The sequence below is a fragment of the Callorhinchus milii genome, unplaced genomic scaffold (genome assembly GCF_018977255.1).
Source record: "Callorhinchus milii isolate IMCB2004 unplaced genomic scaffold, IMCB_Cmil_1.0 Scaffold1, whole genome shotgun sequence".
NCBI classification, from domain to species: domain Eukaryota; kingdom Metazoa; phylum Chordata; class Chondrichthyes; order Chimaeriformes; family Callorhinchidae; genus Callorhinchus; species Callorhinchus milii.
In genome coordinates, this window is record NW_024704742.1 from 38,535,130 (window position 1) to 38,636,175 (window position 101,046).

A 101,046-nucleotide genomic window follows, 5' to 3' on the forward strand; every position below is an offset into this window, starting at 1 on the left:
CTTCTCCTCCCTCCACCACCTGCAACTCCAGGTCCGTTGATGTTCTGTCAGCTTGTCTGGCAGACATCAGGGCCTGGATGAACGAAAACTTCTTGCAGCTAAATGTCGACAAGATGGAAGCCATACTCCGTGGCACCCGTCAAAGTCTTCAGCTTGCAGCCCTGAACCTCCTCAACCTCCCTGGCCTATCTCTCAGACTTACTGAACTGGTACGTAACCGAGGCATCAGGTTCGACTCACAGCCTATACTTCCTTCCCCACATCTGGTCCCTGACCAGGAACAGATTCCTCCACCTCCGCCATATTGTCCACCTCCCACCATACCTTACTCCAGACGCAGCTAAAACACTCGTCTATGCGTTCGTCAACTCCTGACTCGCCTTTTCAAATGCCTTCGTCACCAATCTCCCCAGCTCAGTATCCACAAAATCCAACTAATTCCAAACTCTGACGCCCGCATACTCACCTGTACTAAACTCTGTACCCTCATAACACCAGTTCTAACTAGACTCCACTAGCTCCCTATTGCAGGCTCCATTGGCTCCCTATTGCCGAATGGAACGATTTCAAGATCCTCACACTCATCTTCAAATCCCTTCATGCCCTGGCACCTCCCTATCTCTTCGACCTGCTTAATCCCCAACCCGCTACCTGCTGCCTCCTCTTGGACCGTGCCTTCGGCCACTCTCCTACTTTCCCTGCCCTTCACCTTCCCTGAACTTAATCCCCATCCCACCCCCCCCAACCTTCCCACCCCCACAATTATGTTCCTGAGACAGTTTGACTTTTAGTTCTCTGTTATATCAGCTCCAGTCACGTCCTCCTGCCTTTTGATCAGACTTATATACTACATCAAGAGACAGAACAAAACACAACTGTCAAACAGGAGCCAGAATAGCCAGGGAGAAAAAATGAAAACTGCATTAAAGGGAGAGACTAGAGAATCAGAGTCTGTAGTTGAATCTTTAAAATCTTTTAAAAGGCAATTACATAGATACTTGAAGAGGAGGAATATTAAAGGCTGTGGGAGAGTGGGATTAGATTGGCTCATGTGGAGAAAAACACCAACGCAGGCATGTGGCTTGATCTTGGCAGTAATATTCAATAGGCCCATATTTCCACCTAGTGTTAGCCACTAAGACCATTTTGTCTTAAATTGTAGAAAATGGAGAATTGCTGAAAAATCGTAAGTTCACAATGTGCTTATTACATTGAAGATGTTATGAAGCATCTAATTTTTCCATCTATTCCTAAAGACTGTTTGTGTGTATAAAATCCCCAACAATCCAACTTCGACTTTGTCCACTAGATTTTAGTGGACAAAGTCGGAGTTGTTTCATTGCTGATCTTGACCATTTAGTGCTTGGGATACCATCTTAACTAGACTGGGAGCTCATAGGCATCTTGCAGCTGGGGGAGGGAGGGGTTGGTCAGTTGGGTATCTGACACATGCAAAACTCAGGACCATGCTTAAAGTTCCAACTCGAAACCAAACTACTGAGAATTTCTACATATGACTCTGTGTCTGGAATGGAATGACTCTCTATTCCAAAGGACATGAAGCAAGCAGATGTTATTTCCATATTCAATAGAGGTTTTCACTCTATGGCTGTTTGTGGGACACTATTGTGTGCAACTGGCTGCCGTGTTTCGTCCACAAAATACACAGTCAGTGCAATTTAGGGTATATCCTGTGCAGCTGTTTGAGACATCTCAACGACGTGATAAGGCGCTATATCAAATGCAAAGATTATTATTATTTTATAAGAGTAACAAAACCTCACCTGACATCTGTGGAAAATAGTTAATAATAGCAAATTACATTTTACTATCTGGATTTTTTATATTTTAATGAAGTGCTGACAGGGAAGAGAAGGGGAATGGGATTCAAAGATCTGACAAGATCTAATAAACTGGTGGAACAGGCTCGATGGGCTAAATGACCTCATTGTTCCTGTTTTCCTCTGCTCCTATGCTTCTAACTATAGACCCATTAACCTGTCCTCAATAATTGAAAGATTTATTGAGTCAATTGTTGGAAAGGAAGTGACAGATTATATAAAAATAATAAATAAATGACAGGTAACTTGGGTTCAAAAATGGTAGATCTTGTCTGACCAATACCATAGACTTTTTTTTAAGGAGGTAACAGCCCAAGTTCACTCTGGGAAGCCATATGACATCAAATATTTAGACTTCCAAAAGGCATTTGACAAAGTACCATATGAAATATACCTTCATAGACTGTGATCACTGGGTATCAAGGGCAAGACATGGACATGGATTCAGAATTGGCTGAAGGGAAAGAAGGAGAGGGTATTTGTTAGCGGAGCAAGGTCAAAATGGAGTTAGGTATTAAGTGGGGCCCTTCAGGAGTCCCTACTGGGACCCCTCTGATTTCTTGTCTAGTGTAAATACTGTAATTCAATTTGTAGATGACGCCAAGTTGGGGGAAACTGGAATCAGAGGCGATAGCAAAGGTCCTACAAAGAGAACCTGATAGGGTATGCACATGAGATGATAACAGGTAATTTAAGTTTAATATACATAAGTGTAAAGTACTAGACATAGGTAATAAGACTAGGAAACACAAGTACTACATAGATGGGATGGAAGGTTCCCAGGGGAAAGCTAAAAGCGATCTAGGGATGTTGTTTGACTCATCATTTACTGTGTCAAAACAGTGTGAGGCAGCAATAAACAAGGCAAATAAGAAGCTGGGCTCTGTTGCTAAATCAGTTGAGTTTAGATGCAAGACGTCATACTCAGCCTGTTCAGTGTTCTGATCCGGCCTCACCTTGAATATTGCATACAGTTCTGGTCACCATGACACAAGCGGGCTGCTCGGGTCCTAGAAGTAGCAAAGAGGAGAATGACAAGGATGATCCCCAGTGTTAGAGGAATTACTAAGAGCAACCATTAGCCAAGCTGGACCTCTTCAGTCTTGAGGGAAGACAACACAGAGTGGTATAATTGAGTTATATAACATTTTAAATGGAATTGGAAAAGTGAACCCAGAACAATACTTCAGCATGAACCAAGACAGTAGAACAATAAAACATAAGTCTAGATTGCAGCAGGCAATTTCAGGACAGATACCATAAAGGTTTGCTTTGCCCATAGGATAATTAATAAGTGGAACAGTTTGCAGGGAGTGGAGTTTGAGGCCAGGACATTGGATTAATTTAAAAAATAACTTGGTGCTGTGATGGGAGGACACTAGGGTGAGGGAATGAGATCAGATGGGCCGAAGGGCCTTCTTCATCCAAACCAATTTTGTGATCTTCTCTTGTGGATGAAATATTAAACCAAGGTCTCATCTGCCTGTTCAGGTGAACTTTAAAGATGCCATGGTAATTAGTTTGAAGGACAGGCAGCGCTCCCAGGCTCCAGAACAACATTCTTCCCATCTCTATATTCCCAAAAGGCTAGTTCATCACTGTTTACGAGACATTGTTGGTGAAGAGTAGCTGCTGTGATGGACTAGTGTCTACTGTTCAGAATAACTCATTGTGTGATGTGATTGGTGACTTTGCGATGAGGCAATTGCTGTTTTATAATCATCTTTGTACCCTAAATGGTTCTGCCCTCTTTCTCTCCTGCAGAATGATATTTACGAGTGGTCGCGGGACCACCGAGTGCACCACAAGTATTCTGAGACCGACGCTGACCCTCACAATGCCACCCGTGGCTTCTTCTTCTCTCACATCGGTTGGCTCTTTGTACGAAAACACCCGGACGTGACTGAGAAGGGGAAGTGTCTGGATGTCACTGACCTCCTTGATGACCCTGTTGTTGTGTACCAGAGAAGGTGAGCACCGGGGAGTGAGGTTAAAACAGGGCAGTACGGTCAAGTGGAGGAAGTGGACTGTGCACCAAGGGTAAAAAGAAGCAGTTACACTGCTATCTCCAGTGCACTGAGGAAATTAATCAGGTACTACTGGAGACCAATATAACAGCACCACAGGTGGCGAGGTGGGGCTGACAACCTCAGACATCATTTTGTTCACAATGGATTATTGTGAATTTTGCCAATCAACCGCCAACAATCCGTTGAATAGTCATTTAAAATAATTTCTTAGGTATTGGCCTGGCTCAGTTGGTAGCACTCTTGCCTCTGAGTGAAGGTTGTGGGTTCAATCCCCACATCAGAACCTTGAGTTCATAGCCTAGGTTGACACTCCAGGGCAGTGCTGGGGTAAGCTGCATTGCTGCATGAGACATTAAACTGAGAGGCGGACTCCCACCCTGAAAAAACCCTCCCTTGATGCGTCGCAGCTATCAAGTTACCGGCCCATCTCCAACCTCCCCTTTCTCTCCAAGGTCTTGGAAAGAGTTGTCGCCTCCCAACTGCGCTCTTTCCTTTCCACCCATTCTCTTTTCGAACCCCTTCAGTCAGGTTTCCGTGCTGCCCATAGCACAGAAACTGCCCTGGTCAAGGTCACCAATGATATCCTGACCATCTGTGACCAGGGCTCCCTCTGTCTCCTCGTCCTCCTCGACCTATCGGCAGCATTCGATACGGTCGACCACGCTATCCTACTCCACCGCTTGTCCTCCCACCTCAACCTTCAAGGCACTGTCCTTGAATGGTTTAGGTCGTACCTTTCTCACCGTCTTCATTTCGTCTCGACGAATGGCTTCTCCTCCACCCCCCGCACTGTCTCATGTGGTGTCCCTCAGGGCTCTGTCCTTGGTCCCCTCCTCTTCACCCTCTATATGCTCCCCCTTGGTGACATCATCCGCAGACATGGAGTTAACTTCCACATGTATGCGGATGACACCCAACTCTACCTTTCCTCCTCTACTCTCAACTCCACGACCACCGATGTCCTGACAGCCTGCCTGTCCGACATCGAGTCCTGGACGAGAGACAACTTTCTTCAGCTCAACGTGCGAAAAACCGAGGCCCTCCTGATTGGCTCACGTCAGCGCCTCCGCACCTCAGGCGCTGACACCATCAGCATCCAAGGCTGCACTCTCCACCTCTCAAAGCCAGTCAGGAACCTCGGCGTTTTGTTCGACCCTGAGCTGTCCTTTCTCCCTCACATCCGCACCACAACTGGCACCGCCTTCCATCACCTCCGGAACATCGCCAGACTACGGCATTACCTCACCCCTCACGCTGCTGAAACCCTGGTCCACGCCTTTGTCACCTCAAGGCTGGACTATGGGAACTCTCTCCTCGCCGGCCTTCCCGCCACCTCCCTCCACAAGCTGCAGGTCATTCAGAACTCTGCAGCTCGTGTACTGTCCCGCACCAGGCTTCGGGACCACATCACTCCCACCCTCGCTCGCCTCCACTGGCTCCCCATCCCCCAGAGGATTGATTTCAAGATCCTCATCCTCACCTACAAGGCCATTCACGGCCTTGCTCCCTCCTACCTCTCCGACCTACTATCCCCCTACCTACCTGCCCGTACCCTCCGTTCCTCTGGCTCCGGTCTGCTCCACGTCCCCCGGCCCAACCGCCCTACCATCGGTGGTCGGGCCTTCAGCCTCTCAGCCCGAGGCTCTGGAACTCCATCCCCCAGTGCCTTCGCCGCTTCCTCCCTTTCCTCCTTCAAGGCCGGTCTCAAAACCTTTCTCTTTGACCGTGCCTTCAGCTCCCCTCTCGACTCTCTCCCCCTCCTCGCTCCCTCCCTTCCCTCCCCTCACCCTGACCATTTCCCCCTCCTCGCTCCCTTCCTCCCCTCACCCTGACCATTTCCCCCCTGCTCGGGTCATGACCCAACTGTGCAGCGCCTTGGGACGTCCTCCTGACGTGAAAGGCGCTTTATAAATGGAATCTTGTTGTTGTTGTTGTTGTTAACGATTCTATGACGTTATTCGAATAGAGAAGGGAGTATTGGGGGATGTGTGTGTGTGTGTGTGTTGGGGGGCAGGGCGGGGCTTATTGCCAGCCAGTGCTTATCCTTAAAAAAATTAAAATCAATGTGCGGTGATCTCCAGAGAAATGAAGGGGGACGTTAAAGATTCTGTGATGTTATTCGAATAGAGAAGTTTCTTTTGGCTTCCTGGCTACCAATCCTCCAGGTAAAATTAGCTATTCACTTGGTCTTAAAATTTAAAAAGAGGAACATTGTTTCTTTTGGCTGTTGGGCTGCTTTTAGAGCAATGAGAGGGAGGAATGGCCTATGGCTTCAAGCTGAACACAGCCTGAATATCTGACGTGAGGATAATTGGATTTTTTTTTGCCTTATAAAAAATTTAAAGATAGTTATCTGCATTATGCAAGTGACAAAGCTGGCTCTTCTGTGGCAGATTGCTCGTTTGTGCTTCTTACTCTTGGGTGAACACTCCAGTGTCATTCACAGCCTTGCCTTTCATACAGTCTCTCCCTCCCCCAATGGATCTCCCCATTCCCTGCCCCCACCCCACCTCGGAGATACAAGGATTGAGAGCAACAACAATCAGACAACAACTATTCAAGAAAGTGACCTTCACGTAGGATAGTGTCTCAGAATGCTTCACAATGGCGAGGTCAGACTCTGAGCAAGAGAGAAGGGATAGAGGGAAGTGATAGAGAGATAGATAGATGGACGAATGGACGGACGGAATTGCACTAGTATAATCTAGGCTGACACTGCTGAATTGTTGGAGATGCCGTCCTTCAAATGAAATGTTAATCTGAGATCCCTTCTGCCTATTCATGTTAAAGATTCCATGGCACTATTTCAAAAAAGAAGGGAATTATTTCTCCCAGTGGGCTGGTTAACAACACCTCCCCCGCCCCCCACTACCACCCCAAATAAAAATTGTTCATTCACTTTGTGGTTGTCTGTGAGATATTGCTGTGTGCAAATTGGCTGCCATATTTGCCCACAAATGCACAGTCATTACACTTTGTAGTATAATCTGTGAAGCGCTTTGAGATGTCTTCCTGATGTGAAAGGTGTTATAGAAAAGATTATTAATATTAATGGAGTGGGGGTGGGGATGGAGAATGTGCGGCAGGCCCAAGTAAGTTGAGTCCAGGAGGCTAGCAGAGAAGTGAGGAAGGAGAAGATACAATACACTACAAAATACATTTGTAAAGTGCCTTTGATGTAGGGAGGACGTCTCTCTTCCTCAGGGAGGGTAGGGGGGTGGCCGAAGGCACGATCGAAGAGGAGGATCTTGAGGCTTGCCTTAAAGGAGGCAAGGAAGAGAACGGGGTGAAGGGAATGTGGGAAGGCGTTCCAGAGGGTGGGAACATGTTGAAAAGGAGAGGACCGAGGACAGAGCCCTGAGGAATACCGCACAAGACAGTGCAGGGGCTGGATGAGAAGATAGGGACGTGCTAGGGCTTGGAGGGATTTATAGGTGAGGATGTGGACCTGAAAGTCAAACTGTTTAGAGCCAGTGAAGCCTGGTGAGGACTGGGGGGATGAGCATGTGGAGTTTATCTAATCAGACTTTAGTTACATTAACAAAGTAATTTAACAGATGACATACTTCAGATTTCTACTGGGGGTGGAGAGCTCTCTGCCATACACAAAATTCAAATAATTCAGAACTCCGCTGCCTGGATACAAACTCGTACAAAACTCCGTAACTCCATTAAACCAATCCTTGCCAGGCTGCACTGGCTCCCAATTACCAAACGGATCAACTTCAAGTTCTTTTCACTCGTTTTCAAATCCCTTCATACCCTCGCACCTCACTACCTATCTGATTTTCTTACCCCTCACTCCACCACCCACTGCCTCTGCTCAGCCGGCTCCAGCCTCCTCTTCGTCCCTCACCCCCTCCACTCCACCATTGGTGGTCATGCTTTCAGCCACTACACCCCGAAGCTCAGGAACTCTCTCTCTCAAATGGAAATCTCCCCGCTTTGCACCCTCCCTTCCCAATTTCAAATCCCGCCTAAAGACCTTCCTTTTTGATCGTGCTTATGGTCACCTCTCCCCTCCCTCTCGCCCTGGCTCTGGGTCAGACTCCGCCACTGTCAAGCATTCCGGGACATTACCCCATGAAGGGCGCTATATAAATGCAAGTTGTTGTTGTTGTTGCTTCTTGCCACCTAGCACGATGGATGGGGAGTCAAGCCAGTGGATTGGCATACCCCCAGGGTTACCAGTGTATCTGGTGTGAGCCCCCTTGTTTGCACTGGGGAGCATCATGTTTGCAAGGTATGACTTAAAAAAACAAAAGATCACACTGCATTTTGGCAGATTGGTTTAAATATGTTTAGTTGCGGTTAGAAATGTCAGTGGTTTTGAAGTGGGCACAATGAAGCAGTCTGTAGCTGCTAGGGTGTTCTGTGGGGATGTTGCTGCCAGAAAGGATTAAGAAACATGTCCCTTTCTTCACATATTTCCTTTTCTCGCGGTTACCTCGTAAATAAGTAAAGGATTTGTTGACCTAAATTTCGCAAGTGATATAGCGCTGTATAACACCGAGAGGCTCAGAGAATGATCATGTACAAGAAGATTAAAGTCTATGGCTTAATTCACATGCATTTTTAATGAAAAGCTGAACTGACCTCCAGATGCGTTGTTTATTTCAGGCCTGTGAGCTCTACTCAAGCAGTGTTGAATGAGATCCAAATGCTGAATGTGAATGTGTGCTCATCTGCGTGGTGACTTGCTGCATGATGACAGTGCACAATCGCTGGCCTTATGTTCCTGCTCCCTGTGAGCACGGACCTTGACTCCGCCATGGATCATGGTGTTAACCGACTGGAGATAATTAGATTGCAGCCACTGGAGGGTAAAATGGATCAAACGTTCATTTTTACACTGGTGTGCACCAGTTGCTTTAACCCTTTGAAACCTCACAGTTTAGGCAACACTTCCAGTGCAGCACGGTACGGGTTGCAAGTTAAACTGGTTTGGTTGAGACGTTAAACTGAGGTCCTCTTTGCCTGTTCAGGTGGATGTTGAAGATCCCATGGCACTATTTGAACAGAGAAGGGAGTTTCTCAAGGTGTCCTGGTCAACAATCCCCCAAATAAAATTGGTCACTCACTCCATGGCTGTTTATAGGACATTGTGTGCAATTGGCTGCCACATTTCGCCCACAGAATCTAGGCAATCCACTTTACAGTATATCCTGTGAAGAGCTTTGAGACTTCTCAAGGATGTGATAAGGTGCTGTATCAAATGCAAAAAAATGTTAATTGTATTGTTTGAATAATTCTCCTGCACTTCTCATTGGCTTTCGTTGTTCTTATTTTAACCAAGGACCCCTTGTTCTAGTTAACCTTGTACAATGAAAGCCTCTATCAGCAGATAGTGATAGGAGTCCTGTAGCTCAGTGGTTAAAGCACTCGCCTTGCAAGCGAGACACCTGGGTTCAATTCCAGGCAGGGCGAAACCTTGGGCAAATTTCCTTACTCCAACCGCCTAATAATAATCCCTCCAAAAAACAAAACAATAATAAATTGGTCATTTTCAATCCATGACTGTTTGTGGGACACTGCTGTGCGCAATTGGCTGCCGCGTTTCGCCCACAAATATACAGTCAATTCACTTTACAGTATATTCTGTGAAGCGCTTTGAGACGTCGAGAAGACGAGAAAAAGCGCTGTATCAAATGCAAGCATTATTATTATTAATCCCATCATCCTGGCCTGGATTTGAACCTATCTTCCAGAGGGGAAAAGATAATGTGCTTAATCCACTGTGCTGTATTATATCCCTTTTATCCTATTTTTAAACTAAGAAAACCTGAAACAAGTCTATTAATGAGCAGGTGACCTATTTCTAGACCTCTCCCAATATGTTTCTTTATTGTGGACACAAGCCAACCATTTATAAGGAAACTTTACTTACATTATTTATTTAATGATAAAAATAATTGCGCATAACTTGGATGTTAGACAATTATTTTCCTTTATTATAGTTCCACTGTCAATGATTATACAAAGAGCAAAAAACGCAATTATAACAAGACCCAATAATGGGAGCAACTAGGTTATCACGGAATTAAAAATTGATTAACTACCTATCCATGGACGAGTAGTCGGCAGCCGGGAGGTTCATTGATGCATCTCATTGACTAAACTCTCCTTTGTTATACCTGATTGGTTATTGTGAAAAGCCCCAGATCAATCACGTAGCTCATACATCCTTTGTGGTTAAAGCTCAAAAGCCCAATATTGTAGGGCAAGTTGTGTTCAGATGCCAGGTGTCCATGTGATGGTGGCAACCAAAATATTTTCTTCCAAGTGTTCTCTCCACTTCTCCTTATCAGAAGGTACAATCCTGATAAACAAAGTCAAGGCCATGTTGTTCTCCTGCGTCAATTTCTGTAGTTTGCATTTTATGGTAACTCTTTCCTTACACATTACACATCCTTTATCCCCTTTCATCTCCTTCAATCTAGCCCAGTATAAGTCAGGTTGGCACAACAACAACTTGGATTTATATAGCGCCCTCCACGCTGGACGGCGTCTCAAAGCGCTTCACAGTAACAGATCCCGGGGCCGAGTCAGGGGGAGGGGGAGGAAGGTGACCAAAGGCGCAGTCAAAGTCTTCAGCCGAGATTGAATTGGTGAGAAAGTTATAGCAATTTCGCCTGTGATCAGAACTAATGTTGGGACCTGAGCTCAATACACGCAGACATCTTAATGCAGTATTAGGGGAACACTGGAGGTGCCATTCTTTGCTTGAGAAGTTAAATACATTTGTACTGATCATACTATTTATTTTATTTTAAAAATATGCTTGTTCTGGTGAGTTGTGAATAAATCAGAATATTTTTTTCTGGCAGGTACTACAAGACATCCGTTTTGATCATGTGTTTCTTAATGCCAACGTTTATCCCCTGGTACTTCTGGGGGGAGACTCTGTGGAACTCGTACTTCCTGGCTTCTATCCTTCGATACACGTTGTCTCTGAATGTCACGTGGTTAGTGAACAGCGCTGCCCACATGTATGGAAACAGACCATATGATAGGCACATCAGTCCCAGAGAAAACAGACTGGTTACCTTTGGAGCAATCGGTGAGTGGGAATCCAGTCCCAAGTGATCAATTACCTTGGAATGAGAATATGTGCTTCTTTTTAAGTGGATAGCAGTTAGTTAACCTGGCTCATTGGGAGCACTTATACCTCTGCTAGCAATCTCGCCTTTAAGAAAGAAGGTTAAGACCTTCAAGACACTTGTCGGGACTTGAAACTCATATCATCTAAGCTGACACTGCGGCACAGTGCTGGGGGAGTGTAGCATTGTCAAAGGTACTATCCATCAGATGAATTATTAAACATGATAAGGTGGTAAAGGAAATGCAAGGATTATTTATTATTTATTTAAATCCCTTTACATTGTGTCAATGAGCCACACCTCGGCTCCAATCAGCATTGACTATTTGGGTTGATTGAGCTGCTGCCATTCCATTCTAAAATTGTTAGGGTTCCCATTCCTGGCGATTACCATCAAGCAGAACGTCACGGTTGGTTACAGTAACTACCCCTTCCCCCCACACATTAGATCCACCATTAGTTTTCTATATTTACGTCCTCTATTTATGGATTCACCACCACCATCAACAATAAATTACATTTGTATAATGCCTTTCACGTCGGGAGGAAGTCTCAAGGTGCTGGGCAGTCAAGGATTTAGACCTGAGCAGGGGTTTGGGACCAGGAGGAGTGCAGGGCAGGGAGGGTATGAGGTAGTAGGGTGACTGAAGGCATGGTCAAAGAGGAGTCCTGAAATGGGCCTTGAAGGAGGCAAGAGAGCGAGCAATGCGAAGGAACCATGGGATAGAGTTCCAACAGCTGGAGGCAGAAAGGCTGAAGGCTCTACTGCTGAGCGGAGAGAGCGGACAGGTCTATATGGAGTTAGCAGGTCACAGAGGTAGGGAGGAGCAAGGTCATGGAGGGCTTTGAAGGCAAAGTAACGAGCTGCTGTTTCTTACAGGGGAAGGATTCCACAACTATCATCACACTTTTCCATTCGACTACTCAACAAGCGAGTTCGGCCTCCGGCTGAACCCAACGACATGCTTTATTGATTTCATGTGTTGGCTGGGCTTGGCGAGCAACCGGAAACGTGCCTCCAGACAGATGATCCAAGCGCGCAAACTGAGGACTGGCGACAAGAGTGCTTGAGCGAACAAGACAGCCTCGAGTTCTGCACGAAGATTTCACGTTTAAATTTGCTGTTATTTTTAACATGGAAATATAGTCATGCATTTCAAGCTTGTGAGAACAACGATGCATCTAGCTTATTGCAGTTGTTTTGCTTAACTCTTTCCAGTCCATGCAGGTCAAAGATATCCTTGAGCGCGTTGACTATATTTTACGAACTGCAAAAGGCCTACCTAGTCTGGAAGTGGTGGTCTGGTGTAAGTGACAGCAAATATCCCATACTCTTCTGCATTGTCCGAAAGGACACTGTGTATCAATCAAGTTTGTATTGACCTCAGGACTTTAGATTTAGTTAAGTAGTCAATATAATGGATTAATAAGACAGGCTAGGGAAATAGTTATCACTCGAATGCTGAAACTGTAGTCTTGTAACAGCAACAAAAATATACAGTATCATGGGCTTGAAAGGGTTAACCCACGTGAATTCTGAATGTCGATACCAGTGTTGTTGATATGTTGTACATTTCCGCAATTTATTCAAACCCATGTCAACTTTGTTATAGGAAGTAGTTTTGGCAGCAATTTGAAAGTGAAAGGTCTTCAAACGTTGATGTCTGTTGATTGTGTAATTGGTTACTACAAGTCTTTGTCTCATTTGGAACAAAAAAAATGTTTATTCGTGTGCAGTGAGGGAGCAGAGGATGGCTGTGCTTCTCAGTCACCTCCAATGTGACCAAGGAGAACTGAGGGAATCAAAAAGGAATCTTCTTTATAAGGTTCATCCGATGTGGCACATATTGTGTTTAGGGAAGATAGCTGTTAAGTTTTTTTTTTCAGACCAAATCGCGTTTATATTAGAATGGTTTCATTTCCTGTTTTTATTCGAGAATATAATTTTGATGAGGGGGGTGGGGTTAGGTTTTCAAAAAGGAGAAAGTGAGCCTCATGTACATAGGCAGACACAAATTAGGTTCAGTGGAGCAGCCTTTCATTGTCCCTTCCTGTCTGGGAAGTTCTGAACAATACAAACAAACTAAACAAACTAGAAGGCATGTGAAGTCACCACTTAGGCTGGGGAAGTGGGGAAAGCAAAGTCATAATTTTCTCTTCTTCTGAAGGTGTTGGCTCATGTTGCAGGGCAGTGATCTGTATGGATTAAGAATTGCTAGACGAAAAAAGACCAAGGTCCTGGTAGTCGGATGCGACAATAATGGAGATGTTGATAGCAAATAATTCTGTATGGATTAATCTACCAACATCTGGAATAGATGATTGTTTTCCACATTGTAGGGCAGAGGTAGTGAAGCCAGTTCTAAAAATCCCTACCAACAAACGATTTCATATTATCTTCATGATATATTCCTGCATTTTCATGAAAAGATCCAAAACAATACATTGTGGCAAAGATGTGATATTGTAAACAGAATGCGGCTACAATTTGACATCATAATGATAAACCTGTGCTCTGGTCAGGCTGCATGTAACGTCCACATATTTGGTAACTGACATAAGGATGTTTTCCCTCACAAGAAACAGTGCAGAAAACAACAAAATTATCCCCAGTGTTAGAGGGATGAGCTATGAAAGTGACTGGATCAGATAGGGCTCTTCAGTCTTGAACAATGTCTCAGAAAAAAATCTCGTGGAACTATGGAAGATGCTATCTAGGAAAGAAACCAAGAATACCACTTTCAGCTTTGTCAAGGTTGAAGGACAAAAGGTCTTAGGTTCAGAGTTGTAAAGGGCAATTTTAAAACAGACATCACCAAGTACAGTAGTTCTTTACACAGAGGTTATTAACAACTGGAATGGATTATAAGGAAGGGAGTCTGAGACTAGGATACTGGTATGTTTGGATTGTCATGAGGTGTTAGCCTGGTGTATTTTAATATTCTGAAATGAAAATGCTTAAGTCATAACATGTGATTGGGAGGTTTTTAGTATAAGTTTGTTTTGAGCATTGACTCTGAAACAAAAGCGCACAAGTTTCACACCCAGAGTTGCCCATCATCAAACTTATTTGCCTCAGTTGTCTCAATTTTGCCAGCCCATGGTTACGTCACTATGTGAGGGGTTTGCAGAACAGGACGTTGCATTTTGGAGAGGTGGGGGAAGACAAAAGAAAAAAAAAACTGAAAATGATCTTACTTTGCTGAAATCATGCTTTCTTCTTGCTGGTAGCACCAAAGAAACTCACAATGCCTTCTCCCATTTAGAGGAGATTTACAGGGGCTTGAGTGATGACTGTCCAGCTATGTTGTAAGTCTGCAATTGAATTGTAGATTCACTCTGAATAAGATCAAATAAGACCTGTCTTTGTTGCTGGATAATTCTAGTTTTATTTCTCTGATTAGCAGTACTCGTCCTATTCTGGTCAGATGCAGGACCAGAAGAAACCACTGCACTGCAATTGGCTGGGCTCCATAACACACATTCCCCAATCCCTTCACCGTCAAAAATATATCCAATTCCTACTTGAAACTGCTGACAGTATTCGCCTCCACCATCATCTTGAGCAAGCTGTCCACGTGTTAATCAGCCTCTGTGTAAAGTAGTTAATTCTGAATTATCTATTCAACCACTAAATTTGAGATCCCAACCACTGGTTGTTCTGCTATTAAATAGTAATCTTCTCATTATGTATCTATAATGGGAAATAACAATATAAACATAACAAAAGTAATAGGCCCCCGTAGCATTAAGCACGACAAGTTGAGGAACTCAGTGTCTCATGAAGTATATCCAAGGTAACTGAACGTACAGGCCAGGAAGAGCCTTGGTACAATCACCGTTGTTCAGTAAGTTGATCTCAACTGGAAAATCACAGTTGGCCTCAGCGTCTCAGTTTAGAGAAGGGAAAATCAGACAGATTACTGCTCCAGATCCCACACACCCCACCCCCCTTACTGGAAGTGCTTGTGTTAAGGTGTTGGGTGAGAACAGGTTTGAGTTTGGCACTGTGACACACTCACTAGGCCTCTGATAGGCTCGCACATCAATGTACAAGGTACCACAGGGCAATTGAGGACCTTGGAAATGCACCTGAGTAGAAGCAAACAGGGACAATGCCTGCAGTGGGGGAGGGAAGAACATAGGTGGAAAAAAGCACTACAAGCTGGAGGTAGCGTACTTGGTGATAAGTCATACAGCACAGAAGGAGGCCATTTGGCCCACCGTGTCTGTGCTGGCTCTTTGAAAAGAGCTATCCAATTCAATCCCATTGCCCCGCTCTCTCCCCATAGCCCTGCAAACTTGTCCTCCCCAAATAATTATCTACTTCTCTCTTAAAAGTTGTTATCAAATCAGCTTCCACCACCCTTTCAGGCAATGAAAGTGACAGCCTGAGTTTCAGCAGATCATTAGATCATCTCAGGATAGAAGGTGGTGTGTATGCTGGCAGGTGATGTCTGAGGGAAGAAATATGAGAATTTTTTTATTAAATGCAAGTTTTCTTTCACATATGTTTTTACAAATTTGACATTTTGTTAACATACAACACTGAATACAGTATTATTCAGCAGAAATTGAGAAATGCAAACATCACGCAACATTCTCTATGAGTTTACTTAAATGGACTCTAAAGCAATTTCATGTCTTAATTTTTTTCTAGTTATTTGAAAAGAAACTTGTGCATTCTTAAGAATATTAGTGAGGAATTTACACGTATATTTGAATAAGTGCCCACACATTGTCATTCCATGAACTCCATTCAACCTCCAATCTGCGGGAGGCTGGGTAGGTGATAAAAGAAGCATTATGTTTCCTATGGTTCTTTGAATAAGCAAACTATCTGTTTTAGATTTAAAACAAGTGGTATGATAGATTCCAGCACTTATTTGTCAGGGGTGATATGGGCAAAGCATGCGAATTGTAGAAAATGCTTAAAGATTTAGTGTTAATTTGGGAGTTGTTTTTCTGCATTTCTTAAAAAGACCTAAGGACAACCAGCCTCCAAATTAGGACTAAATTTAAGCAGTTTTCAAAATTTGCACAATCTGAAATTTTAGGACAGTGGCCCAAAAGTCTAAGACTGTGAGAGAGTTGAAGGGTCTCTAGATGCATTAGTATTGTCAGTGAATTCCCCATTAAGCACCATTTGCCACTGAAATGCTTACTGATAAGGAACAAATTATATTAAAGCTGTTTCCCAAACAGGGGATGGAGCAACCCAAAGCGTGCAATTGAAATGCAAACCCTGTGAACAGATATATGTTTTTTGAGTTAAAAAGCAAATCAGCTCTCATTGGCATTAAGTTGGATTCTTTTCATTAGGGCAAGTTAATGCTTCCTACCTCAGTAGTTAAGTATTATAGATTCCGATTCCCAAGTGAAAAAAACCCTGCAAGTCTGCCATGTGCCAGAGATGCGTTAAAGATTTTAGAAAATTGTAAATCCGAACCAGCGTGCATAGTTTGATTTTTCGCGGCCTGAATCCTAAACTTTGCACAATTTGTGTTGTGCATGCTATGTTGATGCTCCAGTATCTACAACAGGAGAAGTGCCACTGCCTGTTTCACCAAGCTGAACCCTGTGGTGACATTTAAATGAGGGAGGGTGAAAGAGAAGGGGGAATCCAGGCACCTGTTAAAGTGAGTACTGACCTTACCTGACTTCACACAATATCACACCCTGTTTTTTCATGGTCGTTCATCACTATAACCCTGCATCAGGCTCACAAGGCTCGTGAAAGGCACTGGTGCTTCTTTAAGGCAATCTATTTTTTTAAAGAGATTTGGCCCATGTAAAATAAAATTGCTATGTACCAGGGAGGGTGGCGGTAAAATAAAATCTATCTATCCTGTTGACCCATTTATTGAAGCAAATGTTGTTTGCGTATTACAGAGTCGAATGCTCTCTCATTAACTTAAATGTGGACTTTGAAACAGTTTAAAATAAATGCTGCTAAGTTTGCCTTGTCTCTTGTTGTCTCTGTTACTGTGATTGTGTTGGTCTACCTTCTGACTATTGTAATAAAGAGGGGGCTGCTGTGCTCTGCTACTTACACAACGAGGAATGATGTCTCATATAGTGCCCAAGTGCAAATAAATTATATTCTATATAATATCAGATTTTTAAAAAATAATCTATTCTCTTTACACAGCTAGTTGCAATACATTTATTGAACTGTTCGCCTACAAAAAGAACAAAGAGGGAGCTTCTTACATAATAACAACAAATTGCATTCGTATAGCACCTTTCACATCAGAAGGATGACCTAAACCAGTTGAGGGTTTGCACCTGAACTGGGGATTGGATTTCAGAGGGGTGGGAGTAAAGGGGGTGGTGGGAAGGGGGTAAGATGACCAGAGGCACTTTCAAAGAGGAAGGTCTTGAGATGGACTTTGAATGAGATGAGACCTTGAAGTCCTGCAGGAAGTGTCAAGCAGGGAATTAGCATAATCAAGCCTGGACACGATAAAAGCATGGATAAGGCTAAATGTTGAGGAGCAATATTGAGGAAGTGGGGGAAAGCTGAATGGGTTAAGGAGTCAGGAATGACATATATAGTGCCCCAGGGGATGTAAATTATGTTCTATATAAAATCTGATTTTTTAAAAAACATTTATTCTCACTGCATTTTACAGTATATTCTGTAAAGCAGTATATCCTTTGGGATGTCCACCCAACATGAAAGGCGCTATACCAAATGTAATGATTATTATATATCTGGTGTATTAAATTGCATTATTTGTTTGATATAGTGCTTGAATGATACGGTGCTGGGAATGGAACACTTTTGTGTGCCCATTGTTAGCCATCTAAAATAGACTATATCAATGTAAGTTGTTGTTATATCTAGTGCTCTCAGGTTTGATGTGAAATAGAGGTAGATTGATACCCAATTCACTCAGCTCCATTCACTTCTCTGGGTATCTATGTTTAGCATTAAGAACCCATGTTTATGGAATTTCCCATTGCTCATACAGCAAATACTGGGGATCAGACTTGTTCCTCTCCTCGAAGGCTTTAGGACTTAGGTATCCTGCCCCATCCTCACCCCCGGATCACAGCAACCAGACTTGTATGTCACTTTCCAATTGAGTGTCCACTGGAGTAATAGCTCTTCCTAACATATTCCTTAAAGAATTTATCTGGTCTATAACATGGTGCCTATTCATTATATAACTGAAATAGTTATATGCATCTTACTTGCTGTTGTCTGCAATTTGCTATTCTATTTTCCTTTTACTTCCTCAAATATTCCATTTAATCACAATGAAGTGCCTTTTATAGAGGACGCCCAGGCCTCACTATTTTTATTTCCTTTCAAACAATTCAGTCTATGTCCATCAGCTCCTCACTGGATGAATTTGCTGAGCTATAAATGTGATAATATGATATGTGACATTAGGTTTTAATGTGAGTAAAAGCACGGGCAGGCTTTAGGTGATCCTATTATCTCATAAAAAGGTTACATACACGTCATTCTAAAACTGACCCTCAGCACTAAGATATGCTTCAATAGATGTTCGAGGAGCAGAAGCAGCATAAACCATTAATAAAGCATCTGTCCAACTCAATCTGCGCGTCTAAAAATATTACAACAACCACGTGATATTGCCAAATGATGCTTCTCGCTTATAATGACTCATGTTTGTCATGGCAACTTATTACCAGGAGTTGAATTAAATCAGCAGCCATCCAAGAGCCTAATGTTGTCATTATAGAGGAGTTACGGGGCAAGTTGGTAAAATAGACTAATCACCTTCAAATGGCCAATTTCTTTATTTTCAAATCAAATTGTTTTCCACATGATGTAAAAGATCAGTCTATCAGCAAGGCAAAAAACATCAAAAGGATTGAGGTGAACCATATGAACCTGTTTTTCTTTCTTCTTTTCCAATATAGGATTACAGCCAGGTGGCCCTTTTCATTACTTTATGGCCAAGGAAGGCTTGGTAATAAAGTCATAAGACACAGGTCTGAAATTACACTGATACATGGGGTGACACTTATATGCAATGACATCATGGAGAACAAAACTGGGTGAGATTAAGCAAGTGCAGTGTATTACATACCGTCCTCATACCAGTGGGTCCTGGATTTGAAGATTACTCAGATTCATATAGATTCCCCTCTCTTGCTCTCTTTCTGTGATGAGTGACAAATATAAAGACAGAAGGTTGTGGGTTCAAATCCCACATCAGATTTGGAATTCATATAGTCTAGTTGGTCTGATACTCCAAATGTATTGCTGGGGATGTTCTGAATTGTCAGAGATGCCATCCTTCAGATGAGACATTAAACCAAGGTCCCATCTGCTTGTTCAGGTGGACATTAAAGTTTACACGGCGCTAGTCAAAAAAGACAATTCTCCAGATATCCTGGCCAACAATTCCCCCAAATAAAATTGGTCACTTCTCAGCTGTTTGTGGGACATTGCTGTGTGTAAATTGACTGCTGTGTTCACCCATAAAATATAGTCATTCAACTTTACTGTGTATCCTGTTAAACACTTTAAGCCATCCTCTTGATATAAAAGGATGTCTCAAAGTGTTTAAATGAAAATATTATTAAATATATATTTATATATTAAATACAAGGATTATTATGCACTTCTAGTTACCAACACTATTCTTAATTCAGCATTAAATTGTTATTATTGCTCAGAGAGGCCCCAGGGTGGTAAAGTAAACCAGGCAAAATGGCATATTCATGCTGTACATGCTGCCTGAAGTAAATTATGCTATTCTGAGAAGCGGACAGCATTATAGAGAGCTTTCCTCTGCATCCAATGATCAAGAACTGGACCTTCAAGTGCTTGATGCTGATATTACATGTCTGAAATGGGAAAACATGCGAGCATTAACATCCTTAAATGAACATAACATTTTCCAGAAAAAATGTTAAACAAAAGAATGGCAACCCTGCATCATGTACTTTGAATGAGAAGTAGTGAGTCATTGCACAAGGTTTTGTCTCTGTATACAATTGGAATCCTGGATGCAGAAACTGTCAATGTATATGGTTGATTTGTTTACAAGTCTGATGCACAGGAGCCTGAATACTCACATACCATGACCTAAATTCTATAACTAGGTTTCCTTGTGTATTTCCCTCCTTCATGCTGGCTGGGTCCAAATCCTGAAACTCCCTTTTGAACATTGTGGGAGCAACAATCACCACAAGGACTGCGGTGGTTTAAAGAGTAGGACCCATTACCACCTTCTTAGGGTAACCAGAAATGGTAATAATAACCAGGCTAATAATAAATGCGAGCCTTGCCAATGTTACCCACATCCCAAGAAAAAGTAAAAACAGCATGTCCTTAGCATCTTCAAAAAACATTAGCAGTTTGATTCAGCTTGATCTCTGACTTCATAAAGACTGTTTTTTAATTGATTATCTTTTATGCTTTCCTCCTGACATGAAAGGCACTAACCCAAATGCAAGGATTATAATTTATTACATTTACTAGCGCTCCAAGACACTACTCCGTGTGAAGGGCGCTATATAAGTGCAAATTGTTGTTACCATTCTATACTTTTCAGATTTGATTATCATGTCTAAATACCCATTTAACCAATCCTCAGGAATAGGAACCTATTCTAAATTAAGTGAATTCAGAAATTTTTCAGTTAAACGTCATTCAGGTGTTTCATTTCCTTTAAGAATCAATGGTGCACCTCTTTCAGACCAGGCACTCTATCCTTTGAATGACATGTTATATATAAATAATCCTTTCATTTGATATAGCAACTTTTTCACATCTTCTAGACGTCTCAAAGTGCTTCACAGAATGTACTGTAAAGTTAATTGACTGTATATTTGTAGGCGAAACACAGCAGCCAATTGCGCACAGCAGTGTCCCACAAACACTTGTAGATTGAACTGACCAATTTTTATTTTTATTTTTCTTGAGGGATTATTATCAAGCATGTGGAGTAAGGAAACTTACCCAAGGTTTCGCCCTGTCGGGAATTGAACCTAGGTCTCTCGCTTGCAAGGCAAGTGCTCTAACCACTGAGTTACAGGATGGTCCTTCAGTACATGGCTGATTTGGGGCTCTTGCTGCATGTATATTGGCTGCCACATCTGCCTTCAAATTCATGATCCCTACAATGGATGTGTAGACAATTTCACGTGAAGCACTTTGATATGTTTTGATGTTTTAGGTTATATTATGTTTATGTTATATTAAATGCAGGGATTATTGTTATCAACAATCAAACTGTCTTTGAACGAGATGGCTAAGAAAGCAAAAGAAAGCAAAACTCTGAATTTCTCCCCAAATAATCATCATTCTAGGATGTTAATCCAATTATACAGCCCACGCTATTCCACAAGTGACTCATCTGCCATCTCCCCAGCATAGGAGTCATCATGGGTGTTCAGCAGGGCGTTCAACCATATTAATGTCTATCCTTATCTTTATAACGTTCAATTTCTTTCAACTAGATATTCATCCTTTTTTTAAAGGACTTCATTTGCACAACATAATTAAATGCTGTTTGCAGAGCAAAAAAAAATCTAATCTCTTGTCTCACTTCAAGCTTGTTATTTGTGTATTTGCGCTTTAACTCCCTGTCTTCTACTTCTGCTCTGTACCCAGTTTACTCAACCTATCCTCATAGGTCAACCTCCTCATCCCAGGAACTAACCTAGTGAATCTATGCTGTAAGGTGAGTATGTCCTTTCTTAAATAAGGAGATCAAAACTGCACGCAATACTCCAGGTGCGGTCTCACCAGGGCCCGATACAGTTGCAGCAAGACTCCCCTACTCTAGTATTCTAACCCTTTTGCAATAAACGCCAACATGCTATTAGCTTTCCTAGTTGCTTGCTGTACCTGCAAAGTAACTTTTTGTGACTGGTGTACAAAGACACTCAAATCCCTCTGAACACTAACCCTATCTAGTCTCTCCCCTTCTAGAAAATAATCTGCTTTTCTGTTTTTACTATCTAGGTGAATAACTTCCCCACATTATATTTTATCTGCCACCTTCTTGCCCACTCACCTAACCTATCTATATCCCGTTGCAATCTTTTTGTGTCATCCTCAGAGCTTACTCTCCCATCTAGCTTAGTATCATCCACGAATTTAGATATTTTAAGTTCTATGTCCTCGTCTAGATCATTGATATAGATTGTAAATATTTGAGGCCCAGGCACTGATCCTTGTGGAACTCACTAGTCACATCTTGCCAATCTGAGAAGGATCCATTTATCCCTACTCTCTGTTTTCTTCCCATTAGCCACTCTTCGATCCATGCTAATATATTGCCTTTAATTCCATGTGCCCTAATCTTATGTAGCGCCTTTTATGTGGCACCTTGTCGAATGCCTTATGAAAATCAAAATATACTACATCTACTGGTTCGTGCGGGTGAGAATGCGGGCGGCAGATGTCAAACCACATCACTGTTAAGTGCTCCGAGATACTACTGATTTAGTTGTTGTTGTACTTGCCTTTCTCTGCTCGCCACCAATCCACCATCTCTGAGGAAGAGTCCCACTGAAAACGCTATCCTGTCTTTCTCTTTCAGATTCTATCGATAGGCTGTGCATTTCCACTTCTATTCCTTTCTATTCCTATTCCTTGGTTCCGTAACAATCAGCAGAGCAGATTCCCACCTGAGCTGCATTTCAACCAGGGTCACAGATGTGAAATGATTCTGCTAAACCTACAGCACCACCCAGTGTCCCATTTATGTTCTATTAATGCTGTGCATTTTAGCTCCTACCAATAAATGGTGTTGAGACAAAGGCAGAGTTCAGTTCAGCAGATACCAGTTCAGTGATATATTGAAACCAGCATAATATTGGACTTTGAGCAGCCGTTTCTACTACATAGAGCATTAGTAGCCACACCATCAAGCAACTTGCAACCAACCCGCTGGCTGGAGCTGGGAGTGGGTGAGTGCTCCCTACATAGTGATCGGGTTACGGGAGGAAGGCTGGAGAGGCTTCCAGAAACAGTGCCCTGTAGTGCCTTCAAGAAATGCCCTCCCAATAATAAAATAATAATCATCTTTGCATTTAATATAGCGCCATTCGTGTTGGGTGGATTTCTCAAAGCGTTTCAAAAGATTTACTGTAAAGTTCGGTATTTGTGCATTGGAGGGTTGTGCATTTGATCAGTCACTGGGCTCTTCTACTAAAAGGAAGCCTATCGATGAGCCTAGAGGGTTCGAAAGACATTCCCATCCATGGGACAATGTGTCTGGGAGGAGCAGGTGTCCCTCCCTTTCTGTTGGCACTTGCTACAGGTGGTTTGAGTTATTTTGTTGCATTTGGTTCAATGATCAGTGCTCCAAGACGCTACCCCATGTGAGGGGCCCTCTTTATTCTCTATATTCCGCATTCTCACCCGCACGAAACTCCGTTCCCCGATCACCACAGTCCTTGCCAGACTGCACTGGCTGCCTGTCCCAGAGAGGATTGATTTCAAGATCCTCACCCTTGTATTCAAGGTCCTGCACTCCTCTGTACCCCCCTACCTCTCTGACCTCCTCTCTCCTCAAAACAGTACCGTTGCCTTTGTTCCTCCGGGTCTGGCCTCCTCCTCGCCCCCCGAGTCCTCGGCTCCACCCTCGGCGGCCGTACCTTCAGCCACTATGCCCCGAGGCTCTGGAACTGCCTTCCTTCGTCTCGCTCCCTCTCTTCCCATTTTCAGGTCTCTGCTGAAGACCTTTCTTTTCGACCGCGCCTTTGGTCACCTTCCTCCCCCTCCCCCTGGCTCGGCCCCGGGATCCATTACTGTAAAGCGCTCTGCGACGCTGGCCGACCTGGAGGGCGCTATATAAATCCAAGTTGTTGTTGTTATATAAATGAAGTTGTTGTTCTTGTCAATGGTTTGTTTACTAGTTATGATTGGTGTTGATAGTTTCTTCTGTGACACCCTCATGCCCGCTAAAAAATCTTTGTGCAAGTAACACCTTGTCGCTTTTGTTTCAAAAAGAAAGAAGTCAAAATTAGTAAACCGCACGCTAAAATGAAGAAAATAAGCTTTTGGATGTGCATTCCCATTGCATTCCTGATTGTTGTTATGATTGCAATGATTAGTGTAAGTTTACCCTCCTGATCCTACTATCCTGTGTGAACTAGTCTGCAATTTGTTTTATTTAGTTACAATAAAATAGAGGTTGGACTTGTTCTTCTCCCTCTGCTGAGGATGTGAGTTACCTGTAGGTGGTTTGAAGCATTTGCATTGATGCCAAACTAAATGGAATTAATATTGTTCAAATGTTTAAAATCCAGCTGATAATTGAGAAGTTTACTTCTTGTTAAAACTCCAAACAATTTATTTAAATTTAAATATCTTTTGTTAGTTTATTTTTATTAATATTAAGAATATCAATGCATTGTACACCTGACAATACATGCTGTGAAGCTTTGTACCTGTGTGTGAGTGTGTGTGGCTCTCCGTCTCTCTCTACATCGACATTGAGGCTTTCTCCTCATGGTTCATTCAGCGAGTTTATCCAGAGTATAGATGAGCCACGTGGACTATGAAGATCCCAGGTTTGATCCCCAGTCTGTACTGAGTTATAACCTTTTTAGATTGGTATAGAAACCCCCATTATAATGAATTGACTGTTTCAGGTCCATAAGCCGTGAGGGGGATAAAGCTAAATTGGCTGCCACAGTCACTTCCTGCAGGTTGCACATGTGCACTATGAGCAAATGTATCAGCCAGGCTCAGTTGGTAGCACTCTCGCCTCTGAGTCAGAACATTGTGGGTTCAAGCTTCACATTGGAACCCATATAGTCTATGCTGACCCTCCGATGCAGTGCTGGGGTTACGCCGCATTGTCAGACGTGACATCTTTCGGAAGAGATGTTAAACCAAGGTCCCGTCTGCCTGTTCAGGTGGATGTTAAAGATTCCATGGCACGATTCGAAAAGAGAAGGGAGTTTCTGACAGTGTCCGGGCCAACAATTCCCCCAAGTAACGACCATTTAACACTTCCCACAATCCAGTGTACTACAGCACTGCATTGGAGTATTAGTCCAGACTATGAAAACTGCTGATGTGGGCTTGAACCCACAACAACACCAACTTGCATTTATTTTGGCCCTTCACACAAGTAACATCTTGGAGTGTTTAAAATGAATCTTCTGATTGAGAAATGAGTGCTACCAGCTGAGCCAGGCTGCCTTGACATTTTGTAGTGTGTTTGGTGAACAGGTCCAACTCCAGCACATCTGGGGACCAGTCATTGTGTTAAAGTCACTAAATTCAGTGCATGCATTTATTTGTGCCATATTAACATTGTTAGCAAGTCACAACACTGGAAGATGGGTCAGGTAATAATAATCCTTACATTTGATACAACAACAACAAGATTACATTTGTGCAGCACCTTATCACATCGTCGAGATGTCTCAAAGTGCTTCACAGGATATACTGTAAAGTGGATTGACTGTATTTTGTGGGCAAAACGTGCAGCCAGTTTGCTGTGGAGTGAGTGACCAATTTTTACTGGGGAATTTGTTGGTCAGGACAGTGGGAGAGTTACCCCTTTCTTTTCGAATGTGCCATAGGATCTTTAACATCCACCTAAGCAGGCAGATGGGACCTCGAATTAATGTCTCATCTGAAATGACGATACCTCCAACAATGTATCACCGCCCCCCAGAACTGGAATGTCAGCTTAGACTATGTGATCCCAAGTCCCGACATGGGATTTGAACCCACAATCTTCTGACTCAGAGACGAAAATGCTACTACTGCCCAAGGCTGACAGTCAATAGACAGGAGAGGTCTCCAGCAACAGTAGCATGGAGAACCAGCATCCCAATGGAATAATTCAGGTTTCACTACAAAAGGAAGGGAAGCCTAGAGAGGGGCCTAGAGGGAAATAAGAGAAAGAAGATGGGAATAAAATACTCTGGATATGTTTTATTTTGGGATCATTTTAGACACTTGCTAAATTTTGTTTTAAACGTATGTAATAGCAAGGCAAGAGCAAAGGATCTGTTCACTTGTTAGCACGTGAGTTAAATTTTTTTTGGCCACATATCTTAACCTACGTTACTTGGGCATGAATTTGTTTGAAGCAGTTGTGTGGTGATTGGGGGTAGCAGGGGTGGGGGCGGGAAGAAAGTGGGCAACTTGTTCCTCTGTACTTTCACTGCCATGTTCCCACTCTCCACAGCCACAGTGATCAGACTTGTCCCAAGTTCCGTGACTCGTCCACTCTGGAACTAGGCGAGAGGTTGGGGTATTGCCTTTGGCTGCTGGGCTCGGGATTAGGGAATCTCTGACAGGGATTTGTCTAACTGATTGGTATCCAGTAACCTTTTGCTGGAAATTATGTATGTGTGTGTGTGGCTGTTGGGTGATAGAGGGGAGAGGGAAAGTAAACAGAATACCTCTAATACAACATCAGATTCATTATTTTGTGAGTCTATATCAACATCTCCATTATTGTAGTATGCGACTATCAGGAAGAAGGCGAACTAGATGGACCTCGGCCTTATTTCTTCTAGTATTTCCTGTGTTGCTATGTTCTATACTTCTGGTCCATTTGCTTTTCCAGTTTACATTTATTTAAAAAAATGCATAGGTTTCTAACTCTCTCCAGTGTCCAAGAAGATAAAGGCACCAACCACCTAGTTCAGTAATCAGTGAGTCACATTAACCAGAAGGTGGCAGGTTTATAGTAATTCAGTTACAACTAAGATCAGGAACCATTTCTTCACACAAAGGATTGTGAAGATGTGGAATGCTCTGCCCCAGAAAGCTATGGAGCCTGATTCAATAGGAATGTTTTAGAGAGAGGCATACAGACACTTGGGGATTAAAGGTATAAAGGGGTAAGGAGAAAATGTGGGGGATTGCGATTAAAAGATCTGACAATTGACTTGGGAGGAAGTGGGGGAAAAAGTTAGGGTATTAGCTCCTGATCACTATTGATCGATCATCTAAAACATAAATGTAAGGATTATACTCAACGTAAAAATTTATCTGCAGAAAAATTTGTTTGAATGGTGACTGCAGACATAAGTAGATTTGGCTATTGTAGTGCATCACAGCCAAGCTCGATCATGTCTCCAGCCGTGTCCTTTCCCTTTCAGGTCAGGGAGCAATTATACCATCCGTAATAATAATAATAATAATAATCCTTGCATTTGATATAGCGCTTTTCACGTCAGGAGGACGTCCCAAAGCGCTTCACAGAACACACTGTAAAGTGAATTGACTATATTTGTGGGCGAACGCGGCAGCCAATTGCGCACAGCAATGTCCCACAAACAGTCGTAGAATGAAAATGACCAATTTATTATTGTTTTTGGTTTTGGAGGGATTATTATTAGGCGTGTGGAGTAAGGAAACTTGCCCAAGGTTTCGCCCTGACCTGCCTGGAATTGAACTCGGGTCTCTCACTTGCAAAGCGAGTGCTCTAACCACTGAGCTACAGGACTCCACAATGCCTCCCTGATCAGCTAACTCAGCACAGTCTCAGATGTGGATAGCAATATAAAGATTGTAAATGGTTATTTGATGGTTGAGGACCTTAAACGAAACAGGAATGTTAGTGAGCCTCTGAATTATGAGTGATTTGTACTTGCACAGAGCTACAGTTTTGTGACACAAATGACACAAACACACTGTTGACGGACATCCTTCCAGTTGTCCGTCAACAGTGTGTTACATAACATCAGTACCTACACAGCCTTTGGAGTTGGATTTATGACCTGTTGGACCAATTCTGTGCTGATATTCAAGACGAATTTCCAAATGGAAGGGCGAATAATCGGGATCTTCCGTACTTTCCTTTCGTTCACAGCAACAATAACCTTTATCCTGTGTATCCTTCATCCGTGTGTTAAGAAAAAAGGCAACAGCATAGAAATCAGGACTCAAAGACTCATTTTCTGACCCGCTGACCTTGGAAGGGTGAGTTTTATCAGTTCCTAACTCTTTACCTTCTTCATTTCCAGGACCTTAACCCTGAATTTGTTTCTCCCTCTGTTTTCACTTGGGTCAACAATCTGCATGCTTTTAATAATAATAATAATCCTTGCATTTGATATAGCGCTTTTCACGTCGGGAGGACGTCCCAAAGCGCTTCACAGAACACACACACTGTAAAGTGAATTGACTGTATATTTGCGGGCGAACGCGGCAGCCAATTGCGCACAGCAATGTCCCACAAACAGTCGTAGATTGAAAATGACCAATTTATTATTGTTTTGGGTTTTTGGAGGGATTATTATTAGGCTCTGTGTGGAGTAAGGAAACTTGCCCAAGGTTTCGCCCTCTGCCTGGAATTGAACTCAGGTCTCTCGCTTGCAAAGCGAGTGCTCTAACCACTGAGCTACAGGACTCCACAACCACTGAGCTACAGGACTCCACAGCCCAGCCTGGCATTCACTATCTTGTCTACTCATATTCATTTTAACCTTCATGCAATGTTGCCAGATTGAGTGGGTTCACACCCAATTTGGTGTGTTTTTGTTGTACTATGTGTGAGAAAACAGCTTTGGGCGGTGCCTAATTTTTAAAGTTTTAATTTGAACCCTTTGACGACGTTTTCTTAGTTCCAAAAGCATTAACCTAAATTGGTCACTCTGATACCCATAGTAGGTAAGCAACACGTAATATTAGGCTACTTTTGGGCTAGTATTTGGTTGACTTTGGGCTACAAAAGTATTTTAATTTCTGGCCAATCTGACTTTGTTGTGTACTGCATTATCAAATGCTGCTGTTCATGCAGACAACAAAGGCGAGAGTTTGGTTCAGCAGCTGGCACTTGCAACTCTGGGTCATGAATGAATTTCTGCTGTTCATTCTATGTGTCATGTGTAGCACACGGTGTTTTCAGCTTAAAGAAAGCAGTAGATGGATTTCATGTACTTAAGAAGAAAATTTATTAATTGCCAAAAGCAGTACAGTATCTGATAAGTATGGAAATATTTGCTGAATTTCCTTAACATATCTCCATAGATATGGTTTTCCAAGGGATGGCTTCAGCAAAAGCCCAGTGGGCCTTGGTCATTCTCGTAAGTGTTTACATAGCATCACTTGCAATTGAATTGCGATTTTACAACTTTCAGATTCACTTCTGGGATATAAGAAATAGTTCAGGAAACACGAATAAAGCGGGAGCACAAGTCATTCTGGCTTCAAACCTTGTTAGTTAAACATGCAGTATTTGTCCTGTAAAGAGTACAGAATAGTGACAGGGTATACTGTCAGTTTTCACTTTGAATATTATTGTTGAGTTTTGTTTTTCAAAGAACAGTATATTCTGTACAACTAACTATTTAACTCCATTACTGATCTTCCTTGGTCAGACTGATCTTTGATATCAAGCGGGTAAGGGTGCCCCTATCTGGAGAAGCAGTATTTGCACACTGCAGAGTCACTAGGTTTTGACTCTTACCAACCTGCATTGAATACATTCTGGAATAAGGCAAACAAGCTGAGTCCATTCGGGAGAATGGGTAGTCGATTTCAAACAGAGAAATTTCATGTGTAGGTGACGTACATATGTGAAACTCTGTCCAGTTTGGATAGTCTTAATAATAATAATAATAATCATCCGTGAATTTGATACAGCACCTCAAACGTCTCAAAGCGCTTCACAGAATATCCTGTAAAGTTAATTGAATGTATATTTTGTTGGTGAAATGTGTTAGCCAATTGCATACAGCAGTATCCCACAAACATGATGATGGGTTTCTGCACTGCTCCAGAGAGATATTCCTTCCACTTTGAGTAATGTTATTGAAATAGGGCTTCTGAATTTGGTAGGATGTAAAAGTGAAAATAATAAATAATAATTTACATTTGATATAGCGCATTATCACGTCTTCGATACGTCTCAAAACGCTTCACAGAATATACTGTAAAGTGAATTCATTGTATATTTTGTAGGCGAAACGCAGGAGCCAATTGCGCACAGCAGCGTCCCACAAACAGTTGTGGATTGAGTGACCGCATTATTATTATTATTATTAATATACTGTAATATTGAATTATTTCCAGCGTTGTTTACCGATCAACTTCACCAAACACAATATCTTGTGTTCCTATAATCGCAACCACATCAGCTAACATGTGTCCCTGAGACATTTTATCAAGTCCGGCTAAATGAGCAAAACCGGGCGCTTTAATCTTACATCTATAAGGGCGACTTGTTCCATCTGACACTAAATACACTCCAAACTCCCCCTTTGGCGCTTCAATCGCTGTGTAAGTGGCCCCAGGCGGAACTTGATATCCCTCCGTATATAACTTAAAATGATGGATTAATGCTTCCATTGACTCCTTCATCTCGCTTCTCTTGGGAGGAGAGATTTTAGCATCATCAACTTTGATCTCTCCCTCAGGCATCTTGTTCAGGGCCTGAAGTACAATCCTCAAACTCTGCCTCATCTCCTCCACCCGACACACATAGCGATCATAACAATCTCCATTACTTCCTATGGGGACGTCGAATTCCACCTGGTCATAGGCATCGTAGGGTTGAGATTTTCTTAAATCCCATTTTATCCCAGATCCTCTTAACATCACCCCACTGAATCCATAATTCAACGCTTCCTGAGCTGTTATGACTCCAATATCAACCGTACGATTTTTCCAAATTCTGTTGTCTGTGAACATCTCCTCGACCTCATCAATTCGGATCGAGAAATTGGTCATAAAGGTGTATATATCGTCCATTAATCCGAGGGGAAGGTCCTGATGGACACCACCAGGTCGGACATAAGCTGCGTGCATTCTGGCTCCGGAAACCCGCTCGTAGAATTCCAACATCTTTTCCCTCTCCTCGAACATCCAGAAAAATGGGGTCATCGCCCCAATATCAAGAGCGTGTGTGGTTATGGCCATAATGTGGTTCAATATTCTGGTGATCTCTCCGAACAGGACTCTTATCCACTGAGCTCGAGGAGGTGGTCTGATGTTCAGCAGCTTCTCCACAGCGAGAGAATAGCACTGTTCATTGCACATCATAGACACGTAATCCAGTCTGTCAAAGTAGGGCAGGGCCTGCAGGTAGGTTTTAGCCTCGATCAGTTTCTCTGTCCCGCGGTGTAAGAGGCCGATGTGGGGGTCACACCGCTTGACCGACTCCCCACTCAACTCCATCACCAGCCTCAGGACACCATGAGCTGCCGGGTGTTGTGGCCCAAAGTTTACAGTCAGGGTAGAGACGGTTTTCTCTGCCGGAGGGTCTTTGTCGTTCCAGGGCGCAGGTTTCCACTTGATGTTGTTGTGATCGGGATACATGACGGCCCCGGAGTATTGCTGCATCCACTGCTCGTCCGGCTGCCACTGCTGAGCTCCTCGGCTGATGGCGGCCCCGAGGCCCTGAAGAGGCGGGAGGAGGAGGCGCTGAGCTCGACATAGCCCGGCTCTCAGCATCTCTTCTTTCTCTCCTCTCTCCTTCCCTCTCTCTCACTCCTTCCCCTCTCTCTCTCTCCTTCCCCTCTCTCTCTCTCCTTCCCCTTCTCTCTCTCCTTCCCTCTCTCTCACTCCTGCTCTCCTTCTCCTTCACCCTCCTTCCCTCTCTCTGTCTCTCTCACTCCTGCTCTCCTTCCCCCTCCTTCCCTCTCTCTCTCCTTCTCTTTCTCCTCTCTCTCTCTCACTCCTGCTCTCCGTCTCCTTCCCTCGCTCTCTCCTCTCTCTCCTTCCCCCCCCTCTCTCTCACTGCTGCTCTCTCCTTCCCCCCCTCTCTCTCTCTCCTGCTCTCTCTCCTTCCCTCTCTCTCTCTCTCCCCCCCCTCTCTCTCACTGCTGCTCTCTCTCCTTCTCCCTCTCTCTCTCTCCTTCCCCCTCTCCCTCTCCTTCCTCCTCTCTCTCCTTCTCCCTCTCTCTCTCCTTCTCCCTCTCCTCTCCTTCCCCCTCCCTCTCTCCTTCTCCCTCTCCTCTCCTTCCCCCTCCCTCTCTCCTCTCCTTCCCCCTCTCTCTCCTCTCTCCTCTCCTTCCCCTCTCTCTCTCTCCTCTCCTCCCCTCTCCTCTCCTTCCCCCTCTCCCTCCCTCTCTCTCTCCTTCCCCCTCTCCCTCCCTCTCTCTCTCCTTCCCTCTCTCTCTCCCTCTCTCTCTCCTTCCCCCTCTCCCTCTCTCCTCTCCTTCCCCCTCTCTCTCTCCTCTCTCCTCTCCTTCCCCCTCTCTCTCTCTCTCCTCTCCTTCCCCCTCTCCCTCTCCTTCCCCCTCTCCCTCCCTCTCTCTCTCCTTCCCTCTCTCTCTCCCTCTCTCTCTCCTTCCCCTCTCCCTCTCTCTGTCCTTCCCCCTCTCCCTCCCTCTCTCTCTCCTTCCCCCCCTCTCTCCCCCTCTCTGTCTCCTTCCCCCTCTCCCCCTCTCTCCCCGACACAAGGTCACCACAAAATGGCGAGGCTGTGGTGAGAGCAGTGCATTCTGGGAATCTTTCTGCCTGAAACGCCTCCAGAACACACAGTTGTCGGCGCTGCCATCGGGTGGAGGTTTTTGCAGCACTTTGTGTTGGATGTCAGGAGGGCAATAACTTGCACTTATTGGTTTGTTTAGTGCCAATCATAGGGTAAGACGATGGTCTCATAAGTGCTCCATATAGATAATAATAATAATAATCCTTGCATTTGATATAGCGCTTTTCACGTCGGGAGGACGTCCCAAAGCGCTTCACAGAACACACTGTAAAGTGAATTGACTGTATATTTGTGGGCGAACGCGGCAGCCAATTGCGCACAGCAATGTCCCACAAACAGTCGTAGATTGAAAATGACCAATTTATTATTGTTTTTGGTTTTGGAGGGATTATTATTAGGCTCTGTGTGGAGTAAGGAAACTTGCCCAAGGTTTCGCCCTCTGCCTGGAATTGAACTCAGGTCTCTCGCTTGCAAAGCGAGTGCTCTAACCACTGAGCTACAGGACTCCACAGATAGTGGAGGAAAGACTGTCCAGGAGGGAAGTTTATCAATGCCGCTTTGTAAATCACTGGTGTGACTGCACTTGGAATACTGTGTACAGTTATTATAATAATCCTCAAGTTAATAATCCCTCAAGAAATTTTTTTTTGCTCACTCAATCCACAATTGGCCGACAAGTTTTGCCCAATCAATATGCAGTCAATTCACTTGGAGTCCTGTAGCTCAGCGGTGAGAGCACTCGCTTTGCAAGTGAGAGACCTGAGTTCAATTCCAGGCAGAGGGCGAAACCTCGGGCAAGTTTCCTTACTCCACACAGAGCCTAATAATAATCCCTCCAAAACAAAAACAATGATAAATTGGTCATTTTCAATCCACCACTGTTTGTGGGACATTGCTGTGCGCAATTGGCTGCCGCGTTCGCCCACAAATGTACAGCCAATTCATTTTACAGTATATTCTTTGAAGCGCTTTGGGACGTCCTGTACCAAATGCAAGGATTATTATTATTATTATTATTATTATAACACGCAGCAGGTCAGGCAGCATCTATGGAGAAAGGAAAGGGAATGAACGTTTCGGGTGCACGACCCTTCGTGAAGACGCAATCGTGGACCCCAAACATTGACTGACTTTCCTTTCCTTTCTCCGCGGATGCTGCCTGACCTGCTGAGCCCTCCCAGTGATCTCGGGCTCTGCTCCGGATTTCCAGCGTTGAGCGCCTTTGCCGAAGTGGGAATGACCTGTCAGTTGCGCGGCACCGCCCACCCGACACCCGAGGCCGCTGATTGGTCCGAGCGTCTGTCAGTCAGGACGCGGGCCCAATGAGACAGGCGAGGAGGCGGCTGCGCGTCAGCATCACGTGGGGTCAGGGGCGGTGAGGAAGGCACAAGGTAACGGTCTGTCTCGACAGCCGCTTCGAACAGGAGACGGTGGTGATCGCACTCACACTCACACACTGGGGGTCACACCAACATCGGGCGGTGACTCACGTATCGCCTTTCACACGGTAACGACAATAACTTGACGGCGGCGGCGGAGCGCGGGGGGTGGAGGGGGGTCGAAGAGGAAGGCCTTCGGGTGCGACCTGAAGGTGGGGGAGGGGAGGGCCCAGGGGAGGGGAAGAATGTTCTAGAGTTTCGGGGGGGGGGGGGGTGGGGTGCCACAACAACAACATGACATTTATAGAGAGCGCCTTTCGCGTTGGGAGGACCTCCCAAAGCGCTGGACATTAAGGTGTACGCGGCTCGAGCGTGGGGGGAGGGGAGGGGGTGGGGGGGGAGGGGTGTGGGGGTGGGAGGGGTGGAGGGGAGAGCGACCAAAGGCGCGGTCGAAGAGAAGGGTCGTGAGACCGGCCTTGAAGGAGGCGAGGGAGGGAGGGAGGGAGGGAGGCGGAGGGACCGTGGGGTGGGGTTCCAGAGCGAGGGGCAGAGAGGCTGAAAGCCCGGACACCGATGGTCGGGCGGGTCGGGCCCCGCTGAACGGAGGGAGCGGGCGGGTTGATAGGGAACAGATGGCCCACGGGACGTGCGGAAGGCCAGAGCCCGTCGAGCGGAGGCAGCGGGTCGTGGGTTGGGGGGGTAAGGGAGGTACCAGGGCTGGAGGGGATTTGAAAGCGAGTGTGAGGATCGTGAAACTGATGTGTTTGGCGATGGGGAGCCAGTGGAGTCTGGCTATAATTGGGGTGATGGGGGTGCGGAGTTCAGTACGAGTGAGTATGCGGGCGGTGGAGTTTTGGATCAGCCGGACCTTGTGGATGGTGGAGCTGCGGGGACTGGCGAGGAGCGCATTTGAATAGTCGTTTTAATTTTCTTAATGCACTTTTTGTTCTTTGTTTTGAACTACTTGGACAGGGTAGCACGTCAAGCGATAGGGTCTTGTGGTCAAATGGGGAGATTTTTTTTTTCACTTTGTTTTGCGCTGCTCACCTGCTTTTATCTGTTTCAGGCGGGTTTGCTTAAGTGACTGGTCAGATGCTTCTTTGTACGTTTTAACTTTCTCCTAATGCATTTTTTGTTCTTAGTTTGGACCTACTTGGACCTATCTCTGGAACTCTCTGCCTCAATCCCTCTGTCTTGCCCCCTCTTTGCCTGTCTTGAAACCACCCCGGAAGACTTTGCTCTTTTACCTTGCTTTTGGTCACCTCCCCTCTCTATCCAGTGCAGCGTCAAACCACATCTCTGTTAAGTGCTCTGAGATATTACTGCTTTAGTTGTGTTTTACTTGCCTTTCTCTGCTCGCCACCAATCCACCATCTCTGAGGAAGAGTCCCACTGAAAACGCTATCCTGTCTTTCTCTTTCAGATACTATCGATAGGCTGTGCATTTCCACTTCTATTCCTTTCTATTCCTATTCCTTGGTTCCCTAACAATCAGCAGAGCAGATTCCCACCTCGGTTTTCTGAGGTGGATTTCAACCAGGGTCACAGAGGTGAAATGATTCTGCCAAATCTACAGCACCACCCAATGTCCCATTTATGTTCTATTAATGCTGTGCAATTTAGCTCCTACCAAGAAATGGTGTTCAGACAACCACAACAACAACAAAATTAGATTTATAGAGTGCCTTTCAAATCGGGAGGACCTCCCAAAGTGCTGAACATGTCAGGTGTTGGGACCCGAGCATGGGGGAGTGGTGGGTGTAGGGGTGAGGGAAGGCAGAAAGGTGGGAGAGCGACCAAAGGCACGATCGAAGAGAAGGGTCGTGAGACCGGCCTTGAAGGAGGCGAGGGAGGGAGGGAGGGAGGGAGGGAGCGAGGCAAAGGGATTGTGGGATGGAGTTCCAGAGTGTGGGGGCAGAGAGGCTGAAAGCCCGGCCACCGATGGTTGGGCGGGAGACATGGAGCAGACCAGAGCCCACTGAAGGAGAGAGTGGGCAGGTTGGTAGAAAGTCAGCAAGTCAGAGAGTTTGGAGGGAGGAGAAGCCGTTTGCTGCGAGACAAAGGCAGAGAGAGTTCAGTTCAGCAGATACCAGTTCAGTGAGATATTGTAACCAGATTGATATGGGGCTGTGAGCAACTGTTCCTACTACATGGAGCATCAGTAGCCACACCATCGAGCAACTTGCAGCCAGTGAGTGCTCCCTGCATGGTGATTGGGTTACGGGAGGGAGGCTTGAGAGGCTTCCAGCAACAGTGTCCCATAGTGCCTTCAAGAAATGCCCTCCCAATAATAAAATAATAATCATCTTTGCATTTAATATAGCACCATTCATGTTGGGTGGATTTCTCAAAGCGTTTCAAAAGATTTTACAAAAGTTTGGTATTTGTGCATTGGAGGGTTGTGCATCTGACCAGTCACTGGGCTCTTCTACAAAAAGGAAGCCTATCGATGAGCCGAGAGGGTTCGAAAGACATTCCCACCCATGGGGACAATGTGTCTGGGAGGAGCAGGTGTCCCTCCTTTCTGTTAGTGCTCACTGCAGGTGGTATGAGTTATTTTGTTGCATTTGGTTCAATGGTCAGTGCTGCAAGACGCTACCCCATGTGAGGGGCCCAATATATAAATTAAGTTGTTGTTCTCGTCAATGGTTTGTTCACCAATTATGATTGGTGTCGATAGTTTCTTCTGTGACACCCTCATGCCCACTAAAAAATCTTTGTGCAAGTAACACCTTGTCGCTTTTGTTTCAGAAAGAAAGAAGTCAAAATTTGTAAACCACACACTAAAATGAAGAAAATAAGCTTTTGGATGTGCATTCCCATTGCATTCCTGATTGTTGTCATCATTGGAATAATTACAGTGTAAGTTTACTTTCCTGCTCCTACTATCCTGTGTGAACTAGTCTGCAATTTGTTTTATTTAGTTACAATAAAATAGAGGTTGGACTTGTTCTTCTCCCTCTGCTGAGGATGTGAGTTACCTGTAGGTGGTTTGAAGCATTTGCATTGATGCCAAACTAAATAGAATTAACATTGTTCAAATGTTTAAAATCCAGCTGATAATTGAGAAGTTTACTTCTTGTTAAAACTCCAACCAATTTATTTAAATTTAAATATCTTTTGTTAGTTTATTTTTATTAATATTAAGAATATCAATGCATTGTACACCTGACAATACATGCTGTGAAGCTTTGTACCTGTGTGTGAGTGTGTGTGCCTCTCCGTCTCTCTCTCTCTACATCGACATTGAGGCTTTCTCCTCATGGTTCATTCAGCGAGTTTATCCAGAGTATAGATGAGCCACGTGGACTATGAAGATCCCAGGTTTGATCCCCAGTCTGTACTGAGTTATAACCTTTTTAGATTGGTATAGAAACCCCCATTATAATGAATTGACTGTTTCAGGTCCATAAGCCGTGAGGGGGGATAAAGCTAAATTGGCTGCCACAGTCACTTCCTGCAGGTTGCACATGTGCACTATGAGCAAATGTATCAGCCAGGCTCAGTTGGTAGCACTCTCGCCTCCGAGTCAGAACATTGTGGGTTCAAGCTTCACATTGGAACCCATATAGTCTATGCTGACCCTCCGATGCAGTGCTGGGGTTACGCCGCATTGTCAGACGTGACATCTTTCGGATGAGATGTTAAACCAAGGTCCCGTCTGCCTGTTCAGGTGGATGTTAAAGATTCCATGGCACGATTCGAAAGGAGAAGGGAGTTTCTGACAGTGTCCGGGCCAACAATTCCCCCAAGTAACGACCATTTAACACTTCCCACAATCCAGTGTACTACAGCACTGCATTGGAGTATTAGTCCAGACTATGAAAAGTGCTGATGTGGGCTTGAACCCACAACAACACCAACTTGCATTTATTTTGGCCCTTCACGCAAGTAACATCTTGGAGTGTTTAAAATGAATCTTCTGATTGAGAAATGAGTGCTACCAGCTGAGCCAGGCTGCCTTGACATTTTGTAGTGTGTTTGGTGAACAGGTCCAACTCCAGCACATCTGGGGACCAGTCATTGTGTTAAAGTCACTAAAGTCAGTGCATGCATTTATTTGTGCCATATTAACATTGTTAGCAAGTCACAACACTGGAAGATGGGTCAGGTAATAATAATCCTTACATTTGATACAACAACAACAAGATTACATTTGTGCAGCACCTTATCACATCGTCGAGATGTCTCAAAGTGCTTCACAGGATATACTGTAAAGTGGATTGACTGTATTTTGTGGGCAAAACGTGCAGCCAGTTTGCTGTGGAGTGAGTGACCAATTTTTACTGGGGAATTTGTTGGTCAGGACAGTGGGAGAGTTACCCCTTTCTTTTCGAATGTGCCATAGGATCTTTAACATCCACCTAATCAGGCAGATGGGACCTCGAATTAATGTCTCATCTGAAATGACGATACCTCCAACAATGTATCACCGCCCCCCAGAACTAGAATGTCAGCTTGGACTATGTGATCCCAAGTCCCGACATGGGATTTGAACCCACAATCTTCTGACTCAGAGACGAAAATGCTACTACTGCGCCAGGCTGACACACAGTCAATAGACAGGAGAGGTCTCCAGCAACAGTAGCATGGAGAACCAGCATCCCAATGGAATAATTCAGGTTTCACTACAAAAGGAAGGGAAGCCTAGAGAGGGGCCTAGAGGGAAATAAGAGAAAGAAGATGGGAATAAAATACTCTGGATATGTTTTATTTTAGGATCATTTTAGACATGTCAAATTTTATTTTAAACAGATACGTAATAGCAAGGCAAGAGCAAAGGGTCTGTTCACTTGTTAGCACGTGAGTTAAATTTTTTTGGCCACATAATATCTTAACCTACATTACTTGGGCATAAATTTGTTTGGAAGGACTCGTGCCTGGAGGAGAATTTGGGGTATTGCCTTTGGCTGCTGGGCTCGGAATTAGGGAATCTCTGACAGGGATTTGTCTAACTGATCGGTATCCAGTAACCTTTTGCTGGAAATTATGTATGTGTGTGTGTGTGGCTGTTGGGTGATCGAGGGAGGGGTAATGTCTGGAATTGTTATGCTCTTAGGCTTAAGACCTTTGTATTAAAATTGGAGAAGACTATGCTGAGTTTGGGAAAATGGTCTTAAATTCAGTTTTAATTTGGAAACCCATTTTCCACAGTTCCTACTTGGTCCTGCAGAAAAATAACTCCTGAATTGAGACTGAATTGAAAATAGTTTTCCAAAATTCTGCATGATCTTTGGTTTGTAATGCAAGATTATGCAGAAGTTTGGAAAATTAATACATTCAGTCTGAATTCAGAAGCTGTTTTTCTGTTGTTCCTCCAAAGAGCTGAGTAAAATTAATTTTAAAAATCTTGCAAAATTCTGCCTGATCTTATATTTTGAGTTAAGGAGATGCACGGTTGAGGGGGAGAGATGGAAGAGCAATAAAATGCAACATATAATTATTGAAATCTATTTACCCTGTAAGTAGATTTGTTTCCATGTTGTATGACTGTAAATAACTGTATGTTAATCAAAACCAATTGTGTTTTCTTGCTGGTTTTTCTTATTGAATGTAGGCAAGAAAATTGTACATTGAAAACTCCCTTTATAAGGTACAGTAGACTTCTATGCAATGTATTTTATTCAGTTTCACCTCTTATTAGTTAATTCAATGTAATATTTTGGAAAATCACTCTTTTTCTTTTGAAGTGTGACAGCTGAATATCCTCCTGGAAGCTATATTTTTGCGGAAACAATGTGCCTTGCAGCATTTTTAGGTAGGAAAAGATTCTTAATATTTGCTTATTTGCATTCAGAGCTGTGTGCGAATGGCATTTATGTTGCGTAGAATTACAGAGATTGTTACAACACAGAAATGGGCATTCGGGCCAACTAATCCGTGCCAGTGGTTATATTTCAGGTGAGTCTCCATCTGTCCTAATACTCTCTCCCACCTCTTCTATGTTACCATCTGTGCTTGTTGAATGACGGAAATTGGTCAGTTTATTTTCTTACTTGTTTCCCTTTCTCTTGTAAGGACACTGTTGCATCATTAGAGTTCTGTTGGTATTGGCTCCTCTTCAGTATACCACGAAAGTGACTGTCATTAATGTTTAAACGTGAACAGTGATTGTGAATGAGAGCTATCATGGATGTGAGGGCAATGGAGCTGAGTCTGACTATGTCCTTTCCTATTGGCCACAGATCTGTTCTTTTGAGCTTAAAAAAAGGGAGAACAACACTGTAGCAATCTGAGTAGCAACGGAGTTGATTTTTCTTTACCCCTTTTCTTACCTTGGGGCACTGATGTCACTTTGCAGGATTGCTGACACAGTACTGACTGACATCAGCTGGGACCTGCCTGGTCTGAATTGGCTTTGAAATCTGTTTAACGAAAATGGATTCATTGAGCGAAGACATTAGTTTTTTATATTTAAAGAAGTAATAACTTCATTCTTTTTGAACTAGGTTCAGAAGTGAATCTTTAATTTTCCTATTATAAGTGCATTTTTATAGGACTGAGAAGAGTAACCACAAAGGTGCTTGTGGAAAGAGAACATTGACAACTATTTTGAGACCAGCCAGATAATAATTATAGTATTAAATAACCATCATTATTATAAGATAGATATCAGTGTTCTTTTCCAGTCCTGTTTGCCCTTTATTTCCATACGACTGGAAACTAACGTGAGTTAAGGTTGCTGAAGATATTGTTATTTGCTAAAAATTGATTTGTTCTACTTTTCCACCTCTTCCAGTGCTTGTAACCGCTGTATTACGGTTTACGATACTTCAGACCATGACAAAGAATCAATTCAAGATACTTAACACCATTACGCTGGCATTGCTGTGTCTCGTGTGTGTTGGAATGACGATATTGGGCAATGTCCAGGTGTAGCTTTTCTGTTTCATTTTCCCAGGCGTATTAAGCAAGTTCCTTGTTACTGGTTCTGGGTGCAAAGCAGCTTTTAATCCTGTCCTTCTGTCAATGTGATGTCAATGCATCGGCCAGTACTGCCTTGTGGACTTGGTGAGTTATTGATCTCAACCATGTGTCTGGCAGATCCCCAGTGGATATCTGGACCATCCCTGAGGTATCATTCAAACATAGAAATTCCTCAAGGTGGGGGTATGGAATCACTCGGGGTGGGGAGGTACACTCAGCTATCCTGATTTACAATACCCTATCAAATGCAAATTTACACCCAATTGAAATTGGCTCATGTTGTTGTTTATGGGATGTGACTGGTGCGGATTAGCTGTCGCAACAAGCCAGGAAATTGTATTGAAAGATTGGGCATATTAACCCATAGAATGGTGGAACAGGCTTGTTGGACTGAATAGTCTCCTCCTGTTCCCATCAAAGTCAGGTCTACATCATTCTCTTTTAGATGTGTGGTATTAATAGTCAATAAGCAGCAGAATACCATTTGATCGTAGTTTGAGACGATGGCTTGATTTGTCTGGTGTAAAATTATCCAGTAATAAAATAATAATCCTTGCATTTTATATTGTGCGTTAAGACATCTTTGAAATGTCTCAAAGCGCTTCACAGAATATAACTGTAAAGTGAATTCACTGTATATTTTGTGGGCGAAATGCGGCAGCCAATTGCACACTTCATTGTCCCACAAAACAGTCGTGGATTGAGTGACCAAATTATTATTTTTATTTATTTATTTTGAAGGGATCGTTACCCATGGAAAAGTAAACAGTGAACCTCCATACAACATCAGATTCATTATTTTGTTAGTCTATATCAACATCTCCATTATTGGATTACTATTATTGTAGTATGCGACTACCAGGATGGTAGAAGGCGATCTAGATAGACCTTGGTCTATTTCTTCTAGCATTTCCTGTGTTGCTATGTACTATACTTCTGGTCCATTTGCTTTTCCAGTTTACATTTATTTAAAAAAAATGCATAGGTTTCTAACTCTCCAGTGTCCAAGAAGATAAAGGCACCAACCACCTAGTTCAGTAATCAGTGAGTCACATTAACCAGAAGGTGGCAGGTTTATAGTAATTCAGTTACAACTAAGATCAGGAACCATTAATTCACACAAAGGGTTGTGAAGATGTGGAATGCTCTGCCCCAGAAAGCTATGGAGCCTGATTCAATAGGAATGTTTTAGGGAGAGGTATCCAGACACTTGGGGATTAAAGGTATAAAGGGGTAAGGAGAAAAGGTGGGGGATTGCGATTAAAAGATCTGACAATTGACTTGGGAGGAAGTGGGGGAAAAAGTTAGGGTATTAGCTCCTGATCACTATTGATGGATCATCTAAAACATAAATATAAGGATTATACTCAACGTAAACATTTATCTGCAGAAAAATTTGTTTGAATGTTGACTGCAGACATAAGTAGATTTGGCTTTTGTAGTGCATCACAGCCAAGCTCGATCATGTCTCCAGCCGTGTCCTTTCCCTTTCAGGTCAGGGAGCAATTATACCATCCGTAATGCCTCCCTGATCAGCTAACTCAGCACAGTCTCAGATGTGGATAGCAATATAAAGATTGTAAATGGTTATTTGATGGTTGAGGACCTTAAACGAAACAGGAATGTTAGTGAGCCTCTGAATTATGAGTGATTTGTACTTGCACAGAGCAGCAGTTTTGTGACACAAATGGTATTTTATCCTTCCAGTTGTCCGTCAACAGTTTGTTGCATAATATCGGTGCCTACGCAGCCTTTGGAGTTGGATTAATAGCCTGTTGGACCAATTCTGTGCTGACATTCCACGCGAATATCCAAATGGAAGGGCGAATAATCGGGATCTTCCGTACTTTCCTTTCGTTCACAGCAACAATAGCCTTTATCCTGTGTATCCTTCATCCGTGTGTTAAGAAAAAAGGCAACAACATAGAAATCAGGACTCAAATGCTCATTTTCTGACCCGCTGACCTTGGAAAGGTGAGTTTTATCAGTTCCTAACTCTTTACCTTCTTCATTTCCAGGACCTTAACCCAGAATTTGTTTCTCCCTCTGTTTTCATTTTAACCTTCATGCAATGTTGCCAGATTGAGTGGGTTCACACCCAATTTGGTGTGTTTTTGTTGTACTATGTGTGAGAAAACAGCTTTGGGTGGTGCCTCATTGTTATTTAATTTGAACCCTTTGACTACGTTTTCTTAGTTCCAAAAGCACTAACCTAAATTGGTCACTCTGATACCCATAGTAGGTAAGCAACACGTAATATTAGGCTACTTTTGGGCTAGTATTTGGTTGACTTTGGGCTACAAAAGTATTTTAATTTCTGGCCAATCTGACTTTGTTGTGTACTGCATTATCAAATGCTGCTGTTCATGCAGACAACAAAGGCGAGAGTTTGGTTCAGCAGCTGGCACTTGCAACTCTGGGTCATGAATGAATTTCTGCTGTTCATTCTATGTGTCATGTGTAGCACACGGTGTTTTCAGCTTAAAGAAAGCAGTAGATGGATTTCATGTACTTAAGAAGAAAATTTATTAATTGCCAAAAGCAGTACAGTATCTGATAAGTATGGAAATATTTGCTGAATTTCCTTAACATATCTCCACAGATATGGTTTTACAAGGGATGGCTTCAGCAAAAGCCCAGTGGGCCTTGGTCATTCTCGTAAGTGTTTACATAGCATCACTTGCAATTGAATTGCGATTTTCCAACTTTCGGATTCACTTCTGGGATACAAGAAATAGTTCAGGAAACACGAATAAAGCGGGAGCACAAGTCATTCTGGCTGCAAACCTTGTTAGTTAAACATGCAGTATTTGTCCTGTAAAGAGTACAGAATAGTGACAGGGAATACTGTCAGTTTTCACTTTGAATATTATTGTTGAGTTTTGTTTTTCAAAGAACAGTATATTCTGTATAACTAACTATTTAACTCCATTACTGATCTTCCTTGGTCAGACTGTTCTTTGATATCAAGCGGGTAAGGGTGCCCCTATCTGGAGAAGCAGTATTTGCACACTGCAGAGTCACTAGGTTTTGACTTTTACCAACCTGCATTGAATACATTCTGGAATAAGGCAAACAAGCTGAGTCCATTCGGGAGAATGGGTAGTCGATTTCAAACACAGAGAAATTTCATGTGTAGGTGACATACATATGTGAAACTCTGTCTAGTTTGGATACTCTTAATAATAATAATAATAATCATCCGTGAATTTGATACAGCACCTCAAACGTCTCAAAGCGCTTCACAGAATATCCTGTAAAGTTAATTGAATGTATATGTTGTGGGTGAAATGTGTTAGCCAATTGCATACAGCAGTATCCCACAAACATGATGATGGGTTTCTGCACTACTCCAGATAGATATTCCTTCCACTTTGAGTAATGTTATTGAAATAGGGCTTCTGAATTTGGTAGGATGTAAAAGTGAAAATAATAAATAATAATTTACATTTGATATAGCGCATTATCATGTCTTCGATACTTCTCAAAATGCTTCACAGAATATACTGTAAAGTGAATTCATTGTATATTTTGTAGGCGAAACGCAGGAGCCAATTGCGCACAGCAGCGTCCCACAAACAGATGTGGATTGAGTGACCGCATTATTATTATTTTTATTAATATACTGTAATATTGAATTATTTCCAGCGTTGTTTACCGATCAACTTCACCAAACACAATATCTTGTGTTCCTATAATCGCAACCACATCAGCTAACATGTGTCCCTGAGACATTTTATCAAGTCCGGCTAAATGAGCAAAACCGGGCGCTTTAATCTTACATCTATAAGGGCGACTTGTTCCATCTGACACTAAATACACTCCAAACTCCCCCTTTGGCGCTTCAATCGCTGTGTAAGTGGCCCCAGGCGGAACTTGATATCCCTCCGTATATAACTTAAAATGATGGATTAATGCTTCCATTGACTCCTTCATCTCGCTTCTCTTGGGAGGAGAGATTTTAGCATCATCAACTTTGATCTCTCCCTCAGGCATCTTGTTCAGGGCCTGAAGTACAATCCTCAAACTCTGCCTCATCTCCTCCACCCGACACACATAGCGATCATAACAATCTCCATTACTTCCTATGGGGACGTCGAATTCCACCTGGTCATAGGCATCGTAGGGTTGAGATTTTCTTAAATCCCATTTTATCCCAGATCCTCTTAACATCACCCCACTGAATCCATAATTCAACGCTTCCTGAGCTGTTATGACTCCAATATCAACCGTACGATTTTTCCAAATTCTGTTGTCTGTGAACATCTCCTCGACCTCATCAATTCGGATCGAGAAATTGGTCATAAAGGTGTATATATCGTCCATTAATCCGAGGGGAAGGTCCTGATGGACGCCACCAGGTCGGACATAAGCTGCGTGCATTCTGGCTCCGGAAACCCGCTCGTAGAATTCCAACATCTTTTCCCTCTCCTCGAACATCCAGAAAAATGGGGTCATCGCCCCAATATCAAGAGCGTGTGTGGTTATGGCCATAATGTGGTTCAATATTCTGGTGATCTCTCCGAACAGGACTCTTATCCACTGAGCTCGAGGAGGTGGTCTGATGTTCAGCAGCTTCTCCACAGCGAGAGAATAGCACTGTTCATTGCACATCATAGACACGTAATCCAGTCTGTCAAAGTAGGGCAGGGCCTGCAGGTAGGTTTTAGCCTCGATCAGTTTCTCTGTCCCGCGGTGTAAGAGGCCGATGTGGGGGTCACACCGCTTGACCGACTCCCCACTCAACTCCATCACCAGCCTCAGGACACCATGAGCTGCCGGGTGTTGTGGCCCAAAGTTTACAGTCAGGGTAGAGACGGTTTTCTCTGCCGGAGGGTCTTTGTCGTTCCAGGGCGCAGGTTTCCACTTGATGTTGTTGTGATCGGGATACATGACGGCTCCGGAGTATTGCTGCATCCACTGCTCGTCCGGCTGCCACTGCTGAGCTCCTCGGCTGATGGCGGCCCCGAGGCCCTGAAGAGGCGGGAGGAGGAGGCGCTGAGCTCGACATAGCCCGGCTCTCAGCATCTCTTCTTTCTCTCCTCTCTCTCCTTCCCTCTCTCTCTCTCCTTCCCATCTCTCTCTCTCTCCTTCCCCTTCTCTCTCTCTCTCCTTCCCCTTCTCTCTCTCTCTCCTTCCCATCTCTCTCTCTCTCCTTCCCCTTCTCTCTCTCTCTCCTTCCCCCTCTCCCTCTCTCTCCTTCCCCTCTCTCTCTCTCTCCTTCCCCTCTCCCTCTCTCTCCTTCCCCCTCTCCCCTTCCCCCTCTCTCTCTCCTTCCCTCTCTCTCTCCCACTCGCTCTCCTTCCCCCTCTCCCTCTCTCTCTCCTTCCCCCTCTCCCTCTCTCTCCTTCCCCCTCTCTCTCCTTCCCCCTCTCTCTCTCCTTCCCCCTCTCTCTCTCCTTCCCCCCCTCCCTCTCTCTCTCCTTCCCCCTCTCCCTCCCTCTCTCTCTCCTTCCCTCTCTCTCTCCCACTCGCTCTCCTTCCCCCTCTCCCTCTCTCTCTCCTTCCCCCTCTCCCTCCCTCTCTCTCTCCTTCCCCCTCTCCCTCCCTCTCTCTCCTTCCCTCTCTCTCTCCCACTCGCTCTCCTTCCCCCTCTCCCTCTCTCTGTCCTTCCCCCTCTCTCCCTCTCTGTCTCCTTCCCCCTCTCTCTCCCCCCTCTCTCCTTCCCCCTCTCCCCCTCTCTCCCCGACACAAGGTCACCACAAAATGGCGAGGCTGTGGTGAGAGCAGTGCATTCTGGGAATCTTTCTGCCTGAAACGCCTCCAGAACACACAGTTGTCGGCGCTGCCATCGGGTGGAGGTTTTTGCAGCACTTTGTGTTGGATGTCAGGAGGGCAATAACTTGCACTTATTGGTTTGTTTAGTGCCAATCATAGGGTAAGACGATGGTCTCATAAGTGCTCCATATAGATAGTGGAGGAAAGACTGTCCAGGAGGGAAGTTTATCAATGCCGCTTTGTAAATCACTGGTGTGACTGCACTTGGAATACTGTGTACAGTTATTATAATAATCCTCAAGTTAATAATCCCTCAAGAAATTTTTTTTTGCTCACTCAATCCACAATTAGCCGACAAGTTTTGCCCAATCAATATGCAGTCAATTCACTTGGAGTCCTGCAGCTCAGTGGTGAGAGCACTCGCTTTGCAAGTGAGAGACCTGAGTTCAATTCCAGGCAGAGGGCGAAACCCTGGGCAAGTTTCCTTACTCCACACAGAGCCTAATAATAATCCCTCCAAAATCAAAAACAATAATAAATTGGTCATTTTCAATCCACCACTGTTTGTGGGACATTGCTGTGCGCAATCGGCTGCCGCGTTCGCCCACAAATGTACAGTCAATTCATTTTACAGTATATTCTTTGAAGCGCTTTGGGACGTCCTGTACCAAATGCAAGGATTATTATTATTATTATTATTATTATAACACGCAGCAGGTCAGGCAGCATCTATGGAGAAAGGAAAGGGAATGAACGTTTCGGGTGCACGACCCTTCGTGAAGACGCAATCGTGGACCCCAAACATTGACTGACTTTCCTTTCCTTTCTCCGCGGATGCTGCCTGACCTGCTGAGCCCTCCCAGTGATCTCGGGCTCTGCTCCGGATTTCCAGCGTTGAGCGCCTTTGCCGAAGTGGGAATGACCTGTCAGTTGCGCGGCACCGCCCACCCGACATCCGAGGCCGCTGATTGGTCCGAGCGTCTGTCAGTCAGGACGCGGCCCCAATGAGACAGGCGAGGAGGCGGCTGCGCGTCAGCATCACGTGGGGTCAGGGGCGGTGAGGAAGGCACAAGGTAACGGTCTGTCTCGACAGCCGCTTCGAACAGGAGACGGTGGTGATCGCACTCACACTCACACACTGGGGTCACACCAACATCGGGCGGTGACTCACGTATCGCCTTTCACACGGTAACGACAATAACTTGACGGTGGAGGGGGGGGTCGGCCGAGGCGACGGTCGAAGAGGAAGGCCTTCGGGTGCGACCTGAAGGTGGGGGAGGGGAGGGCCCAGGGGGAGGGGGAGAATGTTCTAGAGTTTCGGGGGGGGGGGGGGGGTGTGCAACAACAACAACATGACATTTATAGAGCGCCTTTCGCGTTGGGAGGACCTCCCAAAGCGCTGGACATTAAGGTGTCCGCGGCTCGAGCGTGGGGGGAGGAGGGGTGGGGGGGCTGGAGGGGTGGGGGGGAGGGGGGGGGGGGGGGGAGAGCGACCAAAGGCACGATCGAAGAGAAGGGTCGTGAGACCGGCCTTGAAGGAGGCGAGGGAGGGAGGGAGGGAGGGAGGGAGCGAGGCAAAGGGATTGTGGGATGGAGTTCCAGAGTGTGGGGGCAGAGAGGCTGAAAGCCCGGCCACCGATGGTTGGGCGGGAGACATGGAGCAGACCAGAGCCCACTGAAGGAGAGAGTGGGCAGGTTGGTAGAAAGTCAGCAAGTCAGAGAGTTTGGAGGGAGGAGAAGCCGTTTGCTGCGAGACAAAGGCAGAGAGAGTTCAGTTCAGCAGATACCAGTTCAGTGAGATATTGTAACCAGATTGATATGGGGCTGTGAGCAGCTGTTCCTACTACATGGAGCATCAGTAGCCACACCATCGAGCAACTTGCAGCCAGTGAGTGCTCCCTGCATGGTGATTGGGTTACGGGAGGGAGGCTTGAGAGGCTTCCAGCAACAGTGTCCCATAGTGCCTTCAAGAAATGCCCTCCCAATAATAAAATAATAATCATCTTTGCATTTAATATAGCACCATTCATGTTGGGTGGATTTCTCAAAGCGTTTCAAAAGATTTTACAAAAGTTTGGTATTTGTGCATTGGAGGGTTGTGCATCTGACCAGTCACTGGGCTCTTCTACAAAAAGGAAGCCTATCGATGAGCCGAGAGGGTTCGAAAGACATTCCCACCCATGGGGACAATGTGTCTGGGAGGAGCAGGTGTCCCTCCCTTTCTGTTAGTGCTCACTGCAGGTGGTATGAGTTATTTTGTTGCATTTGGTTCAATGGTCAGTGCTGCAAGACGCTACCCCATGTGAGGGGCCCAATATATAAATTAAGTTGTTGTTCTCGTCAATGGTTTGTTCACCAATTATGATTGGTGTCGATAGTTTCTTCTGTGACACCCTCATGCCCACTAAAAAATCTTTGTGCAAGTAACACCTTGTCGCTTTTGTTTCAGAAAGAAAGAAGTCAAAATTTGTAAACCACACACTAAAATGAAGAAAATAAGCTTTTGGATGTGCATTCCCATTGCATTCCTGATTGTTGTCATCATTGGAATAATTACACTGTAAGGTTACTTTCCTGCTCCTACTATCCTGTGTGAACTAGTCTGCAATTTGTTTTATTTAGTTACAATAAATTAGAGGTTGGACTATCCTTCTCCCTCTGCTGAGGATGTGAGTTATCTGTAGGTGGTTTGAAGCATTTTCTTTGATGCCAAACTAAATAGAATTAACGTTGTTCAAATGTTTAAAATCCAGCTGATAATTGAGAAGTTTACTTCTTGTTAAAACTCCAACCAATTTATTTAAATTTAAATATCTTTTGTTAGTTTATTTTTATTAATATTAAGAATATCAATGCATTGTACACCTGACAATACATGCTGTGAAGCTTTGTACCTGTGTGTGAGTGTGTGTGCCTCTCCGTCTCTCTCTCTCTACATCGACATTGAGGCTTTCTCCTCATGGTTCATTCAGCGAGTTTATCCAGAGTATAGATGAGCCACGTGGACTATGAAGATCCCAGGTTTGATCCCCAGTCTGTACTGAGTTATAACCTTTTTAGATTGGTATAGAAACCCCCATTATAATGAATTGACTGTTTCAGGTCCATAAGCCGTGAGGGGGGATAAAGCTAAATTGGCTGCCACAGTCACTTCCTGCAGGTTGCACATGTGCACTATGAGCAAATGTATCAGCCAGGCTCAGTTGGTAGCACTCTCGCCTCTGAGTCAGAACATTGTGGGTTCAAGCTTCACATTGGAACCCATATAGTCTATGCTGACCCTCCGATGCAGTGCTGGGGTTACGCCGCATTGTCAGACGTGACATCTTTCGGAAGAGATGTTAAACCAAGGTCCCGTCTGCCTGTTCAGGTGGATGTTAAAGATTCCATAGCACGATTCGAAAGGAGAAGGGAGTTTCTGACAGTGTCCGGGCCAACAATTCCCCCAAGTAACGACCATTTAACACTTCCCACAATCCAGTGTACTACAGCACTGCATTGGAGTATTAGTCCAGACTATGAAAAGTGCTGATGTGGGCTTGAACCCACAACAACACCAACTTGCATTTATTTTGGCCCTTCACGCAAGTAACATCTTGGAGTGTTTAAAATGAATCTTCTGATTGAGAAATGAGTGCTACCAGCTGAGCCAGGCTGCCTTGACATTTTGTAGTGTGTTTGGTGAACAGGTCCAACTCCAGCACATCTGGGGACCAGTCATTGTGTTAAAGTCACTAAAGTCAGTGCATGCATTTATTTGTGCCATATTAACATTGTTAGCAAGTCACAACACTGGAAGATGGGTCAGGTAATAATAATCCTTACATTTGATACAACAACAACAAGATTACATTTGTACAGCACCTTATCACATCGTCGAGATGTCTCAAAGTGCTTCACAGGATATACTGTAAAGTGGATTGACTGTATTTTGTGGGCAAAACGTGCAGCCAGTTTGCTGTGGAGTGAGTGACCAATTTTTACTGGGGAATTTGTTGGTCAGGACAGTGGGAGAGTTACCCCTTTCTTTTCGAATGTGCCATAGGATCTTTAACATCCACCTAATCAGGCAGATGGGACCTCGAATTAATGTCTCATCTGAAATGACGATACCTCCAACAATGTATCACCGCCCCCCAGAACTGGAATGTCAGCTTAGACTATGTGATCCCAAGTCCCGACATGGGATTTGAACCCACAATCTTCTGACTCAGAGACGAAAATGCTACTACTGCCCAAGGCTGACACACAGTCAATAGACAGGAGAGGTCTCCAGCAACAGTAGCATGGAGAACCAGCATCCCAATGGAATAATTCAGGTTTCACTACAAAAGGAAGGGAAGCCTAGAGAGGGCCTAGAGGGAAATAAGAGAAAGAAGATGGGAATAAAATACTCTGGATATGTTTTATTTTAGGATCATTTTAGACATGTCAAATTTTATTTTAAACAGATACGTATTAGCAAGACAACAGCAAAGGATCTGTTCACTTGTTAGCACGTGAGTTAAATTTTTTTGGCCACATATATCTTAACCTACATTACTTGGGCATAAATTTGTTTGGAAGGACTCGTGCCTGGAGGAGAATTTGGGGTATTGCTTTTGGCTGCTGGGCTCGGGATTAGGGAATCTCTGACAGGGATTTGTCTAACTGATCGGTATCCAGTAACCTTTTGCTGGAAATTATGTATGTGTGTGTGTGTGGCTGTTGGGTGATCGAGGGAGGGGTAATGTCTGGAATTGTTATGCTCTTAGGCTTAAGACCTTTGTATTAAAATTGGAGAAGACTATGCTGAGTTTGGGAAAATGGTCTTAAATTCAGTTTTAATTTGGAAACCCATTTTCCACAGTTCCTACTTGGTCCTGCAGAAAAATAACTCCTGAATTGAGACTGAATTGAAAATAGTTTTCCAAAATTCTGCATGATCTTTGGTTTGTAATGCAAGATTATGCAGAAGTTTGGAAAATTAATACATTCAGTCTGAATTCAGAAGCTGTTTTTCTGTTGTTCCTCCAAAGAGCTGAGTAAAATTAATTTTAAAAATCTTGCAAAATTCTGCCTGATCTTATATTTTGAGTTAAGGAGATGCACGGTTGAGGGGGAGAGATGGAAGAGCAATAAAATGCAACATATAATTATTGAAATCTATTTACCCTGTAAGTAGATTTGTTTCCATGTTGTACGACTGTATATAACTGTATGTTAATCAAAACCAATTGTGTTTTCTTGCTGGTTTTTCTTATTGAATGTAGGCAAGAAAATTGTACATTGAAAACTCCCTTTATAAGGTACAGTAGACTTCTATGCAATGTATTTTATTCAGTTTCAACTCTTATTAGTTAATTCAATGTAATATTTTGGAAAATCACTCTTTTTCTTTTGAAGTGTGACAGCTGAATATCCTCCTGGAAGCTATATTTTTGCGGAAATAATGTGCCTTGCAGCATTTTTAGGTAGGAAAAGATTCTTAATATTTGCTTATTTGCATTCAGAGCTGTGTGCGAATGGCATTTATGTTGCGTAGAATTACATAGATTGTTACATCACAGAAATGGGCATTCGGGCCAACTAATCCGTGCCAGTGGTTATATTTCAGGTGAGTCTCCATCTGTCCTAATACTCTCTCCCACCTCTTCTATGTTACCATCTGTGCTTGTTGAATGACGGAAATTGGTCAGTTTATTTTCTTACTTGTTTCCCTTTCTCTTGTAAAGACACTGTTGCATCATTAGAGTTCTGTTGGTATTGGCTCCTCTTCAGTATACCACGAAAGTGACTGTCATTAATGTTTAAACGTGAACAGTGATTGTGAGTGAGAGCTATCATGGCTGTGAGGGCAATGGAGCTGAGTCTGACTATGTCCTTTCCTATTGACCACAGATCTGTTCTTTTGAGCTTTAAAAAAAGGGAGAACAACACTAGCAATCTGAGTAGCAACGGAGTTGATTTTTCTTTACCCCTTTTCTTACCTTGGGGCACTGATGTCACTTTGCAGGATTGCTGACACAGTACTGACTGACATCAGCTGGGACCTGCCTGGTCTGAATTGGCTTTGAAATCTGTTTAACGAAAATGGATTCATTGAGCGAAGACATTAGTTTTTTATATTTAAAGAAGTAATAACTTCATTCTTTTTGAACTAGGTTCAGAAGTGAATCTTTAATTTTCCTATTATAAGTGCATTTTTATAGGACTGAGAAGAGTAACCACAAAGGTGCTTGTGGAAAGAGAACATTGACAACTATTTTGAGACCAGCCAGATAATAATTATAGTATTAAATAACCATCATTATTATAAGATAGATATCAGTGTTCTTTTCCAGTCCTGTTTGCCCTTTATTTCCATACGACTGGAAACTAACGTGAGTTAAGGTTGCTGAAGATATTGTTATTTGCTAAAAATTGATTTGTTCTACTTTTCCACCTCTTCCAGTGCTTGTAACCGCTGTATTACGGTTTACGATACTTCAGACCATGACAAAGAATCAATTCAAGATACTTAACACCATTACGCTGGCAATGCTGTGTCTCGTGTGTGTTGGAATGACGATATTGGGCAATGTCCAGGTGTAGCTTTTCTGTTTCATTTTCCCAGGCGTATTAAGCAAGTTCCTTGTTACTGGTTCTGGGTGCAAAGCAGCTTTTAATCCTGTCCTTCTGTCAATGTGATGTCAATGCATCGGCCAGTACTGCCTTGTGGACTTGGTGAGTTATTGATCTCAACCATGTGTCTGGCAGATCCCCAGTGGATATCTGGACCATCCCTGAGGTATCATTCAAACATAGAAATTCCTCAAGGTGGGGGTATGGAATCACTCGGGGTGGGGAGGTACACTCAGCTATCCTGATTTACAATACCCTATCAAATGCAAATTTACACCCAATTGAAATTGGCTCATGTTGTTGTTTATGGGATGTGACTGGTGCGGATTAGCTGTCGCAACAAGCCAGGAAATTGTATTGAAAGATTGGGCATATTAACCCATAGAATGGTGGAACAGGCTTGTTGGACTGAATAGTCTCCTCCTGTTCCCATCAAAGTCAGGTCTACATCATTCTCTTTTAGATGTGTGGTATTAATAGTCAATAAGCAGCAGAATACCATTTGATCGTAGTTTGAGACGATGGCTTGATTTGTCTGGTGTAAAATTATCCAGTAATAAAATAATAATCCTTGCATTTTATATTGTGCGTTAAGACATCTTTGAAATGTCTCAAAGCGCTTCACAGAATATAACTGTAAAGTGAATTCACTGTATATTTTGTGGGCGAAATGCGGCAGCCAATTGCACACTTCATTGTCCCACAAAACAGTCGTGGATTGAGTGACCAAATTATTATTTTTATTTATTTATTTTGAAGGGATCGTTACCCATGGAAAAGTAAACAGTGAACCTCCATACAACATCAGATTCATTATTTTGTTAGTCTATATCAACATCTCCATTATTGGATTACTATTATTGTAGTATGCGACTACCAGGATGGTAGAAGGCGATCTAGATAGACCTTGGTCTATTTCTTCTAGCATTTCCTGTGTTGCTATGTACTATACTTCTGGTCCATTTGCTTTTCCAGTTTACATTTATTTAAAAAAAATGCATAGGTTTCTAACTCTCCAGTGTCCAAGAAGATAAAGGCACCAACCACCTAGTTCAGTAATCAGTGAGTCACATTAACCAGAAGGTGGCAGGTTTATAGTAATTCAGTTACAACTAAGATCAGGAACCATTAATTCACACAAAGGGTTGTGAAGATGTGGAATGCTCTGCCCCAGAAAGCTATGGAGCCTGATTCAATAGGAATGTTTTAGAGAGAGGTATCCAGACACTTGGGGATTAAAGGTATAAAGGGGTAAGGAGAAAAGGTGGGGGATTGCGATTAAAAGATCTGACAATTGACTTGGGAGGAAGTGGGGGAAAAAGTTAGGGTATTAGCTCCTGATCACTATTGATGGATCATCTAAAACATAAATGTAAGGATTATACTCAACGTAAAAATTTATCTGCAGAAAAATTTGTTTGAATGTTGACTGCAGACATAAGTAGATTTGGCTTTTGTAGTGCATCACAGCCAAGCTCGATCATGTCTCCAGCCGTGTCCTTTCCCTTTCAGGTCAGGGAGCAATTATACCATCCGTAATGCCTCCCTGATCAGCTAACTCAGCACAGTCTCAGATGTGGATAGCAATATAAAGATTGTAAATGGTTATTTGATGGTTGAGGACCTTAAACGAAACAGGAATGTTAGTGAGCCTCTGAATTATGAGTGATTTGTACTTGCACAGAGCAGCAGTTTTGTGACACAAATGGTATTTTATCCTTCCAGTTGTCCGTCAACCGTTTGTTACATAATATCGGTACCTACACAGCCTTTGGAGTTGGATTAATAGCCTGTTGGACCAATTCTGTGCTGACATTCCACGCGAATATCCAAATGGAAGGGCGAATAATCGGGATCTTCCGTACTTTCCTTTCGTTCACAGCAACAATAGCCTTTATCCTGTGTATCCTTCATCCGTGTGTTAAGAAAAAAGGCAACAGCATAGAAATCAGGACTCAAATGCTCATTTTCTGACCCGCTGACCTTGGAAAGGTGAGTTTTATCAGTTCCTAACTCTTTACCTTCTTCATTTCCAGGACCTTAACCCTGAATTTGTTTCTCCCTCTGTTTTCATTTTAACCTTCATGCAATGTTGCCAGATTGAGTGGGTTCACACCCAATTTGGTGTGTTTTTGTTGTACTATGTGTGAGAAAACAGCTTTGGGTGGTGCCTAATTGTTAAAGTTTTAATTTGAACCCTTTGACGACGTTTTCTTAGTTCCAAAAGCACTAACCTAAATTGGTCACTCTGATACCCATAGTAGGTAAGCAACACGTAATATTAGGCTACTTTTGGGCTAGTATTTGGTTGACTTTGGGCTACAAAAGTATTTTAATTTCTGGCCAATCTGACTTTGTTGTGTACTGCATTATCAAATGCTGCTGTTCATGCAGACAACAAAGGCGAGAGTTTGGTTCAGCAGCTGGCACTTGCAACTCTGGGTCATGAATGAATTTCTGCTGTTCATTCTATGTGTCATGTGTAGCACACGGTGTTTTCAGCTTAAAGAAAGCAGTAGATGGATTTCATGTACTTAAGAAGAAAATTTATTAATTGCCAAAAGCAGTACAGTATCTGATAAGTATGGAAATATTTGCTGAATTTCCTTAACATATCTCCACAGATATGGTTTTCCAAGGGTTGGCTTCAGCAAAAGCCCAGTGGGCCTTGGTCATTCTCGTAAGTGTTTACATAGCATCACTTGCAATTGAATTGCGATTTTACAACTTTCAGATTCACTTCTGGGATATAAGAAATAGTTCAGGAAACACGAATAAAGCGGGTGCACGAGTCATTCCGGCTGCAAACCTTGTTAGTTAAACATGCAGTATTTGTCCTGTAAAGAGTACAGAATAGTGACAGGGAATACTGTCAGTTTTCACTTTGAATATTATTGTTGAGTTTTGTTTTTCAAAGAACAGTATATTCTGTATAACTAACTATTTAACTCCATTACTGATCTTCCTTGGTCAGACTGTTCTTTGATATCAAGCGGGTAAGGGTGCCCCTATCTGGAGAAGCAGTATTTGCACACTGCAGAGTCACTAGGTTTTGACTCTTACCAACCTGCATCGAATACATTCTGGAATAAGGCAAACAAGCTGAGTCCATTCGGGAGAATGGGTAGTCGATTTCAAACACAGAGAAATTTCATGTGTAGGTGACATACATATGTGAAACTCTGTCCAGTTTGGATACTCTTAATAATAATAATTATCCGTGAATTTGATACAGCACCTCAAACGTCTCAAAGCGCTTCACAGAATATCCTGTAAAGTTAATTGAATGTATATTTTGTTGGTGAAATGTGTTAGCCAATTGCATACAGCAGTATCCCACAAACATGATGATGGGTTTCTGCACTACTCCAGATAGATATTCCTTCCACTTTGAGTAATGTTATTGAAATAGGGCTTCTGAATTTGGTAGGATGTAAAAGTGAAAATAATAAATAATAATTTACATTTGATATAGCGCATTATCATGTCTTCGATACGTCTCAAAACGCTTCAAAGAATATACTGTAAAGTGAATTCATTGTATATTTTGTAGGCGAAACGCAGGAGCCAATTGCGCACAGCAGCGTCCCACAAACAGATGTGGATTGAGTGACCGCATTATTATTATTTTTATTAATATACTGTAATATTGAATTATTTCCAGCGTTGTTTACCGATCAACTTCACCAAACACAATATCTTGTGTTCCTATAATCGCAACCACATCAGCTAACATGTGTCCCTGAGACATTTTATCAAGTCCGGCTAAATGAGCAAAACCGGGCGCTTTAATCTTACATCTATAAGGGCGACTTGTTCCATCTGACACTAAATACACTCCAAACTCCCCCTTTGGCGCTTCAATCGCTGTGTAAGTGGCCCCAGGCGGAACTTGATATCCCTCCGTATATAACTTAAAATGATGGATTAATGCTTCCATTGACTCCTTCATCTCGCTTCTCTTGGGAGGAGAGATTTTAGCATCATCAACTTTGATCTCTCCCTCAGGCATCTTGTTCAGGGCCTGAAGTACAATCCTCAAACTCTGCCTCATCTCCTCCACCCGACACACATAGCGATCATAACAATCTCCATTACTTCCTATGGGGACGTCGAATTCCACCTGGTCATAGGCATCGTAGGGTTGAGATTTTCTTAAATCCCATTTTATCCCAGATCCTCTTAACATCACCCCACTGAATCCATAATTCAACGCTTCCTGAGCTGTTATGACTCCAATATCAACCGTACGATTTTTCCAAATTCTGTTGTCTGTGAACATCTCCTCGACCTCATCAATTCGGATCGAGAAATTGGTCATAAAGGTGTATATATCGTCCATTAATCCGAGGGGAAGGTCCTGATGGACGCCACCAGGTCGGACATAAGCTGCGTGCATTCTGGCTCCGGAAACCCGCTCGTAGAATTCCAACATCTTTTCCCTCTCCTCGAACATCCAGAAAAATGGGGTCATCGCCCCAATATCAAGAGCGTGTGTGGTTATGGCCATAATGTGGTTCAATATTCTGGTGATCTCTCCGAACAGGACTCTTATCCACTGAGCTCGAGGAGGTGGTCTGATGTTCAGCAGCTTCTCCACAGCGAGAGAATAGCACTGTTCATTGCACATCATAGACACGTAATCCAGTCTGTCAAAGTAGGGCAGGGCCTGCAGGTAGGTTTTAGCCTCGATCAGTTTCTCTGTCCCGCGGTGTAAGAGGCCGATGTGGGGGTCACACCGCTTGACCGACTCCCCACTCAACTCCATCACCAGCCTCAGGACACCATGAGCTGCCGGGTGTTGTGGCCCAAAGTTTACAGTCAGGGTAGAGACGGTTTTCTCTGCCGGAGGGTCTTTGTCGTTCCAGGGCGCAGGTTTCCACTTGATGTTGTTGTGATCGGGATACATGACGGCTCCGGAGTATTGCTGCATCCACTGCTCGTCCGGCTGCCACTGCTGAGCTCCTCGGCTGATGGCGGCCCCGAGGCCCTGAAGAGGCGGGAGGAGGAGGCGCTGAGCTCGACATAGCCCGGCTCTCAGCATCTCTTCTTTCTCTCCTCTCTCTCCTTCCCCTTCTCTCTCTCTCTCCTTCCCCTCTCTCTCTCCTTCCCCTCTCTCTCTCCTTCCCCTCTCTCTCTCCTTCCCCTTCTCTCTCTCCTTCTCCTTCTCTCTCTCCTTCCCCTTCTCTCTCTCCTTCTCCTTCCCTCTCTTTTTCTCTCTCCTTTCCCTTCTCTCTCTCTCTCTCTCTCACTGCTGCTCTCCTTCCCCCCCCCTCTCTCTCTCTCCTTCCCCCTCTCTCTCCCCGACACAACGTCACCACAAAATGGTGAGGCTGTGGTGAGAACAGAGCATTCTGGGAATCTTTCTGCCTGAAAATCCTCCAGAAAACGCAGCAATCCCCAACTTTACGCAAACAGCACAAAGTCGACCCCATTGGGGATCGCAGGTCACCTTTCCAGAGCCGGAGATCTTTATTTCTGTTTGGAAAGTTATTGTAAGTTGTCGCCGCTGTCATGGGGTGGAGCCTTTTGCAACACTTTGTGTTGGATGTCAGGAGGGCAATAACTTGCATTTATTGGTTTGTTTAGTGCCAATCATAGGGTAAGATGATGGTCTCATAAGTGCTCCATATAGATAGTGGAGGAAAGACTGTCCAGGGAGGGAAGAGGAATTTTTAAGTGTTGACCAAAAGCACAGTCAAAATGATGCCTTTCTTTGAATACAAATGTATGCTTTACATGTAGGAAAAATTCAAAACTATTTTTAAAGGCAATTATAATAATAATAATAATAATCCTTGCATTTGATATAGCGTTTTTCACGTCGGGAGGACGTCCCAAAACGTTTCACAGAACACACTGTAAAGTGAATTGACTGTATATTTGTGGGCGAACGCAGCAGCCAATTGCGCACAGCAATGTCCACAAACAGTCGTGGATTGAAAATGACCAATTTATTATTGTTTTTGGTTTTGAAGGGATTATTATTAGGCGTGTGGAGTAAGGAAACTTGCCCAAGGTTTCGCCCTGCCTGGAATTGAACTCAGGTCTCTCGCTTGCAAAGCGAGTATTTGGATCAGTATTTGAAGAAAAAATATAAAAGGCATGTGGGAAGTCCTGGGAAATAGATCTAGTGGAGAAGGTGGCACCAGCCTAGTTTTAATGAGTCTTTGATGGCCTCTGCTGCAATTTCTTTGATTCTAGTAGATTGGAAAGAAAATAATTGTGGGAAATGAAAAGGGCCTGGGAGTCCTGATTGACAATAAATTGAAGCTATCGCAGCAGTGCTCAGTGGCAGTGAGTAAAGGAGGCACCAAAGCTGATCCCAATTCTGTCCTCATCTGACATCTAAACAAGTGCATGTTTTACTCACAATGTAGTCAATTCACTTTACAGTATATTCTGTGAAGTGCTTTGAGATGTCTTGAAGATGTGATAAGGCACTATACCAATTGCAAGGATTATTATTCTACTTTCCAAAGGAGTCATTAGATAGTAATCAGAGGCCTTAAATGTTACGGAGGTGAGGGAAGGCAGAGCGGGTCATGGCTTGAATGTGGGGAAGGAGAGTTGAGGGTCGAACAAGACACCCAGGTTCCTGACTGGCTGGTGAGTTGTAGTGTGCAACCATGGAGGTTGATGCTGCCAGAGCCTGAGGTGCTGAGGCGCTGGCGTGAGCCAATCAGGAGGGCCTCAGTCTTGTTCACATTCAACTGTAGGAAATTTGCCCTCATCCAGGACTTGATGTCCGACAGACAGTCTGTCAGGACAGCAGTGGTCCTGGAGTTGAGGGTGGAGGCAGAAAGATAGAGTTGGGTGTCATCCGCATATATATGGAAGTTGACCTCATGTTTGCAGATGATGTAACCAAGGGGGAGCATACAGATATTAAAGAGGAGAGGGCCAAGGCAACAAAGTGGAGATGGTGAGAGAGATAGGATTTGATCCAGGCAAGGGCAGATCCGTGAAGGTTAAGTAAAGAGGACAGGCGGTGTATGAGGATGGAGTGGTCAATAGTGTCGAAGGTGACAGAGAGGTCGAGGAGGACAAGGAGGCAGAGGGAGCCCTGATCACAGATGTCCAGAATATCATTCTGACTTTGACCAGGGCTGCTTCCATGCTGTGGGCAGCGCGGAAGCTGGATTAGAGGGGTTCAAAGAGGGAATGGCGAGAAAGAAAGGAGCGGAGCTGGGAGCGACGACTCGTTCCAGGACCTTGGAGAGGAATGGGAGGTTAGAGATGGGTTGGTAGCTGGAGAGGAGGGATGGGTCCAGGGAAGGTTTTTTCAGGATGGGGGTGATGACGGGTGTTTTTAGGGGGGTAGGAATTGAACTGGTGGACAAGGAGAGGTTGATGGCGTTGGACTATTGCGAAGGAGACCAGGGATGTTGGTCTGGCCAATATTTTCCCCCGCCTCCAAAATTCATGTTAAGAGTAAATTATTCATTCTGTTTGTGTGAAGCTGCTGGCACAGATTGGCTTCTATAACACAACAGCTCCCTCCTATGCTTCAAAGCAATTTATTGTGCAAAGTTCTTGGACACGTGTCAAAATGAACAGTTGCGGCATCAAATGTGAGGATTTATTTTTTACTTTGAGCGTGGAGCAGAATCAGATGCCATGCTGAAGCGCTCAGTGCAAAACAACTTTCAGTCTGAAAGGTTTCCTGCGAGTCCCTCTTATTAGGAGGAATCCCCACTTCATGCAGGAATAGCAAACTGCACATTCTGATCTGTATGACTTTTAAGTGCTCTAAGACACTGTCCCGTGCGAAGCGGGCTATATAAATGCAGGTTGTTGTTTGGCTGCAGAAGAGGTTGTCCTATTTTAAGGAGCGGTTTAGCTTTCATTTCCTCTGCGACTCTAACCAGGTCAGAGCACTTCGCTGAAGGAAGTGACGCATTTGTAATATGACTTTTCTGCTTCTGTCAGCTCAGCATTTCCAGGTCTCACCACAATGGTCACGTGAAGCCCTGCCTGTTCTGCAGCTCTTGCCTCTGATGGGTGAAAAAAACAAGTCAAATTACCTGGTTATTCAGATTAAAGAGGAATTTTTTAAAAAAATAGTTAAGGCTAAACTTTTTTTCCTATTATTGCAAACAGGCACACATTGTTTATATTTCTGTTACTGGTTCCTGAAAGGTTGGGTTGTATAATGCCTAATTTGAATGCTGGTCTCTGAAAGAACAAGCAGATTGCCTGATTGCCATAAGAATGGAATATTGTTTGCAAAAAGAAATCTTTCCTTTAAAGAAAACATCCCTTTAAATATTCATTTCTTGCAAGCTTAAAACAATGTTTCAGTAATATTTTAGTAGCTCATACCCTCATACATGCATTCATAACATCCAGGGTGGATTACACAAACTCCCTCTGCCTGTCGGCCTCCCAACTCTTCCCTCCATAGGCTGCAGATCATCCAGAACTCTGCAGCCTGTATCTTCTCCCGCACCAGGCTCTGTGACCCTATCACCCCCATCCTCACCCGACTCCACTGGCTTCCATTACACAGAGGATACAGTTCAAGATCCTGGTCCTCACCTTCAAAGCCCTCCATGGCCTTGCACCCCCCCCACCTCTGCGACCTCCTTACCATCTACCAACCTGCCCGCTCCCTCTGTTCAGCAGGCTCCGGCCTGCTTCATGTCCTCGCCTGCTCCACCATTGGCAGGCGGACCTTTTGCCACTCTGCCCCCACCCTCTGGAACTCAATCCCGCAGTCTCTCCGCCTTGTCCCCTCCCTTGCTTCCTTCAAGACCCTCTTCGACCGTGCCTTCGGTTACCCTCCTTCCTCCCCCTGCCCTCCACCCTTCCCGATCATGACCCCCAGCTCGGGTACGAAACACTGACTGTTCAGTGCCTTGGGACGTACTCCCAACATGAAAGATGATATACAAATGTAATTTTGTTGTTGGTCCTAATTCAGGCTCTTGTAACCTGGTATCTAGCTGTAGCAAGTCAGGTAAGGAACTTAGACAAAAAATAAATAATGCTTTACAAAAGGGAAGTCATGTTTGACAAATCTCAAAGTTTTTTGAGGATATTTCCAGTAAACTAGATAAGGGTGAATCAGAGGATGTGGTCTATTTGGACTTCCAGAAGGCATTCGATAAGGTGCCGCATAAAAGGTTAGTCCAAAAGTTAAGGGCCCATGGAATTGGGGGGAACATATTAACGTGGATTGGGAAATGGTTAACGGGTAGGAAACAGAGTAGGGATAAACGGGTCCTTTTCAGATTGGCGGGATGTGACTAGTGGAGTGCCACAAGGATCAGTTTTTGGGCCTCAGCTATTTACATCTACATCAACGATCATGATGAGGACATCGAAGTTAATATATCTAAATTTGCGGATGACACAAAACTAGGAGGAAGTGTCAACGCAGAGGACGACATTAAAAAAATGCAGCGAGACATAGATAGGTTAGGTGATTGGGCAGGTAGGTGGCAGATGAAGTATAACGTAGGGAAGTGCAAAGTCATCCACCTAGATAGCAAAAACAGTAGAGCGGGTTATTTTTTTAGAAGGGGAGAGATTGGAATGTGTCAGCGTCCAGAGGGACTTGGGTGTCCTTGTACACCAATCACAGAAGGTCTGCAGGTGCAGCAGCAATTAGGAAGGCGAACGGTATGTTAGCATTCATTATGAAAGGATTAGAGTATAAGAGTAGGGAAGTCTTCTGCAACTGTATAGGACCCTGGTGAGACCACACCTGGAATACTGTGTGCAGTTTTGGTCTCCTTATTTAAGGAAGGATGTACTTGCCTTGGAGGGGGTGCAGCGTAGATTTACCAGGTTATTACCAGAGATGAAGGGGTTGAGTTACGAGGATAGGCTGACCAATTTGGGCCTATATTCTCTAGAATATAGAAGAATTAAGAGGGAAACTTATAGAAACCTATAAGATCATCAAAGGGCATGATAGAGTAGATAGTGGGAGATTGTTTCCCCTGGTTGGAGAAACTAAAACCAGGGGTCACAACCTTAAAATCAGAGGCCAGCCCTGTCGCACTGAGTTGAGGAAGAACTTCTTCACTCAAAGGGTAGTGAATGTATGGAACTCACTACCCCAAAGGGCTGTTGACACTCAGTCCTTGAACATATTCAAGACTGAGATAGATAGATTTCTTATTGCAAAAGGGATTAAGGGATATGGGGATAAGGCAGGGTCAGGTTATTAGCTGGAGTTAGATTAGAAGATCAGCCATGATTGAATAGCGGGGCAGGCTCGAAGGTCCGAATGGCCTACTCCTGCTTCTACATGTTATGTTAAATGTAATTGTAATAAATTCTAATCATATATATACGTATTTCTACCTAGCTCCCTCCTTACTGCCGGAACATGTATGGGCGCACAATAGGTGAGAACAGGATCGGGTTTTGCTGTTATGCCCCTGCAGTTGATCACCCCACCATCACTTGTGTCTAGACTCACAAAAAGTGTGATGGGCATCCACTGATCTGCACCCAAGCGGGAGGCAGCATCCTCAGTTGAAAGAGGAAATGACTGAAGAAGTAAATACAACTAAAATAAGATACATCCCATTGCTCTACACTGAGCTCACAGTATCAGCTGATAAAGAAGCCTTTGAGTGAACCTTTCTCGATTGTCCCGTAGCAAATATATTCCTATATTTATTCCTATACAGCTTAAAATATTTGTGCGTAAAATATTGAAAGTGCTGGATTCTCCACCAGTGTTTTGTACTGTATTGTGTAACTGACACAGTGACTGATCTCATGGCCAATCTCAGCACTCATCTGCTCACTCAGAGAATCCAATCTTTCATAACTGAGTTAAAACAAATAAAATTATTCACTTCTAAAAACTCTTCCTGTGATTTGAACTCATATCACCTTCCACCACTTACAAAATGACAGCACTCTGATCACAGACTGCAATGTTCCCATCGATTATGACTACCATAATCATTCTATATGTTATTAGAAGCACTGTGTAGTGAGATCCCAAGCCATTAATCTTGCCCTGGGGTTTCAGGAGTTCTGAACTATTCAATCTTTGTTCTTTCTCTTTAAATCAGGTAAGTGTCTTGCTGAAATTGTTGCCTTGCATTTGATCCCAGACTCAATTATTTGATGCAGAAATAGCTGAGGAGTCATCAATGGAGCCAAGACCATTTTGCTGTAATGTCCCAAAGGGCACTTGGTAAATAGTGTTTGAGAGAATCGTCAAAAAAAATGTTTCAAAAAATATTGATACCTTTGGTCACATCAGTTAGAAAAAGAATGGTGTCCGTGGAGCAGCCAATGCTTTGTGCAATTTGCTTGTAACTTTCCATTTCTACTTTGGATCCAATCTTGGTGTCAAAATGGCCGTTGAAGAGCTGAGAGGAGGGGAAAACAAAGTCACATTATATAGGCAGGATCACAATTTCTCACATGACGACTTCCCGATCGCTATTGTGCTATTATGAGCACTGTGAGGTTAGATACTGACTCGCTCATTCAAGCTGCTCTTGCTCACCTCCAAGTGGCCACCCGCAGAGCAGTGCTGAAAGTGGCCAGGTAACCGCTCTCCATACTCACTGCAGCTGGAGCCAGCAATGTGATGCAAGACCACAGGAGAGGAAATGAGGCAAAAGTCATGCCAGATGTGTACTTTGTGTATTTCAAGTCAGGTCTGGTATTTCTAGTCATTAATGCAATTAAACCCCAGATCAATATCTCCCTCTTGAACGTAACTCCCAAGTGGTTTTAAATAGTTGTAAACCTAGATATTCAGAGTTCTGCAGCTCAGTGGTTAGAGCACTCGGCTTGCCAGCGAGACACTTGGGTTCAATTCCAGGCAGGGCGAAACCTTGGGCAAGTTTCCTTACTTCATACGTCAAATAATAATCCCTCCAAAATAAAACAATAATAAATTGGTCATTTTCAATCCATGACTGTTTGTGGGACACAGCTGTGCGCAATTGGCTGCCACAAATATACAGTCAATTCACTTTACATCATATTCTGTGAATATCTAGAAGACGTGAAAAGCTCTATATCAAATACAAGGATTATTATTATTATACCTGTGTACTCCAGGAGCATGTATAGAGGCCAAGCTCAAACTGCTTATCCCTCTAACAAGACAAACCTTAAGAGGTTAATGCTTGGGACAGTACCATGCACTGCTGAGACCAATCCTCTCCTCACACTTGGCACACTTTTCATCAAAAGGCAATGGATGTCTGATTTTGTACTCCCCTCTTTCTTAGCCCCAAAACACAGAGGTTAATTGTAGCCTTGGTTCGTCAGCTAAATGAAAAAAATCAGACATCCTAGATGTCACCTTGGCTCAGGAGGTGACCCCTCTTGCCTCTGTGTCAAAAGATTGTGTTCTCAAGCTCAATGTCAACCAAAACTGTGAGCTCAGGTTCTGATACTCCAGTGCAGCACTGAGGGATCTTTGCAATTTTCAGTTGCCTGCCTGTTCTCAGGTGGATGTTAAAGACCTCACACCCAACACCTTATCCATGCTTTTGTCACCTCCCGCCTCAATTTTTCCAATGGCCTCCTTTGCCACTTTGCCCAACTCCATAATTTATAAAATCCAATTAGTTCAACATTCCACCACCTGTATCCTCACCCATACCAAACCCACACACCCATCATCCCAGTCCTTGCGAGACTCCACTGGCTCCCTATTGCAGAACAGATTGATTTCAAGATCCTCACGTACAAATCACGTCATGCCCTGACAATTCCCTAGGTTTACCAGTTGCTTACACCCCACTCCTCTACCTTCACTCAGCTGGCTCCAGCCTCCTGCACGTCCCTTGTCCCTTCTGCTGTGCTTTCAGTCATTATGCCCCGAAACTCTGGCTCAATCCCTCCACCTTGCCCCCTTTTTGCTGGTCTTCAGATCACACCTGAAGACTTCTCTCTTTGACTGTGCCTACGGTCACCTGCCCTCTCTCCCCGGCTCAGTGTCAAGCTCTGCCACTGTTAAGCGCTCTGAGATGCTACCCTGCATGAAGGGCATAATATAAACACAAGTTGTTGTAAAGATCCCACGATTTGTTGCTGCGTTTCGCCCTCAAAGTATACAGTCAATTCACTTTACAGTGTATTCTGTTACGCTCTTTGAGACATCTTGTAGACATGATAAGGCGCTATAAAAAATACAATGATTATTATTATATTTAAAAAGAAAACTTTTTGCTGGTATTCTGGCTATCAATATTCCAGATTAATTGTCTGTTTGCACAAAATGGTTGCTACATATGCCTACAGAAGAAAGTCACTACACTGTACAGTAATTAATATAAAGAGATAGTTCAACGTAAAAGGAAATATAAAAATGAAACTTTTTGGTCTTTCCTGCTCTTCATGGCTCAGTTCCAACCAAATGCATTGATCCAACTTGACCACTAGGGGGTGATGGATACATGTTATTCACAGAATGTATTGTGCTATTGGCAACAACAACAAATTGCATTTGTAAAGCGCCTTTCACATTGGGAGGGCATCCCAAATCGCTGGACAGTCAGGGATGTGCAGCCGAGCTGAGGTTTGGGATCAGGAGGGGTGGAGGGCAGGGAGAGCGGGGGTAGTAGGAGGGTGACCAAAGGTGTGGTCGAAGAGGAAGGTCTTGAGAATGATCTTCAAGGAGGCAAGGTAGAGAGTGAGGCAAAAAGATTGTGGGACTGAGTTCCGTAGTGTGGGGGCTGAAAGACTGAAGGCCCGACCACCAATGGTGGGGTTGGAAGGACGGGGGATGTGGAACAGGCCAGAGTCCGTGGGGTTGACCACCAGTGCTATCACCAGGCCACCTGTCTCCTACCTCCAACAGGTCTCCCTCGCTGGAGTGTCCAAAGAGCAGTCTCTGAGCCTCCACACTGCCAGAGGAGTAGATGTACACCTTCTTTCCCGCCTTCCTCCATTCCTTAATAGCTGGAACAACATCTTCATACACCCTGACTCACATTTAAAAAGAAGTAGAAATATAACTGGTTTCAGAAAAGAAACTAGACAATTTACAACAAATTTAAAAAGATTTAGTCATTAGATTTAGAGATGAATCATTCAAACTGACCCACATGCTGTAAGGCTATACTTGCTGGAAATTTATAAGAATGTTAACGGGGGTGAGGGGCTTTAGTTATGAGGAGAGATTGGAAAAGTTCAGCCTATTTTCATTAGAGCAGAGAAGTTTGAAAGAGGTGCACAAAATGATGAGGGGGTTTGAAAGAATAAACAGGGAGAGGCTACTTCCACTGGCAGGGAAATCAGTAAATAGGGTCTGTATTTTTAACAAGAATTTTCATTTGTATAGCCTATCCCACATGAAAGGCACCATATAAATGCAAGTTGTTGTTGACACAGAAACTTAGTGGAGGGAAAGCAAATTCATAAAGGAGGTGAGAAATTAGAGAGAGGGTGAGCAAAATAAAGTTTGGAAGGAAGAGTAATGGATATGACATAAAGACTTTTTGAAAGAATCTTTAAAGGTTTACACATGCTATTTTTTTTTAAAAAAGTGTTTTGTCAGTGAAACAATTATTTTTTTGCCTCTGTGTTTAACCTGTGTGTTAGGTGCAGATTGGCAAGAGCCAAGGCTTGGGGAACCCATTGGGATACAACTGGAGTTTAACCAGCTAAAACCACATAGCTGTGTTTTTAATCTGCTGTGCGCAATTGGCTGCCACGTTTTGCCCACAAAATATACAGTCATTTCACTTTACAGTGTATCTTGTGAAGGGTTTTGAGACATCTTGAAGATGTGATAAGGCGCTATATCAAATGCAAGGATTATTATTTATTATTATAGCTTCCTACACAGCTGTCAGACACACTTCTATTTTTTTTTAAAAATACTCACTCTCCTTTCACTTCTCCGCTCGCATAGGCTGCCCTCCACATGTGACCCTGTAACTGTTTCAGAGCAGTCGTCTTCCTGTCCTGGGACATCTGCCTCAAGACATTGTCGACCACTTCCTCAATCGCCTGCTCTTTGCTCGCATTCTCTCCCAAGAGCGAGTCTGGAGGTGGGGCTGCTACCTGCAGTAATCGCTGGTCATCTGCAGCCTTTAATGAACAGAACAACAACTTGAATTTACATAGCGCCCTTTACGCAGATTAGGGTCTTGTACCACTACAACACGGAACCATGCCCGATTGCAAAAGCTTTCAAAGCATGTTAATTGTCACTAGGGCCAGGGACCAGAAGGTAGCCACTTCCCATTTGCTACTTTTCCAGCAAAAGTAAAAATGAGTCGAATCCAAGTGTTGGATGCCAAGCCTAATGTAAATAGGGATGCATTCATTACATTTAATGCAGATTCTGTTCAGCTCACAAAATCCACATTTTGCTCAATGCAACAAGAGCGTAGTGGTTAGCAAGCTGGCCTCGCAAGCGAGAGCACCTGGTTTCGATTTCCAGGCAGGGTGAAATGTTAGGCAAGTTTCCTTGCTCTACACGCTTCAGTTTACCTAGCAGTAAGTATGAACCCAGTTGTTAGTTGATTGGTGGATAGCTTTTTGAAGTAATAATCCCTCCCCCACCCCAAACAAAAACCATAACTATTTGTGGGACACTGCTACCATGCACAATTGGCTGCCGCGTTTTGCCCACAAAATATATACTTTACAGTATATTCTGTGAAGCGCTTTGAGATGTCTCAACTACGTAATAAGGCACTATATCAAATGCAAGGATTATTAATAATAATACAATAATAATCCTTGCATTTGATATAGCGCTTTTCACGTCAGGAGGACGTCCCAAAGCGCTTCACAGAACACACTGTAAAGTGAATTGACTGTATATTTGTGGGCGAACGCGGCAGCCAATTGCGCACAGCAATGTCCCACAAACAGTCGTAGATTGAAAATGACCAATTTAATTATTGTTTTTGGTTTTTTGGAGGGATTATTATTAGGTGTGTGGAGTAAGGAAACTTGCCCAAGGTTTCGCCCTCTGCCTGGAATTGAACTCAGGTCTCTCACTTGCAAAGCGAGTGCTCTAACCACTGAGCTACAGGACTCCACAATAATATTATTATTATGAGTTGGATTTACCTGTTTTTTCAAAAGCTGAATGTCCTCCTGACACTCCTTTTCTTCATAGTGCTCCTGGAGATATCCCTTCACGTGTTTTTTGATATAAGGAAACAAAACATCCTGATAAAAAAAGAAATTGCAAAGACCTTACGATTAAAGAGAAATACACTATGTATACTGTATACATGCACAGTTTTCCACAAAATGTTTTCACATTGCAATAATAATCCTTGCATTTACGTCATTGAGACGTCTCAAAGCACTTCACAATATACTGTCAAGTGGAATGAATGTATTTTGTTGGTGAAAGAGGCAACTAATTTTTGCACACAGCAATGTCCCACAAATAGCCATGGAGTGAGTGACCAATCTTACTTGGGTGATTGTTGGCCAGGACTCGGGAGAAACTCCCTTCTCTTTTTGAATAATGCAATGGGATCTTTAATGTCCACCTGACCAGGCAGACGGGACTTCAGGTTAACGTACAGAGTAGACAATAACAAGATGTATTTATATGCATGTGTCAGCCTGGCTCAGTTGGTGGCACTCTCACCTGATCAGAAGGTTATGGGTTCAAGACCTATACCGGGACTTGAAATTCTAAACCGACACTCCATTGCAATGCTGGGGTTGTTGCAACGTTGGAGATGCATTCTTCAAATGAGACATTAAACTAAGCCCTGTCCACCTGTTCAGGTGAATATTCAAGATCCCACGTCACTATTCAAAAAGAAAAGGGAATTTCTCTTGGTGTCCTGACCAACAATCCAAGTAAATTTGGTCACTCACTCCAGACTGTTTATGGGATATTGTTGTGTGCGAAGTGGCAGCCACATTTGCCCACAAAACAGACTTTGCAGTATATCTTGCGAAGCAATCCTAACATGAAAGACGCTGTAATATTAATAGTAACCCTTGCATTTGATATAATAATCCTTGGATTTGATATAGCGCCTTTTCACGTCTTCGAGACGTCTCAAAGGATTTCACAGAATATACTGTAAAGTGAATTGACTATTTTGTGGACGAAACACAGCAGCCAATTGCACACAGCAGTGTCCCACAAACAGTTATGTATTGAAGTGACCAATTTTTCTCTTTTTTAAAGGAATTATTACCCCCGGAAAAGTAATCCACCAATCGACTAAAAAACGGGTTCCTACTTACTGCTATGTATACAGGGCTCCATAGCAATTTATCACGTCAGAAGGACGTCTCAAAGCGCTTCACACGATTTAGTGTGAAATGGAGTGACTGTGTATTTGTAGGTAAACGCGGCAGCACATTGAGCACAACAATGTCCCACAAACAGCCATGAAATGAGTGACCAATTGTATTTCGGTGGGGTGGGGGGTTATTGTTGGACAAGACAACGGAAGAAACTCCTTTCTCTTTTCGAATAGTGCCATGGGACTTTTAGCACCCAACAACATCAACAAGTGCAAGGATTATTTTTATACATTATAATCACATCTTCGAGACGTCTCAAAGCACTTCACAGAATATACTGGAAAGTGAATTGACTGTATTTTGTGGGAGAAATGCGACAGCTAATTGCGCACAGCAGTGCCCCACAATTGTGGATTGAGTGACCAAATTATTAATTTTTTTGAAGGAATTATTACCCCAGGAAAAGTGATCCGCCAAACAACTAACAACCAGGTTCATACTTAATTTCTAGGTAAACAGAGGCGCGTAGAGAAACGTTTCGCCCTGCCCAGGAATCAAACCCAGGTCCTCTCGCTTGTGAGGCGAGTGCTCAAACCACTAAGCTGCAGGACACTATTATTGCTGTAATATAGCACCATTCATGTAAAATAATTCCTCAAAGCGCTAACAGTGGTACAGGCAATTAATAAAGTTTTATTAAGGAAGTTTTGAAAGCAGAGAGTAAAAATACTAAAAGTACTTGCATTTAAATAAACGGTAGGTTACGGTTAAGATTCCTTTGAGGGAGACTGGAAATGGCTATTGCGATGGTGTGTGTGTGTATATATATATTATATATATATCACCCATGCATCAGTGCCAGTGCTGCAAGCACTTCCTCCACAGTAGAGCAGCAGCAGCACATGATGGGAAGTAGTTCCAGCTCAGAAGCTGCAAAACTGATTGCTGAGCCTGACTTACAATCCACTCATTCCTGATTAAAATATTGCAAACCCACTTGTTGCCCCTTCTGCCTCTTTACCTGTACAAAAGAGATGGGCGTGGTGGTGCCTTCAATGTCCAGTAAAAGCACAGTTACCGGCATGGCACTGAATGCAGAGCCCTGCAATGCACACTGAGACACAAAGACATGGGTCGCTCCGCTCCACAGGCTGCAAACAGGACACCCAACCTTAAAGGGACAGACTTATACTGTTTGGCCGACAGAAACTACAAGGAGGTGGAGATTACAGAAATCATCTGAAATGTTCTTGCTCGCTTACGTCCCAGTGCTTTGAGGGGGGCGTTTAGAAAGGGGCAAAAAAATAAGTCAATTAATTTATCAGAAAACATATTTTTTATATATATATATTGTTCTTTTCAATTGTTGGTTTAAAAGCCCCATAAATTGGCAGTGATTGTTGTAAAATTTAAGTGCTGTAATACATTCAAAAATGATTTCCATACTATGTCAACAATTTGCAATGTTGACCTCTAAATAAATGTATAACTGCTGTGTTTTTCAATATATAAATATGGTTACAAATGTATATTGCTTTTAATGGGGGGGCGTCGGTCAGGTGTCTTGACGCATGCGAAAACCCATCACCGTGCTTAATAGCGCTCTGAGACGCCGTCCGGCGTGGAGGGCGCTATATAAATCCAAGTTGTTATTGTTAATAATAATAGGACCCAAACCAAGCTGAGATATTCATGCATCCCACCTACACGTGTAAGGTCCGGAGACGGATTGCTGGAACAGAACGTGCACCCTCTCTCCCCGGAGGGGACGCATCCTGCTTACCTAATTCCGGAAAGGATTAGGCGCAGGCTGGCCGGAGCCAAGGCTTGGGGACCCCAGAGCGTGCATTGGGGTAACTGCCGGAGTCTAACCAGCTGAACCCGTGCAGCTCGCCGTTGGTATTGCTGTCCGGCAAGCGTTCCCAGTGCCGGTCTAGCGGAGACCAGCCTACCTGTTGCAGGGCTTTGGTTCGCAGGGTTGACAGGTAGGACAGGTGGGGGTGAGGGCACACAGCACAGGTGTGAATGGAGTGAGAGAGAGTGAGTGAGTGAGTGAGTGAAACTGATTGACTTCCCGGCTCGGTGATTGACAAGCTGACTGGCTGCGTGATTGGCTGGACCGGGGAGGTCACGTGCCGGACCTAAAAAGCCCGTAGGGGGGCGGGGTCGGGGAGGAGGGGGGGGGGGCGGGGTCGGGGCTGAAATGCCCGGATCTTCCTGCCGACAACGCCGCCATTTTGTAACGTCCGCGACGCCGAGACCGACCCCCTCCCCCCCAAAGCCCGGCCCGGCCCGGCCCCCCCCCCGCACCCGCCCCGCCCAACCCGACCCGACCCCGCCCCGCCTCACCCAAACCCCCGCCCCCCACCCACCCCCACCCGCCCCCCCCCGCACACAGCACCCACACCCCGAGAGACAGACTCGCGCACACACACACACACACCCCACACACACACACACCCCGGGCCGCCATGGACTCCGAGTACGATTACACGCCCTCGTCCGCCGGCGGCCTCATGGAGCAGACCATGGCGGCGACAGACGAGTTCCCCGAAGGAGCCAAAATAAACGCGAGCAAGAACGAGGAGGACGAGGGGTGAGCGAGAGGGAGAGAGGGAGGGAGAGAGGCCCAGGTCTTTGTCCCGGTCCCCCCTGTCCCGGCCCCTGTGCTGTCAGGGTGTGAGCGGGCGGTGTGATTACTGTGGTTGTTAGATACACACCCCGGTGCGGGTGGGGTGGGGGCGCTCCCCCCCCCCTGGCCCGGCCTCCCCCCCCACCCCTGGCCCGGCCTCCCCCTGGCCCGGCCCCCTGGCCCGGCCTCCCCCCCCCCCCCCCCCGGGCCCGGGCTATTATTTTATTATTAGATTATAATGTTATGGGGTGGGGGTGAGGGGAGGGGTACAGTCAGTCACTCAGTCAGTCACTGGCCCTCTCCACAGTCCCCGGTGTATCCCGTCCGTCTCTATCTGTATCTGTCTGTTGTGTGTGTGTGTGTGTGTGTTTTTTTTTCTGTGTGGATTTTGATTCGTGGCGCATTGACTCAGCTCTACACAGTGATGTGACCTCCTTTTCCCCTCCTCCCCTTTCTCTGTCTCGCTTCTTTCTTTATATATATATAATTAAAAAATCTGCCCCTTTTTTGGGGGGTTAAACACACACACACACGCACTCGCGCGCGCGCGCGCCAGGTGTGTTCGTTTGTAATGAGGTGTTTTTTTTCCCCCTTTTCCTTTTTTTTTGTGTGTGTGTTTGTGTGTGTGTTCATAAAAACAAATGATCGTGTGAAGCACTAGCTGAGCTAGACAGTTTCTTTTTAAAGCAACCTCCTCCTCCTCCAAAGAGTTTGAGGCACCCACCCTTGCTTCCATCTATTATGCACCGACACGTTTGCAGAGGAGAGATCTAAGTGGTTACAGATTTATACTTGTTATGAGGGGGAAGGGGAGATAATTTTGGCCAGGGACAGGCGAATGCAAATGTTAGGTTTTATATTAGAACACGAACACGTTTCAGCGATCATTTAAAAATGCAAATTGCACATTATCATCAAAGGGGGTGGGAGGGGGGGGGACGGGACACACACACACACGGTGAAATAATTTGAGCAGCATTAGTGGGTACTGTACATGAGTATTAATTTTGTAATGTAGTTACACGTGTTAAAACAACAATAATAATCTTTTTTCAAAAATATTGTTGTCCACAGAAAAATGTTCATTGGGGGTCTTAGCTGGGATACCAGCAAGAAGGATTTGACAGATTACTTATCCAAGTTTGGTGAAGTAGTGGATTGTACCATAAAGATGGACCCCATTACTGGGCGATCAAGAGGATTTGGTTTTGTACTATTCAGAGAGCCTGCAAGTGTGGACAGGGTAAATTACTTTTACTTACTGTTTTGTAGTTTGAAGATTACAAAATGGTTGTTCATTTATTTATCTTAAATTGCATTGGCATGTTCAAAACTGCACTCTACAAATGTATATGAACACTTCCTTGAAAATCTGAAGATCTTTGTAACCAAATAACCTAAAGAAACTCATTTTTTCACTTCCTTTGTTTACAGTAGTTATTAGTGTGTTTTATTGAGGTGTTCTGTTCAGTTGCATAATTAATACTATTCACGATTCAAGTATTGGTAGTGTTAACCAGCCTGATTTGGAAGACTGCCTTACAATATTTCTCTCCTTTTGATTTGCACTTGGGGTCATCCATAATTGTTGTGTTTGCAACTTTATGGAAAGAGAATGTTCCATATGCGTCTTATTATTGTTTTTTAAACAACATATGTATGTGTGTATATTATATTTGTTGGGCATAATGATCAAAATATCTTGTGATAAAGATGAATCCTTATCGATAGACCCACGGAAACCAATACTTCGGATGAGGTTTTAGAACTTGAGTGATTTTTACTTAAACATTATCCATATTGTACGTATAAACTGTAGAACCTTACCTGTGAGAATATTGTTCAAAACTCGATCGATTTTGAAGATATTTGTTGTCAGCAGGGAATGATACCAAGAAGCGTGCAGTTTGTGTTCTTGTGGCACTGACCTCTGCTTTTCACCCAGTTCATGACTAATTGGCAGGAAGCTAGGTGAGTAAAGAGCGGATGTGATCATTTTAAGTACACAAATGTGCTTTCTGATATTGATCCCCGCTGGGAAAAAATATATTTTGGATCGAGGTAGGAACTGCTCCCCTCCATGGGTAAGCTTCTTTGGCTCATGCTTCGTGAATAATAAGTAATTGGCCATTGTAGCCCAGAAGATATTACTTTTTTTAATATCTCTGTATGATTTGAAGAAACTTACCTATTAAACTATTTTAAAAAAGCTTGAATCAGTCATAGACATTGATATTTGTGCAGCAGAGATCAATGTTATGAATGAATAATTTATGTAATTATGCCATTTGTTTTTGAAATCTTGTTTCAATGAGATCAGAACAAGGAACAAGAAAGGAGAGCTCAGCGGCATAAGTACACAACTGTGTACATGAACCTCTGACCTCTGGTGCAGAAGATTGAATATCTTTGTAACAGATGGTTGCTAGAACCTTTTTTAAGACTGAAGGTGGGGGAGGAGAAAAAAGTGATGAATTAGTTGCAAATATTATCACTATGAAAGAATAAATGATGAATTTCAGAGATTATCGGCACAAAGGAATGTGTGAATTTCTTTAAGAGAATTTATCAAAAGTGCAATTTATCAAAAATTTAAAGGTAATAAGATTTGTACCTTGAACATGGTGTAAATATTCTTGGGGCAGATATGTAATAAAGCCAGTACTTTTACCTTTTCACCATGAGTCAGTGAGCCTTCAACTTTTTAGGCTCAAAAACTGGGACTAAAGCAGAGTCCAGAATGGAAGAACTTGAAGCTTCAGAGATGCAGTTTAGATTTTCTGAAGTTTGTGGTCACAATTGGTGCACAATGATGATTATTTTAAGTAATGGTTTCAGTGATTAGTCTTGTCATTTCAATATGTAGGGGAAATTATTGAAACTTGTAGCTTTAGTATGTTAACTTCTTAAACTCTTGCAGGTCTTAGAACTCAAAGAGCACAAGCTGGATGGCAGACTCATTGATCCTAAACGAGCTAAAGCATTAAAGGGCAAGGAGCCAGCGAAGAAAGTGTTTGTTGGTGGTCTTAGCCCTGATGTACCAGAAGAAATGGTTAAGGACTATTTCGGAGCGTACGGAGAGGTAATTTATAACTCATTGCCTCATTGGCAGAAAGACGTTAATGTTAATGGTTACTATTCATAGTAAATAGAGGCAGTTTCTATTTTTAAGTTTATGGGAAGTCATCAGTAAGATTTGGAGGATCACATTGACAGGTGTACTATGTATCTTTGACAGAGTTCTGGACTAATGTTTTGATTCTTCTATGCTTTGATCAACTGTCAACTAAGTTGTCGTTGTCAGTTGATTTGTAAAATTTTAATAAATCAGGAATAAAAATCAAGACTATCCCTTTATTAGAAAGGAAGGGCAGTTTGTGTCAAACATGTTTAATTAAGTATTTTTAAGGTGACCAGTGGATTGACTAAGAGATTTTTAAAGGGCCATTATTGAATGAAGATTGGATTTTCAAACTCTTTGCATTTGTACCAATGATTTGTAAATATTTTTTATGATACACTACAGCCCCAAGTTGTGGCAGCAACCAGGTTCCAATGTTATACTTGAAACCTTTTTTGTACTGTCTTCTTTCTCAAATTGTTTTGTGCATAAAATTGACAAAGGCACAGTGCACACTGGGCATTAAAATGCACACTTGTTCATAATGCCATACATTCATACATAAAGTTTAAACGAAAAATCACAAGAGCCCAAATACATGTGTCTTATAACTAAGGAAATATCTTCCAGCTGGGAAGTTAGTTTTATTTTTCAAAATCTTTCTTCTTTCAAAGAAAGAGCATTTTGTTTGCTTTTGAAGGACTTAAATACATTCTTTCACTTAACACACTTCCTTTCATAGGGTATTTCTGTCTTGCTACAATGAAAAATTCCTCTCGTGCTCAGTTGCAGCCTTCAGTCTAACGTGACCAAGTCACACTTTGAATTCCTAGTCTTGCAAGAAGCACATTTCCAGCCACATGCTATGGATTCAAATCTCAGCATCTCCCTCCACTGCTGAATGTCTGCAGCAGTTATTTGAGTGAGAATCGTTTTAATGTAACTGCATTAAAATACTGCTCTTTTAATCGTTTTTTATAAGGGATTAATGATAATCTAATTCTCATGTTTGATGTATGGCCTTTTGTAGATGAAGATTGGTCTGTGAAGTTACTTTTATGGTAGTATTTGTTTGTAGTGGTTGACTCTGCACACAGTGCGTTTGATTATTGACCCAACAAATTGAATTCCCTTTCTCTAGGTAGTGATCAAAAAAATTGTGATGGCTTTTTTGATCAGTGAGGCATTATGTGACATTAAACCATGTTAACCAGGGATGTTGCACGTTTGACCTCTTATCTGCTGAGTGAGGTTATCCCAAGGTGTACCTCTTTGACTATGCTTTTTGCCATCTTTCTTTTCCTCACCCCACCCCTTCAGCTTCCACCCCCAGCTCAGGTGCACAGCCAGCGGTGTTAAGTACTTTGAGACTTCTTCTCGACCTGAAAGGTGCTACATAAATTTAAATTATATTATATCCCAGCTGTCAAAAAAGGGTGCTAAAATCCTATCTTTTGAGTAGGGAGGTGAAAGTAAGCCAGAATTCCCCAACTAATTGCTGTCTAGTAATCCCTGAGGGAATGTATGTACTTTGGATAGCTAAGAACCATTAGTAGTTTCTTGTTCGTCAAATAAAACCCCAGATTTTTAGATGGGGGGGAAAGAGTTTGGTGGTCTACAGAGGAGAGAGGGGATGCAGATTTTTGCATCAATAAGGTAAATTTGGTGAAAATTTAAATTTATTTCAAGACCCTGCCTCTCACTTTTATGCCCTGGCGCTTCCTTACCTCTCCAATCTGATCATATCCCACTCCATTACTCGCTGCCTTTACTCAGTTGGCTTGGGTCTTCTGCACGTTTCTCACCTCCTCTGCTCTACCATTGTAGGCTGTGCCTTCAGCCACTATCCCCTGAATCTCTAGAACTCCTTGCCTCAAACCCTCTATCTGCCCCCTTTTTCCCCATTTTCAAATCACACCTGAAGTCTTTCTTCTTCAACCATACCTTTGATCACCTTCCCCTGTAGAAAACATACTGGGTACGAACAAAACAGTTGATTTATTGATGTACACATTGCAATATTTGCATTTGTGGATATGTGCACACATTGGGCACCATCCCAAATACCAACAAAATGCTCAATTTGCTTTCTTAAACTGAAATTCGGGAGATTATTGCTCTTTACTGATTGATGTTTGCCAAAAAGGTATTTATAATGAAAATTTGTTTAAAAAAACTATTTTAAAGCAAATTATGAACAGAGAACGGATCAGGTTTGACTCAGATTCTGAAACAGATCACTCAAATTTGATGTAGTTGAACTTTGCATTGCAGATTGAAGGTATTGAGCTACCCATCGACAACAAGACAAACGAGAGGAGAGGATTCTGTTTCATCACGTTCAAGGAGGAAGAACCAGTAAAACGGCTTTTGGAGAACAAGTATCACAATGTAGGATCTAGCAAGGTATGTGTAGTAAGATTTTTCATCATTTGATATAAGGAGTACGTAATATTATGTTGGTTTTAGTGAAAAGCACCTTGAAGCTTGTATGCCAAACTTTCTTACTTCAAAACATTATTTGGTTATGCTATGCCATGTACAGTATGATGTGCAACTAGTAAAGTCTGGATGTGTGTTCCTTTAATTTTAACTTGATTTGCAAGGATATGGGGAAATAGGACTGATTAGGTTGCTCTTCCAAAGAGCCGGCACAGGCACGATGGGCCGAGTGGCCTCCTTCTGTGCTGTAATATTCTATGATTCTCTAGGACATTTACGATTCAATATTTATTTAAACTTGTATATCAATCATGTGAAAAGGCAGTGCAGCTTATAAACAATAAAGCTTATAAACCTACTGATTGTCGCTTTATTCAAGTTCTTTTTAAATCACAATTATCCAGAAAAAATATTATCTTTTACTGCCTTCTTAAGTACCATTCTATAGTAGTTAAGCTTTCAGATGGTGAACACAAAATTGTAGTGTCACCTTTAGAAATAAGAAGGGACAGCAAAATAATGGGAAACTCGAGGTGTTGACCCAATTTCAGTCACCTTTTACATTAGGCAGATCTGAGGAGAAAATCTATGAGATGGCTGGAAGAGTAGTGGGATCGATCCTGCATTCTGAAGTGTTTGGGTAAATTTACCTCAAAGACCAAACTCCTTGAGAACAATGTCCCATAGATAACTGAGAAATGGTTATTTCTCCTGTTAGTCTTGATGGCAATTGATTTGGTAATTTTCAGGAAATCATATTTTTGTGGAGTTGTCAAACTTGTAGGGACCAAAGGCTTACTTATGGTCATCTTGTTGGTGTGTGTTTTTTTTTCTTGTGCCATATTCTGTGAGTACTACCTGCGGTCTAAATTGAGATTGGTGGTATTTTCCCTAAAATTGTGTGCAGGATTTCAGAAGTGACTGACCACTCCCTCTCATGTTGTGGATGAAGCAGTAACTTTCGTTCAGTTAATAAGCCCTGCCACTGAACAAATTGATTAAAACGTATTGTGTGGCTGTGAAATCTTTCCAATCTCGTAAGACAGCTACGACAAGACTTTGAAATTCTGGATCACACCACAATCAAGAGAGAACATTTTGAAAACTTTATCTCTTCCTCACCATATTGCATAGTTTCTCCTTGCCTGGGTGTTTCACAAAACAAGGAGTTTGTAGGATATGATCGAGGGGGTTATAGACGTTAGGCTGTTTTTATTTTTTGACTGGGTGAGCACAGTATTTAAATTTTTTGTCTTTCATTTATTAATAATAATAATCCTTACATTTGATATAGTGCCTTATCACGTCTTCGAGACGTCTCAAAGCATTTTGCTTTGATATTGCTTTGGTGGAGTTGTGTTAAGCACAGTGTTAAGTTGGAAGTCTTTTGTGTGCCTTCCACTTACAAACTGGGTGCAGCTTTCAAATATTAGAGGATTGGAATGATGGGAATCCCATGCTGCTGTTTGGATATGACTTTGGGATGTTTACTCAGTGAATTACACACCTTCATGATGGAGGTCTACAGTTTGATGGAGCTTCCTTGGCTACAAATTAAACAGACACTGCTTAAGATAATAGTGTAGTGTTTGTGTCCCATCATACAGGTGTGAGAAAGATTCTGTCTTCCAGGGGTTCTGTGTTTCTTTGGCTGGTCTGAAGCATCCAACTCCAATGGCGTGGGTTAACCTGGGTTGATTCATCACATCAACAGAATGGCGTAGATTAGTGGACAAATTACTCAAAAATGGTGCATTAATTACACCATAATGCTATCAACTGATGCTTTTTAATGCACTTACATAACATCCACCAAAACAATTTCTTTGAATAATCCAGGAACTTCGCCAACCTAGATATACCTGCCAAGAACAACTTGCTAGTGACAGCGTTGTGATGAGCTCTTCCCTGAAGGCAAACCAGAAAGTTTTATTCTCTCGTACACGCCCAAGACCACACCCATAGGGTTTAACTGAACAGAGATATTGATTGTTTTTTTTGTCTTGGGTGTGTTCACTGTGAAGAAATGTTGTGCTCCACATATTATTTTCATCATTTACTATGTGGAGGTAAGCGGTGTCTCCTTGGAGCTGAACTGGCTCGAAGTTGACATGTTTGGCACCAGAAGGTTTGTGGCATTCTTGGTAGTTCCTGAGCCAGACAGATCTGCAGTATTCCAGGGCACTGCTGATAACAGCATAGCCAGCCTGGCTCATCGGCAGGACCTGGAAGGGCAGACCAGCCACTGGGGGCAGGGAATCCTCCCACTCAGCTCCTGTTCACCCTGCAAGCCCAAATCCTAACTTATAGGGTGCTCCCAGCTGGACAAACAATGGGAAAGCTTGCCAGATAGTGCTATCAATGGTAAGCCACATGGCTTTAGCTGGATAAGACTCCAGCAGTACTCCCAACGCACAGCTAGGATCCCCAAGACATGGCTCTTGCCAACCTACTCCTAGTATTTTACAGAATTAGGTAAGCAGGATGTGATCCTCCAGGGAGAGAGTACGCATTCCGTTCCAACAATCTATCTCTGGGATTTCCAGGTGAAGTGGGGATGTTTGGTTTGGATATTCTTAGCTTGGTGATGGGTTTCCACGTGCGTCAGACACCCGGATAACCCCCACACCCCCATCCCCCAAGAAAATAATAATAATAAATTGCTATGTATTGTGTCATTTTTTAAAATATGTTTTTAACTTGGTGTAAGTAACAATACCTCCTTAGGTCTGTTGTGTGTTGTCTTCCTCACCACCCTGTCCTCCAGGCTCCATTGTGTGTTCAATTACCACTGGAAGAAAGTGAATATATTCCAATGAGAATGGGCTTAGTAGAAGTTACTGTTGTGTAGCACTTTCACTAAGAATATGGAGAAATCATTAGTCTGAATATGTTTACAAGTACACAATCACTATACAGTAAATCCTGCAAAGCACTTTAACCATTTTGATGATGTGATAAGGTGCAAATAGGATTATTCTTTAGGGGATGAAAAATTGCTGGGACCCTCTTCATAGTGCATGTCATTAAAAAAAGTTTAAGTTTTCCATATGTATCATAACCTTGTTTGGTGGGGTTTAGCAGTAGACAAAGGGTTTTATTAACTAGTTTTATTTCTTAGTGTGAGTTTTGACCATCTTCTCCTTGAGCTTTTATAATCTTAAGGGATTGAAGGTTTCACAATGTCTCTTTAAATTCTGAGATGCACGAAGAGAGCTATATAAATGCTTGTTGATGTTTTTCTTAGTTGCATGTCTTCTGTCTCGTGCTGTATCTGATGAATGACTAACTGCTGCAACTAAGGTCAAAATGTTGAAATAAGTATACTAGATTGCCTTTTATCCATTCTTTAGTCCATGGAATTATCCCAAATATTTGTTTCATACAAATGCCATAAAAATGAGTTCCTTTACTCCTACGGTTTTTGCACCTCCAGATTTCTAAGCAGCAATGTTGTCTTAGTTCTTTCAGAATTGTTTATGATGACAAAGGGAGAATGGTCCTTTTTTCAGTCTTCCAGTGGATCAACATGAGTGGGCCCCACATGAAATCTCTTATTTATGAGTAGCACAGCTAGTAATAGAACTGACTGATTATGGAACTGTTTGACAATCTAAAAATACACCAAGGAACAGCACCATTTGCTTAGTGTATTAAGAGGTATACCTTTAAAGCGGGAAACTAGGATTAAAAATATCTGCTGTGATTTAACAATCCGTCAGAGCAGACTAGATGAGCTCCTCCTATTCCTAATATTGTACTGCTGATCCTTTAAGCAATTCACATAGAACATTTAACAGCTCTATTTCTAAATTCAATTTTACATTTTTTACTGTTTGGATACTCCTAGATCCATAACAACAACAACTTGGATTTATATAGTGCCCTCCATGCTGGGTGGTGTCTCAGAGCGCATCACAGTAACGGATCCCGGGACCGAGCCAGGGGGAGGGGGAGGAAGGTAACCAAAGGCGCGGTCGAAAAGAAAGGTCTTCAGCAGAGACCTGAAAATAGGAAGGGAGGGAGCGAGACGAAGGAAGGCAGTTCCAGAGCCTCGGGGCATAGTGGCTGAAGGCACGGCCGCCGAGGGTGGAGTGGAGGACTCGGGGACGAGGAGGAGGCCAGACCGGAGGAACAAAGGCAACGGGTACTGTTTTGAGGAGAGAGGTCAGAGAGGTCGGGGGTACAGAGGAGTGCAGGGACTTAATACAAGGGTGAGGATCTTGAAATCATTCTCTCTGGGATAGGCAGCCAGTGCAGTCTGGCAAGGACTGGGGTGATCAGGGAGCGGAGTTTCGTGCGGGTGAGAATGCGGGCGGCAGAGGTTTGAATGATTTGGATTTTATGGATGATAGTGGAGGGGAGACCGGCGAGGAGGGCGTTAGAGCAGTCCAGCTGAGAGTTGACAAAGGCATGGACAATGAAATGTATGCCTCTTTGATGTGGGTTTCACATTGGTGATGATGGCTAGGTGCCAAGACATTGGGAGCCAACTGGAGGGATAGAAGTGAACAGAGTAGAAAGTCGAATGGTCTGATTTTTAATAAATCATGCACCTTTACTTATTTGTATGTGTATCTGTTTCAGTAGATTCATCTGGCTATCAAGGTGTCAGCCTGGTTCAGTTAGTGGCACTCTCACTTGTGACTCAGATTGTGAGTTCAAACCCAACGTAGGGACTCTGAGCTCATGGTCCAGGCCAACACTGTACAATGCTGGGAAAGCTGCACTGTCAGAGATGCCATCCTTCAAATTAAACCAATTTCCCATCTGCCTGTTCAGGTGGATGTTAAAGATCTTTTGAACGGAAAAGGATGTTTCTTCTGGTGTTTTGGCCAACAATCCTAGATAACATTGGACATGTGCTTCTTGACTGTTTGTGGAACGTTGGTTGTTCAAATTGACTGCTGTGTTTGTCTACAAATAAAGTCACTAGAATTTACAGTAAATTCTGTGAAGCGGTTTGAGACGTCTCAGCAACATGAAGCACTATATCATATAAAATGATTATTTTACACATTTTCTGGATAAATCTTTGTGGTACAAGTGTGTGTGTATATATATTTTTATATGACAAATGTGCCATATTTTTAATTTTACTTAAACCGCTTCACAAATGATTCTATTTCTTATGCTTATCTTTTTCCTTAAAGAGCAAAATTACATTTTAAGAAAATGAGCAATACAGAATAACCTTTGTTTAATGATGCTTTTAGTTGATAAATTCCTTTGACCTATGACTTCACAATTTTCACAGTGTGAAATTAAAGTGGCGCAACCCAAGGAAGTCTACAGGCAGCAACAGCAACGAGGAGGCAGAGGTGGAGGTGGGTTTGGTGGAAGAGGTCGTGGTAGAGGGGGTAAGTTCATTTCCTGACAAGTGGGTTTTGAACATCAAATGGTTTCTTTACTGGAAAAGTAAAGGAATGCATGGCTAGGTCAATGGTTTCATCTGGTTAGTCTTTTCCTGCTTGAAAGGAAATTCTATGTTGGATGAGGTACGTATACCGTTTTGAACGAAGATGTTAATTGCTGAATTATGAATGTAGAAAAATCTAATCGATCTGTGTAACATCATATCAAATATATGGCATTCATTTGAAAATCTATCTGTTGCATTTATATTGCAGAATGCCTTAAGGAAGCAGTCCTGCAATGCCACCTGCAGCTCCCATGTTTTAGAAACGATCCAGTTTATTTCCCAGTGCAGGTTCTGAAAACTCACTTCACTGTAATACGCATGGTTGGTGTGAGTGGTTTAGCCTCTCAACCTTCTGCGGCCAAAATTGTGGCTATCTCCGGTAGCAGATGTTGTGTTGTGGACATCACTGATTGCTGCATTGTTTACTTTGGTGTGAACAGCTTCATAACTTTATCAGAGGGAAAGTAAATATTGTAATTTTACTGTAAATGGTATAAAGACCCTGTGATATTGAGTTGGGTGTCCAGAATGTTTACAAAGCTGTGGTTCATTGAGGGTATTGGTAGGTACAGGCTAATCCTGTTATAATGCACCTTGCCATTGCAGGTTTGGTTCTAACTCAGTCATCAATCGGACCAGAGAGTGCGGTTCCAGGCTTCCCTGTGTGCTGGGCGCAACTTATGGGAATTATTTTCAGTCATTTTTCAAGAAATGGCATGAGTCACACCTCCTACGAGCGGTACATAGGAAATAATGTTGAAGTGGCCAAGTTGGCTTTGTGTCCTCATTGTAATACAATGTTTGGGTTTATGGATCTAAAACAATGCTTCATAATGGAGTCTGTCTGTATTTCCAATGAAGTAAATTGTTCTGAGGTGTCCTGCATGGAGACGGGTACAACTAAGTCCACCAAATTAAGGTTAATTTTTATCTCCTTCCAGTTACTGTTTTTATGCTGGGGATAGGCAAAGAAGATTCACTGACCTAGATTCAAGTTCTGCTTGTGGTAACTCACACTCGTTGGAGATTGGTACGACTGTGAGAGTTGATCTTTTTCTGTGCACAACCCAAGACAGCACCGTCTTTCTTGCAATCTTTCTTCCTCTTGCTCTCTGGTCTAGTTTCTTGGGTGGAAGATTGTACCAGTAGAAATTCACTGTGGTCCTGCATAATAATGACTGCTATTTTCTCTAAATACATGTTGTATTGCCATATTAGAATTAAGAAGTGTGTAGTTCCTGGCTGGAAACATTTAACCACCCATCATTTGGACTGTACTTCCAAGTGTTGTGTTGCGCTTGGTGTATAAATTACAAAAGCACATTTGAAGAATGCCACCAGAATTGAAAGTTTTACAATTTGCCCAGTAGTTGACTAGACTATTTTCAATACATTTTCCTCAATCGGGAAGCTATCTGTGTAATTTAATTTTGACTATTTGTGAGGCTTTTTTGGTTTTGCACGAGGGGGTGTGCCTTCACATTAAATGTTGACATCTGACAACAATGGCGAGTGGCATGCTGAGTAAAGGCAGTGCTTTTTGTGTTCACTTGCACTGGGCCACTAAATCTTCCTGCAGATAGACACACATATAATGCTTTTAGCCTCTGAATACTTTCTGTTTAGGTGGTATAGAAGTAGTCTCTTGTAGACTTTCTTGAGTCCTGGCATTAAATTTGTTTGCTGTTATCTGGCAGGCATTTATATCTTGTGGTGTATATTGGGTCTCTTGTAAGCTTTCTGGGGCATGACATACAAGAGTCGTAGAACAAACTCCAAAGTTGTTTGTGTTGCTATTTTTTTTAGGGCAAAATCAGAACTGGAACCAGGGATACAACAGCTACTGGAATCAAGGTTATAGTAGTTATAATAATGGCTACAGCAATCCTGCGTACAATGGCTATGGGGGTTATGATTACTCTGGGTATAACTACAACAACTATGGATATGGCCCAGAATACAATACCTACAATAGTAAGTAATGCAGTTGGAGAATTAAATGGTTGCACATTTCCTGTAAAAAGGTGTGGTTTCAGAGAAATACTTGTGAATTGTATAGAAAACCCTGAAAGGCATTTTACTTGCTGAACACTGTAAAAATTGTGACAAAAAAAAGAAAAATGTATTTTGGGGAATCAAATAAAAGAGGCTTGCAGCTTTGTGTCACCTCTGTCCATTGTGTTGCTTATAGCTGGGGCCAATAGAAAATTGTGGAAATATTTGGCAAAAACTGTGGGGAAATTTGACCAATTTTGCCAAAAATTGCGAGGGGTTGATTGGTACTATTTTACTACTAACCTACATATTTTCACTATTGATAAAAACTAACTATGAAGAAATAACACATATTAGATGGCCGTAAAAAAAAAATATTAATGCTTTCTTTAACAAAAACTGGGTGGCCCACTTGGGTGGGGGGGAGGGGGGGAGACTCACAGAGACACACACTCACCCACAGACTTACCGACACACTCACAGAGACACACACAATTACAGAAAGAGAGCCTGAGCGACACACTCCCTCAGACACAGCGAGCGATACACAGACACAGCGAGCGACATACAGGCACAGACAGCGAGCGACACACAGGCACAGACAGCGAGCGACACGCAGGCACAGACAGCGAGCGACACGCAGGCACAGACAGCGAGCGACACGCAGGCACAGACAGCGAGCGACACGCAGGCACAGACAGCGAGCGACACGCAGGCACAGACAGCGAGCGACACGCAGGCACAGACAGCGAGCGACACGCAGGCACATTCACAGCGAGCGACACGCAGGCACAGACACAGCGAGCGACACGCAGGCACAGACACAGCGAGCGACACGCAGGCACAGACACAGCGAGCGACGCAGGCACAGACACAGCGAGCGACGCAGGCACAGACACAGCGAGCGACGCAGGCACAGACACAGCGAGCGACGCAGGCACAGACAGCGAGCGACACGCAGGCACAGACAGCGAGTGATGCACGCTCACAGGCACAGAGAGACACACTCACAGACAGCAATGCACTCGCAATCACAGAGCGACGCACTCACAGACACAGAGCAACGTGCACTCACAGACAGTGACATATACTCACAGTTACAGAGAGACACGCACGCCCATGCACTCAGAAATGCACACAAGCACAGAGGCACACACTCACAGAGAGAGTGACACACACTCACATATACAGAGAGACGCACACTCACAGATACAGAGAGACGCACACTCACAGGCGTTTACAGACAGAGACACACTCACAGACAGACACTCAGAGACACATCCACAGGGAGAGAGACGCCCTCACACAGAGACATACACAAACGCATACAGGCAGAGGAGAGAGACACACAGATAATCTCAACAGCGGGTCCTCGGGTTGAGTGAAGTCCATTTCCCGCTCGTGCCTCACCACCCACAGTAGCATCGAGCAAACAGCCGGGCAGTAGCGTGCGGAGGCCCTGTGCTGAGCACACTTTGTTTTTGCTGTTTGTAGCAGAGGAGATCGTTCATAGCGGATTCCATGGAAAAATTGCGGCCCACTTTTCTATTGGTCCAGCTTATAGCTGCTGATAAGCATATCAAGTATCTACTTCAATGTTGACATTAATACTCATTACAGTGGAACCTCAATTATCCATGAAGATTTTCACTGTTGCATGTCAGTAACTGCTGAGCATCAATTTATTTGAATTAAAGTGACAGACCAAGTTGTGTGTAAGTTTTGGATTGGTAACCATTCATGTTGTATGTGATTTAAAAGTGGTTTTGTACAACATTTATATGAAAGTGTGAAGTGGCTTCATGAGTTTTTCCAAAGGGTACTCGAGTCGTAAAGATGTGCAAGGTTTCAGGTTCAATACCTGATCTGTGAGTTTGTTGATTCCAACTGGGGAAGAAGTAAAGATGCTCTCATTGGCATCACTGTATTAGATTAGGGTGGGGAAAATCAGTCACCTGTCTTATCAGTCATCGATGCTCAAATTGCATTGTGTGAACACTGGGATAGGATCGGCTTGACTGGCAAGGTATTAAGAGGGTGACCGACAGCCATATCCAGAAAAAAAAGTCAAATTCCTTCATGAAGGTAGCAAATTAGCGAGTTGTTTTTTTTTTGGAAAAATGCTCTTGACAAAAGAGAATAATGTCTTGGCCTCATATCTGTTTAGTCAACTTTTGACTGGGTAACACTATTCCATCTTGGAGGGGGGAAAACTGACATTACTCATCTTGCCTCATAGCAGATGTGCCTCCTGTTGGCCAGTCAAGGAGTGGCGTTGACGGTCGTGGAGAAGTCTGCGGCCTGGACTGCCCTGTCCTCCCTGCTCAAGGAGGATGTTTGGGGGTGAGTGGCCAGGTGGGTAAAATTATGGAGGTGAAAGACTAGGTTAAGCCATAGTTCAAAGTGGGCTCTTTACCCATTTTTTTTTAGTTCTGCAGCTTGCTGAGAATCAGTTTGGTTGGTACTAGCAGTTTTTTTTCTTAAGTTATTAATAAGTGAGGCCAAAGATATCATTCAAATTTGTAAATTGGCCACCTTATTAATGTGCATAACAATTCTGCAATTAAAATTTAACAAAAAAAATCCATCCATCCCCTTTGACAGGTCAGCAGAGCAGCTATGGAAAGGCATCTAGAGGTGCAGGCAGTCACCAGAATAACTACCAGCCATACTAAAGAAAAACTGATATAGTTATTTCACTGCAGGTATGTAACTCTTGTTACAGCTGATGAAGAACTTGAATCGATTTGCAAATGTATGTTTAAATATGTAAAATAACAGATTTTGTAATTATCTCGCTCAAAGTACTGTACTTCAGGTACCCTTATTAAAGAGTTTTCACCTCGAGTGATTGTGACTTTTGTAACAGGAGGTGTTAAAAGGTCTGAGGGATTAACACTTTTTAACAAGTCTGTAAATTTAACAGGTAAAGTACAGCTAATGGGTACAAATAAAGGACACAGCAAGACGAAAGGAAAAAGTTGTCTTCTAACTCTGACATTATACCTTGTTTGTACCCGCCAGCGGGAACTTCATTGCAGGACACGTGTCACCCTGACCACACGATTCTCTTGGGGCCGCGCATTGCGGACAGAACGTGAGGTGTGCTCGTGAAAATGCTGCCCTGTGGTATGGTCTCTTCCAACATCATGTATCAACGTTAAAGATAAACTGGAAAACTTCAGCCTTTGTCTTCAGTCATCTTTGCATTATATAACATTGGATAAACATTTCTTACAGGCATTTGTTTTAATGTGTAATGATTTGGTACTGCATAATTAATACAGTATTCTTTATTTGGTAACAGCTTGTATTTCACTTATGGATCTTCAGTGTGGTTTTTTTATTATTTAAAAGTTAAACATTTTAATGCTTGTGTTTTTTTCTTTATAGCTCAGTAGTGAAACTACAAATGGTAACCAAACAACCTCAAGCAAGCTGTAGATTATTTTGGTTTGACTGGGTTAATGTGTCAGACTTGCCAAAACTAGGTCTGATGTCACTAGAGCTGATCTGCTGCAGTAAAATGCTTTCCGGTGCAGCACCTTGAAGTATTGGCCTGTGTATTTTCATTATTACAGTTTTGTGTAAAGCTTGGAAAACTTCTTTCTTGTTCTAAAATGTATTATACTCTCTCTTAGGTGGAGAAACGGGGACATATACATCAATTTAGCGGAAGAGCATGTCAAGAGGAAATGTTAAATCTGAAAGCATCTTTGTTTCCCTTTTGGGACTTTTTTTGTACCACATTAAATCTCAAGTCAACATCGTTCTTGCCCAAACTGTATATAGCATCTAAACATTTTTTATGTTGTAGTTACTTTGCTTTGTATAACCTGAGAAACGCATTCCTTTAACTTCTGTGTACTGTGATAGTATATAATACAGTTGCTACTAACTGATGTGATGCAACATTTGTTTGTTGGCGTACCCTGTTGTATGTGATGCATTGCATCTGTTGCTGTAATAAAGGTTTCAGTATGAATGCTCAAATGTTTAATTGTGTTGTGTCAAGCTTACCGTTAATTACGGTAACGATTTGTATGGTTGTAGGGTAGGGGGAATCATTGGTTGTGATACATTGAACTACCGTGTTGAACAAAAAAGTTGCCAATTTACTCAGTTGCATATAGAAGAACTGTTTTTGGTTGTGAATATAGGTTTAGTTAGTTAAAAAGTTCTGTCTTCTAAAATGAATTACAGGTGATACAAAATGTGGGATATCCCTGCTCAGATTGCAGTTCATTTTTCACTGTTGTGTGTGTACCATCTTCCAAATGTATAAATCTTGTGGAAGTGCATTAAAGATCTGAATGTTATCGTTAACCGTTTATTCATGGTGGCGGGGAAGCGTGCAAGGTTTCTGTACTGTTTTTTGGCCCTTGCTTTTACAAACTGGCTGAGTCAAAGTAACTTAATAGTGGGATACAAGATTTGCCATATTAACCAATAAAACTATCGCAATTATAACCAGATTTTGAACAATGGGAGTTGAGTGATGAATTGATTCTCATTTGCTGAATAATTCCCATATAAAAAACTATCAAAAATTTACTTTGATTGACTTCATGCCAGTTAGTAAATTTCACAAAGATTTAACCTAACTATATATCATTGTTAATGGCCGACAAACCATCTGAAAAGGCAGCGCAATGGATGCAATGATCTTTAAGTAAGGTAGTTGCAAATTCCATATATGGTGCATTGAACTCTGCTGCACTAAGGTCCACTTGGACCTGCCTTAAAAGCCTTTAAACTTCTGGCACGTACACAGTATTTGTAGTCTCCCAAGTCCTTTCTGGCACTACGAGTCTTGATTGTTTATTTGGGTGTTCACAAAATTCTCACTGCTGAGTTGATAAGTTTAGTTCCAGCTCTCATACCTGTGCTGAAATAAATAGTGCTAAATGCTACTCAAAGGGAAGGTCTATTTAAATTTCTGATCAATGCTTCATTGTGGAGTCCTGTAGCTCAGTGGTTAGAGCACTCGCTTTGCAAGTGAGAGACCTGAGTTCAATTCCAGGCAGAGGGCGAAACCTTGGGCAAGTTTCCTTACTCCACACAGAGCCTAATAATAATCCCTCCAAAACCAAAAACAATAATAAATTGGTCATTTTCAATCTACGACTGTTTGTGGGACATTGCTGTGCGCAATTGGCTGCCGCGTTCGCCCACAAATATACAGTCAATTCACTTTACAGTGTGTTCTGTGAAGCGCTTTGGGACGTCCTCCTGACGTGAAAAGCGCTATATCAAATGCAAGGATTATTATTATTACCTGATGAATGATCATTGTCCTGTAGCTCCTCGGAAAATACATTTTGACTGGATGTTGGTTGAGGACATTTTTAAACTCTTATCCAGGTTCATTCTTTCCAGATATCATTTTTCTGTTTGCGCCATTCATTCATCCCATCTGCCTTGCGGTTCAGGTGAATGTTAAGGGTTCTTCTCCCCACCTCCCTTTGCTGGTATTTCGAAGAAGAAGTTAAGTTTTTAATTAATTTAACCAGGGTTATATTCCCTCATTAAAATTCACTCCATAAATTGGCTTGTTAGTTGAATGTTATTGGATTTGCCTGTATAATAATTGAGATTTTCATTCTGGCAAAGCACTTCAATAAGTATAACTTTAAGTTGCCGAAGGACCTGCCTGCAGTTATGCTGTCTGGGCTCATACATATGGAATAACTATCAATATTTAATGATGTTTTACATGTTCAAACCAGGAAGAGGCAGTATTCTAAATTGACACATGGGACAGGGGTGTAAATCTATTTTGTGGCAAAGATCATTTACAATTGGTACAAAATGAGGCAGCAAATTCAATTAAGTTTGCTAGATATTGAGAACTCCGAGCAAAAGCTTGAACGGAGAGACTGGTTCAAGCAATCAGATCTACAGCCAATATTAGTCTGGTCCAGTTCATAATTGAGGTAAGGAGCCCAAGTCTGGCCTTTTTTGAGTGGAGCTAAAGATTATTGGAAGTGATATTTAGAATATTGCTTCCATCAACAGGGATCACATTTAGCACAGAGGCCAGGTGGTTCTGAATGCATAACATTATTACTTATAAATTGTTTAGTGTTTTATGCAGTCGGTGATATAAGGGAAGGTAATCTGAATGTTATTCGCTCTAATGCCAGCGACAGTCCAGAGTGCAACAAGGCTAATCCCCAGTGTTAGAGGGATAAACTGAATAACAACTAAATATGATAATGCCTCAAAACAGGAAACCTCTGAGGGGACATTATAGAACTATAACAATCTAAATGACATATAGATAGTATGTCTAGATAATACTTCCAGGTACACCAAAGTAGTAGGATGATGGCGCAGGTTCAAAAAAACATTTGTGGGATAGAGCAGGGAGTATTTATATAGGGAGTAACCAACAAACAGAACTAATCAACGAGAAGGATGGCGGAGGCCAACAACCTGGATTCATTTAAGACAAGCTTAATGCTCACTTTCTCTTGTGAACTAAGTTCCTGGAAAATTATCTCATGGTATTGGAGGGAGGGGAAAGTTGAGGTTACAGATAAAAGTAATAAAAGCATCTTTAAAGAGGAATAAATACTGTGGGTGAATTAAATATCTACAAGCATTATAAAACGTTTTAAATCATAGTAATAAATAGCAGCAGAGTGGCTGAATGGCCAACTGGTTCAGAATTCTTTTTGTTCCTAGTTAGCTTCAAGACAATCTAAATTAATAGTTTAGTTCTGAGATTAAAACCAAGCAATGAACAATCCTGTAGGAATTCTGTTCATTACTAGGTACCCAGTGGCAAATTAAGCAAGTCAAGGAGAAATTATATAGCATAAATATAAGATAGTACGGTTCTGCGTACTAAAATTAAATACTTTTGTTCAATTTACAGATTTGCAAAGTTGATGAACCATGGAAAGTCGAACAACAACTTGTACTTATATGGTGCCCTCCATGTAGGGTAGCGTCTCAGAGAACTTAACAATGGCGGAGCCTGACTCCGGGGTGGGGAGGGAGGTGACCATAGGCATAGTAGACAAGAAAGGTTTTCAGACGGGACTTGAAAAAGGGGAGAGGGGGCAAGGCGGAGGGATTGAGGGAGAGTTGCAGAGTTTCGGGGCGTATTGGCTGTGAGGAGGTTGGAGAGAGGGAGGTGCCAGGAAGTGAATGGATTTCAACATGTGTTTGAGGATCTTGAAGTCGATCCATTTAGTGATGGGGAGCAAGTGGGCTCTGGCCAGAACTAGTAAGGTGGGGGTACGAAGTTTGGCCGGGTAAGTATGCGGGTGGCAGAGTTCTGAATGAGTTGGATTTTTTGAATAGTGGAGCTGGGGAGACCGGCGAGGAGTGTATTTGCGTAATCCAGGCGAGAGGTGACACTCATGCCTGGTGGTTTCGGCTGCATTTGGGGTAAGGTACAGTTGGAGGCGGGCAATGTGTCGGAGGTGGAAGAAGGTGGTCCTGGTCAGGGACTGGATGTGAGGATAGAAGGACAGCTGGGAGTCTAACCGGATGCCTAGATTGCGCACTGGTTCGGTGAGAGGGAGAGCCCAGGGAGGTTGAGGAGTTCAGATCCACAGGAGTGAAGACGTTGACAGGAGCCAAGGAGTATGGCTTCCGTCTTGTCCACATTCAGTTGCGGGAAGTTTGCACTCATCCAGGCCATGATGACTGCCAGACAAGCTGATAGAACATCGGTGGACCTGGAGTCAATACTGGAGGAGGCAAAGTAGATTGTGTGTCATCTGCATACATGTGGAAGTTTACCCCAAGCATATAGATAAGAAAAAGAAGAGGGCTAAGGATGGAGCTCTGAGGTACCGGCAGCTGACTGGGCAGGGGCGGGAGGAGAAACCATTTGCCGAGCTAACTGAATAACATCTGCAGGTCAATACCCAGAATCAAGAAGTAGCTCAAATAATAAAATATATTAATAATCCTTGCATTTGATATAGTGCAATTTACGTCTTATAGATGTCTCAAAGCGCTTCACAGAATATACTGTAAAGTGAATTGACTGTATATTTGTGGGGAAAACGTGGCAGCCAATTGCGCACAACAGTGTCCCACAAACAGTCGTGGATTGAAGTGACCAATTTTATATATTGTTTTCCTCTCAAATATTTTTCTCTGCCAGATTTATTACTTTCATTTTCTTTGTTTGGGCCGAATTAGGGCCTCTGCAAATGTTGTGTAAACTGGCTGATAGGAAGTGCACAGGAGTAGCGGAGGTTCATTCATGCAATCTGCTCTCCTTGTTGTTGGGAAGCATCTAACCAACGCTGAGCGCTTCCTATAGATACATATCTGAAATTGAGAACTCTACTGTAGAAGGAAATTGAACCTGCTATTCTGTAGTATTGAACATTGGTGCTCCCAGGCTCTGAATTACCTGGAAGAACGTTCAATATCTTAAAATAACTTTGAATATTTACACTCATTAAAATACCTAGAGGATTGAAACAGTCTCAAAACACTACACAGCAATTACTGTCAAGTGCAATGCAGTGACTGTTATTTGTAGGCAAACATTGGATCATGTTGCTCCGCTCCACAATCAGCCACAAGGTGAATGAAGAAAGTCAAACAAACAAACTGCCATGCAGAAGATGAATGCAGCCAATTCACCACACAATTAACTCCTGCCCTTTGTGTATTATTTGGGAGAAAGGGGGTGTAGATCCAAGGTACTTCATCAAACGAAGAGAGGTTAGATCATAGGTCACATCAATTCAACTCATGGCCGCTTCTGAGCAAGGGTCTGAAGGTCTCATTACGTAATACAAAATAATCCTTGCATTTGACATAGCATCTTTCAAGTTGTATATCTTTCAAGTTGGGAGCACATATCTAAGCATTTCAAAGCATTGCGTATTTTGTGACTGTGTATTTTGTAGGCAAACGCAACAGCCAATTTATGCACAGCAATGCCCCACAAACAGCCATGAAGTGACTGAACAATTTTAACTGAGGGGTTGTTGGCCAGGCCAGAAACTCTTTTCAAATACTACCATGGGTTCTTTGCCCCCCCAACTGAACAGGCAGACAGGACCTCAGTTTAACATCTCAACCAACCTCAACCTGCATTAGAGTATCAACCTAAACAATACAAGTAAAATATTCTCAATGTGGGGCTTGAACCCTTAACATTCTGACTCAGAGGTACAAGTGCTACCAAGTGTGTCATGCTGACACACAATAAATGTTCTTGGGAAAGACATGTTATTCAGCACAGCCCTCAATTTGCATTACCTTTTTCCTATTTGTTTTGGTTGGTTTCATCTCTTTGAATTGTTTTTTGAGGTGCAGGTGGGGTGGGGGGGGGGGGGGGGGTGGGGGGTGGTGGATGGGAATCGTCTCTCATTTTCTCTTGTGCTGTTTGCGGAATAAAGGGAAAAAATACAAGAAATACATCTTCTTGTTTTTCTCTCCTCATTTTTACTCATATTTTCCATTCACTACATGATAAGACTTTCCTGTTTTTCGCATTCAGCACGTTATCTCACTACTCCATCTCTGTCTCACACACCCACCTTTTCATCTACTTTTGCTTGCTAGGCGAGGAATTTTCTTTGATACTATTAAAAGTGGCACCAGTCAATCTCATTCACCTATTAGATACTTTAATAGTATCTAAAGTCACTCTGAATCTAATGAAGTGTTGGCTTTACATGGGAATAAAGATAAAGAGAGAGACCAAAGACAGGAAACAAAAAAGGGAGTGAGAAGTAAGCAGAGATGTAGAGAGGCAGCCTTCACCAATCCTTGCTGTGAGCAGTGGCTTCCACTTGATGTTGACAAATTCACTTCCTATGTTCTGTTGACAACTTCTGAAGACTTAGTTCTGCAGCATTTATCTTGATGCATTTATTCTTTTGATTGCTGTTAACCATACTCCAAGGAGAAATGAATTGCACTTCACCTGGTCTTAGCCATTCGATCTTTGTCTTAAAATTTAAGATTGTGCAGAATTTTGGACAATTCTTAAATTCAGTCCTAATTGCAAAGCTTTTGAACCATAGGATGTCAAGGAATTCAGGTGAGTGCCTAGGGTCAAGAAGTAATAAAAACAACTTGCACTTACATAGCACCTTTGCAGATAAACTTCTAGATGTGCTTTACAATGATGATGGGGATCATTAAACAGACAGGGGAGGAAAGGGAGGTTGAGGGTATTGAACCAAGGATAGCCTGTTTGCCATTCCGCCACTTTTTCTATTTATTGTGGATTGTATTTGAAGGTATTAAATAATTTAATTATGTCACAGCAGCACAGCATAAAAGGAATTTATGAAGCGTCTGAATAAAAGAAGAGTAGGAGCCAAGCAAAACTGTGTTGCTAAAAGAAGCAGAGATGGTAGGTAGGGTAGGTGCAAAAATAGAAATAATGATCCTTGCATTTGATATCCAACAATTTTTATTTACATATCACCCTTCACATTGGATAACATCATAAAGCGGTGTACTTTAAGATGGCGGATTGGATGTTGAGCAAGGAAGAAGCAAGCGGGAGGTGAGCGAAGTGGTCGAAGAGGTAGGTTTTCAGGTAGGATTTAAACTTGACAAAAAGCGGCAAGGTGGAGGGATTGAGACAAGAAGGTCCAGAGATAAGGGCCATTGTAGCTGAAGGCATGGCCACTAATGGTGCTGCAGAGGGGTTGAGGGACATGGAAAATATCTATATTAGCTGGGTCAGCAGTCCCAAAGCACTTCACATGATATACTGTAAAGTGGAGTGACTGTGTATTTTGTGGGCAAATGATGGGAAAACAGCATACATGAAACCCAGTTAAAGTGACTTTAATAATAATAATCCTTGCATTTGATATAGCGTCTTATCACGTCTTCTAGACGTCTCAAAGCACTTCACAGAATATACTGTAAAGTAAGTTGACTGTATATTTGTGGGCGAAATGCAGCAGCCAATTGCGCACAGCAGTGTCCCACAAACAGTCGTGGATTGAAGTGACCAATTTATTATTGTTTTTTTTTCTTGATGGATTATTATCAGGCGTGTGGAGTAAGGAAACTTGTCCAAGGTTTTGCCCTGCTGGGAATTGAACCCAGGTCTCTCGCTTGCGAGGCGAGTGCCACAGGACTCCATATAGTAAATACGCCTCAAATTGTAATTTCTACATGCAGTAACCTTTAATTTGCATTGAATTTGATTTATCAGTAATCAGAACAGGTGCAATCCATGTTGATTTCTCTTTTCAAGACCTTGTGTACCTCCTTTGATTTCACAATTCACCCTACATCTGCAAAATTTATTACCTTGGATCTAATGGTCCCAGCATGGACTTTCAGACGCCCCACTGAATACTTCCTACCATTTTAACCTCACTCTGCTATCGGTTACTCTGTTTCCTTTCTTCAAAACATTTACTACAAATCTTGATACCAGCGTGTAAAGGAGTTTTTATGCATTTCTTTGGAAAATACTCATTTGGAAGGCTATATGTAGAAAATCATATGATTTCCCACTGCCAAATTTGAATGTCACCACCTCAAAAAATGTCTGAGGTTGGTCAAACTTGATCTACAACTTCTGAAGTTATGTTCACAAGTACATCACTGACACCTTCCTTGAATATGGAACATTGCCAGTGTTGATTGACTGTCAAACTGTTTGTCAGAACTTCACAATTCTCCTTCCTTTTCTCTATATGTACTCCAGTGCATAGTTCATCTGTCTTAGAAAAATTAGTGTTTTTCAGTTCTTTTAACCTAAACCAATGACTCTTTTAAAGTTACAAAATGTTGATTTGCACGATTTAGCGCTCTCTAATATACAGGGAATACAAACTATAGTAAAGGAAGAGGATGAAAACAGAGAAAAACCATAACAGTGTGGTCAGAATGGATTAGATAGTGACAAGAACAAAAAAGAATATGACATGAAAGAAATTCTCTTATGTACTGTGAATGATTAGTAGAAATAATCTATTATTATTATTTGCTTTATAATAAACCTTCATAATTTTGAAGACCTCCATTAGATAACTCCTTTAATCCTTAACTTTCAGAATCCTAGTGTAAAAAGCTTTAAATTCTCATGTGTTTATTCGTAAGTGAAACCTCTCATCCCTGGTTACATCCTAATGCATCTACAATGCAGTTTTCTATTGTTTTTATGCCCTTCCTACAATGCAGTTCTCAAAACTGTACAAGATACTCCCATCTGTGGACGAACTAAAGTCTTGTACAAGTTATAATCCTTGCATATGTTGTAGGGTCTTATCATGTGATCAGTATGACTCACGGCTCACAGCTTCACAGGATTTTACTGTGAACTGTAATACTGTGAAATTAGTAGGCAAACACAGCAGTCACTTTGCACAGGCAGCTTGAATTTTTTTTTGGTCAGCCAGATGTCTGACAAATGCGGAAACCCATCACCACGATTAAGCATATCCAAACCAAGCTGAGATTTCCATCATCTCACCTACATGTGGAAGTCCCAGAGAAATTATTGGAATGTAATGCACCCTCTCTCCCTGGAGGGAAGCATCCTGCCTACCTAATTCCGGAAAGTATTAGGCACAGGTTGGCAGGAGCAAAGGCTTGGGAACCCCAGAGTGTGCATTGGGGTACTGCTGGAGTGTAACCAGCTAAACCATATAGCTTGTCATTAATATTGCTGTCCAGCAAGCTTTTCAACTGCTTGTCCAGCTAGGACCACCCTACACATTAAGACTTTGGTTTGCAGGGTTAACAAGAGCTAAGTGGGATGATTCCCTGCCCCCAGTGACTAGTCTGCCCTTTCAGGTCCTGTCGATGAGCCACACTGGCTGTGCTGTTATCGGCAGTGCCATGGAAAACTGGCAGGTTGAACATTACCTCCTTGCCTTTCTATTCTACCTCTAGATATAAAACAAGAATTCTCTTTGCTTTTTCATGGCCTTATCTACCTGACCCTGTCATCTTTATTGACCTGTGTATCTGCACACAAAGGCGTCTCTCCATCCCGCAGTCCCTCCGCCTCACCCCCTCACTTACCTCTTTCAAGACCCATCTCAAGACCTTCCTCTTCGACCGTGCCTTCGGTTACCCTCCTTCCACCCCTGCCCTCCACCCTCCCCAATCCCGACCTCCAGCTCAGGTCCAAAACACTTGATTGTGCAGCCGCTGGGGACATCCTCCTGACATGAAAGGCGCTACAGAAATGTAATTTTGTTGTTGTTGTCTCTCCTCATTTATTTTTTAAATCATGCAGTATTTTGTTTTCTACAGTACTAATTGCAGTCTGGCAGGCCACTTGTTTTCTGCTGTCTGCTTTAGTGATAAATAGAACTGTGTAGATAGCAAACACCTGCTAGGGACAGAAGAAAGAACACACAACTGTTCCTGAAGAGACAGAATATTTGTTTACAATACAGAACACACAAGCTATTATTCTAATAGCTATTAGCTATTATTCCCTCCCCAACAAATGTGTTTCCACAGCAGCTGAGAGGTGTTAGATAAACTAAAATCCTTGCATTTCATTTAGTGCTTCGAAGGAGGCTATATCTCAGCACTTCAAAGGTAATTGCTGTTAAGTGTAGTGACTGGGTATTTGTATCTTTTTAGTCAGGAGGGTGTCTGACACATGTGAAAGCCTGTCGTTAAGAGACCTTAAAGAGCGTCCAAATCAGACTGAATTTCACTTATTCATTGACAACTACGTGTGAAAATTTCACTGTCTGGAATGTGCATTCTATCCCCAGAGGGACGCACCCTGCTTACCTAATTCCAGAAAATATTGGGAGCAGGTTTATGACAGCTGAGGTTTGGGAACTCCAGAGTCTGTGTTGGGGTACTGCTACGGCTAAAACACGAAGCTTGCCATTATAAACACTGTCTGACAGGTTCCCTATCACTTGGCTTTTGCTTTCAGGGTTAACGAGTGGGAAGAATGGTCTGTTCCCCGAGATCAGTCTACTCTTCTTACCAACAAGCCAAGCTGTCTGGTCTGCCATTAGTTCTGAGTTACAGGTTAATGTAGGCCAGAGCCCTCCCTCTGACCCTCTCTGCAGTCGCTGGGAATCTGTAGGCAAATGCAACAACAGCAACAACTTACAATGTGGTGGTGCCTTTTATTCACAAGGGGTGGCATCTCAGACTGCTGAAATGCAGCAGCCAATTTGTGCACAGCAGGGTCCCACAAACAACTATGAAGTAAATTAGCAATTTATCTGGATGAGTAATGCCTTGGACACTAGAAGAAACTCTATTCTTTTCAGAATAGTGTCAAAGGATACTTAAAGTTCATGTAAACAGGATAATGAAGCCTCAATTCTCAACCAAAGGACTGCACTTCCATCAATGCAGCACTTGCCCAGTACTGCAATAGGTTGCCTTGAGTATGAACTCAAATTCCTGATGTGCAACTTGAAATTACAACTTTCTGACCCACCTGCGTGACACTGAGCCAAGCTGATACCTAAAACTAATACAAACAAATTAAGGAAACGTGAGGCAAATAAACGTAGTCCTGCAATTCTCACAAAATTGCAACAAAGAAAACAAGAATTAATACAATTCAATACAAAATGACATTTGTACAGCGCCTTTCACGTCAGGAGGACGTCCCAAGGCGCTGAATAGACAGGGATTTGGATCCGAGCTAGGGGTCGGGATCAGGATCGGGGAGGGTGGCGGGTAGGGGGATGGCCGAAGGCTCGGTCAAAGAGGAGGGTTTTGAGACGCGCCTTGAAGGAGGCAAGAGAGGGAGAGAGTCAAAGGGAATTTGGGTGGAGTTCCAAAGGGTGGGAGCAAAAAGGCTGAAGGCCTGACTGCCGATGGTGGGGCGGGCCGAGCGAGCGACTTGGAGCAGGTCGGAGCTTGCTGAGGTTGATGTGGGGTCAGCAGGTCGCAGAGGTAGGAAGGAACAAGGCCGTGGAGGGTCTTGAAGGCGAGGATGAGGATTTTGAACTCTATCCACTGGGGGATGGGGAGCCAGTGAAGCTGGGCAAGGGTGTGGGTGATGGGGTCACGAGCCTGCCGCAGGAGAGGACATGAGCTGCAGAGTTCTGGATGATCTGCAGCTTGTGGAGGGAAGAGTTGGGAAGGCCGACAAGCAGGGAGATGGTGTAGATGTGATGAATGCATGGATGAGGGTTTTGGTGGCCTGAACAATTTAGACAAAACCAGATGAACAATAATAAGAATAAATAAAAGTACAAGTAGGGGGAAAAAGTCAGTGTGATTCTCTGAAGAACTGTAAAATGAGAAGGGAGAATCAACCAAAGTATTTTTTAACAAGTTTATTATCTATACTAATAAAGATGAAATATCTGTGTGTCTGTCCGCCAAGAGCACAATGACTGATTG

General features: G+C 43.1%; 8 protein-coding genes across 18 annotated transcripts in view; 4 read left to right on the forward strand and 4 right to left on the reverse strand.

Moving 5' to 3' along the window:
• LOC103175777 (stearoyl-CoA desaturase 5) overlaps positions 1 to 12,135 on the forward strand; it is a 36,488-nt gene extending 24,353 nt beyond the window's left edge. The window contains exons 3-5 of the mRNA XM_007888963.2: positions 3,606 to 3,811; positions 10,699 to 10,931; positions 11,851 to 12,135. Of these exons, the coding sequence (XP_007887154.1) occupies positions 3,606 to 3,811; positions 10,699 to 10,931; positions 11,851 to 12,041 (630 nt within the window). The 3' untranslated portion in view covers positions 12,042 to 12,135. The remainder of the gene's footprint in view (positions 1 to 3,605; positions 3,812 to 10,698; positions 10,932 to 11,850) is intronic.
• A 16,682-nt stretch (positions 12,136 to 28,817) lies between these two features.
• Positions 28,818 to 31,384, reverse strand: LOC121850168 (NADH dehydrogenase [ubiquinone] iron-sulfur protein 2, mitochondrial-like). Its single transcript, XM_042340536.1, has one exon. The coding sequence runs from the start codon at positions 31,339 to 31,341 to the stop codon at positions 29,968 to 29,970; it is 1,374 nt and encodes a 457-aa protein (XP_042196470.1). The 5' UTR covers positions 31,342 to 31,384; the 3' UTR covers positions 28,818 to 29,967.
• Positions 31,385 to 33,688: 2,304 nt separating this feature from the next.
• LOC103175780 (transmembrane protein 150C) lies at positions 33,689 to 43,428 on the forward strand. The gene is made up of 8 exons (XM_042341283.1): positions 33,689 to 33,714; positions 36,454 to 36,564; positions 38,458 to 38,505; positions 39,260 to 39,295; positions 39,393 to 39,460; positions 40,442 to 40,575; positions 42,337 to 42,514; positions 43,232 to 43,428. Exons 2-8 carry the CDS (start codon positions 36,491 to 36,493, stop codon positions 43,426 to 43,428), a joined length of 735 nt encoding a protein of 244 aa, XP_042197217.1. The 5' UTR covers positions 33,689 to 33,714; positions 36,454 to 36,490.
• Positions 43,132 to 45,698, reverse strand: LOC103175779 (NADH dehydrogenase [ubiquinone] iron-sulfur protein 2, mitochondrial). Its single transcript, XM_007888964.2, has one exon. The coding sequence runs from the start codon at positions 45,655 to 45,657 to the stop codon at positions 44,284 to 44,286; it is 1,374 nt and encodes a 457-aa protein (XP_007887155.1). The 5' UTR covers positions 45,658 to 45,698; the 3' UTR covers positions 43,132 to 44,283.
• A 1,696-nt stretch (positions 45,699 to 47,394) lies between these two features.
• LOC121850202 (transmembrane protein 150C-like) lies at positions 47,395 to 55,952 on the forward strand. Its single transcript, XM_042340729.1, has 8 exons — positions 47,395 to 47,420; positions 48,797 to 48,907; positions 50,799 to 50,846; positions 51,600 to 51,635; positions 51,733 to 51,800; positions 52,781 to 52,914; positions 54,676 to 54,853; positions 55,575 to 55,952. The coding sequence occupies exons 2-8, from the start codon at positions 48,834 to 48,836 to the stop codon at positions 55,769 to 55,771; spliced, it is 735 nt and encodes a 244-aa protein (XP_042196663.1). The 5' UTR covers positions 47,395 to 47,420; positions 48,797 to 48,833; the 3' UTR covers positions 55,772 to 55,952.
• Positions 55,953 to 56,548: 596 nt separating this feature from the next.
• LOC121850203 (NADH dehydrogenase [ubiquinone] iron-sulfur protein 2, mitochondrial-like) lies at positions 56,549 to 58,035 on the reverse strand. Its single transcript, XM_042340734.1, has one exon. The coding sequence runs from the start codon at positions 57,992 to 57,994 to the stop codon at positions 56,621 to 56,623; it is 1,374 nt and encodes a 457-aa protein (XP_042196668.1). The 5' UTR covers positions 57,995 to 58,035; the 3' UTR covers positions 56,549 to 56,620.
• Positions 58,036 to 60,447: 2,412 nt separating this feature from the next.
• enoph1 (enolase-phosphatase 1) lies at positions 60,448 to 71,313 on the reverse strand. Its single transcript, XM_042336962.1, has 6 exons — positions 71,150 to 71,313; positions 68,977 to 69,078; positions 67,778 to 67,983; positions 66,740 to 66,872; positions 64,172 to 64,295; positions 60,448 to 60,947 (listed from the first exon to the last, which is right to left on the reverse strand). Exons 1-6 carry the CDS (start codon positions 71,210 to 71,212, stop codon positions 60,823 to 60,825), a joined length of 753 nt encoding a protein of 250 aa, XP_042192896.1. The 5' UTR covers positions 71,213 to 71,313; the 3' UTR covers positions 60,448 to 60,822.
• Positions 71,314 to 72,526: 1,213 nt separating this feature from the next.
• On the forward strand, positions 72,527 to 90,059 carry hnrnpdl (heterogeneous nuclear ribonucleoprotein D-like). Of its 11 annotated transcripts, none has more exons than XR_006085488.1 (10): positions 72,540 to 72,724; positions 73,835 to 74,003; positions 75,681 to 75,842; positions 78,156 to 78,287; positions 83,581 to 83,683; positions 85,552 to 85,719; positions 87,980 to 88,095; positions 88,345 to 88,445; positions 88,765 to 88,869; positions 89,382 to 89,432. XR_006085488.1 is itself a non-coding variant. In XM_042340550.1 (9 exons), exons 1-8 carry the CDS (start codon positions 72,600 to 72,602, stop codon positions 88,429 to 88,431), a joined length of 1,062 nt encoding a protein of 353 aa, XP_042196484.1. In that variant the 5' UTR covers positions 72,540 to 72,599; the 3' UTR covers positions 88,432 to 88,445; positions 89,382 to 89,432. The 11 variants fall into 11 exon arrangements, 7 of the variants coding, with proteins under 7 accessions (XP_042196471.1, XP_042196480.1, XP_042196484.1 ...); XR_006085489.1 differs by having other exon boundaries at positions 87,983 to 88,095; XR_006085490.1 differs by having other exon boundaries at positions 83,581 to 83,650.
• The last annotated feature ends 10,987 nt before the right edge of the window (positions 90,060 to 101,046 follow it).

Excerpts from the sequence above, each read along its gene's own strand:
- hnrnpdl (XM_042340537.1), top strand. The coding sequence starts at position 72,600 with ATGGACTCCGAGTACGATTACACGCCCTCGTCCGCCGGCGGCCTCATG. Across the intron at positions 74,004-75,680 it reads AGCCTGCAAGTGTGGACAGG|GTCTTAGAACTCAAAGAGCA; the intron begins GTAAATTACTTT and ends AAACTCTTGCAG. Across the intron at positions 78,288-83,580 it reads ACAATGTAGGATCTAGCAAG|TGTGAAATTAAAGTGGCGCA; the intron begins GTATGTGTAGTA and ends CAATTTTCACAG.
- LOC121850168 (XM_042340536.1), bottom strand. The coding sequence starts at position 31,341 with ATGCTGAGAGCCGGGCTATGTCGAGCTCAGCGCCTCCTCCTCCCGCCT.
- enoph1 (XM_042336962.1), bottom strand. The coding sequence starts at position 71,212 with ATGCCGGTAACTGTGCTTTTACTGGACATTGAAGGCACCACCACGCCC. Across the intron at positions 69,079-71,149 it reads CGCCCATCTCTTTTGTACAG|GATGTTTTGTTTCCTTATAT; the intron begins GTAAAGAGGCAG and ends TTTTTTTATCAG. Across the intron at positions 64,296-66,739 it reads GCGAGGGAGACCTGTTGGAG|CTCTTCAACGGCCATTTTGA; the intron begins GTAGGAGACAGG and ends CCCTCCTCTCAG.
- LOC121850202 (XM_042340729.1), top strand. The coding sequence starts at position 48,834 with ATGAAGAAAATAAGCTTTTGGATGTGCATTCCCATTGCATTCCTGATT. Across the intron at positions 48,908-50,798 it reads ATCATTGGAATAATTACACT|ATACGTATTAGCAAGACAAC; the intron begins GTAAGGTTACTT and ends TATTTTAAACAG. Across the intron at positions 51,801-52,780 it reads GTGCCTTGCAGCATTTTTAG|TGCTTGTAACCGCTGTATTA; the intron begins GTAGGAAAAGAT and ends CACCTCTTCCAG.
- LOC121850203 (XM_042340734.1), bottom strand. The coding sequence starts at position 57,994 with ATGCTGAGAGCCGGGCTATGTCGAGCTCAGCGCCTCCTCCTCCCGCCT.
- LOC103175780 (XM_042341283.1), top strand. The coding sequence starts at position 36,491 with ATGAAGAAAATAAGCTTTTGGATGTGCATTCCCATTGCATTCCTGATT. Across the intron at positions 39,461-40,441 it reads GTGCCTTGCAGCATTTTTAG|TGCTTGTAACCGCTGTATTA; the intron begins GTAGGAAAAGAT and ends CACCTCTTCCAG. Across the intron at positions 40,576-42,336 it reads CGATATTGGGCAATGTCCAG|TTGTCCGTCAACAGTTTGTT; the intron begins GTGTAGCTTTTC and ends TTATCCTTCCAG.
- LOC103175779 (XM_007888964.2), bottom strand. The coding sequence starts at position 45,657 with ATGCTGAGAGCCGGGCTATGTCGAGCTCAGCGCCTCCTCCTCCCGCCT.